This window comes from Lynx canadensis, chromosome D2 (assembly GCF_007474595.2).
Source record: "Lynx canadensis isolate LIC74 chromosome D2, mLynCan4.pri.v2, whole genome shotgun sequence".
NCBI classification, from domain to species: domain Eukaryota; kingdom Metazoa; phylum Chordata; class Mammalia; order Carnivora; family Felidae; genus Lynx; species Lynx canadensis.
This window is the reverse complement of record NC_044313.2, coordinates 32,255,694-32,373,689: the sequence shown is the minus strand read 5'-3', so window position 1 is coordinate 32,373,689 and position 117,996 is coordinate 32,255,694. Positions and strand designations below refer to the sequence as shown.

General features: G+C 38.8%; 1 protein-coding gene across 1 annotated transcript; it reads left to right on the top strand.

Moving 5' to 3' along the window:
* Nucleotides 1-9,970: 9,970 nt before the first annotated feature.
* CC2D2B (coiled-coil and C2 domain containing 2B) lies at nt 9,971-108,947 on the top strand. The gene is made up of 33 exons (XM_032595157.1): nt 9,971-10,088; nt 17,514-17,590; nt 17,966-18,032; nt 22,810-22,904; nt 26,681-26,879; nt 27,186-27,322; nt 27,424-27,552; nt 38,840-39,049; nt 40,321-40,418; nt 45,874-46,014; nt 47,651-47,759; nt 47,960-48,078; nt 50,338-50,515; nt 53,114-53,264; nt 54,094-54,241; nt 61,001-61,139; nt 62,296-62,499; nt 72,963-73,055; nt 73,241-73,332; nt 74,894-75,064; nt 76,297-76,393; nt 77,229-77,338; nt 82,874-82,967; nt 88,589-88,687; nt 91,001-91,183; nt 91,349-91,546; nt 93,989-94,078; nt 97,126-97,239; nt 99,361-99,495; nt 99,866-99,988; nt 104,567-104,625; nt 106,268-106,445; nt 108,759-108,947. The coding sequence occupies exons 1-33, from the start codon at nt 9,971-9,973 to the stop codon at nt 108,945-108,947; spliced, it is 4,344 nt and encodes a 1,447-aa protein (XP_032451048.1).
* Nucleotides 108,948-117,996: the final 9,049 nt, after the last annotated feature.

Here is a 117,996-nt window from a genome sequence, read left to right as displayed (position 1 = left end):
CCATCAGCACGGACCCCAATGAGGGGCTTGAGCCCATGAGCCGTGAGATCACGAACTGAGCAACTGAGCCACCCAGGCGCCCCTTGCATTTCTCTATTTAAAATTTTTTTTAATGTTTATTTATTTTTGAAGGAGAGACAGAGGATGAGCTGGGGAAGAGGAGAGAGAGAGAGAGGGAGACACAGAATCCAAAGCAGGCTCCAGGCTCTGAGCTGTCAGCACAGAGCCCGACATGGAGCTTGAACTCACGAACTCACAAACCACGAGATCACGACCTGAGCCAAAGTCAGACGCTTAACTGACTGAGCCACCCAGGTGCCCCTACATTTCTCGAATTTAAATTTAAGTTGATACAGTAGTGGCATCACCCTCATCAGCACCTGAGTTGACTTTTTATTTTAATATCCCTATTGAATGTGTGTTGAAGAGCAAACCTCACCAGAGAATATGGATCAGTCGATGACAAATGAGACACAGTCACCTAAGAAACAACATCATTCCTTACAATGAAGTTCTAAGAAGAAAGGAGAGGCAAGCCTTGAGAGCTAGGTAGGGAATGCTGTGACCTAAACCACACTGGTTCTCCTCCTAAACCTGCCCTGCCTGAATTGTATAATTTAAAGCCACGACTGCCTCAAGTAACCAGGGTAAGAATCAACTTCATCAACAGCACCTGCACACTTTGCCATGGCAACATTTTTCATTCTGATTCCCCTTTCCAATCTTATTATCACCCCAGTAAAGACCTGATACCAGGAATGGTGGTCATGTCTCCAACCTATTAAAGCCAGAATAAGTTTTATAAAAAGCAGGTTTTGGATGCCTGGATGGCTCAGTTGGTGAAGTGTCTGACTCTTGATATCAGTTCAGGTCATGATCTCGTGGTTCGTGAGATGGAACCCTGTGCTAGGCTCAATGCTGACAACATGGAGCCTGCTTGGGATTCTCTGTCTCTCCCTCGGCCACTCCCCCCTTCAAAATAAATATATACATATATATTTAAAAAGGAGGTTTTATCACATTGCTTCCTAACAAAATTGCTGGTGGCTTTCCATTGCCTACAAAATAAAGTCAAACTCTCCAACAGACATTCAAGCTTTTTGATCCATGCCTATAAGCTCTCTCCAGGCTTAAATCCCACTCCACCCCTCTGACATTACCTACACTCCAAATACGGTAGACTGCCTCTTCACCCAACACTGTTCAGGTTTTTGCTCAATTTGGAACAGCTTTGCCCCACTCTACCTTCAAAGCTCAGTTCAGATGCCTTCAGTGAAGTCTTTTTCACATCTCCAGGTCAGAATAAACTTCTTCCCTGTGCTAGGGCAGCCCTTTCCCTGGGCCTGCATTAGAATACTTAGACCAGGGGCGCCTGGGTGGCTCAGTTGGTTGAGCGTCTGACCTCGGCTCAGGTCATGATCTCATGGTCTGTGAGTTTAAGCCCCTCGTTGGGCTCTGTGCTGACAGCTCAGAGCCTGGAGCCTGTCTCGGATTCTGTGTCTCCCTCGCTCTCCGCCCCTCCCCCACTCGTGCTCTGTCTCTCTGTCAAAAATAAATAAACATTAAAAAAATAAAAGAACACTTAGACCATTCTATTTGTTCTATTCGGTGTCTGAGTTAAGCTCCTCAGGGGAAGATACATGACTTCTTTCTGAAAAGTTGGCCTCAGAGGTATTTTAGCAGGAACTAAGGTAACAGTCCTAGTTAATCTCTATCTCCACTGCCAGGAAGTCTCGTCCATACCACTATTTCTGCTTCGGTATCCATATTTTTTAATCTTTGACATGATCTACGTCTTTCTCCAGCTTTTAAGGACCAGCTCAACTCCTGATTCTTTGGTGGTGCCTCCTTGGATTACCTACATTGAACTTTTCCTTCTTGGACCATGCATTTAGTTTCTGTATAGCTCACCACACAGCACCTGATCGCACATATTACTTAAGTAGAATTTTAAGGATTAGAATGCACCCTAAAAGTCATGCTTATCAAAATGTAATGTGTATGTAACTCACCTAAGAATTACTACTAATTTTTTTAAAGTTTTTATTTATTTTGAGAGAGAGAGAGAGAGAGACAGAACGCGGGCATGAGCAGGGGAGGGGCAGAGAGAGAATCCCAAGCAGACTCTGCGCTGTTATCACAGAGCCTGACAACGGAGCTCCAACTTACGAACCACAAGATCATGACCTAAGCTGAAATCAAGAGTTGGCCGCTTAACAGCCTCAAGCCACCCAGATACCCCAAAATAGATATTAATTTTAATTAATCAAAAAATGATTGCATAGGTCTGCAGTGAGGCTGAGGTTCTCCATTTCCAACAAGCTGCCTGGTAATGCCACTACTTTAGCATTCCATGGAGTTCCTTCTGCTGACTCTCAGATAAGTGGTCATCTTCAGCCTGAATGCCATTTGGCAGCCTGTCCCAGTGGGCCAGCTTAAGTGCAATTTACAAAGCTTACTCTTTCTCTTACACAACATTCCCCAAGGGTTTCTTTTTGGGTCAGTTTTCCATGCCTCTGGAGATTTCTGTCTGCCTTGCTATCTGCCTTTGGGGAACAAATGCCTTGCACTCACTGAAGGCCTGGTGTGCCTCAGAGAGATTTCTCCCAGCTCTTCTGCCCTGTATCAACATTCATAGATCAAAATCCTTTTTGTCATGTCTGCATAATATTATCTATAGTGTTTTAGAATTTTAATATCCAGACCCCAATTAATGTACCTTTAGTCATTTTTAGTCTTGCTATTACAGAATCAAGAATGTTCGTAAGATAGTGAAGAGATGGTTTGTTGTAAGAAACAGAAGAGTATGATGAGAACGGAGCCAGATTAAATTGGGCCTTGAAGAATATGGAAAGGAGTTTAGATGAAACACATTAAAAACAATGCAGAGGGCAGAGAGAACTGAAGATTTTTTTAGGAAGGACCTGGAATGGGTATGAAAATTACATTTAGGCACAACCGGTCAAAAAAGAATAAAAGAGACGAGCTGCTGAATAATCAGGTAAAAGACCTGGAGAATATGAGACACGTTATAGAAGAAAAAAATCTATAGGTTTTAGCCTTGACCTGATATAGGATACCAGAAAGACAGACGACTCAAGGGATTTGAAGTTGACTGACAGGCTTAACAGTGGTGCTTTCAGGAGAAACAGGAAAGTTAAAGAGTTTGCTAATTTGTATTTTTGGGAAGGAGTGGTGTGGAAGTTAAGAAATGATGGTATGTTTGGTTACATGTATGTTGAAGTATGACATGGCAGCAAGATATCCAAGACAAAATGTCACCTAATCAGGGAAAAAATGACAGATGACATCTTTGATGGCACCAATCCAATTGAACAAGGTTCAAGAGTTATTTTCCTCTACAACAAGGTTTTAGGGGAGCCTGGGTCACTCTGTTGATTAAGGGACTGTAGGAGGGGCCACAGGAGGGGAAATGGGTACAAGGTTTCTTTTTGAGGGAAAGAAAATGATCTGGAATTGGTGGCAATGATTACACAACTCTATGAATATATTAAAAACCACTTGCCTATATACTTTAAAAGGGTGAATTTTATGGTATGTGAATTATATCTCAATATGTTAAAAAAGTAACTTAAAGACCAATGAAAGAAAAGGCTGAGTTAAATTGGGGGTCAGCATAAAAGACTCTGAACTATGTGCTCATATGTTCCCAATGTCAGAGCAAGTAGGAGAAAGCAAAGCTGCCATGCATCTGAGGTCATATAAAAACATGGCATGGGTTTCAAGTATTTTGAATTTTTTTTTTTTTTTAGGAAGTACTACACAAAGGATATGACAAATTAGTAAAGGAGTGCTGATTTCGGGGGGAAGTACTAAAAAGTTATCCATCTTTATTTCTGGATTATTTTGGATTTGATTAAAAACAATTTTTTTATTAGTTTTATTTTTGAGAGGCAGAGAGAGACAGAATGTGAGTGGGGGAGGGGCAGAGAGAGAGGGAGACACAGAATCCGAAGCAGGCTCTAGGATCCCAGCTGTCAGCACAGAGCCCGATGCAGGGCCCGAACTCACAAACCGTGAGATCATGACCTGAGCTGAAGTCGGACGCTCAAACGACTGAGCCACCCAGGCGCCCCTGGATTTGTTTTTTAAATAGGTCAAAACCTAAAAACCAAAAATAACATTAGGATTAAAGATATTTTTGCTCAAAAAATTTATCTTGTCAAATTTTTTTTCAATAAAATAAATTGAACCATTAGAAAAATTAACTTGGCAAGAAAAATAAATGAAGTGTGCTATACACTACAACATAGGTCAATCTTAAAAACATTATGCTAAAGAAGCCAATCACCAAGGGCAGATACACCATTCCATCTACATGAAATGTCCTGAGCAGTCACATCTATGGAGACTGAAAGGGGATTAGTGGTTGCCTGGGAGGTGGGGGTGGAAGCTAGGAGGAAAGAGGAGTGACTGCCACTGTGCTTGGGTTTGGGGGGAGGGAGAGGTGATGAAAATGTTCCAAAATTGTGGTAGCAGCTGCACAACATCATGACGATACTAAAAACCACAGTTTACATTAACCAGGTGAATATGAATAGGTGAATTACACACCAATAAAGCTGTTATTTAAAAATTAATTCAAGGGGCACCTGGGTGGCGCAGTCGGTTAAGCGTCCGACTTCAGCCAGGTCACGATCTCGCGGTCCGGGAGTTCGAGCCCCGCGTCAGGCTCTGGGCTGATGGCTCGGAGCCTGGAGCCTGTTTCCGATTCTGTGTCTCCCTCTCTCTCTGCCCCTCCCCCGTTCATGCTCTGTCTCTCTCTGTCCCAAAAATAAATAAAAAACGTTGAAAAAAAAATTAAAAAAAAATTAATTCAAAATACTCCCTTCCACTAGAATGAGCAATTAATAATTACATGTGTGAAAACGTCTACTGTTACTTCCATAATGTCAAACATTTGCTGGAAACTTACAATTCACATATTTTTATGAAGAAAAGCATAACATTAAGTAAACATGGATCACATCAGTCCCAATTCTTCTCCTTACATGATAAATAAGAAAATAATTTACATATTCCTTTTAAAGGTACTTTAAACGCAATAAATTGTGTCCCAGGTAGAGGATGTCCAATTGGCATCACAGTGCTCCACCTGCAATGAAAATAACAATTATAATAAAAATAGTTTAATAACTCAAGATGATAAAGAAATTATTCTTTAATAAATAGGGCCTAATTTGTTGGTTAGTTGCTTTCTGAGTGCTATCATGTATGAAATTTTAATTTACTGCTTCCTCCCTCAAAAAGAAAACACAAAAATGGAAGGTTTTACATATGTACAGCACTTCTACAGTGAATAAGGTAGTATTCATTCCTAACATAAACTTTCAATACCCAAAACAATATTTTGTCTTTGTTTTTCTTGGATAATAGGTAAAAGAAGGAAAATAGTTTATGAATTTTACATCATCATCACTGATTTATACTAAGTGGTAATATGTATTAAATGTAGGAGTAATCAAAGTAAAACATGAAAACCTACAGTGTTTTAGTAAGCAGGAAACAAAGTCATTTCTTCAACATTATTTTGGAGATGTCTTGTTTTAATTTCTGATTAATCTTGAATTAAGAAGTACAGTTCATTGGGGCGCCTAGGTGGCTCAGTTGGTTGAGTGTCTGACTTTGGCTCAGGTCATGATCTCGCGGTCTGTGGATTCAAGCCCCACATCGGGCTCTGGGCTGACAGCTCAGAGCCTGAAGCCTGCTTCAGATTCTGTGTCTCCCTCTCTCTCTGCCCCTCCCCCGCTCATGCTCTGTCTCTCTCTCTCTCTCTCTCTCTCTCTCTCAAAAATAAATAAACATTAAAAAAATTTTTTAAAAAGAAGTACAGTTAATTAACTTTAAACATCTTTATAACTTTTTATGAAAAACAAAATAAAGAAATTGGTATTAAAAATAATTGTCATCTAATTATTTCCTGTTATTTTTTATGAATTCTAATTTTAACACATGAGTATCTCTTAAAATGAGCATTTTAATGCCCTGCTTACTTCTCCAGCTTCATTGCTGTTCCGTTTTTCCTTCCCCAGTCTGGCTTCACCTGGTTTCCTTTCCTCAGTCCTCCCAATGTTCCATGCTATTCCTTCTGCCCCTTCTCCCATGTCACCCCTTCAGTCATGCTCAGCTTGCAGCTCCTATATCAGTTCTCAGGAAAGTGTCTGTCATCCATCCACCTATTCTCTTTAGACATACCTTTTACCTTCCTTCCTGGCACTTAACAGAGTTTGTAACTACACACATGATTATGTGAATTTTTTTTCTGACAAATCGTGGTTTCTCTCTTGACCATTAACTCTGTGAGAGTGACCATGTCTGTCTTTCTTCATAGTACAGTGCCTGCCATACCACAGATATTCCATAAACATTAAATTAATATTGAATAAGTTTGGCTTCATAAAATCACTACCTAATGTACTGATTAGATGTGATTAACAGCTGACTTATCATTAGGAATAATGACTGTCAGAGGTAGTAGGATGACATTCAAATGCTGAAAGAAAAATTATAGCCAACCAAGAAGTCTATATCTAGCAAAACTATCCTTCAAAAAGGAATGATTACTATGTTCCAGTAGTCCTTTGCTTTGCAAAAACAGAAATTTGATTTTGATAATTTATCTAGAATTGAAAAATACAGTTTCTCAAGTTTTTAAATACAATCCAAATGGCACCAAAATCCAACAAAGCAATGATGTTGGATTAGGCTTCTTTCTCTTAAAAATTAGAAAATAATTTCTATCAAAAGTAAATAAAAGGCCTCATCTCTAAATAAAAGGCCTCATTTTTAAGTAACTCATTAACTCTTAGATTTTTGCTTGTGACATTTCTAGAAGATCATTTCTTTGATGGAATTCTTCATTGTGGAATAAGATACCCATGAATAGTTATGACATTTATTCTTTCCTCGATAGCATAACTCCACCATTATGAATGATATTCAATTATGACCATAATAATTCTATAAACATGTTCATCTTTGGTTTTGACATCCAGTTGGAAGCTGTTCTTTTAGCATTAACTATACAAGGAAACCATATGAAAGGAATTTTAGATCATCTGCTAATACTGCAAACATTACTATAACATGCACTTTTTTCAATTCATTTATTTCCACAACTAATGTTTCCACAATAACATAAATGATGGAATCTAAATAAACTGGTTTTTCATTTGAATTATCTAGTCAGCTACTTTTTTTTAAAAAGTGAGTCTATATACATTCCCAATTTTTGCTTCTGGAATGCAATACTTTTGGGTTTCTGGTTTTCAGACAGATAAAATTTTATTAAGCTCCTAAAGAAGGCAGAAATCTTTAGCGTACACTATACAAAAAAAAAAAAAAACAACTTGCTTACAGAATTCTTGGACACATTGTAAGATAAAAGGCAAGTACCATTGCAAAATTAAACAATTTTAAAAAAGGTAGAGACTATATGGAGAAAAACTATAGTGTTCTTAGCACTACTAACAAATCAAGAAGTTGTTAAGCTGTCGATCATTCAAGCTATGTGAATGGATGAAAATACTAATTTAAGATTATAGAGGCAAGGACAGAAGGATGTTATAGACAATGTCTACTAGAAAAATCTTTCCACCTATTCAAATACTACTCTGTTGTCAATTTCATTTTCTCAGGGACTTCGTCCCCCCCACCCCCCACATACACAGCTATAGCTGTCCTTCTCATGGCAGACCCTCTGGTTTTGTGACAGCTCTGAAAAATGGGCAAATGAGTGGAGGAAGACATAGTATAGGACTGAGAATCACAATTATTTTGAATATGAATGTAGTGGCTTGAGATGGAAAAATCCTCAGTGTGATTACTTTGTCACAACATGTATAAAACCCATCAGGGCTCTTACAGCGATGCACAGAATTTTACTTGGAAAAGAGACTGGATGCAAAGTATAATCACCAGGAGTTGCTGTTATAACAGAGGGCAGTTTCTCAAAGAAAAAAATAAGGCAGAGAGTTTAATTAAATTGTATTCTAATTGGATCAAATAAACAGCACATTTCTGAAAAACTCATGTTAAAATATTCTATAATTCGGGGCGCCTGGGTGGCTCAGTCGGTTGAGCGGCCGACTTCAGCTCAGGTCACAATCTCACGGTCCGTGAGTTCGAGCCCCGCGTCGGGCTCTGGGCTGATGGCTCAGAGCCTGGAGCCTGCTTCCCATTCTGTGTCTCCCTCTCTCTCTTCCCCTCCCCCGTTCATGCTCTGTCTCTGTCTCAAAAATAAATAAAAGGTTAAAAAAAATTTTTAAATAAAAATAAAAAAAAATTCTATAATTTAAAAGGGCAATTGTACATTTTTAAATTGTTTTCTAAATCTATCCCAATTAGAGTATCTCTCATCTGTAGCCCTATATATTTCTTCTCTTTCTTAAAAAACAAAACAAAACAAAACAAAACAAAAAACTTTGGGAAGAGGGGTCACTGGAAAGTAAAAGTAAGTCTATACCTCCAGACAAGAAAACTGCTGTTTTAGAGTTACTGCTACTAGTTTGTTTAGAGGCTTTAGTTTACAAAGCACTTTCACATTTCACTGTCACATTTCACCATAATCCCAGGTGGGAGGTAGGACACTGAAAACTATGATCACCCAGGCTGTTCAGATGCTAAAACTACACCTCACCAAGTGAAGGGCCTCTAAGCATATTTAAGTGGAGTCATCTTATGAGGTTCATAATAGGGCAGGTAACCACCCTTTTTGACAAAACAGTCCTTCACAGCACCGCCTTGCTGCACTCAATATGACGTTTTATTCTGGAAACAAGTAATATAATAAACTTCAGTTCTTTCCTCCCATTTACCCTTTACAGCTGGAGTTACAAATTCAAATGCCAGGCAGGCTGACATACCTAAGTAAGACATGTCCCAAATAAAGATATGATTTAAAAAAAAAAATCAACGAAACTAAGTCTCGGTGCTGCGGAGGCTACAGGGGGATGGGACACTTGGACTGAAGAACTGGAGAGGCTTACTCTTCACAGGGAAGACCCTGCAAATCATGGACTATTGCCATGTACAGATCTGGTTTCCTACATCTGATTTTTCAAGAAATCTCGATTTTCATGTGAAGTTCCTGATAATGACAGCAACTTAACAAAATTAAAATAAAAATAAGTACTTTGGAAGTGAGATTGGGACTACTAAACTGAGATATCTGCTAGACCAATACCATTTCCCTTTAAACATGAAAATATTTAAGTCTGATATATATATGTATATATATGTGTGTGTGTGTGTGTGTATATATATATATATATATATATACATACATATACGTGTGTGCGTGTGTGTGTGTGTGTGTGTATATATATATATATATATATATATATATACACATACATATATATATTTTAATCCCCCTAAACTACAAACTGTCCAGTATTAGATCTCAAATCCTACACTGCCTCCTTTTAACCTGTTGTATATTCAGGCCAATATACTTCATAACACTTAGGTGTAGTTATAATACATCTCAGTAAATACACGCTATCAGCGCCCCCATCTGCGCCAACCGTCGCGCACACCGGCGGGAGACCACTCGACGCACGTTGACTTTGGACAAGCGGTCTCGCGCGCACGTCCCCCAGGACTCCGGTTGTCGCTGCGGACCCGTGCGCGCCGGGAAGCTCGCGGCAGGTACTCACCCGTTGGGGATACGGTTCTTCACCATGACGAGAGAAGTTCGGGGCTCCCACGCGCCAGGCTTCTTCCAGAACAGACCCTCGGGCAGCTGCGACCACCGGGGCGCGCACTCAGCCCGCAGGTGATCAAAGCCGGCGTTCCTGCAGGAACTATAAGCCAGAGCAGGAGTGACAGACTCCGACGCTTCAATTCGAGTCACTAGCCCAGGCTGCGCGTGAACAGAAGTAGCGCACCGAAAACTCCCGAAGACTCCCGAAGGCGCACGCTCTACCCCTCACGAGCCGCATCGCGCATGCTCCTGGACCGCCTTGACGTCAGTGCCCGAGGAGCTAGCGCTGGGCAGGCGGCGGGCGCGGTGGTCGGGATCCTTGCCGGGCGGTTGGTGACCTTCCCAGAGTCCGCAATAAATGGTGCGTCCTCGTAACATAACAAGAGTGCACTCTCCATCCAGGTGAATGTCATACTGCCTGTTAAAGCCCCCTGGACCCCACTATCTTGTCTGTTGGAGCCCTGCTCTGTGGGCAAAACCAGCGGCGGCCCCCAGTAACCAGAGACCCGCACAGGCCGCTAGAAACTTGTAGTCCCCAGAACCTGGCCGACCTGTCAATCATGCCCTTTGGGAATTGAGAGGGTTGAGAAACACTCCCATTTTCCAGCATTCGGGAGTCGAGCTTGATTTGTAGCAAATCCAAGACCATGTTATTGTCTACTGTGTGCTGAACATCTTGTTAGGATTGGTGGCGGACGGATGAGTTCGTACCCCAGCTCTCATCCTCACGTTATGGTAGGCAGAAAGCTGAACTTGCAAAGTAGGATGTAAGAAGAAAAAGTGCAATCGTAAGTGCTCTTCAAGGTCACAGAAGGGTCAGAGTAACAATTTCCTGGAAGATGCGGGGTTTGAATTAGGCTTTGAGACGTGAAATGCTCTAGATTAGAGGAAAACTGCAAAAATCAAAGGATGGATGTGGCGGGGAGTGGCAAGAAGAGTGGTCAGGCTATAGTGGAAAGTGTATGTTGGAGAGTGGGAAGCAGGGCTTAGCCGGGGAAGCAGACCAAGTGGTCTTTTAGCCTCACTTTCCGAAAGGGCCCCTCGTTTTGACTTTCTCTCGGACTGAAACTCAAAGCACAGGCACTGCGATATGTTGTCAGTTTTAAATAAAAGACAACATCACAGGACTTACCTGTGTCCAGTTTCTGGACCTACTATTGCTCTATGAATTAGTACATTTTTTATAAATCCTGTAATTAACTTGGGAGTAGCAAAATTACATTACATTGTGTGTGTGTGTGTGTGTGTGTGTGTGTGTGTGTGTGTGTTATAAACTTTCAAAATATGCCATAGTTTTTGTAACCTGTTTTGGCATTATTCGGTTTTTATGTGCCTGAAGTCTCAAGGGAAGTGAACCCAAATCTTTCTTGACTTACAGGAGCAGCTTATGATGACTTGGGGGCTTAGTCCTGTGCAGTGGATGATTCCATTTTGATGCCTTTCCAAGACTTCTATATGAATTCACAGAAAATCTTTGTTAGGCCACTTGTTCCTAGTTTTTTCTTTTAGAAAATAAGATTATAGTTAACTAAAAAGTATTTGTTTTCAAATTTGTCAGGTAATGAAACACCTGGAAGCCATGATGCTTTTTGTAACATCTTGTGAAATAATGCTGTTATATTTAACCAATTGTAGAATTTTTTGTTAAATTCCACCTTTTCCACATCTTAGTACCAGTATATTTGCCATATATTTAATAAATTTTGATGTTGGCAAAATGCTATCCATTACCTTAATTGTATCATAACTTTGAGTGAGGTTTTAAGTTTTTTGCATACCATCATAATGCAAATCGAAGAAGTCTGGGAAAGCATTATTTGAGAAACACTGCTATACGGGAGTTCAAAAAGGACTGATCAGACTCTGTGACAATCGATGAACTAAGAGATAAAATTGGATTTGAGACTGAATTCAGTTCCTCTAAAGAAGGAAGATGGATTAATACATTTGGAAAGATTTCCAAGAGCTGGGGGAAAACTAAAGGAAAAACAAACTTCTAGTTAGTTCATAATTAACCAAAGAAATAATACTAGGTAACAGAATATGCATTTTGTGACTATTCCATATGCTAGAGTTTTTTTGTAATTTTATTCTGCTAACACTCCTGAAATCAAATGGCATGTGACAGAAGTAATCAAGGTGATTGAGTGTTAAATTTACACACAACATAAAATTTCACTTCAGGAATCACCTTGGTGATAAAGGTGTAACTGGATATATTGGCAGAACACAGAGATTTCTAAATGCTAAGCAAGTGGCATTTATACACATAAATTGCCTTCTGTTTGCTCTGGATCAGAAAAGAATGAATGAACTATTTGATTTTAATTCTCAGGTTTTGACTATGGACCTCCAGGTCATCTTATACAAAAAAAAAAAAAAAGCTAATCCTCAATTTCCTTACCCTTTAGAAAGAGCTTTAACTGCAAGAATTGTAAATTAGCAATAATCTTGAAGAGAAGATTGGGTTTAACTGTTGGAGCCAATTTTTTTTTAATATGAAATTTATTGTCAAATTGGTTTCCATACAACATCCAATGCTCATCCCAACAGGTGCCCTCCTCAATGCCCATCACCCACCCTCCCCTCCCTCCCACCCCCCATCAACCCTCAGATTGTTCTCAGTTTTTAAGTCTCTTATTGGAGGCAATTTTTTAATAAAGAGGCGTGAATTGCCGTAAGAAGGTATGAGTCACAATTTTCCCTTAGGCAAATTTTCAAAAAGCAAATGCAGTTTTTTCCAGATCTTCAATTTTATCTAATATTTTGTCTATAATCATTTATTTATCTTATGGAATGATAAATGAACCAGGTTAGAAACATCACTAAGTCTGCAAAACAATATCTGGTTAAAAATTTCTCATATGATAAGTTTTTTATTTGATTTATTGTAATTTAACTATCTGTAGGATGTGTTGTCGCTAATGTTTCCCCAAGCTTAGCAGATAAAATTTACAGGTGTAGGCATTGGTAAGCCAGATATTGATTTTAAGTTCATTTTAGATGTTCTTGCAGAATGCAAAGTAAGTTAAAAATTGTTTTCCTGACATGATATTCCTGTTGTGCCTAATTTAGGTATGTTGTTAGGAAGAATTTTAAAGATGCTTTAAAGAATCTTAAATCTATTTCCTAAATGTCTATTTACTGATTAAACAAAGAATTTTGCTAATTTAGACTTCTGTTCTCTTCTATACAGTATTTTTATTTTTTTATTTTTATACAGTATTTTTAATCATCTTCTGGATGTCTCACCTGAATGTCCTATAAACATCCATTAGTAACACCCAAAAACTGAACTTAGTGATTCCCTACTCCACCTTCATTCCTACATTGACAATACTTGAAATGATACTTCTTCTTGATGACTAAAACCAAACACCTAGAGTCCTTGATTCTTCCCTCACTTTGTCCTATGTTTCATTGCTCATGAGATTTTGTGACTTCTACCTTTTAAATGAATCTTTCTCCACCCTCCATTCCCACTTCCATTTTTTTTAAAGAGAGAGAGACTGAGAGAGAGAGAGAGAGAGAGAGAGAGAGAGAGAGAGAGAGAAAATCTCAAGCAGGCTTCATGCTCAGCAAGGGGCCCAACGTGGGGCTCTATCCCAAGATGGTGAGATCCAGACCTGAGCCAAAATCAAGAGTCAGACTCTTAACTGACTGAGCCACCCAGGAGCCCCACCCACGTCTATTTTTGATCCAGATCTCTAGTATCTCTCACCTCCACTATTATAATGGCCTCTTAACCAATCTCCCTGCCTCTGGTGAATATCTCCATGTTTAATCAGATATTTTTTCTCACTAAAGTTTTATAGTTTGGGAGGGTTCCCACATATTTTAATTGAAGTTATTCCTAGGTATTATGAAAATGTTTTTGTATTGCTATTATGAAAGTGTTTTTTTCTGTCATATAATATATAGGGAAGCTATTAACTTTTATATACATGATCTTATATTCTGCCACTTAACTTTCTAATTGTGTCTAAACTTTTTGATTGAGTGTCCTGGGTTTTCTACATATAAAAACCTATCCTCTACAAACAATGATAACTTTGTCTTCTCTTTTCTAATAGTTATACCTCTTCTTTTACATGTCTTATTACATTAACCAGCATTTTTACTGCATATTAAAAGTGATGGCATATTTCTTTGTTTAGTTTCTAGTTAAATTTAAGTAGCATACTTTTAAATATCACATCATACTTTCAGTAATATATCATCCTTAAGACTATTTTCTTATTTATTTAGAAAGTAGAAATGAAAGAACCATCATGAAAAAGATCTCAAAGAGGAGAGAAGATATGGAAAAAAAGGTAAGGGATTGATGGAGTTTATAAGGATCTTGATTATACTAATAGCTCAATTATAAATGTAGGATAATCCTGAACAATGTGATATATTTGGTTCTATATTCAAGTTATATAGTTCACGTGGAGACCACTTTCAGGCAAATAGGCTTGAGCAATGAAACACCGACAGGCCCATCAGGCCACCGGCCTCAAAATATCCAGAGGCCTTAGCTGAAGGGCTACTTACAACCAGGCACAGTTACTAAAAGGGAAATTCCATTCATTGCCCCACCTCTTCACCTTCCCTCTTTAAAAACAGCCCCCTCCCACTGCCTCCTGGCAGACAGCCTCTCCTCTACTGTCTTGTACGCCTCCTCCTTGTGGGGAGTCAGTAAACTTCTAGCTCCTTTGTTCTGCCCCAAGTGAATTCTTTCACTTTCTGCATCACTGGCTTTTTCCGGATGGTCACCCCACATTTGGGGGCCCTTATCCAATTGAGAGACACCATAGTTCATATGTTAAAAAAATAATAAACTTAAGAATGAATTGTACTCTTTGGTCAGTTAATTGTACAATAGTATTACAGGTGAAGTATTTATTTATTTATTTATTCTCTTATATAAATGTTAATTCAATTACCTGTTTTCTCAGCCAGCAGTCCATTGCTGCTTTGCTCAAAAAAAAAAAAAAAAAAGTTTTCTTTTTTTAGTTGGTGGATTAAACATATATAGGACCAATATCTACATGTCTTTTGGAGTAACTTCAGTTAAGATTCCTGTTTTATCCCTGCCCTCTAGAGGGAAGTTAGAGAAATGTGCAGAACCCTGAAATGCTGGATGAGTTTATTAGGAATTAAAGGGAGACCTCTATCAGTCACTTGCCAGGGTTAATATTCCATCCCACCTTGAAGGGTTGCTGTTCCTTGGTCAAGAGTAGAATTAGGTATTTTTAATTGTGTTGAGGAAGATACTAAAGGTTTAATAAAAACAGAACATCTTAGTTTATGTTGGACTCATTCAGTAGTTCTTTAAAAAAAATTTTTTTTAATGTTTATTTTTGAAAGAGAGAGGGAGAGACAGACAGAGTGCAAGCAGGGGAGGGGCAGAGAGAGAGGGAGACCCAGAATACCAAACAGGCTCCAGGCTCTGAGCCTTCAGCCAGAGCCTGAAGCGGGGCTCGAATTCACAAACTGTGAGATCATGACCTGAGCCAAAGTCAGACGCTTAGCCGAAGTCAGACGCTTAACTGACTGAGCCACGCAAGCACCCCTCAATAGTTCTTAAGTGTGGTCCAGGAAGCACTGGTAGATTTTGAAGTTCTTTCAGAAACTCTGTAGACAAGGCTCTTACTGTGATAACGTCTTTTATTTTAGTTGTAATTTAAGGAGTCTTTTGCCATTGTATTTCTTAAACTTGAAATGAAAAACAAACTCATAATCTATCTTGTCCTAAAAAAAGACTTAACATTGCTAGTATGGTGTAACTTCAGAATATTAAGGCCTAAAAAACTGTAAAAGAAATAAAAGCTCATTTGAACATATTGAGTTTTTGATAATGGTAAGATATTCAATCAGAAAAACCAGTAGGCAGCTAGAAATATGATATTCAGGATAGCAGTCAAGATTGGACAGAGATTTGGGAAGCCCTGGGAATGCGTGCACACATTCTCTGAGGCCTTGGAATATGCCCACATTTAAGCTATGAAGAGAAGTGTGACCATTGAAGAATACACGGGATAAGGCACCAGAGAGGTAGAAGAGTGGAGAACAGTGACATACAAAGTTTTCAGAAAATAAAGGTGCCCAACATCATCAGATGCTATAGAGTAATCAAAGAATAGCTAACACTGATAGTGTTGGGTTTCAAAGTATTTTCATATGTCTGATCTTATTTGACCCTCCTAAAAGATATGTGAAGTTGGCAATACGTGAACACTAAGAACTTACCCATTGGATTTTATCATTAAAACGTCCTTTTGGATATTACAGAGTGCAGTTTCTTAATTTAAAATCCACCATATTTAAAGAGCTCATATCAGTTGATAAAAAGGTGAAATTTAAGAAAACAGGCAAAGAATAAGACTTGGCATACTAAAGGTGATGACTTTCAAAGGGCTGATGACCACATGAAAAGATAAAACAAAAAGATGCAAGGTAACCCCCCACCTCAACTTCTTTGCAGATGCCAGAAGATAACAGTACAGAAGAAAATATAGACAAGTATCTCCAAAAAGCTTCTCAATAAGTATACCACCACTCTGATACTGTTGGTTTCTGTTTTTTAAAGATGTACATCTACATCTAATTCTCAGGTTTCAGCTGGGAACCCAAGTTTCTTAAGAGATGGGTTCAAACAGAAACGAAACTACCTGGATAATGCAAGATGGGCATAAGAAAATACATAGTAAATATGTGTAATAAAGCCAAGTTTTGTTTTCTAACCCTTTTCACAAACGTGGAGAAGCCACTAGTGCTTGAGACTGTGTTAGACCGTAAAGATACATAGATACAGAACCTGCTTCGGGAAGGTGTAGAGCTCAGGGAGAAACACAGATAAATATGGTTGAACCCTGGTCATCCATCCATCAAACATTTATTGAGCACCTACTTGGTGGCTTCTGCCGTTCTAAGTTCTGGGAGTAGAGTATAAAACCAACCAGCAATTTTTAAATTTACCAAGGAATACTGCAGTAAGATTCTCATGACATACAGTGATTTAGCTTTATACTTAGCCTTTATTTCCACCAGCCTCTGTGCAACCTTTGAGTACTCAAAGGAGAAGAAAAAGACAAATGCTAGGTCAAATAACCAATAGGCCCTCCATTTTCTAAGGTACATAGGACAGCACAACCCCTGTCCTTCTCAGGCCAACTGGTGGATTGTCGGGTGGATAAGCAGAAAATTACACATGGGTTGGAGTGCACACAACACTGGAATCTTCTTTATACCCTATGTTTCATATCCCTAAGAGCTGGCAGAAGTGGGGGGTTGGTAGTATTATATTGACTTTACAGAACCGACATTAGTAGTTAAAATGGGTACCTAGAAACTTATCTCTCTTCCTTTCAGATTCCTTTTTCTCCAGTTTAATCAGATTGAAATAACCTTGCTTTGTTATTTGTATATTCTGCGGGACAGTTTGTATAGAATATGACTATTCTCATGCTTATCTGAGTCTGCTTTTTTTTTTCTTTTTTTGCCTGACTACAAAGAAAAACTCTAGCCGATAGCTGAGGATACAGGAGTTAGGGGAAGAGTCACAAAAAGAAACAAAATTCCATCCTGTTTTCAGTCCAGATTGAAAAAGAGGGAAGGGACAACAGCCATGGTCTTAGGTTCTGAGCTCACATGGGGCAATGACCGAGTCTTCATAATTGTCATAATCTTTAGAAATACATGCAGTTTAGCTATTTAGTAAGTACTTTTGCCACTATTGCTATTTAGTTATGTTATAAGGAAGTGTTATGAACTCTATGTTATTATGTTGACTTCTTGGTAGATTTAGATGCAGAAGAAAATCAAAACGTAATAGAAATGTCGAGAGGCAAAGTAAGAGAAAAACTAAAAAATGTTCAGGTAATGCTTCTTTTTTCTTTCCTATTTTCAGGTTTACTGTCTACTGCAATATGCATCATAATAAACTTTTCTTTGTCAAAAAAGAGTGAAAATTCAGCCTTAATATATAGCTCCTTAAATCCCAACATCTTCAAGTTCTTTTCCATGCTTTTTTTCTTCAAACCTAAAGCCAAGAAAAGTTGAGTTGGTCATGCTAGATGACGTCTCAAGGGAAAACATGTATGTGCTTGTTAAAAGAAAAAAAAATGAAAAAAATAAGAAAAACATTGAGAAAATTTGATTTTTATCCCTTTGGACAAAAGACTTATGAGCACAATTGTGGCCGTACTTATGAAGATTAACTTTTCCATACCACTTATTTATGTTGTGTTTCAGATTAACCAAGACGAAAAATCTTTAACTCACCTACTCATTGATGATAAGATATATCAATGGCCTAAGGTAAATAAATTTTCTTACACTTTTTTTTAATTTGAGAGAGAAAGAGAGAGTGCAAGCAGGGAAGAGGGGCAGAGGGAGGGAGGGAGAGAGAGACAGAGAGAGAGAGAGAGAGAGAGAGAGAAAATCTTGAGCAGGCTCCATGCTCAGAGTGGAGCCAGATGCTGGGTTCAATCCCACAATCCTGGGATCATGACCTGAGCTGAAATCAAGAGACAGACACGCAACCAACTGAGCCACCCAGGTGCCCTGTTTTTACTTTTTTTTTTAATTTAAATTCCAATTAGTTAACATACGGTGTAGTATTGGTTTCAGGAGTAGAACCCAGTGATTCATCGCTTCCATATAACACCCAGTGCTCATCCCAACAAGTGACCTCCTTAATGCCCATCATCCATTTATCCCATCCCCACCACCTCCCTTCCAGCAACCTTCAGTTTGTTCTTTGTATTTAAGAGTCTCTTATGGTTTGCCTCCCTCTGTTTTTAATCTTATTTTCCTTCCCTTCCCCTATGTTCATCTGTTTTGTTTCTTAAATTCCACATATGAGTAAAATCATGATACTTGTCTTTCTCTGACTGACTTATTTCACTTAGCATAATACATTCTACTTCCATCCACATTGTTGCAAATAGCAAGATTTCATTCTTTTTGATCGACCAGTAATACTCAATTATATATATATACCACATCCTTCTTTAAAAAATTTTTTTTAATGTTTATTTATTTTTGAGAAAGAGAGAGACAGAGTGCGAGCTGGGGAAGGGCAGAGAGAGAGGGAGACACAGAATCTGAAGCAGGCTCCAGGCTCTCAGCTGTCAGCACAGAGCCCAACGCAGGGCTCGAACCCACGAACTGTGAGATCATGACCTGAGCCAAAGTCAGACGCTTAACTGACTGAGCCACCCAGGCGCCCCATACCACATCTTCTTTATCCATTCATCAGTTGATGGACATTTGGGCTCTTTCCATAATTTGGCTATTGTTGATAGCACTGCTGTAAACATTGGGGTGCATGTGCCCCTTCGAATCAGCATTTTTGTATCCTTTGGATAAATTCCTAATAGTGCAATTGCTGGGTCATAGGGTAGTTCTATTTTTAATTTTTTTGAGGAAACTTCATACTGTTTTGCAGACTGGCTGCACCAGTTTGCATTTCCACCAACAGTGTAAGAGTGTTCCCCTTTCTCCGCATCGTCACGGACATCTGCTGCTGCTTGAATTATTAATTTTAGGCATCCTGACACCTGTGAGATGGTACCTCATTGTGATTTTGAGTTGTAATTCCCTGATAATGAATGATGTTGAGCATTTTTTCATGTGTCTGTTAGCCAGCTGGATGTCTTCTTTGGAAAAGTGTGTATTCATGTCTTTTGCCCATTTCTTCACTGGATTATTTGTTCTTTGGGTGTTGAGTTTGATAAATTCTTTATAGATTTTTGATACTAACCCTTTAACCAATATGTCATTTGCAAATACTTTCTTCCATTCCATCAGTTACCTTTTAGTTTTGCTGATTGTTTCCTTTGCTGTGCAAACTTTTTATCTTGATGAGATCTCAATAGTTCATTTTTGCTTTGTTTCCCTTGCCTCTGGATATATGTCTAATAAGAATTTGCTGCGGCTGAGATCCAAGAGGTTGTTGCCTGTTTTCTCCTCTAGGATTTTGATGGCTTCCTGTCCCACAGCTAGGTCTTTCATCCATTTTGAGTTTATTTTTGTCTGTGGTGTAAGAAAGTGGTCCAGGTTCATTCTTCTGCATGTCACTGTCCACTTTTCCCAGCACCATTTGCTGAAGAGACTGTCTTTTTTTTTCCATTGGATATTCTTTCCTGCTGTGTCAAAGATTAGTTGGCCATATGTTTGTGGGTCCATTTCTTGGTTCCCTATTCTGTTCCATTGATGTATGTGTTTTTGTGCTAGTACCATCCTGTCTTGATGATTACAGCTTTGTAATACAGCTTGAAGTCTAGAATTGTGATACCTCCAGCTTTGCTTTTCTTTTTCAACATTATTTGGGCTATTTGGAGTCTTTTCAGGTTCTGTACAAATTTCAGAATTGCTTTTTCTAGCTCTGTGAAGAATGCTGGTGTTGGGGCGCCTGAGTGGCTCAGTCAGTTAAGTGTCCAACTTTGGCTCAGGTCATGATCTCATGGTTCATTATTTGAGCCCCGTGTTGGGCTCTTAGCTGATAGCGCAGCACCTGCTTCAGATCTTCTCTCTCCCTCTCTTTGCCCCTCCCCTGCTCCCTCTCACTCTCTCTCTCTCTCAAAAATAAATAAATGTTAAAAAAAATGCTGATGTTATTTTGATAGGAATTGCATTGAACACGTAGATTGCTTTGGATAGTATAGACATTTTAACAATATTTGTTCTTCCAATCCATGGAGTGACTCTCTATTACTTCTTCAATTTCTTTCGTAAGTTTGTATAGTTTTCAGCATACAGATCTTTTACCTCTTTGGTTAGGTTTATTCCTAGGTATCTTAGGATACCTTCTATCCTGACTTTCTTGAGGGTTTTTATCAAGAAAGGATGCTGTATTTTGTCAAATGCTCAAAACCCAAAGTCTTAAAGGACCTGACACCACGTGGATCCATTCCCCTCCTCCAGAGTAGAGCTTCTCCACACGGTGTCTGACACCCTCTGTCCCTGAAAAACAGCCCCCCGCCTGCACAGTGCACAGAATCTATGGAGTAGCACTGCTAAAAGTAGCAAAGGTTATATCCCCCTGGGTGCACCTCTGTGACCTGTTGATGAAAGGTCTTTGGCTGGCACCCTTAGGGTCTTTTGTCCTTGGGGAGGCAATAAACCCTCTTCCAAAAGTACTCCAGGAAAGGGAATGTTCTCTCACAATGTGCCCCAGAGATCTCTGTACCACACTATGCACTCAGGGGATAGCTCCCTCCTCCCCAGGAGCACATGTCACAGCTCTGCTCCAGAGAAAGTTGCACACTTCCAAAACCTCAGAGTTTGAGCTCCAATTGAAGTTTGTGGAAAAAAAAAAAAAAACCCTGTGGAAAAACAAACACACTGACAGACAGACAAACAACCCTGTGGAACTCAGCACTTTTTGCTCCCCAGTCTGTGATCCAAAGAGGTTTTCCTTTTGTGAGAAATTGATTCACACTTTCTCAGTCTCTCTCTCTTTCTCTCCCTTTGGTCTCTCCATGGAAAGGGTTCCCTCCCCTCCGTGGCGCCACTGTTTTTCTCTCCCCCAATTCGCTTCCATGCACCTCACACCTACCACGCTGTCTCCCTCCAACTGTGGAGATCCTTCTGCCAGTGGGCAGGTCGATTTCCTAGGTGTTCCAAGTGATCTGACCACAATACAGCTGTGTTTGAGGCACAAGGAAAGTCCAGGGTCCCCCATCTTAACCCCTCCCTCTTTACACTTTTTAAAACAGCTTTATTGAGATATACTTTATGTTGCAAAAATTCACTCATTTTAAGTGTATGATTTAACGATTTTTAGTTAACTTACAGAATTATGCATTCAAAGGAGGAGAAATTGGCTTCTAAGACTCTCCATACCAACCACTAGATAGAAATATCTGCTCAGGAAGTTGAGGATTTTAGCAAGTGGTTTTGCAATGAGCAGAGATGAAGGGAAGTAAAGTGTATACTGACAATTTAGATATGCAGCATTGTTGCAGGGTGAATTTTTTATTTTTTATTTTAAAGTTTATTTATTTATTTTGACGGGGGAGAGAGAGATAGAGAGAGAGAATCCCAAGCAGGCTTTGCGCTGTCAGTACAGAGCCTGAATGTGGGGCTCGGTCTCATGAACTGTGAGATCATGACCTGAGCTGAAATCAAGAGTCTGATGCTGAACTGACTGAGCCACCCAGGAGCCCCAGGGTGAATAACTTTTAAAGTTAATGTGACAGTTGCATTGTAGATACGAACAAGGTATAAAGTAAACTTTGTATTTTACATATTTTAAAATTATTTGGCTTCTAGTAACTATGAGTTTTACTTTTTTTTTAATGTTTATTTAGTTTTGACAGAAAGAGAGAGAGAGAGAGAGATCACGGGCACCAGCGGGGGAGGGGAAAAGAGAGAGAGACAGAGGATCTGTAGCAGACTCTGTGCTGACAGCAGGGAGCCCAATGCAGGGCTCCACCTCATGACTACTGTGAGATCATGACCTGAGCCGAAGTGAAGTCAGATCCTTTAACTGACTGAGCCACCCAGGCGCCCCTGAGTTTTATTTTTTATTATGGAATTAATTCCTCTCCCAAATCTCCCTACAAACAGTTCATTTTAATATGTGTGTGAGAAAGAAATGGTGATTTACATTTAAAAGATTCAGACTTGACAGTATTGAAAAATGAGAGCTTATTTATCAGCAAACTTATAACTAAGAATATGCCCCTTTTAATACTTTGAACTACCTATAGCCGCAAAGGCTGTAGATGCCCTGCGGTGGTACTCGTGTGTTAGCACATCAGAGCACCCAAAAACTGGGAGAAAAAAGAGTTTGCCCTGTGCCTTCATTTTGGTCAAACTGTAAGGTAATACTCTTAGTATTAGTACTCTTAGTAGTGAAGAGATAGTTTGGGAAGCAGAAGAACTGGGCTCTACATCATTCTGTTTCTTATTGCAGTTACCAGAACCTTCAAAACAAAAACCAAAAAACGTAATGAACCAAACAGACTCTTGGTGCTCCTTGCTCACGACTAAGATAATAATTAGTGTTTACCACATTACACAAAAGTTTTTCTTCCACTTAGAAGCAGAAAAAAGTATTTCCACCCTGAATACCGGTTTACCATTGTTTAATCCACAGACTGAAGTCTCATTCGATGAAGGCCTTTGGTTTTTCATGCCGTGTGGTGACAAAGGCTCCGATTCAGGCCGGTGTTCAGAGCAGGTTGGATTTGTTCCCCTTCCTCTTGTGCCTCAGGACAATGAACTCTTTGTTAAAGGCATAAAATGAAATGCTTGGATGGGAGATGAAATTTTTATTACTGAGTCACCTTCTTCTCTTTTAATTAAGAATATGTTCAGGGGCGCCTGGGTGGCGCAGTCGGTTAAGCGTCCGACTTCAGCCAGGTCACGATCTCGCGGTCCGTGAGTTCGAGCCCCGAGTCAGGCTCTGGGCTGATGGCTCGGAGCCTGGAGCCTGTTTCCGATTCTGTGTCTCCCTCTCTCTCTGCCCCTCCCCCGTTCATGCTCTGTCTCTCTCTGTCCCAAAAATAAATAAACGTTGAAAAAAAAAATTTAAAAAAAAATAAAATAAAATAAAAAATAAAAAAAAAAGAATATGTTCAAAATAATAATTCTAAACATTGATTGAGTGCTTACTGGATGCCCAATGCTGTGCTGAATTTTTAATATGGACCATATCATCCAATCCTCATCCTAATCGTGTGAGGCAGGTGTTACTATAATCTCTACTTTATAGGCAAGGAAGCTCAGGCACAGAGGGTTAAACATCAATAGAGCTGGAAGCACCGGCTTTCCCTCCAAAACCCGTGTTTTCTTTTTCTTTTGTTGTTCCTGTCCTTCTCTCCAAGTGTCCCACGCTGTTCTCCATGATCTCCATTACTCTCCGTGGATAACTGATTCTCCCTCCCTCCCGGTCTGATCCAGGACTCTTCTAATTTGTAGCACTTCTTCCGCTTCTCTCCAAACTCCTCAGCCTCCTGTTACTCCCTGGTGGTCCTCTCCTCCAGTACCAGTTAGTCTCACGAGTCTTTCCCCATCTCCTGAGTGTCCATCCCCCCGCCGCTGTCCCTGCCTGCTTCTGTTCTACCCTTTCTCTAACTCCTCTCTGCCTTCAGTCTCTGCACAGTTTCCTTGGTCCTCTCCCCCAGCACTACTGGACCCAGTGTCTCCTGACACCCCTCAGCTGTTTTCTAATCCCTCAGGCTTCAGGAGTCCCTCTTGGGCACCCATTTGCATTCTGATTTACTTCCCTTTCCCTTCCACCCCTGTTTCTCTGCATCCTGCCCCGGTCCTTTCGGTCCTTCTTTGTTATTGTTGTTTTTTCTACAATAAAAAGAGCTTTATCTTTTAAAAGTTTAAAGAAAGTATGTACAGTATTCTTAAAAATTCAGAAAACAGGGGCGCCTGGGTGGCGCAGTCGGTTAAGCGTCCGACTTCAGCCAGGTCACGATCTCGCAGTCCGTGAGTTCGAGCCCCGCGTCAGGCTCTGGGCTGATGGCTCAGAGCCTGGAGCCTGTTTCTGATTCTGTGTCTCCCTCTCTCTCTGCCCCTCCCCTGTTCATGCTCTGTCTCTCTCTGTCCCAAAAATAAATAAACGTTGAAAAAAAAAAATTCAGAAAACATGTGGAAGAAACTGAAAATCACAGGAAATCCCACTGCTCTGAGATAAACCACTATCATTTTTCACATCTTTCTCTATTCTTATGCCCATACTTGCACGGACACGGGCTTTTATATGAATAGAATCATATTTGTAAATGGCCATTCCATTTTCCAGTTGCTCAGCTGAACCTTGGTGTCATCCTTGGATCCTCTTTTATGGATATGGGTATTCTTTTATTTTCCCAGAAAAATTCATTCTTTAACCCATACTATGAGACTCTGGGAGGTCAGATGACTTGGCGGAGCATGTACATGTTTGAAACTCATTTATTCAACACTCACTGGAACATTCATTGAGTGAGTGCCTAATGTGTTACAGGAAGAAGATAAATAAACAAATGACAATATACCTCACATCCAATTCATCACAAATCCTATTGGTTCTACCTTCAAAGTATCCTAGAATCTGACCCACTTTTCACCACCCCCACTGGTACAACCCTAGTCTAAGCCACCATAACCTCTCATCTGGATCATTGTCAGTGTCACCCTCTGTTTTCACTATTACCTCAACAGGCTATTTTCTGTCATACAGTGGGCAGAGTGATCCTGTTAAGATCTAAGACCATGCTTTCGCTTACACCTTCTAATGGTTTCCTATGTCACTCAAAACAAAACCTCAAGTCCTCCAAGGCCTATATGACCTGGCCCCCTTGGTACCTCTCTGACCTCATTGCTCACTTCTCTGCCCTTCTCCCACCCAACTCCAGACAGATTGGCCTCCTTCTTATTCCTCACAGCATGCTCCTGCCTCAGGGACTTCTACCTTTGATTTGTGTAGGAAGATTTTCCCTTATCCTCATGCTCTCTCTCTCTCTCACTACCTTTGGGTCTCTGTTCAAGTGACACATAATCTAAGATACTGTGTCTGACAACTCTGTCAGTACCCCCACCCACCTGGCCTGGTATTCTCTAACCCCTTATCTTGCTTTTCTGTTTCTCAACATACTTGTCACCACCCAACCTATATCCCTTATCTATTTGTTTATTTTCTTCCTGAAACGTATTAGGCACTCAGTGAATGGTCCAACGTATGCTGAATAAGTTTCAAACATGTGCATGCTCTGCCAAGTCATTTGACGTCCTGGAGTCTCACAATATGGGTTAAAGAATGAGCTTTTCTGAGAAAACAAGAGAAAGGCCAGCCAGCAGAGTATACCAGGGTCAGGTGCTCTGGTTATGGCTGCTTTCCTTCTTGGAGGGCAGGCAGGAGAGCAATTAGGTCAGTGAGGCAGACCAGCTACTTGGACTTCAGTGAGTCCGGGTTTAGGATTATTTAAATTTTTTTCAATATTTATTTATCTTTTTTTGAGAGTAAGAGGCAGAGCATGAGTGGGGGAGGGGCAGAGAGAGAGAGGGAGACACAGAATCCAAAGCAGGCTCCAGGCACTGAGATTTCAACACAGAGCCTGACCTGGCACTCAATCTCATGAACCGTGAGATCATGACCTGAGCCAAAGTCAGATGCTTAACCAACTGAGCCACCCAGGTGCTCCTAGGTCTGGATTGTTGAGAGGAGCTGTCTGGAGAAGCCATTGCCCTGATGACTTCCTTGTCACAAAGAGAAGAAAGCCACTGTTTTGTTGGGGGTTGAGTTTCTTCCTGCTGGGAGAAAGGGGGGTCCTGGTCCCAAATATATTGTCTGGACAGCCCAAAGTGAGGTCCAAGGTTATTTTCAGACAGTTCTGCCTATCACACCACAATCAGCAAGACATGTTCCTGTGACATGGGGGGCGGGGGGAGTCAGTGATATCTCTTTTCTACCACACCATACTCAAGTGTATCCATCTACACTTATGCATGGAAAGTTAGGTGGATGCTTCTGACCTCATACTCCCTGTCACATAACACCTAACAGCACAGACCCTGCTGTGCTGTGAGCTGCACAGTAAAGACCAGGAAGATGATCTGGTCACCTTCCTGAATGGTGAAAAAAAATGCAATTTAAGACTGCATGGCCTGATGTCTCTGGACTTTGCCCTACAACTGAATTCTCAGTGGTTGAAATATCATAATCCAGTATCTCAAGACATTCTCCATGAGAGAGGAAGGGCTTGAATTATAGTTCTATTCCAGTAATCTTTCATTGTGAACTGCAAAGAAGGGATAGAGAAAAATCATACTGCATATTGTTAAGCCTTAAATGAGTTCCTCTATGTTCAATGAAATTTTATTATAACAGTTTCAGCTCGAACTTGAACTAGGTGGCATGGATCAGAAAGACAATTCACAGCAAGGTCCCAATACATCTCATTTATCTATATATTAATCTTGGGGACAACACATTTACTTATTTTTCTTCTTGGTATTCAACAGAGATCAGTAAATGACAGCTATCCCAAACACTTTTCACTTGATGATAATTTACAAAATTTTGCTGAAGACCAAGGTGAAGATTTTATGCAGGAAGTCATTTTTCCAGATTTACTTGAAGTAAAAGCTGCTGAATATGAAGTTGATCAAGAACAAATCAGAAAACAACAGGCAAACATTTTTGTGCCAAGTAATTCTCCAGGTAAAATTCCTTACAATGAAATATTTAAGTCATGAATGAATCATATGGTAGAATAATAGCTTTTTGTATGCTGGATAGATACAAACTACCGAGCTAAAACTAGAGCAAGTTTTCTGTATTTGTTCCTCATGTCTTCTCTGACTTTAAGGAAACTGGTTAAAAGAGCTCATTCATTGTATGTATACATTTAGACTTCCTGCTAGACTTTAGTGGTAGGGGATATGATAATTACCTTTTGCTTCTTGTTTAGTCAATACCAGTTTAGGATTTGGGACTTTAGAGTAATATCAAGGTTTTGTTATGAAGTGGCCAACGAGCGTAAACTGCCAAAAGATATGATGCCACGCATTTTAGAAGATGAAGGATTCTATATTCAGAGAAAACCAGAAATCCGTAAAAAGACCTGCAACAAAATGGAAAATCGCCTACTTACCGTAGAAGAGGCAAGTACGCCAGCTACCAAGTTACATCACTCATTCAGAGCATGTGACGTTTGTTTTTAGCGAAATATCTTATTACTCTGTTTCTTGAATATTTTTGATAGGGGAAGAGTTGGTTTGAAGAAAGTGGAGAAATTATGTCATTACCTTCACCCATCAGACAATCATGGAATTTCAGGCTAAACACAAGCAAGGGATCTTTAAATCCAGCACTAAAGACCATATACAGAAAGGTAACCGGCAAGTTTATTTGTAATGATGGTTAAAAGAATTCTTGTAGTATCAATGGTAACTTATGTCTCTGTGGTGTTAATTCACCCCTTATTGATATTAGTAAATCTAGTAATAAATGGCAAAACTATGATGAAATGTAAAATAGTCATGAAAATTATGTTTTTGAGGAATATTCAGTGATGTGGGGGAAATGCTCAAAATAAAATGCCAAGTGAGAAAAAAGCAGAATGCAAAGTTATATGTGATCCTAATTTTATAAGAATAAAGAATAAATGAATCAGTGAATGACTAAGTGTACACATACATGTGTAGATATATTAAAAGTGGAAAAATATATCAAAGTTAATAATTATCTCTTGTAGGGCATAGGATTATTTTTGCTTTATTTCTCTGTTCTAAATTTTAAAAATGAATATATATTATAGTCAAAGAAACAAGTTTTATATGTATTCCAAGACATTGTGAAAATTAGCAGTCCATCAACCTAAGAGAAGAAATACTTAGACAGAAATAGTTACATTTAAAAATTGGTTGGGGCGCCTGGGTAGCTCAGTTGGTTAAGCTTCCAACTTCGGTTCAGGTCATGGTCTCACAGTTAGTGAGTTCAAGCCCCACATCAGGCTCTGTGCTGTCAGCGCAAAGCCTGCTTGGGATACTCTATCTCCCTCTCTCACTGATCCTTCCCCACAGGCATGCGCACACACTCTCTCTCTCAAAAATAAATAAACATAAAAAAATTGGCCCGAAAAATTTAAATCAGAACTGTTCACAAGACTCAGTTGCCCATTCACTTGCCTTAACTATTCCATCTATAAAAGATTTGGCTATAAGTAGATACAAAGTGGAAATAATATTAAAAATACTTACAGGGTGTTATTCTTTACTCCCTCTGTTGCTTTACTCTTTTTTTTTTTTTTTGGTTAATGTTTATTTATTTATTTGAGGGGAGAGGGGCAGAGAGAGAGGGAGAGAGAGAATCCCATGCAGTATCTGTGCAGGGTTTGAACTCACAGATGGGGAGATCATGACGTCAGCTGAAGTTGGACCCCTAACTGACTGAGCCATCCAGGTGCCCCTAAATTATTTTTTATTTTTAATTCTTTCTGTCACTTTCCGTCTGTCACCTGATTTCTCTATTTTTCTAATTCTAATTTATGTTCTTTAATGTCATACAATTTTTCTCAATACTTTTCGCTCATTTGGAAGTATATTTCTATTTTTATCTGTTTCTGGATGTCTTTGTGTTGTACTTTGTCAGTGGGGATAGTATTTTACTGTTTATTCATTATTATTATTTCTATAGATTTAATCTTGAGTCTTTTTTCTACTACTCATTTTATATTAAATTAGTTTTCCTGAACTTTTAGAGAAAAGGCTTGGCTTTCCTAGAAAGCTTTTTCTAATAATGTCACAGAACTCTATTGTTCTTGAGGAGGAGGGGAAGATGGCGGCGTAGGAGGACGCTGGGCTCACCGCGCGTCCTGCTGATCACTTAGATTCCACCTACACCTGCCTAAATAACCCAGAAAACCGCCAGAGGATTAGCAGAACGGAGTCGCCAGACCCAAGCGCAGACGAGAGGCCCACGGAAGAGGGTAGGAAGGGCGGCGAGGTCGTGCGCGCTCCACGGACTGGCGGGAGGGAGCCGGGGCGGAGGGGCGGCTCGCCAGCCAAGCAGAGCCCCGGAGTCCGGCTTGCAAAAGCAGAGGGGCCTGACGGACTGTGTTCCGACAGCAAGCACGACTTAGCGTCTGGGAGGTCATAAGTTAACAGCTCTGCTTGGAAAGAGGGAAGGCTGGAGGACAAAGGGAGGGAGAGCTGCTGAGCCCCCGGACGACAGAGCTCAGTTTGGTGGGGAACAAAGGCGCTCACCAGCGCCATCTCCCCCGCCCATCCCCCAGCCAAAATCCCAAAGGGAACCGGTTCCTGCCAGGGAAATTGCTCGCTCCGCGCAAACACCCAACTCTGTGCTTCTGCGGAGCCAAACCTCCGGCAGCGGATCTGACTCCCTCCGGCTGCCACAGGGCCCCTCCTGAAGTGGATCACCTAAGGAGAAGCAAGCTAATCCTGCCCCCCCTGCCGCCGTGCACCTTGCCTTCCCACCCCAGCTAATACGCCAGATCCCCAGCATCACAAGCCTGGCAGTGTGCAAGTAGCCCAGACGGGCCACACCACCCCACAGTGAATCCCGCCCCTAGGAGAGGGGAAGAGAAGGCACACACCAGTCTGACTGTGGCCCCAGCGGTGGGCTGGGGGCAGACATCAGGACTGACTGCGGCCCCGCCCACCAACTCCAGTTATACACCACAGCACAGGGGAAGTGCCCTGCAGGTCCTCACCACACCAGGGACTATCCAAAATGACCAAGCGGAAGAATTCCCCTCAGAAGAATCTCCAGGAAATAACAACAGCTAATGAGCTGATCAAAAAGGATTTAAATAATATAACAGAAAGTGAATTTAGAATAATAGTCATAAAATTAATCGCTGGGCTGGAAAACAGTATACAGGACAGCAGAGAATCTCTTGCTACAGAGATCAAGGGACTAAGGAACAGTCACGAGGAGCTGAAAAACGCTTTAAATGAAATGCAAAACAAAATGCAAACCACCACGGCTCGGATGGAAGAGGCAGAGGAGAGAATAGGTGAGCTAGAAGATAAAGTTATGGAAAAAGAGGAAGCTGAGAAAAAGAGAGATAAAAAAATCCAGGAGTATGAGGGGAAAATTAGAGAACTAAGTGATACACTAAAAAGAAATAATATACGCATAATTGGTATCCCAGAGGAGGAAGAGAGAGGGAAAGGTGCTGAAGGGGTACTTGAAGAAATAATAGCTGAGAACTTCCCTGAACTGGGGAAGGAAAAAGGCATTGAAATCCAAGAGGCACAGAGAACTCCCTTCAGACGTAACTTGAATCGATCTTCTGCACGACATATCATAGTGAAACTGGCAAAATACAAGGATAAAGAGAAAATTCTGAAAGCAGCAAGGGGTAAACGTGCCCTCACATATAAAGGGAGACCTATAAGACTCGTGACTGATCTCTCTTTTGAAACTTGGCAGGCCAGAAAGAATTGGCACGAGATTTTCAGGGTGCTAGACAGCAAAAATATGCAGCCGAGAATCCTTTATCCAGCAAGTCTGTCATTTAGAATAGAAGGAGAGATAAAGGTCTTCCCAAACAAACAAAAACTGAAGGAATTTGTCACCACTAAACCAGCCCTACAAGAGATCCTAAGGGGGACCCTGTGAGACAAAGTACCAGAGATATCACTACAAGCATAAAACATACAGACATCACAATGACTCTAAACCCGTATCTTTCTATAATAACACTGAATGTAAATGGATTAAATGCGCCAACCAAAAGACATAGGGTATCAGAATGGATAAAAAAACAAGACCCATCTATTTGCTGTCTACAAGAGACTCATTTTAGACCTGAGGACACCTTTAGATTCAGAGTGAGGGGATGGAGAACTATTTATCATGCTACTGGAAGCCAAAAGAAAGCTGGAGTAGCCATACTTATATCAGACAAACTAGACTTTAAATTAAAGGCTGTAACAAGAGATGAAGAAGGACATTATATAATAGTTACAGGGTCTATCCATCAGGAAGAGCTAACAATTATAAATGTCTATGCACCGAATACCGGAGCCCCCAAATATATAAAACAATTACTCATAAACATAAGCAACCTTATTGATAAGAATGTGGTAATTGCTGGGGACTTTAACACCCCACTTACAGAAATGGATAGATCATCTAGACACACGGTCAATAAAGAAACAAGGGCCCTGAATGATACATTGGATCAGATGGACTTGACAGATATATTTAGAACTCTGCATCCCAAAGCAACAGAATATACTTTCTTCTCGAGTGCACATGGAACATTCTCCAAGATAGATCATATACTGGGTCACAAAACAGCCCTTCATAAGTTTACAAGAATTGAAATTATACCATGCATACTTTCAGACCACAATGCTATGAAGCTTGAAATCAACCACAGGAAAAAGTCTGGAAAACCTCCAAAAGCATGGAGGTTAAAGAACACCCTACTAACGAATGAGTGGGTCAACCAGGCAATTAGAGAAGAAATAAAAAAATATATGGAAACAAACGAAAATGAAAATACAACAATCCAAACGCTTTGGGACGCAGCGAAGGCAGTCCTGAGAGGAAAATACATTGCAATCCAGACCTATCTCAAGAAACAAGAAAAATCCCAAATACAAAATCTAACAGCACACCTAAAGGAAATAGAAGCAGAACAGCAAAGGCAGCCTAAACCCAGCAGAAGAAGAGAAATAACAAAGATCAGAGCAGAAATAAACAATATAGAATCTTAAAAAACTGTAGAGCAGATCAATGAAACCAAGAGTTGGTTTTTTGAAAAAATAAACAAAATTGACAAACCTCTAGCCAGGCTTCTCAAAAAGAAAAGGGAGATGACCCAAATAGATAAAATCATGAATGAAAATGGAATTATTACAACCAATCCCTCAGAGATACAAACAATTATCAGGGAATACTATGAAAAATTATATGCCAACAAATTGGACAACCTGGAAGAAATGGACAAATTCCTGAACACCCACACTCTTCCAAAACTCAATCAGGAGGAAATAGAAAGTTTGAACAGACCTATAACCAGCGAAGAAATTGAATCGGTTATCAAAAATCTCCCAACAAATAAGAGTCTAGGACCAGATGGCTTCCCAGGGGAGTTCTACCAGACGTTTAAAGCAGAGATAATACCTATCCTTCTCAAGCTATTCCAAGAAATAGAAAGGGAAGGAAAACTTCCAGACTCATTCTATGAAGCCAGTATTACTTTGATTCCTAAACCAGACAGAGACCCAGCAAAAAAAGAGAACTACAGGCCAATATCCCTGATGAATATGGATGCAAAAATTCTCAATAAGATACTAGCAAATCGAATTCAACAGCATATAAAAAGAATTATTCACCATGATCAAGTGGGATTCATTCCTGGGATGCAGGGCTGGTTCAACATTCGCAAATCAATCAACGTGATACATCACATTAACAAAAAAAAAGAGAAGAACCATATGATCCTGTCAATCGATGCAGAAAAGGCCTTTGACAAAATCCAGCACCCTTTCTTAATAAAAACTCTTGAGAAAGTCGGGATAGAAGGAACATACTTAAAGATCATAAAAGCCATTTATGAAAAGCCCACAGCTAACATCATCCTCAACGGGGAAAAACTGAGAGCTTTTTCCCTGAGATCAGGAACACGACAGGGATTCCCACTCTCACCGCTGTTGTTCAACATAGTGCTGGAAGTTCTAGCATCAGCAATCAGACAACAAAAGGAAATCAAAGGCATCAAAATTGGCAAAGATGAAGTCAAGCTTTCGCTTTTTGCAGATGACATGATATTATACATGGAAAATCCGATAGACTCCACCAAAAGTCTGCTAGAACTGATACATGAATTCAGCAAAGTTGCAGGATACAAAATCAATGTACAGAAATCAGTTGCATTCTTATACACTAACAATGAAGCAACAGAAAGACAAATAAAGAAACTGATCCCATTCACAATTGCACCAAGAAGCATAAAATACCTAGGAATAAATCTAACCAAAGATGTAAAAGATCTGTATGCTGAAAACTATAGAAAGCTTATGAAGGTAATTGAAGAAGACTTAAAGAAATGGAAAGACATTCCCTGCTCATGGATTGGAAAAATAAATATTGTCAAAATGTCAATACTACCCAAAGCTATCTACACATTCAATGCAATCCCAATCAAAATTGCACCAGCATTCTTCTCGAAACTAGAACACGCAATCCTAAAATTCATATGGAACCACAAAAGGCCCCGAATAGCCAAAGGAATTTTGAAGAAGAAGACCAAAGCGGGAGGCATCACAATCCCAGACTTTAGCCTCTACTACAAAGCTGTCATCATCAAGACAGCATGGTATTGGCACAAAAACAGACACACAGACCAATGGAATAGAATAGAAACCCCAGAACTAGACCCACAAACGTATGGCCAACTCATCTTTGACAAAGCAGGAAAGAACATCCAATGGAAAAAAGACAGTCCCTTTAACAAATGGTGCTGGGAGAACTGGACAGCAACATGCAGAAGGTTGAAACTAGACCACTTTCTCACACCATTTACAAAAATAAACTCAAAATGGATAAAGGACCTAAATGTGAGACAGGAAACCATCAAAACCTTAGAGGAGAGAGCAGGAAAAGACCTCTCTGACCTCAGCTGTAGCAATCTCTTACTCGACACATCCCCAAAGGCAAGGGAATTAAAAGAAAAAGTGAATTACTGGGACCTTATGAAGAGAAAAAGCTTCTGCACAGCAAAGGAAACAACCAACAAAACTAAAAGGCAACCAACGGAATGGGAAAAGATATTTGCAAATGACATATCGGATAAAGGGCTAGTATCTAAAATCTATAAAGAGCTCACCAAACTCCACACCCGAAAAACAAATAACCCAGTGAAGAAATGGGCAGAAAACATGAATAGACACTTCTCTAAAGAAGACATCCAGATGGCCAACAGGCACATGAAAAGATGTTCAGCGTCGCTCCTTATCAGGGAAATACAAATCAAAACCACACTCAGGTATCACCTCACGCCAGTCAGAGTGGCCAAAATGAACAAATCAGGAGACTATAGATGCTGGAGAGGATGTGGAGAAACGGGAACCCTCTTGCACTGTTGGTGGGAATGCAAATTGGTGCAGCCGCTCTGGAAAGCAGTGTGGAGGTTCCTCAGAAAATTAAAAATAGACCTACCCTATGACCCAGCAATAGCACTGCTAGGAATTTATCCAAGGGATACAGGAGTACTGATGCATAGGGGCACTTGTACCCCAATGTTCATAGCAGCACTCTCAACAATAGCCAAATTATGGAAAGAGCCTAAATGTGCATCAACTGATGAATGGGTAAAGAAATTGTGGTATATATACACAATGGAATACTACGTGGCAATGAGAAAAAATGAAATATGGCCTTTTGTAGCAACGTGGATGGAACTGGAGAGTGTAATGCTAAGTGAAATAAGCCATACAGAGAAAGACAGATACCATATGGTTTCACTCTTATGTGGATCCTGAGAAACTTAACAGGAACCCATGGGGGAGGGGAAGGAAAAAAAAAAAAAAAAAAAAGGACGTTAGAGTGGGAGAGAGCCAAAGCATAAGAGACTGTTAAAAACTGAGAACAAACTGAGGGCTGATGGGGGGTGGGAGGGAGGGGAGGGTGGGTGATGGGTATTGAGGAGGGCACCTTTTGGGATGAGCACTGGGTGTTGTATGGAAACCAATTTGTCAATAAATTTCATATATATATATATATATATATATAAAAAAAAGAACTCTATTGTTCTTGTGTAGGGTTAAAAAAATATAGTGGCTGGATTTCTGAAATTTCTTGGCTGTGTTTCTCTTCCTAGATATTTTTCTGTACCTTCTCTTTCTGTAATCTCTGTGATCCCCGGCCTTTTCAATTTGTATTCCACTCCTAGCAGTTTCTCTTTAGTATGAAGACTTGTCCTAAAACTTCTTAGGAAGTAGGTGCCTCTAAGCCCCTGTAGTCCTTAGCAAAACCCCTTGCACTCACCCACAGTTGGAGTAGATAAAACCTCTTCCAGTTTTACCTGCTGTTTCCGAGTTGGGATGCTGTACTTTCTGGTGAATATCTGTTGGCCCTTTGGGGTTCTCCTGCCGTCAGGGCCTTCAGTGGCTTCATTGCGCCTCTCTTCCACACAATCACCAATACCATGCAGGTCTTTTTACTGTCAGTGGTTTGTCTCCATCCACTTGTATTTTGGGTTTCACGGAGGATTCTTGAGATCTAGTTTTGTTATGGATCTTGTCCATGGATTTTGAGCTTTGCTATCTAGTTTCTGTGCCTGTTTTATTTATTTTTAGTATTTTTTAAAAATTTTTTAATGTTTATTTAAACATTAAACATGAGAGAGAGAGAGAGAGAGAGAGACAGAGCACAAGCAGTGGAGGGGCAGAGAGAAAGGCAGACACAGAATCTGAAGCAGGCTCCAGGCTCTGAGCTGTCAGCACAGAACCTGACACATGGCTTGAACCCACGAACTGAGAGATCATGACCTGGGCTGAAGTTAGATGCTTAACTGACTGAGCCACCCAGGCATCCGTCTCTGCCTGTTTTAAAGGTAGAGATTTGGGAATATGTAAAACTATATTGCCATGGTATTCCCAGAATCACCTGTCTAATGAATTCTTAATTTCAGATATTTTCAGTATAATTTTAGCTTTAAAATGTTCTTTTGACATTTGATTCTTATGTATATATTCCAGTTTTCTTCTAGAATACTCCCATTTTTTTCACGTATTTTCCCTTTAACTCTGTTTTTTAAACTTTTACTCTATTTTTTAAAAGGCTTTTTATTGTATCAAAGCATGTATGAAAAGTTATAAAAGCTCTAGATTATATCTTTTTTTCAGAAAGGTTCTGTCCTTTGCTTTGTTAGGCATATTGAGTGGGGATAATAAATCTTAACCCAGTTCGAGACTTTATTGATTTCAGACTGGGTTGCAGTTTTGTTAAGGTTCAATCTTTATCTGTATCCTCTGTTTACCTAATCTCTTTCCTGCTTGACTGAAGAGAGTGGTATTTTCTTTCCTTTTTTTTTTTTTTAATCAATTGCTAACACATATCCAAATGCCTAGCATATAATAGACACTCAATGAGTGCTTGTATTATTTGTAATGCAACCTCAGTAGATGTCAACTTTTATAGTCCTAGTATACATCAGAAGAGAAAGACATCAGCTGACTGCCATAATCTTGGAAAATATTATTTTTTGCATGGTGCCTGTCACACCATGAGAGACTGGTAATGTCTCTGCCCTATCCTAATTTATAATATTACTCATTTACTGACATTTTTTAAATGAGCTTTCCATCCCCAACACACATACACATCCAACATTGCAATATCTTTCTGTTTTTTCCAGTTTGATTACTATAAAAATCCATATCCATTAAAAATAAAAATGAAAGAATGAAAGAGGGAAGAGGGAAAACCCCTAGATTTTATCTCTTCTTGTTCTTTGCTCTTATGTGGCATAGCATTTACACCTTATAGCGACAATATGTTTTATCTACATATTGCTGAGGATAAAACACAGATATTTTGACATAATTATCTGAGATGATTCTTCTTAGGGAGAGAGATCCTTGAAACAACTCATAGTTTGCTGAACGAATGAACGAACAATTGTATGAAACAAATAAATGCAAAATGTAAAATTTTTGGAGAAATATTAACCACCATCCAGATTAACCTTTGTAACCACCAGAATCCCAAGTTGGAAACCACTGGGCTGAACAAGTACCTTTTTCCTCAAATGCCTGTGTTCTCGCTTTATCCAAGCACAATTTCAGTATCTCATGGACTCTTAGACTTGGAAGTAAATGGAAATGTCACTTCACCAAGCATCTAAACTGAGTATTCAAATTCATTCTGTAGCATCCTTAACAGATAATGTTCTGGAATTTGTATCAGCCAAATGCTTCTGCCTGCTTTCCCCTTTTATCTTCTCCACATTTGTTACTCAGCCCAGCTAGCCTTGGAGGCAAGACTCATTTGGGGTTTCTCACCAGAATAAAAGAAATATGAGGGTGACTGAAGCACAGGTAATAGCTGCCCAAATTACCAAAGTCCTGTCTTTGTTCTTGCCTCTGCCAGATTCCTCTACCCCAGGCCTTATTTGCCTGTTTGCTGAGTAGTTTTGCCTGGCCATTTGACTATGCCCTTTACTCCCTCTTCCAACATTCCTCTTATGCGTTTGCGCAGATTTTATACTTGTCGCCAGCTTGGATGTTTTTTTGCATTTATCCAGCCTTTGATTTATTGTTGCCTAGATCTTTGTGCTTTTGGTCTAACACACTTACCTACTTCTAGAAGTTCTCTTAATCCTCTGACTTAACTGACCAGTGATGAATCTGCTCAATAAAACAGGCATCTCTAGCTTAGGAACTCTAATTTTCAAAAGTTTATTTATAATTTGGTTGCTTAATACCAAAGCCGTTTATTTCATTGGTGTTTTTGCCTGGTAGATGACCATTTTATTACCAATTAACTAAATCTTATAAGTGGAATCAAGAACAGGTTTTCTTCTCTGAGTTGGTCCTTACATAGAACATAGAGACTTACAAGATAAGGATAAAACAAAACAAAACAAACTTTATGGCTCTTCTCTTGCCTCCCCTCAGGCCAGTGAGGAAATAGGGGAATATTCCTGGCTCAGGAGAGAGTAGATAGGGAGAAATGTAGGCATCATACTGGTAACCTACAGTCCTTGAGAAGCACTGGGTCTGCCACACCAAGTCAAAGGTACAACAGCAATTTTTCAGTGTAACAGCGATTGTAATAACAATGGCACAGACTGGGAAGCACATCCTATTACACCAGACTGATCCAGAAAGAGGGCTCGAGCTCTCCTTTTTAGGTGGATGCAGTCGTGGATCTTATTGAGAGTGGCTAGGCATTCATGAACTAGGCTATCTATGCTGAGTAACCTCTTAACTCTCTCAAATTACATCACTAATAACTAGTCACGTGCATATTCAAACACATGTACTTAAATTCAGAATAGTGTACTAAAACATAATTGAATCATTTGGTATATTGGTTAAGGTTTACAGACTTCAGCTAATTTAGGGGCAGTTTGGTATACACGTGGAGACAATCTCATGTATAACAAAAGATGGTCTCCTTGTTAGGTAGCATTTATTTTGAGGGTCCAGGCCCCTCCAGGGGATTTTCCAGGGCATTACCAATATATTCACATAAGAACAATGTTTTAATAAGGGTTTACCACTTAACTCTGGCCCATGGATGACTATTAGAGATCATCAGGTAGTCGAACTATTGACCCAACAGACCTAAACTATTAACCCAACAGACCTAAACAGACCATTTGTCATAATGTTTCTATAGGAAATCATTGTGGGGCTTATAACTTGAAAGTCTAACTTCTACCAGCACACAACAATAAGGTATGTGACACTAATTTATAGAAAGATGATTAAAATGATGCAATATAAATATATTTTATGAAATCAAGGGCCATAATCAATTTCAAGGAAAAAAAAGCAAATTATTTATTGCTTTCCTGTATCCCTTCATTTTCTTACAGTTAATGTGTTACTTTTATAAGGAAAAATCACTTATAATTTCAAAAGACATACAAAGAATAAAGTTAACATTATGTACATATTTTTCTTTAAAAGGCAGTGAAACCTGATCTGGAAAGCTCTATGAGGAACAAAATGGAAGGTCAAAGGGAAATGTATCAATTAGATCTTAACATTGTGGGTTTGCAATTCAGCCATCATCCTCTCTTCAATCAAGAACAAGTGTTATGTGCTAGGCTGCTTCAACTTTATGAGTGTTTTCAGGACAGGCAGCAACAGAATTTACCTCAGCTGCTTTACGAGAAGGTGAGAATGGTTTTTATTCTATTTATAGAGTTGACCATTTAATATTGAAAGAGAAAACAAGTCATGCAGAGCAAGCTATCACAGAACCGAAATCAAGAGTCAGATGCTCAACAAACTGAGCCACCCAGGTGCCCCTAGTCCTGCCCTGTCTTAATTACTATATTTAATTGTTAAATTATAATGCAGTAGGACAAGTGACTCCTCATTTTTTCTAGGATGTTTTTGTATGCTCTTAAAGATTTGATCTTCCATGTGTTAGAATTAGCCTGTCAACTTCTATTTTTAAAATTCTATTACCGTATTTACTGTGATTGCATTATATTATTATATTAGTTTCAAAAGAAATTTTATCTTTATAAAAATTGTGTTTCCTTATCCAAGACTATCATATGTCTTCCTATTTGTTGAGATCTTCTCTGATTTCTTCCAGTAAACATTTATATTAATTGATTCTAGTCTTAGAGTTCCTACAAACTGTCCCTGTGACAGATTTCTCCTATGCATGTTTAAGGGTACAGTTTCCTCCAGTTTTATTTCTCTAAAGATATTCTCTATGGATATTTCTGCTTTATACTTTCCTCAGTATATCTTTTTCTTTTCATTTTATTTTTTCTTGTTTTCCTACGTTATACATTTATTTTTTATAGAGAGATATAGATATAAATGCAGTCATAAATATACATATATAGATATGGATGTGATGTTGGCAGTAGATATGGACAAAGACAGATAAACATATCTTTTCTGTAACCATGGAAGAACCCCGATGTAACTGTGGAAGATAAGGTAGATTCCTGTGCTCAATATGCCATCTTAATTGGTTGGCATTTTTTTTACATTAATTAATGAACTGATTAGAAGGTTCTAGGTATAATGTTTCTTTCTTTTTTAAATTCGTTTTGAGAGAGGCAGAGAGAGGGAGGGAGGAAAACGGAGAGAGGGAGAGAGAGAATCCCGGGCAGGCTGTGTGCTGTCAGCACAGAGCCTGATGCAGGGCTCAGTCCCATGAACTGTGAGATCATGACCTGAGCTGAAATCGAGTCAGATGCTCAACCTACTGAGCCACCCAGGTGCCCATAGGTATAATGTATTGAGGTTATTTTCAGTTCTGCCCCAAGGTACTTATATAAAATATATTTTGGAAGATAAGACAGTAATACACAAAAGGTTATACAGTTGTGCTTCTGCTGCACACACCTGGACCTTCAGAGAAATTGGAGTATTGGTGACAGTGGATGAAATGTACTAAAAAGCTCTTTTCTTTGTTGTAGCTGATAGCACTGAGAGACGCTACCAAATTAGCAAGTGAAAATTTGGAAATAAGTCAGCTAACCAAAAAATCTTTACAAGATTATTATTGGCAGATAAGGTAGGTTTTTGACTATTCATGTATTTCTCAAGCATTTATTAAGAAACTCCGTAGAGTATTGCACTTGCTATGGAAGATATAAAATAAGAAAAATACTAGGTCCTCACTCTTTAGACAACTACAGAAATGGTTCCAACCTTTCCTTAAGACCCAGTTTTGAAAAAAAAAAATTTTGTGTAAAAATATTTCATAGAAGTGTCACATGAAAGTAGTTGTAATTTACACATCCATTGATTTAAAAAAAACACATGCTAATTAAAAACCACCATGAGTTCACTAATATTTTTTGGAACATATTAGCCTCAAGTGTTTGTATATATTTGAGAATTAATCCATGTATATGTATGTACAAGATAATTAATTCAGCTAAAAACATTACTCAAAGAGCATATAGATTTAAGGATCCCTGTAAAAAAAAAAAAAAAACATGGTGTACAAGTTGGGAGCCATCAGCTTATAGAGTAGTTGGGAAGATAAGTTAGGAAAGTATGAAATAACTAAATAAAGTACGTCTCAAGGACACTCCAAAAGCAAGAAATCTCACTGGGAGGTACTTATTGTATAGAAAGTTCACTTATGCACAAAGATAAAATAAATGTCTATATAAGAGAGTGACTTGATAGTTAAAGAACTTCCCTCACTCCCTGCCCATTGACCTAACATGGTTCTACAAACTCTAGAAGCAACAGTCAATTTAAATAATTGGTTTCCTAGAATAATCTAGTTAAACACAAACAATGTTACCTGAGAAAGTTGATATATACCTTGCACAAGTCCTGGCACATAATGAGTTCTTGATAAACATTACTTGAATGAATGAATGAATGAATGAATAGAAGCCACCAGTATTTACAAAACCATAAACTGGTGTTATTTATAAGATTAACTAAACTTAAAGGCAAAGAACAGACATTGGCACAGAGCAAGTAAGCTTTAATGAAGAAAAGAGAAAAGTAGGCTTTAGATGGGATCTGATGGTGGTAGATAAGGGCCTACCACTATGCATGTGTGCACATGTGTGTGTGTGTGTGTGTCAGAGGGTCATTGAAGATATCATTGCTTTATCAAAGCAGATAAAAAGCAATGTAATAGATTTACATTCAGGAAAATTCTTAGAGTGGTGTTGAAATGCTGCAAAGAGTAGTTTGTGGACATTTGAAAAACAGTGTTTCCATTAGAAAAGATGTATTTAACCTTTTATGACTATCTAACCTTTTATGTGCCTGATACCCACAATGAGCTGGTACCCAGGATAGAAAGCTGTAAGTCATTCATGAACCCCCTTCTTGCCTCTCCTCTCATCCCTCACCTCCAAACAGTAAACATTCCCACTGATTCTGCCTTATTTCAGGTGCTTATCTCATAGCCTGACTACTCAGTCTCCTAGAATACCTCTCTTTAAGCCATGCTCCGTATTGAAACCAAAGTGATTTTTCTAAATAAATAAGCCACAATTAGTGGTTTCCTATTACCTTCACAATAAAATTCAATAGCTTTAGTATAATCTGTAAGGCCCTATGTAACCGGACTCCTGCTTCCCTCTCAAGCTTCATGTTAGGGGCTTTCTGCTTTGGAATTTCATAGTTGAGTGCCCTAAATGGACTATGTTGTCTAATATCTAAGTATCCTTGTTTTAATGCCTCTTGTTTCTAGAAGGTTCTTTCATTGTTTTCTACCTGACACTTAGGCAACATATGCATTTTATTCAATTTCAAGTTTCTCAGGGAGGCTCTTACTTGCCCATTAGATTAGATTAAATTCTTTCTCTCTCTCTTTATTTTGTATATTCACATGGTATTTACATATTCCCCCTTTCATAATATTCATTATATTTGTAATTACTTGTTCTGCATTTTTCCCTGTTGGGATATTAGTTATCAGCACCCAAAATATTCCCTACCACATAATAGATATTTATTATGTGTTTGTTGATTTGAATTGAGTGTCACATACTCTTAAGTTTTCCCCTGCTATTGCCTTTTAGCTCTTATTTATGCCCACACTCTAGCTGTGTGGACTTCTGTTATAACACCTATAACATTTTATTGCATTGGTTAGTTTACATGTCTGTAAGCTTCTTGAACCCAGAGAGTATATCTGTTTATCTTTGTATCCCTCTTAGTAAGCATTCAGTGAATATTTGCTGAATGAATAAATGGCAATGGGCTTCTATTTCTGGTAGGCTAGATTTCATGAATGGCCCTTTTAATGAAAACAACTAAAAATGTCTGATAAAATTTGAATGTTATCTTTATAAACGTATTCCCAAAATGGCAAAAAGTAAGGAATCTGCAAAAGCCAAAAACAAACTGAAAGGAAAACTCATAAAAATTAGAGAGGGGTAAAGCCAGCTTTTATGCTGAGGATATTTGTTAAATATTAGTAACCTTGAGCTATCATTCAGATGGCTTCAGGGAGTACCAAAAGTAGAAGATAAAGAAAGTGAAGGCCAACTTAATTGGAAAGTCTAGTAAGAGATCATTCTATAATGGGTGTTAAACCTCATGAAGGGGGAATATAAAGAGGATGACAAAAAAAATTTGTCTTGGACTTTGTCACTAGGCAGAAGGGGGAAAATGCTCCTTTGAAAATTCATAACCACAATCCAGCATTCATACAGATTTATAATCTGACTTCACAGTACTTATGTGATCTAACATATCAGATTTAGAACTGAATTTAAAATAGTCCCAGATTAGTAGTGACAGCAGACAATTGGCAAAGCCAATAAATATTCTTTCTGGAAGAGCACAAATTTAACCTTAGCTCAGAGATTTTCACAGATTTGGAATTCTAAGGAACATGAGCTTCCAGTAAAAAATGAATCAGGAAGTGGGGCGCCTGGGTGGCGCAGTCGGTTAAGCGACCGACTTCAGCCAGGTCACGATCTCGCGGTCTGTGAGTTCGAGCCCCGCGTCGGGCTCTGGGCTGATGGCTCAGAGCCTGGAGCCTGTTTCCGATTCTGTGTCTCCCTCTCTCTCTGCCCCTCCCCCGTTCATTCTCTGTCTCTCTCTGTCCCAAAAATAAATAAACGTTGAAAAAAAAATTTTTTAAAAAAATGAATCAGGAAGTATTGAGGAGCAATAAAGGTGGTAAATATGCAGGCAATTCTCAGTGAACAAGTGATGTAATGGTGTCTCATGGGTATAAAAATATAGAGAGTTCAAATGTATCACTTGTAGAATGGAGTAAAGAATGGAGGAGGATAAGAGTAATTAAAGATATTTGCATTGTTCAGAAGGAGAGTAAGGGTAAAGCTTAATATTAGACTTTGATAAATCAAGGGCTCAGATTTTAACTTACAACATCTAAAAGAAAATACAGCTCAAGTCAATAGGAGAGGAAAATGAGACAATAAAGAAATATTCAAACAATGGGGCGCCTGGGTGGCGCAGTCTGTTAAGCGTCCGACTTCAGCCAGGTCACAATCTCGCGGTCCGTGAGTTTGAGCCCCGCGTCGGGCTCTGGCCTGATGGCTCAGAGCCTGGAGCCTGTTTCCGATTCTGTGTCTCCCTCTCTCTCTGCCCCTCCCCCGTTCATGCTGTCTCTCTCTGTCCCAAAAATAAATAAACGTTGAAAAAAAAAATTTAAAAAAAAGAAATATTCAAACAATCCAAAAGAAGACAAGAAAAGAGAGAAAAAGGAACATAGAAACATATGAGACAAGTAGAAAACATAAAAGAAAATGGAGTTAAACCTAAATATATCTAAATGAGCTAAGTGCTCCATTTTTGTCTAGGTTGGTAGACTGGATTAGAATTTAGAAAACAAAATCCATATGGAACAACCTAAGTGTCTGTCAATAGATGAATAAAGATATGGTGTACACACACACACACACACACACACACGCATAGACACATACACACATATACCACAGAATATTACCGAACCATAAAAAAGAATGAGATCTTACCATTTGTGACAACATGGACCTAAAGGGTATTATGCTAAGTGAAGTAAGTAAGACAGAGAAAGACAAATACCATGATTTCATTTATATGTGGAATCTGAAAACAAAACAAATGAACAAAAAGCAGAAACAGACCCATAAGTACAGACAACAAACTGGTGGTTGCCAGAGAGGAAGGAGGTAGGGGATGGACAAGACGGGTGAAGGGGAGTGGGAGGTACAAGCTTCCAGTTATGGAATGAATAAGTCACAGGGATGAAAGGTACAGCATGGAAAATACAGTACTAGTGTATTGTACTAGTGTTGTAAGGTGACTTATGTTAGACAAATTTGTGGTGAGTATAGTATAACTTGTAGAATTGTTGAATCATTATGTTGTACACTTGAAACTTGCGTGTCAACTAAATTTCAATAAATTTTTTTAAAAGGAGGAAAACCAAAACTAAAATCTAATTGTATATTATTTATAAGAGACTTATCTAGATCATAAAGATATAAAAAGTTAGGGAATAGAAATAATGGGAAAAAATACCATACAAACACTAACAAAATAAAGCCAGCATAGCTATATTAATATAAGGTAAAATAGATGTTTAAGGCAAAAAGTTTTACTAGGTATAATGAAGGGTACATCAAAATAATGCAGTTTAATTAAGATGTATTTATATATATGCATACACACATATACACATATATGCGTATAATAATATGGCTTCAAAATATATAAAGCAAAATTGATTAGAGGAGCACCTGGGTGACTCAGTTGGTTAAACATCCAACTTCACCTCAGGTCATGATCTCACGTTTTGTGAGTTCGAGCCCTGCGTTTGGCTCTGTGCTAACAGCTCAGAGCCTGCAGTCTGCTTTGGATTCTGTGTCTCCTCCTCTCTCTGCCCCTCCCATGTTCATGCTCTGTCTCTCTCTGTCTCTCAATAATAAACGTTAAAAAAAATTAAAAACAAAAACAAAACTTAATACAAAAACTCTTGCAACCCAATTTAACGCATGAACATAGTTACAAACATGCTAAACAGAATTCTGTCCATTAATACAGTGAAGTTGTTGGGACCATTCCAGGAATGCAAGGGTGGGTGACTTAACATTAGAAAGTCAGTGTAATTTGTCATACTAATAGTGTGTTTGCAAAGTCATAAAACAGAAGAGGCATCTTTAAAAACTGTAGATTACCAATATCCAAATCATATGATCACTACCCCATCCAGCAAAGTACCTCTAAATTTGAAGCAATAGTTTCAATTGTTGATCTGGAAAAAAAGTATAATAAATACACTGCAGAATGACCAGAACATCTGGAAAAGTCTGGCTTTTAGCAGGGCACTTTTGAATAGTGAAAAATCTTCCAGTCGTAAAGGAATTAATCTCTTAAGTGGAATTTCTATAGCTATATCAAGACGTGGGTAAAATGCAAAAAAATCATAAGGTGGGGGTATCCAGAACAATTCGTCAGTACATTCTTCCAGGCCATTTTTAATGATTTCTATTAATGACCAACATATTTTTGATCTACCATTATTGTTGTAGTAATACAAAACAGCTTTATGATTTAGAAAGAGGAAAAGACTTCTCCCTATTACACAGTATATCACGGACTTGGAAACAAATAAAATCCCTCCGACAACAGCAAGGGTTTACAAGCACCCCAGTAAAGTTACAGTTTCAAAGGTGAGTGGCTACTCTGTTTGTTCTTATAAGTCTCCTGAGGAACCGCCCATGAATAACTGGACATTTACAGTAACTGGGAGAAAATCCAGAAGCTAGACATCTACTTGATGTCATCAACAAAGGACTTGTATTTTGAATACTTGAACAATCCTTAAAACTTAATGAGACAACTTGATTTCTTAAATGGGCAAAAGATTGGGGTGCCTGGGTGGCTCAGTTGATTAAGTCAGACTTCGGCTCAGGTCATGATCTCACGGTTTGTGGGTTCGAGCCCCGCGTCGGGCTCTGTGCTGACAGCTCAGAGCCTGGAGCCTGCTTCAGATTCTGTGTCTCCCTCTCTCTCTGCCCCTCCCTGCTACTCACACTCTGTCTCTGTCTCTGTCTCTCTCTCTCTCAAAAATAAATACACATTATTAAAAAAATTAAAATGGGTGAAAGATTTGAACAGACACTTCACTAAAGAAGGCACATGGATGGTAAATGGACACATGAAAAGATGCTCAGCATGGCATGGCATGTCAGTAAAGAAATGTAAATTAAAACCACAGTGGGATAACTATACACCATTTAGAATGGCTAAAATCCAAAACAAGACAAAATTAAAAAGGCAGTAACAAATATTGATGAAGATATTGAGCAGGAGGAAGTCTCATTCATTAATTGCTGATGAGAATGTAATTAGTGCAGCCATTTGAAAACAGTTTGGCAAAAAAAAAAAAAAAAAAGAAAGAAAACAGTTTGGCACTTTTCTTACAAAGCCTCACATAGACCCAGCAATCATACTCCTAGGTGAAATGTATAAGTCATAAAAACATGGTTAGTGGAGGAGATGGTTACAGTTCAAATCTGTATTTGCTAATCACTTAAGCTGTGTGTGAATACATTGAAATAACTAGTTCCCTCCCCACAACCCATGTCTTTTTCAAAACTAAGAAATTAGTGTAACTTCAGCCTATTAAGAAAGACATTTACTTTGTTGATTTTTTTTTTCCTGCTACAGTGGTTTTTAACGAAAGTGCTTCTTGTGGTTTTTCTTTTTTTTAATTTTTTTATAATGTTTGTTTATTTTTAAGAGAGAGAGAGACAGAGTGTGACAGGGGGAGGGGCAGAGAGGGAGACACAGAATCTGAAGCAGGCTCGAAGCTGTCAGCACAGAGCCCGACTCAGAGCTCAAACTCACGAACCACGAACCACGAGATCATGACCTAAACCATGAGATCATGACCTGACCTGAGCCTAAGTCAGAAGCTTAACCGACTGAGCCACCCAGGCGCCCCAGCTTCTGACAGTTTCTGAACCTAACCCAGCATGAAACTTTTTCGTAGAGTTCTGAATTCACGTAAACTTGCTGACTTGCCTCCATTCCTTTAAACCAGTCTGATATGCCCATGCATTATGAGCCCCTGGGCGGAAAAGGAGAGACAGAGGTGCCATAAGTTTGTTCAGAACAGCAGATCTAGACCAATACCGCCTGCTCACCACTCACTTTTACTCTCACTACTAATGTTCTTGGGGTGTACAATTATTTGTTGTAAGAGATTGGTCGTGTGTGTGTATATGTGTTAAGAACACCTCTAACAGATCTCACATTGTCCCATTATTTCTGCTTCAAATAATTATGTTTATTATCAATTAGGGTAAAAATGAATAAATGTGATGAGCAAAACCAAGAAGAACTGTTAGAAATGTCTGAGACTCAGAAGAAAACTGAAGGAAAAGCATTTAAGAATGGGGATAAATGGGAGGTATTTATATTTCAAAATAACATTCCACTCCTCTTTGCTGGTTATAACATTTAATTGTTTGGTAGAATAGGAAATCTTGGTATTTGTAACAGTTACCCAACAAAATGACAAACCTAAGAAATAAAAGTGTAATTTCAAGAATTCTTGTCTTAAGCAGTGAACTTACATTGTAAATTATATATTTATGTTTTGGTTTCTAGAGCCTCTCATACTTAGCTTCAGAACTTGAAGAAACAGACATTGAAAGAATAAGACCAATTACCTTGATCCCACAACTTTCTTTCACTACAGAATTAACAAACTTATCCAAGTGTTCACTGTAAGCATTTTAAAGGATTATTTCTTCGTTATATATTGTCTGTTGTATTGTTTTAATAATAGTATTAGACTAATAGTATTAGAGTGAATACCAGATGCCAGACACTTTATTAAGGTTTTAAATACATTTGCACATTTAACTGCAACCATATCTCTGTGGTATTATCCCCATCGTAGATTTGGGGGAATTTATGCTTATGAAGGGCAAGTTGCCCAGGGTCACCTAATTCATGACTCAGGTAGGACATAAACCAGTTTGGTTTGATGATTGTTTTTTGTTTTGCTATGGTACTAATTTTTGTTCAGGTATAGATAGCCACTGCAGAAAATAAGAGTATGTGGTTGCCCACCTCTTGCTTCCATAAGTATTCTGTATCTGGAGGAAAATTTTCTGCTTTATACAAACTTCTTTCCTTTCCAGTTGTGGTTTTTTTCCTTGAGCTGTGTTTTCTCCCTATTCCTAGGACATTCATGCAAAAACAGATCTCATACAGATTCCCATTTCTCCCATCTCTGAGCCCATGGACCTCATCTCCTTTAAAGGAGATGGATATGGCATCTTGGGACATTGAACTAGGTCCAACTTTTCAACATCTCTGCCCCATGGGACACTTTGTACCAATTCATCTTTGAGTATTGTGTGAATGTGCATCATTTAATACAGCGTTGGAGGGTAGTAAATGCCCGATAAATAATTATACTTATGAAATGAATGGATGGATGATTACATTTGAAATGAACATAAAGAGTAGCAGACACAAAGGCACAATTACCACTACCCTCTTTCGGACTAGCAGAGTGCAGCAGTGAAGCAATGCTTTATTTGTTCTGCACCTACTTCCAAAGAGGGCCTGAGATAATTATTATGTAAGACAGGCATACAAAAGGACCATCTAAATGAGGATGAGAGAACAAGAGCCACAAAATAGAAGTTAGAAGTAAAGAGTGGGAAGAGAAGGAAGAAGATATATGTGCTGGAAAACCTAGGCTAAAACTTAGTGGAAATCAAGGCAAAAGGAAATGGGACATGTTCTGTCTTTTCAAAGCCAATGCTATTATGGGGCACTGCTGTCATTATTCCCTTAAAATGTCCAGTTGAATAAGGATTGATTCTCTAGAAAAGAAGAATATACCGGTGTCAGAGATAGAGATGAAAGGAATACAAGGATTAAAGAAGAATTATAAAGAGTTTATAGGTGACAAAAAAGGCAAGATTTCCCAAAGATAAATATAATCCTGAATTAATGGATTTTCATAATCAGTTCATGAGCTCATTGTTAAAACTACTTTCAGAGGGCAACATTAAAAAGTAATTTGTAAAAAGGAAAAAGTAATTGGTAAGATGCTTAGAAGAGGCCAACAGGGAGATAAGAAAAATAAGTAATCTTTTGTCTCCTGAACCTCTGAAAAGGTTACAGAGAACATGGGCAGATATGGAGGCCGGGAGATGCTGGGCCCCTAGGACGATTACGGTGGAGAACAGAAGGGCATGTTATGTTTCATCCCAGAGCTTATCTTCCAACCAGTCTTCTCCCTTCTGAAAAAGAGAAGCCCTAAACATCATTAGGTCAGTTGCCTTGCAGCTGAGAAGATAATTCAATAAATGTTGGTTGAATGAACAAATGAATGAGTGGCCGCAAGACTCTCTTTAGGAGTTTCATATCACTTAAGGGATCAGTTTGATTTCCCAGCAAGTGTTTCATAGAAGCCCCACGGAATCTGGCTTGCCTCTCTGGTCTTTGGGCTTAGAGAAAGAACGTCCTAGAGAAAAAGGAGTGTGCAGCCTAAAGCCTAAAGGGGTTTATAAAGACCTTTAAGAGGACATAGTAACTCTGTTGACTTAGAGCCACCTCACTGAGGTTATTGAAAACATGGTGTATTTCTTTTAAAAGTGTGTCTTTCTTCTAGAAGTTAGAAAATATTTTTGAGTTTTTAGTTCAAGCTCCTCCCCCCATTCCTAAGTCCCTCAGTTTTCTCCTCTTAGAAGACTAAGTTACAGTTTAGTAAAATAAATAACAGAGTGATATATAGTACCTTGACTTTACTTCTTTCTTTATTTTTAAGTAAATATCTTTAAAAAAATATTTGAGTAGGAGAGGCTATTATCCACACATAGGCAATCATTATTTGGCTCAAAGATAGCATTAAATGGTTTCCAAAAAGGTCGTACTTTAACATGCTTAGGTACATTTTGAAAAGAACAATATTTTGTACCTGTCTTGCTTTTCAAGGATCCTTTAAATATTTATTTAATTTTTAGGCATGAACAAAAGAGGAGAGCCAAAATTCAGAAGCTTAAATATTTTATTAAAATATTATCCAACGATAAACAAGTTTCTTGCACTTCCGTATCTCCCCTACAGTTTGATTTTAAAGTCATGTTTCAGCAAATTTTCAATATTCAGATAATATGTTGGCCAGAAACAATTTGCTTGGAGGTATGCCATTGTCATTTACTTCTGTATCTTATTTTATGTCATACATACTTTTATATTTCTTGGTAGCTACTGTTATATGTGACAAGTAATTTCTGTTCAGAGATGATCGATCTGTATGGGTAGGCAAGTCATTTATAAATAATGTATTTGTAATTCAGCAATAGTCTTTTATACTACAAGTATAAATTATTTGATTTGTGGTTGTTCTAAATATTTCCATTCTCTCCTGCTGAAATTCCTACCAACCCTAGATGTGCAGCATTACTATTCACTTGCTAGCAAGGTGTAAGGCAATTATTTAAACTAAAATGAGTAACATAGCTTTTGTAAGTGCTGTTTGATTTCTCCAAATAGTCCCAACCCTGACTTGGTGATTTCAGTCTTTTGCTGAATTTGTAAGTATGTATGTATGTATGTATGTATGTTATTTATTTGTCTGTTTGTTTATGTTTTGGATCCCTTTAAGAAGCTGATGAAAGAACATACATATAACAGACTCCTAATTGCTGTCCAAAGGCCCCATCATCAGAACCCCTGCACTAAAGGAAGAAGAAAATAGGACAATGGAGAAAAATTAAAGACAGTAAAGGAGTCTAGATAGGAAGTCTTGGCTATTATGGGGGTTAAACTTGCAACTAGACTTGAAAGGAAAGTTAGGAGGGAATAAAGATTTGTGTATATGAGCATGGGCTGAGGTTTGAGGAGTGAGGAAAGAATTATAATTATAAATGTAAATCAGAGGTATGTTTACAATACCTAAAATAATTTTTTCTATCTCTGCTCAGAGGCTACCTTCATTTTGTTTATCTAAACTTTACAAGTTTCTATCATCTTAAAATGCACCTCTGTTGAAATTCCTATTTTAAAAATATGCTAAGATATATACTGACTATACTTCCCTGTTGTACTTAAAATAAATTGTGATACAATAATCTAACCACTTGAAGTTTAAAACTTGCCCCCACCCAAGTAGACAAATGTGTATTTTGAGTCCTTCATCATCATACTACCACTTAGAACATGATCTTAACAAACTAAGAGGCAGGGAAGGAAGGGAATCTAGCTAGGAATAAAGTGCACCATGCACTACTGCAAAAATTGCAAAATAAATCTATTTATTTAGATAGCCTAACAGATGCTAACCTACATTTTGAATTTAGGAACTCCTTGCCGTTCCTCTTTATTCCTTTCTCACCTTAGTCAAACTGAACTGCTTGGTTTTTTCCCCATACATCCTTGCCATTTTCTACCTCTGAGCTTCTGAACATTCTAGTTCTTCTACTCACAAGGCCCATTTTCATTCTTGACACTCCATCCCAGCCACGCAGTGGTCCAGAGAGCTGCCATCAGGGGACAAGGCTCTACCAGGAGACTTCACAGAGGTGGAACTCTCTACCTTTACAGTTACTACCCAGGATCTGGTCTCCAGCCCTGCAGTCTCAGAACCTGAATTTGACAGTCCCGTGAGAATACGTCTATATCCCCTAAACAAAACACAAGACTGATGTGTAAAATCAAAATGCCAATTTTACATTTGAATATAGTTATCAGTGCATCACCTCTCTTCAGGTAGCCAATTTACTGAGTTCCAATAAGAAATTTCTCTCATAGACCTGAATCCTATAAGTCCATTAACTACACCCCTATAAACTTTTCTACATTAGGGATGCCTTTGTCAAGGAACTAGTGTGCTGACTTATATTCACTCTTACAAGGACAGTGCTAAGATGACCGGAAAAAACATTTGCCTCTTTGACTCTCCTTTTTCTCTACTTTTCTGGTTAACCACCCATCCTTTTGATTGACACGTTCTTATCTTTCAGGAAGCATTTTCTCCCTCCTTGATTTCCTTCTTCTTTGAGCACCTATCACTGTTTCCCCAAACACTGACAACACAGTATAAGTCAAAATACAATTTTTCTAAGAAACCCATTAGGTTTGTAGTTATGGCAGTGATGGGATTGTAGTATAGAACAGCACGCAGAATCAGAAGTCCCGGGTTTAGTATGGAACTGTCTACTCAGCACCTCCCTACTCCTTCTTCTGGGACTCTTTCTCCCTCCCGTACCTCCTATAGCTTATTTAACTTGTCCTTGGACTCCATGAACCAATGGATCTCCCCTTTTGTTGAGCAATTCAACCTGGGTTTCTATCATTTATAATAAAAACTAATGTAGTTTCATATAGAGACTCAGTTTCTTCATTTATAAAATTGGAAGAATAATGCCTATTTCCTATAATTTTTATGAGGTTTAAATGAGATAAAGAACTTTAAAAGTGCTATCCAAAAGCAAGTTATTCAGATATTGTGTTATATGTACCCATATGCTCAGAACTATATTTGTAATCCTTTTATTCAATTCATTTTCTTTGAAACCACTAAAAGGAATTGTATTTTTAAGGACATATGATTATTTCCTTTTCTTATAATCATGTGGATGAAATGCTATACCTATTTTATATTCTAGTATTTTTAAAAAAGAATAAAAATGTGTTAGTGAAGATTCTTATTTTAGCTTTTAGCTTTTTTTTTTTTTATTTATTTACTTATTTATTTGGTACTTCCAGTGAGCTATCAACTGTTTCTTTTATATTTAGGTTTATGAAGTAAGTCAAAGGACAAGCTTACTGGCAAAACTGTATTTACCTTTACCTAACAGCACAGAGGTGAAAAGCAAAACTGTTTTGGAATATGTAGAGTTTAGCTCTGATGAGCTGGTCACACCTGCATATGGAGAAGTAGGAAGCAGTAAGTGTATTTAAAACGTCCCCTCCCCCACCTCTATTCTCTTTTTGAACTCCGTATCCCACACGACCCTGGATCATTTATGTGAGTAAAGAATGCTATGTTTACGGAATCAGGTTTGAAGTGTATTAAACTCTCCTTTCAGATGTTAAACCAAGATTTTTTACACTTTGTCTTGAATCATCAGATCTTTGGGAAATCTAAAATTGGGAATCAGCACCTGTGCTTTTCCTAAATTATCTGAAACAGGAGCACGGTGCTCTGTGGAACAGGAGTCTGATCCTGAGTGGAGAGACTGCTCTGCTTCTACCTCTCCTTCTGTGAAGCCTAAAGAAGCTCCAGGACATGTTGATTTGTCTTTGAACTGAATAGGGAAGGGAGAGAGAAGGAAGGAGAGAAAGAGAGAAAAGGAGAGAAGGGATGTATTGTTAAGCCCCCTGGAGACTGAGAAAGAAAATGGGTAGAGGGAGAAGACTCGGGAATGTAGGGAAAAAGGACGGAGTAGTAGCTGGTTTGGTGCTTGACCTGCTGCCAGTGTCCTTTCCTTCTGGAAGCCACTTCCAGAAAGTATGGTTAAGAAAAGTTCTGGTTGTAAGGAGAAGGCAGTAGAGACGTTCATCCCTAGGTTTTCCTCTCTCTTTTGTAGTCTGTTTGAAGTCGTCTGCCTTGAGGTACCTTAGATGGGAAATGAGGGAGAGCTCTAAAATTAGAGCCTGGGGTCACCACAGAACAGCCTTGGGTTCCACAGGTAAAAGTCAGGGGAAAACATCTACAATGTGTTAAACTCTGTGCTTTATTTAAATTGCATGTTTTTAATGCTTTTTATATACAGATGTGCCTTTTATTCTTGAGGGAAATGCAACTGAAGAACTTTGTCTTTTGACATCAGGAAAACTTAGCTACTGTCTATCATGGGCTTTAGACGAAAATGGTATTCCTCTGACACCCAAGTCGCAGTCCTTAAGATCTGCTTACTGCAGGTAATAAACTTATTTTATTTTATTTTATTTTATTTTATTTTATTTTATTTATTTTTTAATTATTATTTTTTAATATGTAATTTATTGTCAAATTGGTTTCCATACAACACCCAGTGCTCCTCCCAACAGGTGCCCTCCTCAATGCCCATCACCCGCTTTCCCCTCTCCCCCACCCCCCATCAACCCTCAGTTTGCTGTCAGTATTTAAGAGTCTCTTATGGTTTGCCTCCTTCCCTCTCTGTAACTTTTTTTCTCCCCCTCCCCTCCCCCCTGGTTTTCTGTTAAGTTTCTCAGGATCCACATAGGAGTGAAAACATATGGTATCTGTCTTTCTCTGCCTGACTTACTTCACTTAGCATAACACTCTCCAGTTCCATCCACGTTGCTACAAATGGCCAGATTTCACTCTTTCTCATTGCCGAGTAGTATTCCATTGTATAAATAAACCACATCTTCTTTATCCATTTGTCAGTTGATGGACATTGAGGCTCTTTCCATAATTTGGCCGTTGTTGAAAGTGCTGCTATAAACATTGGGGTACAAGTGCCCCTATGCATTAGCACTCCTGTATCCCTTGGGTAAATTCCTAGCAGTGCTATTGCTGGGTCATAGGGTAGGTCTATTTTTAATTTTCTGAGGAACCTCCACACTGTTTTCCAGAGTGGCTGCACCAGTTTGCATTCCCACCAACAGTGCAAGAGGGCTCCCGTTTCTCCACATCCTCTCCAGCATCTATAGTCTCCTGATTTGTTCATTTTAGCCACTCTGACCAGTGTAAGGTGGTATCTCAGTGTGGTTTTGACTTGTATTTCCCTGATGAGGCGTGATATTGAGCATCTTTTCATGTGCCTGTTGGCCATCTGGATGTCTTCTTTAGAAAAGTGTCTATTCACGTCTTCTGCCCATTTATTCACTGGATTATTTGTTTTTCGGGTGTGGAGTTTGGTGAGTTCTTTATAGATTTTGGATACTAGCCCTTTATCTGATATGTCATTTGCAAATATCTTTTCCTATTCCATCGGTTGCCTTTTAGTTTTGTTAATTGTTTCCTTTGCAGTGAAGAAGCTTTTTATCTTGATGAGGTCCCAATAGTTCATTCTTGCTTTTAATTCCCTTGCCTTTGGAGATGTGTCAAGTAAGAAATTGCTGCGGCTGAGGTCAGAGAGGCTTTTTCCTGCTTTCTCCTCTAGGGTTTTGATGGTTTCCTGTCTCACATTCAGGTCCTTCATCCATTTTGAGTTTGTTTTTGTGAATGGTGTAAGAAAGTGGTCTAGTTTCATTCTTCTGCATGCAGGTAATAAACTTTTATGAAATAATACCAATCTTCAGCAAAGCATCACACAGAATCTATATCTGTAAAAGGGAAAAAAACTCTAGCAGTGGTAAGAGCAGGTCAGTTTATTTGGACTATTTATTTTTATTTGCATTTACATGTAAGTGACTGTATCTCTTTAATGCTTAGGTTAATAGCTACATGGATGATGACAGAAACGGTTCCATAGCTCTTGCAGGCAGGGGCCAAGTACTCCCAAGGATTTTATTTGTGAAGCTTTTATATCTCCCAAACATTTTGGATTATGAAAGAATCATTTATGCATTATCAGTTTGCTAGAAGAAAACTCCTAGAAATCTTATTCATGTCCCAGGACTTCTTTCTTTATTTTTTTTAAGTTTATTTATTTTGAGAGAGAGTGAGAGAGACAGAAAGAGTGAGCATGAGAGTGCAGGGTAGGGGCAGAGAGAGAGGGAGAGAGAGAATCCCAAGCAGGCCCCATGCTGTCAACACAGAGCCTAACATGGGGCTTGATACCTCGAACTATAAGATCATGACCTGGGCTGAAATCAAGAGCTGGACGCTTAACCAACTGAGCCAGCCAGACACCCCTATGTCCTAGGACTTCTTAGAGAAATTGGGATTGATTTCTAGATTATACCACAAAAAGGATTGCTAGAATTAAGTACAGTAAAATTCTGTAAAAATGATAATACTGGTTTATATGTTTGCTACATTTAAATAAAATAGTAAATGTAAGGGGCAAGTGGTTTCCATCATTTAAAAATTAATGAATGATGATAACAAAAAGATGGTCTTTCCCCTCCCCATCAAAACATATATTTGTTATTATTTTTTAATAGTATGGAATTTTTATGTGTTTTTTTAAGTTTATGTATTTATTTTGAGAGAGAGAGAGCACACACAAGCAGGAGAGAGGCAGAGAGACAGGGAGAAAGAGAGAATCCCAAGCAGGCTCTGTGCTGTCAGTGCAGAGCCTGACGCAGGGCTCAGATTCACGAACTATAGATCATGACCTGAGCTGAAATCAAGAGTTGGTCGCTCAACCAACTGAACCACCCAGGCACCTCTAAACACATATTTTTAAAGGACGTAGTTATATATCCAACTATATGACATTATGGAAAAGTCAGAACTGTGGAGACAAAAAAATATCAGTGGTTGCCAGGCATTAGGAGGAGGCAGGGATGAATAGGCAGGACACACAGGATTTTTAGGGCAGTGAAACTACTATCTATATGATATTATCATTGTAGATACCTGTCATTACATGTTTGTCAAAACCTATGGAATGGAATGTATAACACCAAAAATAAACCGTAATGTAAACTGTGGATTTGGAGTGATAATGATGTGTCAACCATTGACTGTAACAAATGCAAGTCTTTTATTGTGATGAATGTACTAAATTACACATTGTTAAAGGATGTTGATAGTAGAGGAGGTGGCATTTTTTGGGGGGTGGGAGCGGGGGTAGGAGATACATGGAAACTGTGTACTTTCTGATCAGTCTTGCTCTGAACCTAAAACTCTAAAGAGTCTATTTTTAAAATAAAATAATTTTTAAAATGTAAAACATTGCTATAAATAACTTGGGTTAAACAGGAAATCAAGACTGAAATTAGAGACTATTTTAAAAATAACAATGAGATCACTGTGTATAAAACCAGTGAGATATGGCCAGAGTGACAGTAAGAGTTCAAAAATGCTTTCCTTGGCAATAGTTTTAGAGAAAAAAAACAAAGTGTCAGTAGCACTCAGCAATTGATATTGAGGAAACTGAGGTCAAGAAGTTTTAAGAAGAGGCTGAAAATAAGAGAGACAATAGAATCAAAGTATAGGTTTCTTGAAAGTTGGGGCAATCTTTATCTTCCTAGAACAAATGATGAAATCCATAGAGAAAGAGCCAGAATGTACTAGAAAGAGTATGCGATCCTTCACAGAAAGAAGATGTTGAACCAGAATGCAAGTGAATAGCTATGGCTCCAGAGAAGAGGAAATAACTCTTCAAATCAGAGGAGACAGAAATAACTATGTAGACAGAAACAAAATTTTAATGATGTCCTTGTTTTGCTGAGTACACAAGGTCATCTCCTTAGAGACCTGAGTAAGGGCATTTTAGAGAAAAATGGAAAATTAATAAAGGTAATTCATTTGGAGCTAGTGAGTAACCTTTCAATACTCTGAACCATTATTTGTTTTTATTTCTTAGTTTTTCCCTAGCATAGTCCCCACTGCAGCTATTTCCAATCTTTGCCTCATCATACTATTCCTTGCTTTTTTTCTTGGAGTCAAATGTTTGTTCTCCTTACTCTGAAGCTTTTATACAGGTAATTTGGAACTTTGTCTCCTTTAGGATCCTGATGATGTATTTCTATCCCTTTTTCTTACATTATCTTTAACTATTCCATTTCCCTAAGCTGTTAGTCTTTGGTATCCAAGAAGCCTTCTTTGTTTTAAAACAAAGAAAAACCCAGGCATTTGATTAAACTCTGAAGACCTGTCTTGACCATTTTTCCTGTCCAAGTCCTCATTTGTGTGGTCTACTCATCTTTGTACTTTGCCTCCACTTTTTATTCACACATTCCCTCTCTAACTTAACCAATTTATTCCTGAATGCTACCAGTGACCTTCTGGCCATATTCACTGGCCTGTCCATATCATTTCGCTTCTGGAAGCTTTTTCTCTGATGGCATCTGTGATGCTGCAGGTGGCAGTTCCTTTACTTGGGAACTCAAGTTTACAAAAGATTGAAAGCAGGTCTGTGAAAGATCAGGACAGATGACAGATTTCAACAGGAAGTGAATTGCAAGAGAAGGTTTCAAAGTCCAGAGTGCTCTCTAAAGTAGTTAACTTGAAGTAAAACTTTATAGCTGGGGCCTCTGTGATCAGCGTGATTGGTTCCAGAACTCTCCTCTACAGTTGTGGGTGCTCAAGGACTGGTGCTGAGAAGGCGTTCCAGAAACCTAGGATGGGTGCTCCAAAAAGCAAGGCTGACTTGTGAGAGTCAGAGCGTGGAACCAAAGGAGATCCAAAATAAAGGCTTCATTTATTCTCTGATTTACTCATTCATTCATTCATTCATCAATGAGCTGGAGATGAAGCAGTGAATGAAAAGAAAATCTTGGCATGTTTTAATACCACACTGAGCACATCTCTCTAATCTCAGTGATTGTTGTCTAGAGTTTTGGTTTAACACATTTTTAAAATATGAAACAGTTTTTCTTATGCTCATTAGTTAATTTACTTTTCTGACATGATTGACTTTTGTATTTGCACCTGTTTATCTTTCACACTTTCATTCTACATTTACTTTTCTTACTGAAAATTTGCTCCTTTAATGATTCTTCCACTCACTTTCTGTGGCTAGCAAATTTGTTTAGTTATTGTATATATTTATTTAGTCCTCCTACTTCTTTGAGAGAGAGAGAGAGCAGGGGAGAGGGCAGAGGGAGAATCTTTTTTTTTTTTTTAATATATGAAATTTATTGTCAAATTGGTTTCCATACAACACCCAGTGCTCATCCCAAAAGGTGCCCTCCTCAATACCCATCACCCACCCTCTCCTCCCTCCCACCCCCCGCAGAGGGAGAATCTTAAGCAGGCTCCCTGCTCAGTGCAAAGCCCAGTGCAGGGCTAAGTCTCATGACCGTGAGATCATGACCCAAGCCAAAATCAAGAGTCTAACACTTAACTAACGGAGCCACCCAGGTGCCCCCTTTGTCCTCATTCTTGAATAATAGTTCGGGTGTAAAATCTGAGGTTGATTTTTATTTTATTTTCCATTGACACTTTGAAGCTAGAATTGCATAATTTTCTGGGATTTATTACTCCTGTTTAAAAGTCTGCCGTGTTGGTGTTTTGTAGACAGTCTGTCTTTTCTCCCTTAATAACTTTACCTTTTTTTTAATTTTTTTATTTTTATTTTTTGGCTTAATTCATAGAGACAAAAGCCAGCAGTTGAACGGAGGGAGGAATGGGGAGTTGTTGAGTTGCTGTTTAACAGAGTTTCTGTTTGGAATGATAAAAGTTCTGGAACGAGATAGTGACGGTGGTTGTACAACACTGTGAATATACTTAATGCCACTGAATTGTGTTACTTGCTTGGCATTTGGTTGTGGAGAAGGAAATACAGGTGACAGGGATTTTGCCGTAGCCCACAGCTGAACACCTATGAAGTAACGGGAAGAATCACTGTAGCAAAGGTAGGAGATGTTCTGAGGTCTTTATTACTGTCCATGAGGCAGAAATCGTGGGTAAGTTTCTCTCCTTAATCTATAACATGTAAGCTTTGCCTCCGGCTTTGTGACCTAGGCTAGGGCTCTTCCTAGGAGAAGGAAAATTTCCTGTGAGAAGGAAAGTTTCTTACATGATAACGTCAGGGGTATTAGGCCCTAGAGATCTCTTGTGACAAAGATATCAAAACAGTTCGAATACAAGGACAGAAATAGGAATTAAAGAAAGGAAGAATACTCATACTTCACCTATTTGTAATTGTGTTTACATCCTATCAAACCAGGCATTGGCTTAGTTAGCAATAGCTTCTAAAGATTCATCAGAGAAATATGAATAGAAGCTGATGGAAAGTAGACAATATAAGATAGTGTCCCTGTTTGGATTAAGACATTATTTAATCTGAGTTAGAACTGTATTTCTGGACTCCCAGTTTATGGACTGGAGCGTTTCTTGAGTTACTTTATGGAAAGGATCTTAGAGATTTTCTGGTACAAATCCCTCTAATTACACATGATGAGGCAAATTATCCATGAAGAGAGAGATGAAATAACGGATAATTGATGGCTCCAAAGAAATCCTTACTGTTTGGGGTTGAATTTCTTTTGCACTTAGCCTATAGCTGAGGCCACCAAGAATGAATTATGAGTCTAGATTCCTATAGCTCTCCAACTTCTCCAGATGGCCTCATATGAGCAAAGATAGTCTTCTGGCAGAATATGTCCCAGTATTACTCTATATTATGTTTCAATTGTAAAGATAGAGCCTAAAGATTCTTTTTATATTGTGGACTTTATTAATTTTGCTAAAGCTAACATCTTGATTAAATTTCAATATTGTGCGTCCTATAGGAAGAAAATATTTAACAAGTTACTTTCCTCAGGGTTTACAAAGTACATTCAGTAAGCACTATTCACTTGGGCATCTACTGTGTTTTAGCTACTACACAGGGTGGAGATGGCAAAGATGGATATTTATAGCCGTTACTGTTAAGAAGCTTATTGTCTCTTAAGGAAGGTGGTAGACACATTGATCAACAAGCTATGATACAAGTTAGAATGTGCGAAGAACCAGGAGAGATATCACACCCAAATCTTCTGTTTTATCCTTAAATGCAGGGGAAGGATAGCTTTCATCTTTAACTACCTGGAATGGGTAGGTTTTACCCAGCATAACAGACACACAACCTGCATATAGTATGCAAAGTCACCAAATACTTTTCTCTATGTTAGTGTGTTAAGGAATGTAGACGCAAGAGGCGTTCCTGGAATTCCATGGCTCATTAATGCACGGAAGCTTTTTGAATGGGCAAACGAAGTAAAAATTGATCCAAATAATCCAGAATATTCTGATTTAATGGAATTTGTCATGGTAAGTTATAGCAAATATCAATACTACAAATATATTCTATTTTGTAAGCTCTCCTCCCTCATACTTCAAAGTTTGCTGTATATTTTTCTAGGCACCACGAGGCATGTAAAGATAATTCTGGGGACATATAACTTTCAACCAGTTTACAGTACTGTAAAGGCGATTAGAAACTTAGCGACTGAAATAATTGCTAGTGGAGACCTGATGGTTGGTACTCTGCCCTTCCTTAGCAGCCTGCAGTACACCCTACAGGCTAACCTTCAAGCTAACATCTCTTATGTAACTACTGAGGACCAGTGGTATTATAGATGCCAGAGGTATAAAGATGATTTATAGACACATTCTTTCCCTCAAAGTCTCCATTATCTGTTCACTTCTCTTTCTTATAGCCATCTGAACTGCTCCGTGTGCCTCAAACATGCATTCTTCATACCTTTATGCATGTCATTCCCTCTACCCAGAAGGGCACCCATGGTGACTGTCTCACCTACCATGCAAGTCTGGTGAAGGTTTCCTTGATAACCTCAGTTAGATACGGGCCCTTCGTTCTTTTCGCTCCTGTTAACTTTTTTTTCTTTTTATAACTTCTATGGCTCTGATATCATTCTGCCTTTTACTGTAGTTACTCATTCTGTGTTTTATTTTTCCTTGTAGAACTACAGCGAATAAATCTTTGGCAGCTAGCTCTCTTCTTTACATGAACCATGTACTCACATGTGCATTTATAGGCTAAAACAATGCACAGATCATTGCAGTTAAGCTTCCCTAGATCAGAGCTCCCCAACTAACGTGCTCAGTTGGTTACAGGTGTACAGAAATTTTGATCCTTTCTCAACAGTTATGGCAACCAGATATAAACAGTCTCCTCTTTTAACCCAGTGCGCAATACAAATATTTTCATTTTTCGCTCAAGTCACGACCAGGAAAAGGTTGGGAAGCCATATATGCTGGATTCTGTTTTTCCTTTTCTTTCTTTCTTTTTTTTCCCCCAGATTCTATCTCTTGTATAGATTCATTGCTCCATTTCCTACATATATGGAAACTCTCACATCTCACAGTTGGGCGGGGGGAGGGAGAAACAGTGTTTTGAAATAATTCTTGAATTCAAAAAAATTAATATTTTCAGTAAAGACTTTACATTATTTATGTTTTATAGTACATGAAACATAAAGGACAGGACATTCCAAAGTATTTTCGTCTTGAACAGATGCAAGATGAATTTAACTTTGTCTCTGAAGAGGAAATGGAAAAGAGTAAACGTTTCCAGCTATTGCAACTTAGAAATGCAGGTCAATTAGATGTTTTCCTTCTGCAGCAAATGCCTCTCTATGATAAAGAGATTCCAGATTTAGTCTTCCAGGTACATGGTTTCTATTTGAATATGACATTGTGTGATAGATTAATATTTTTGCTGCTTTAAATCTATCTTATTTTTTCTTTTTTTTAACTAGTAAAATACGTTTACTTTAAAAGTAGGTTAAATAGGTTTTTTAATTTCACTTTGGTTATTATCAATCAATGAAAAAAAAATGAATAAATTCTTTTTTTTTTTTATATATATATATGAAATTTATTGACAAATTGGTTTCCATACAACACCCAGTGCTCATCCCAAAAGGTGCCCTCCTCAATACCCATCACCCACCCTCCCCTCCCTCCCACCCCCCATCAACCCTCAGTTTGTTCTCAGTTTTTAAGAGTCTCTTATGCTTTGGCTCTCTCCCACTCTAACCTCTTTTTTTTTTTTTCCTTCCCCTCCCCCATGGGTTCCTGTTAAGTTTCTCAGGATCCACATAAGAGTGAAACCATATGGTATCTGTCTTTCTCTGTATGGGAGAGTGTAATGCTAAGTGGAATAAATTCTTTGATATTTGTTTTTATCCTGGGCTGAAAGGAAATTGCAGTACACCACTTAATATTAAATATAGTAAAACTTGTTTTAAAAAATAATGTAGGGGTGCCTGGGTGGCTCAGTTGATTAAGCATACGACTTTGGCTCAGGTCAAGATCTCACAGTTCGTGAGTTCAAGCCCCACGACTGGGTCTGTGCTGACAGCTCAGAGCCTGAAGCCTGCTTCAGATTCTGTGTTACTTGCACTCTGTGTGTGTGTCTCTCTCTCTCTCTCAAAAATAATTACACATTAAAAAAAAATAATGTAAAGGATTCTGTATGTTTGTTTTTGTTGCTGCCACTTAGCCATCCTTTAGCTTTTATACCCTAATTTAGAGTATATGCAAACAAATGTATACAAGACTCATTACATTTAAAACTCAAGTTATAGGGAGAGGTTGGGAGCCGAGAAGGCACCACCTACACACCCACTGGATGATTAGATTGAGTTTCAGATGTAATCAGCCAGGGATGCAGAAACATACAGAAGCAGAGCAGAACATAGGACAGGACACCTGCAACAAATTTTGATGCTGGTTTTTCCTGGGCTTTGGAACCCTAATGGGGGTGATTAAGCTTCTTGTGACATGTCCACACAGAGTAAGGTTTTGCCAGAGTTAACAAAACAAAATGAAACAAACAAACAAACAAATCAATCAAACAAAAATCCCCTGTACACAATAGGCAAAATTTACATAACTACTCTAGGAGAATTAATACTTATATGGTAAATGCACTTCCATTTAAGGGAATGTTTACAAACTTTGGACTCTTCTGGCTCTTGAACCCAAGTCAAGGCCATATTATCCTTCAAGAAAAGAAATAGAGCCAGTACCTAAGTGTCCCTGAACAAATTCTCTGTCTCCAGCTTTCTAGCATTCTGGAAAAAACCTGTTCCTTATAATCGGTCCCGTGAGTATGATTCAGTGACCCTACTGTCTGTGTGGTTCTGAAACTGAGTTGGTGTAAGGATCATGACCAGAAATCTGTTTCCTCATAGGCTCTTAGACAAATATTATACTCAGTGGATAGACATCAATTTTCCCATTAATCTGAACAACATAAGGATGGCCACTATTATCTCTACCAGTAAGAGCCAATACATTAAGACAAAAAGAAGAAAGGAAAGAAGGAAATTAGAATTAGAAAAGACAAACTGCCTTTGTTTGCAGAAAATACATTTGTCTTCATGGAAAACATAAGAGAATCTACAACAAACTATCAAAAATAATAAATTTGTTGAATATAATATCCATATTTTAAAATGAATAGCAATTTTGTTAGAGCAAAAAGAACATTGTGCCTCTACAATGAAGAAATCTAGTTGTCACCATCTCGACTCAGTGATCCAACTTAATCTTATTAATTGTGGTAGACAGAATAATGACTCCCTAAGGATGTCCACTCCCTAATCCCCAGAACCTGTGAATATGTTCTGTTACGTTGTTTAAAACAGGGAGATTATCCTGGATTACCTGGGTGGACCTAATCTAATTATATGATCCTTTAAAAGCAGAGAAATTTTTCCAGCTGGGAGGAAAAACAGCAGCAAGAGAAATCAGAGATTTGTCAAGAGAAGGATTCAACATGTGGTTGCTGGCTCTGAGATTTAGAGACCCACCTACCTGTAAAGACTGGAGACGGGTCCCTGGAAGCTAAGAGGGGGCCCCAGCTGACAGCAGCAAGGGAATCAGACCTCAGTCCCATAGCTGCAGGGTCCTGGATTCTGCCAACAGTGTCAGTGAGCTTGGAAACAGATCCTTCTGGAGCTTCCCAATAAGAACCTGGCTGGCCTACACCTTGTGAGACCTGGGGCAGAGACCTGGGGCAGAGAACTAGAACCTCACACCTACAAAACTGTGAGAGGATAAGTTTCTGTTGTTGGAAGCCACTTAATCTGTGATAATTTGTTACAGCAGCAATAGAAAACTGATATACTAATAAAGGACAGCCAGATATTACTGGCCCTTACATGATACAGTATAAAATACACAACATTATAATGAAGTATCCTTGCCAAATATGTGTAATCTGATTCCAATTAGGACTTTAGATGAATTTGTTTACAAGAGATAGGAGGACTAGAGAAACAAGCTAAGTGGCACCGCTGAAACAATCAAATTTGCAATGTGGGACAACTGGCTGGCAGGTACAACTGTTTTAATCTCTTTAAAAAGGCAGAGTATTCTAGATTAAAAGAGACTAAAGGGACAACCACAGGCAACATGATCCGTAATTAGATCTAGATTTTGAGGGGGAAAAATGGCAATTGGTGAAATTTGACTATGGGATGAGTATTAAATAATACTGGGAAATTGTTAATTTTGTTGTCTGAGATTATGGCATCGTGGTTGTTAGTCCTTAGTTTTTTGAAGATTCATGCTGAAGTATTTATTTAGGAATGAGGTATCATGGTATCTATAATTTACTTTGAGATATTTTAGCCAAAATAATAAAAGAGATTAAGCAGATGTGGCAAAGTACACAGTTGATCCTGTAACAACTTGGGGGTTAGGAGCGTCGAACCCTGAGCAGTTGAAAGTTTGTGTATAACTTTTGACTCCCCTCAGACTGAACTAATAGCCTGTTGTGGACTAGATGTGTTACCAATAACATAAAACATTGATTAACACATATTTTGTATGTTACATTATTATATGCTGTATTCCATAAAGTAAGCTAGAGAGAAAAGAAAATGTTATTAAGAAAATCGTAATGAAGAAAAAATATATTTTCAGTACCATACTGCAAAAAAAATCTGTATCTAAGTGTGCCTGCACAGTTCAAAGCCATGTTGTTCAAGGATCAACTGTAATTACTTAATCAAGAAAATGGGTATATGGATTTTAACATTCTTGGTAATTTTCTGTAGGTTTGAAAAATCTGAGGAGAAAATAAAGACAGAAATAAATAGCATTCTATACATCAGTAAAAACCTACTAAAAATGTAACTTAATGAAGATACCCCTTCAATGACAATAAAAACTCTAAGATACTCAGGAGTATATTTAACAAAAAGATGTTCAAAAACTTAGTGGAGACAATTATAAAACATTTTGAATGATGTAAAAAAAATCTGAGTAAGTGTTCACTGATAGGAAGTTGTAAGATGCCCACATTGTAGGATGCTGGTCCTCCCCAAATTAACGTGAAAATGTAGTAATACAATCCCAAACCAGTGAAATAGAGCAGAGGACCTCCAAACAGACTTATCATGCATGTGTGGAAACTTCTATGTTTGGCAGAGGTATCGTCACAAATCAATTGGAAAAAAATGGACTATCTGTTAAGTGGTTCTGGTCATCTCTGTAGAAAGAAGTAAAGTCAAATTCAAATCTCACAAAAGGAATACATACCATGTGTAATGAAGATTACACGTGAATTATGTTACCTATACTGGAATTAAAATAAAAAACTTCATAAAAAGGAAAATGTGAAAAGCAGAACTTAACTGAATGTCTTAATCTTGGGGTAAGAAAGTATTTCTTAAAACACAAAAAGTATAAATTAAAAAGGAAAAGCTTAATAAATTTGATACTAAGATTAAAACCCTACAGATTAAGAAAATATATTTATAACACATATAACAAAAATTAATATCTAGATATAATATTTAACTCCTATAAATTAATACTTTAAAGAACAAAGTGATATGAAATATTTATATATTTTTAAGTAAAAGTTACCGACCAACAGAATTAAATTCAAGATTTCTTGCAGAAAATTGGAAGAACAAATAAGTTACTTTCAGATAAAAGAATGTTTATTGTAATATAGCTGAAAGTTATAAAGTATCTACTTCATTATTTTTGGGTAGTGTTTGGTGATATCCATAATGTAAAACAATTTCCATGTGCATTAAGGATGTATCCCACAAATGCAGATATAACAGATGCAGATTTATTCTAAATTATATAGATGACACAGCCTGACAATCTTATACCAACTGTTGGATGTAAAATTAAAGTTATCATTAACTTTTTTTTTCAATATATGAAATTTATTGTCAAATTGGTTTCCATACAACACCCAGTGCTCATCCCAAAAGGTACCCTCCTCAATACCCATCACCCACCCTCCCCTCCCTCCCACCCCCCCATCAACCCTCAGCTTGTTCTCAGTTTTTAAGAGTCTCTTATGCTTTGGCTCTCTCTCCCACTCTAACCTCTTTTTTTTTTTCCTTCCCCTCCCCCATGGGTTTCTGTTAAGTTTCTCAGGATCCACATAAGAGTGAAAATATATGGTATCTGTCTTTCTCTGTATGGCTTATTTCACTTAGCATCACACTCTCCAGTTCTATCCACATTGCTACAAAGGGCCATATTTCATTCTTTCGCATTGCCACGTAGTACTCCATTGTGTATATAAACCACAATTTCTTTATCCATTCATCAGTTGATGAACATTTAGGCTCTTTCCATAATTTGGCTATTGTTGAGAGTGCTGCTATAAACATTGGGGTACAAGTGCCCCTATGCATCAGTACTCCTGTATCCCTTGGGTAAATTCCTAGCAGTGCTACTGCTGGGTCATTGGGTAGGTCTATTTTTAATTTTCTGAGGAACCTCCACACTGTTTTCCAGAGTGGCTGCACCAGTTTGCATTCCCACCAACAGTGCAAGAGGGCTCCCGCCCTCTCCAGCATCTGTAGTCTCCTGATTTGTTCATTTTGGCCACTCTGACTGGCGTGAGGTGATACATGAGTGTGGTTTTGATTTGTATTTCCCTGATGAGGAGTGATATTGAGCATCTTTTCATGTGCCTGTTGGCCATCTGGATGTCTTCTTTAGGGAAGTGTCTATTCATGTTTTCTACCCATTTCTTCACTGGGTTATTTGTTTTTTGGGTGTGGAGTTTGGTGAGCTCTTTATAGATTTTAGATACTAGCCCTTTGTCCGATACGTCAATGGCAAATATCTTTTCCCATTCCGTTGATTGCCTTTTAGTTTTGTTGGCTGTTTCCTTTGCTGTGCAGAAGCTTTTTATCTTCATAAGGTCCCAGTAGTTCATTTTTGCTTTTAATTCCCTTGCCTTTGGGGATGTGTCAAGTAAGAAATTGCTACGACTGAGGTCAGAGAGGTCTTTTCCTGCTTTCTCCTCTAGGGTTTTGATGGTTTCCTGTCTCACATTCAGGTCCTTTATCAATTTTGAGTTTATTTTTGTGAATGGTGTAATAAAAGTGGTCTAGTTTCAATCTTCTGCATGTTGCTGTCCAGTTCTCCCAGCACCATTTGTTGAAGAGACTGTCTTTTTTTCCATTGGATGTTCTTTCCTGCTTTGTCAAAGATGAGTTGGCCATACGTTTGTGGGTCTAGTTCTGGGGTTTCTGTTCTATTCCATTGGTCTATGTGTCTGTTTTTGTGCCAATACCATGCTGTGTTGATGATTACAGCTTTGTAGTAGAGGCTAAAGTCTGGGATTGTGATGCCTCCTGCTTTGGTCTTCTTCTTCAAAATTACTTTGGCTATTCGGGGCCTTTTGTGGTTCCATATGAATTTTAGGATTGCTTGTTCTAGTTTTGAGAAGAATGCTGGTTTAATTTTGATTGGGATTGCATTGAATGTGTAGATAGCTTTGGGTAGTATTGACATTCTGACAATATTTATTCTTCCAATCCATGAGCACAGAATGTTTTTCCATTTCTTTATATCTTCTTCAATTTCCTTCATAAGCTTTCTATAGTTTTCAGCATACAGATCTTTTACATCTTTGGTTAGATTTATCCCTAGGTATTTTATGCTTCTTGGTGCAATTGTGAATGGGATCAGTTTCTTTATTTGTCTTTCTGTTGCTTCATTATTAGTGTATAAGAATGCAACTGATTTCTGTACATTGATTTTGTATCCTGCAACTTTGCTAAATTCATGTATCAGTTCTAGCAGACTTTTGGTGGAGTCTATCGGATTTTCCATGTATAATATCATGTCATCTGCAAAAAGCGAAAGCTTGACTTCATCTTTGCCAATTTTGATGCCTTTGATTTCCTTTTGTTGTCTGATTGCTGATGCTAGAACTTCCAACACTATGTTAAACAACAGCGGTGAGAGTGGACATCCCTGTCGTGTTCCTGATCTCAGGGGGAAAGCTCTCAGTTTTTCCCCATTGAGGGTGATGTTAGGTGTGGGCTTTTCATAAATGGCTTTTATGATGTTTAAGTATGTTCCTTCTATCCCGACTTTCTCGAGGGTTTTTATTAAGAAAGCGTTGCTGAATTTTGTCAAATGCCTTTTCTGCATCGATTGACAGGATCATATGGTTCTTATCTTTTCTTTTATTAATGTGATGTATCACATTGATTGATTTGCGAATGTTGAACCAGCCCTGCATCCCAGGAATGAATCCCACTTGATCATGGTGAATAATTCTTTTTATATGCTGTATCTATTTATATGCTGTATCGATTTGCTAGTATCTTATTGAGAATTTTTGCATCCATATTCATCAGGGATATTGGTCTGTAGTTCTCTTTTTTTGCTGGGTCTCTGTCTGGTTTAGGAATCAAAGTAATACTGGCTTCATAGAATGAGTCTGGAAGTTTTCCTTCCCTTTCTATTTTTTGGAATAGCTTGAGAAGGATAGGTATTATCTCTGCTTTAAACGTCTGGTAGAACCTGGGAAGCCATCTGGTCCAGGACTCTTACTTGTTGGGAGATTTTTGATGACTGATTCAATTTCTTCGCTGGTTATGGGCCTGTTCAAGCTTTCTATTTCCTCCTGATTGAGTTTTGGAAGCGTGTGGGTGTTTAGGAATTTGTTCATTTCTTCCAGGTTGTCCAGTTTGTTGGCATATAATTTTTCATAGTATTCCCTGATAATTGCTTGTATTTCTGAGGGATTGGTTGTAATAATTCCATTTTCATTCATGATTTTATCTATTTGGGTCATCTTCCTTTTCTTTTTGAGAAGCCTGGCTAGAGGTTTATCAAATTTGTTTATTTTTTCAAAAAACCAACTCTTGGTTTCGTTGATCTGCTCTACAGTTTTTTAAGATTCTATATTGTTTATTTCTGCTCTGATCTTTATTATTTCTCTTCTTCTGCTGGATTTAGGCTGTCTTTGCTGTTCTGCTTCTATTTCCTTTAGGTGTGCTGTTAGATTTTGTATTTAGGATTTTTCTTGTTTCTTGAGATAGGCCTGGATTGCAATGTATTTTCCTCTCAGGACTGTCTTCGCTGCATCCCAAAGCGTTTGGATTGTTGTATTTTCATTTTCGTTTGTTTCCATATATTTTTTAATTTCTTCTCTAATTGCCTGGTTGACCCACTCATTCGTTAGTAGGGTGTTCTTTAACCTCCATGCTTTGGGAGGTTTTCCAGACTTTTTCCTGTGGTTGATTTCAAGCTTCATAGCATTGTGTTCTGAAAGTATGCATGGTATGATTTCAATTCTTGTATACTTATGAAGGGCTGTTTTGTGACCCAGTATGTGATCTATCTTGGAGAATGTTCCATGTGCACTCGAGAAGAAAGTATATTCTGTTGCTTTGGGATGCAGAGTTCTAAATATATCTGTCAAGTCCATCTGAACCAATGTATCATTCAGGGCCCTTGTTTCTTTATTGACCGTGTGTCTAGATGATCTATCCATTTCTGTAAGTGGAGTGTTAAAGTCACCTGCAATTACCACATTCTTATCAATAAGGTTGCTTATGTTTGTAATTGTTTTATATATTTGGGGGCTCCTGTATTCGGCGCATAGACATTTATAATTGTTAGCTCTTCCTGATGGATAGACCCTGTGATTATTATATAATGCCCTTCTTCATCTCTTGTTACAGCCTTTAATTTAAAGTCTAGTTTGTCTGATATAAGTATGGCTACTCCAGCTTTCTTTTGACTTCCAGTGGCATGATAAATAGTTCTCCATCCCCTCACTCTGAATCTAAAGGTGTCCTCAGGTCTAAAATGAGTCTTTTGTAGACAGCAAATAGATGGGTCTTGTTTTTTTATCCATTCTGATACCCTATGTCTTTTGGTTGGCGCATTTAATCCATTTACATTCAGTGTTATTATAGAAAGATACGGGTTTAGAGTCATTGTGATGTCTGTATGTTTTATGCTTGTAGTGATGTCTCTGGTACTTTGTCTCACAGGATCCCCCTTAGGATCTCTTGTAGGGCTGGTTTGGTGGTGACAAATTCCTTCTGTTTTTGTTTGTTTGGGAAGACCTTTATCTCTCCTTCTATTCTAAATGACAGGATTCTCGGCTGCATATTTTTTCTGTTCATCACATTGAAGATCTCCTGCCATTCCTTTCTGGCCTGCCAAGTTTCAGTGGAGAGATCGGTCACAAGTCTTATAGGTCTCCCTTTATATGTTAGAGCACGTTTATCCCTAGCTGCTTTCAGAATTTTCTCTTTATCCTTGTATTTTGCCAGTTTCACTGTGATATGTCGTGCAGAAGATCAATTCAAGTTACATCTGAAGGGAGTTCTCTGTGCCTCTTGGATTTCAATGCCTTTTTCCTTCCCCAGATCAGGGAAGTTCTCAGCTATTATTGCTTCAAGTACACCTTCAGCACCTTTCCCTCTCTCTTCCTCCTCTGGAATACCAATTATGCGTAGATGATTTCTCTTTAGTGCATCACTTAGTTCTCTAATTTTCCCCTCATACTCCTGGATTTTTTTATCTCTCTTTTTCTCAGCTTCTTCTTTTTCCATAATTTTATCTTCTAGTTCACCTATTCTCTCCTCTGCCTGTTCAATCCGAGCCATGGTTGTCTCCATTTTATTTTGCAGATCATTAATAGCATTTTTTTAGCTCCTCCTGGCTGTTCCTTAGTCCCTTGATCCCTGTAGCAATAGATTCTCTGCTGTCCTTTATACTGTTTTCAAGCCCAACGATTAATTTTATGACTATTACTCTAAATTCACTTTCTGTTACATTGTTTAAATAGTTTTTGATCACTTCATTAGCTGTCGTTATTTCCGGGATGTTTTTTTGAGGGGAATTCTTCCATTTCGTCATTTTGGATAGTCCCTGGAGTGGTGTGGGACTGCGGGGCCACTTCCCCTGTGCTGTCTTGAATAACTTGCGTTGGTGGGTGCAGTCAGACCTGATGTCTGCCCCCAGCCCACCACTGGGGCCACAGTCAGACTGGTGTGTGCCTTCTCTTCCCCTCTCCTAGGGGCGGGATTCACTGTGGGGTGGCGTGGCCCGTCTGGGCTACTTGCACACTGCCAGGCTTGTGGTGCTGGGGATCTGGCGTATTAGCTGGGGTGGATCCGCAAGGGGGCAGGAGGGGCAGGCTCAGCTGGCTTTTCCTTCGGAGATCCGCTTCGGGAGGGGCCCCTCTTCTGTGGGCCTCTTGTCTACGCTTTTTCTGGAGAATCCGTTCTGCTAGTCTTCTGGCGATTTTCTGGGTTATTTAGGCAGGTGTGGGTGGAATCTAAGTGATCCGCAGGACACGTTGACCTCAGCGTCCTCCTACACCGCCATCTTCCTATCATTAACTTTTTAAAGCTAGCAGTTAAGGGGCACCTGGCTGGCTTAGTCAGTGGAACATGCAACTCTTGATCTTGGGGTTGTGAGTTCGAGCCCCACATTGGGTGTAGGGTTTACTTTAAAATTTTTTTAAAAAATAAGGTTATAAATTAAAAATTAAAGTTATTGATACTATACTATTTCCTATATGTTTTATTTTCAGTGATTGCCAGGTAAATATATGCATAAAGAACATTTCTCAATCATCTTCACATTTTTTCATAATTTCTCAATCGTAATTTTTTCCTCAACATTACTCTATTTTAAAAGATGAATGGACTTTATCCTAGAAGCAAACAAAAGAATCAAAAGCTCTTCTTAGCTAATGCTCAGTGATTTCCAGCATCTCCTATCCATGAACCAAAGTGAACATTTAATATTTTATTGTAGTGTATCATAGCTGAACTCTGTGACATTGAAGAGGTGAAACTAACTTAATTCTCTGTTTAGGAATATGAAACTCAGATAGAGAAGGATATCCCCATTTCAGATGTCAATTCTATTACTGCACAACGGATTAATTCTGCCAATTTTCTGAAAAAGGTAACAATGGCAAAATAGTATCATTAATATGTTTGCATTCACTTTTGTGAAATCCTCCTAATCTCCTTTTCCATTCATTGCTTGCAAAAATTAGGAGTGAAAAATAGTGGCACCATTACCATTGTAAATACTTAATCTTCAAATAGAAACTGTTATTTCTTTAAATTAAATTTATTTTTTTGTAGATGAAAAAGTTGATAATGAGAAGAATTGTCAAAGTTAGCAAAGTTAACTTATCGGATGTTGTGGCTGATTATGAAGAAATTGTATCTGCAAGGTACATAGTAAAAATTATTATTTAAATATGAAATATAAAGCTGTAAGATAATGCCTTCAAATTTCTCTATGTTCTCTGTTCTAATATTAAGTTACATGCAAAGGATGCATTTACAAAGCTTAAAGTGAAATATAGTGACTTAAAATATATTATTAATTTTTTTAATGTTTATTTATTTTTGAGAGAGAGAGAGACAGAGTGTGAGCCGGGGGGAGGAGCAGAGAGAGAGGGGGACACAGAATCCAAAACAGGCTCCAGGCTCTGAGCTATCAGCACAGAGCCTGATGTGGAGCTCTAACCCACGGATCACGAGATCATGACCTGAGCCAAAGTTGGATGCTTAACCAGCTGAGCCACCCAGGCGCCCCATTTTGTTATTTTTTTTATTAGGTTTTTTTTTTTTTTTTTTGGTTATTTAAAATTGCACTTTGGACATATCTATATGATATGTATTTTCAGTTGCATAGCAATGTATTTTCAATTGCATAGCATTTTAATTTTTTTAATGTTTATTTTTTGAGACAAAGCACAAGCCGGGGAGGGGCAGAGAGAGACACACACACACAGAATCTGAAGGGGGCTCTAGGCTCTGAGGTGTCAGCACAGAGCCCGTTGTGGGGCTTGAACCCAACAGCCATGAGACCATGACCTGAGCCGTAACTGGACGCTTTAGCTGACTGAGCCACCCAGGTGCCCTGGTAGTATTTTAGTTTTTAACCCTCTCCTTATTGATTGTTTTTAGGCGAGAAAGAAAAAGAAAAGAAATACCTTTGTCCCAAATTAGTTTTGTCCTAAGATTTTCCTGTCCTGGAACCACTACTGGAAAAGTCACTGCTGGCAGCACCACACATTAAGCCTACAATCTCCCCCTTTCAAAACTGAATCCTCAACTATACATGGGTGCTGTGATCCACAGACAGCAGTTGGGGGAGCCTTTGGCTGAACTCAATTGTTATATCATTCTGTCTCTGAAACTTAGCGGTGGGACCGGGACTATGCATGCCATGTTTCTGGGAACCCTCCCTGGGGCCACATGCAGATTCCTAATGTTACTAATAAGGCTTTAAATTGGTTTGGATGCAGAAATCTATTGTATTTTATTTTCATTTTTTGGGGGGGAGGGGGGAATGCGTGTGGCCATAAAGCTATAATTCCATGGATTTGTGTTGGCAGCCTGTGTAACTAACTCCTGTCTCAAAGCCATGCAGAAAAGTTGAGTGTCTAACCACTTTCAAGAGAGCAATTCCTGAAAAATGAATAATATTCTGAAAGAACATCATGTTTTGTGGAATTACCTCTCCTTGTCTTTTCTTGGACCATGTACCCAAAGGGCATGGAGCAATCACATTTTCTCATAACATGACAGTGAGCATAGCATCTCTTCTATGCTCCAAAAAAGCTTCTTTCCTTCAGTTTAAGACAACTCTGTATCCGCTCCACAATGGAGAACATATAGGTTGAGAATAATGGCCTTATTTACAATAGTTAACTTTAAAAATTGATGTCTTTTAAAACAAAGTAATCTTGTACATATGCGGATGATCACTTTTTTACTCTTTAGCCAGTTGACATATGCAGTTTGTAAGCTTGTTGAACGACAAAGAAAGTTAAAGCCTCAGAGGAAAGAAAGGAGAAAGGTGGCCGCACAGACTATCTGTGATGGAGATATTAAGATTCTTGTTAGAATACTGCGGGCTTACAATATTCCTACCAGAAACACAACAGTTAATAGGTAAGACAGTGTGCACCAGTTTTTACAGTTGCAAAAGCTCTGTCTTAAATATAATTTCCAAACTGTCCTGTGTGTAAAACTCTGCACTTTATTAATGCTCCATATACAGAAATGGAATGAAAGCTGAAGTCTTCATTTGGATAGTCATATTGTCATTGCCATGTCTTAAGAGTTTTCAGAAGTTTGAGATGCACAAAGTAACTTCAGCATGTGTATTTTGGGGTGACATATCAAATAAATACCTTTGTCCCTATTCCCTGTTGTGGAAACTTGTGATGCTGCTCTTGCCAAGTGCACTGTTCTCTGCCACTGGCCCCTCTTAGTTTTGAAAGTAAGCTCTGTCTGGGACTTGTCATTTTGGTTGACCTCTGCAAAAATCAGATCTTACCCAACTCTTCTGCAGGCACTCTCTGTGTTTTATTTATGTTTCTTGAGCCAAGGATATGTGGGGCCAGAATAGACATTGCCATTTAGTGGCCAAATTAAGGCATCATGAATATTAAATGCTCATGTATATTTAGTGTATCCTGAATATTGAGTGTCTTATATATTTAGTCTCATGTATGAATCGTATATTATGGATATTTAGAACCCAGGTATCTCAGGAATATTAAGTATCCCTTCCTATGTTTAACACCTATGTGCTCTTTTTGTCTTATGTTAACCACATCCCATGATTTCTACATGTGAAAAAATATTTTGCTTACTAGGTACTAATCTATAGATTATCTATAAAACCTAATTTATAAAACCTCTTAAAAGCTTTTCCTATGTTTCATAAACTACATCCTTATTTATCTAATAGAACTGATGTTCTCAAAACAAATGCACATTTCAAAGGCTAACTTTTATGAAATAAGGACATCATAAAATCACCACCATTTTCTGTAGTCATCAATTTGTAAAAGACAGAATATTATAATACCTAAAACAGGAAGGATATAATCTCCATGTATCGCTTACCTTATTTTTCTCCTTTGCAAAGTCCAGTGAAAACTTATCACAAACTGGATCCAATACATAGTTCTGCACTTAGGAGCCAGTCTTCCAGAATAGTGATTATCAAATGTTTAGCTCTAACCACCTATGATAAGAAGATACAAAGCAAATTTTCAGATCCAGGGTAACTGAATTCTTTATCTCCATGAACATAGGCAAAACGCTACTGATTCCCACCAACACTAATGTTAAAATTACTTAAAGTGTTTACCTCTAACTCATTTTTCCTGAAGAGCCTTGGATCTGCCCACTTATTTGATATCATCCGTATCTCACCTCAGACATAAGGAAACAGTCAAATCAGTATCTTCAGATGAGATCTTAAATGAGGTAAGTATTTAATAACACTTCTATAAAGTTCAATTTTGATTATGTTTGCCCTGAATTGTGACTGGCTGCTATCTGGCCTCTCCATCTCTAGCGTCTTGAGCTTCCAGTTGACTTTCTATAACGCAATGAAGGTGCTCTTTGTAAAATGTAATCCTAACCAATTCATTCCATGCTCCCCTGCTCTCAGGGCCTACAGAATAAGGTACAAGCTCCTTTAGAACACCTGCAAAAATCTGTGATGATCTGGCCCTTACCTACAAATCAGCCACATCACTCTCCACCCCACGACAGTATCATATCATATCATATCATATCATATCATATCATATCATATCATACTTCTACTTCTAGAAAGTCTCTTGCCCTTTCCTTTACCTGGAGTGGCCTCCACACAGCTCCATGTTATTGGCCACATGAAACTTCCTACTTAACATTTCAGAGCTCAAACATGTTTTCTCTGTGAAGCTCTCCTTTTCCTTACCCCAGAAAATTAATCATTGGCCTTCCTGAGTAACTATTCTACCTTGAATATATTTCTTTTATTTTTCACATTTCATTGCAATTTTATTTGTTTACCTGTTTAACTTCCCCTGACAGGCTATACAATCCTTGAAGGTAAGTTCCATTTATGTTTTGATCCTAGAAAAGTACCTGATATTGAATAGCACCAATAAATATTTATTAAATGAATGAACCACTACTGGCTGTTTGAAAACCTGGAAAAAGTAAGCCATCCAGTTGTCAGTCAGTAACCAAGTAATGTCCTAGCCTTCTCCCTCTTACCAGCTTTATAAAATATTTCAAAAATCTAGTCAGTGTTTATTATGTGTTTCAGGGTACTATATACCCTTTTGTGGAAGTTTCCTTTCAACACACTGTATACCGAACCAGTACTGCAAGTGGATCTCATCCATGCTGGAACGAAGAAATTAAAGTAGATTTTATGTAGGTTGGAATCTATTTCTCTTCAGCTTCTAAAAACGAGCAATAGCAAAATTGTTTTCTTATGCCATTTATCGAAAATAATGATTGAGATATGATTTATTTTTTAAGCTTTTAAATTATGAAATATTTCTTAGATAGGCATGAATATATATGCAAATGTAAGTTCTGAGGAAAAATGATAGTATGAATACCCATGTATTGGCCATCCAGCTTAAATAGAATATGACCATTACCTTTGAAGGCCAGGACCTCATCGTATTCCCTCTCCTTCCCCCTGGAGGTAACAACCACTAATCTGTGTTAACATTCCCTCTCTTTATGATTTTATATCATTAATATTTATCCCTAACTATGTATTATTTACTTGTGGATGTTTATATAAATTGAATCGTCTTTTGCAATCTTGTTTATTTGCTCTCAGTTATTTTGAGAGATTCATCTGTGTTCATACTCCTAGCTTTCCTCTCTCCTCCTTCCTCCCTTCTATTTTCTTTCTTTCTTTGCTACCTCTTCTCCCCTCTCCTCTTTTCTTTCCTTCCTTCTTTTATTTTCATTTCTAGATAGTATCCTACTGGACTAAAATGCCATAATTTTTTCTACTTTTTCCTGGTGATACACATTTTTCTTGTTTTAGGCTTTTTCTATTGCAAGTAATGTTGCTCTGAACATTCTTGTACTTGTCTTCTGGAGCACACATGCAAGAGTTTCTTTTTAAGACAGTAGTGCTCAAACGTTTTTGTGCCTTAGAATCACCTGTATGGCTTCTTAAACCATTGCTGGGCCCCACCTTCATAGCTTCTAATTCAGTAGGTCTGGGGTAGGTCTTGATGATTCCACTTCCAACAAGTTCCCAGGTGTTACTGATGCTACTTAGTGAGGAGATACTTTGAGAACCTCTGCTCTAGGATATATGTCCAGGAGTAGAATTGCTAGGTTATAGTTGAATTCAGCTTCAGCTTTACTAGATAATACCAAACTGTTTTCTAGTGACTGTACCAATATACACTCCCAATAGCAATATACAAAAGTTCTATTGTGTGTCGTATCTTCAATAATATTTTGTACTTTTAAAATTATGTTTTCCAATATGATAGATCTAAAATGATATTATCATTGTGGTTTAAATTACATTCCCTGTTTTCTAATGAGATTGAGTTTTTTCCCCATTTTAAAAAAATCAATAGACTACTTTTTAGAGCAGTTTTAGGCTCACAGTAAACTTGAATAGAAAGTGCAGAGAGTTCTCATATACACCCTTCCCACAATACACACACATACAGCTTCCCTCAGCATCAGTGTGGTATGTTTGTTACAATCCATGAACCAATGTTGACACATCATTATCAACCATTACTTGAGAGTTCACTCTCATGTTGTGCATTTTATGGGTTTTGGCAAATGTATAAGGACATGAACCCACCACTATAATATCATACAGCATTGTGTTACTGCCCTAAAAATATTCTCTGTTTCATCTATTCATCCCTTCATCCTTCCCCTGGGACCTCTAGCAACCACTGACATTTTTACTGCCTCCATAGCTTTTTCCCTTTTCCAGAATGTCATTGCATTAACCTATGGGTAGGCCTTATCCAATCAGTTGAAGGCTTAACAGGAAAAAGACTTACCTCCCCCTAGGGAGACTCAAACTGCAACTCTTCCCTGGGCCTCCAGCCTGCTGGTCTACCCTGCAGATTTTGGACTTGCATACCCCACAATCACGTGAGTCAGCACTACAGAAGGTAATTTGCTTTACTCAAGGTCTACTAATTTTTTTTTTTTAATTTATTTTTGGGACAGAGAGAGACAGAGCATGAACGGGGGAGGGGCAGAGAGAGAGGGAGACACAGAATCGAAAACAGGATCCAGGCTCTGAGCCATCAGCCCAGAGCCTGACGCGGGGCTCGAACTCACGGACCGCGAGATCGTGACCTGGCTGAAGTCGGACGCTTAACCGACAGCGCCACCCAGGTGCCCCCTACTAATTTTTTTTTAATGTAGAAATAACACTTCACGTGAATCCTACCCCGTTAACCTTTAAAGTGTGCAGTATATTACTGTTGGCTGTAGGTACAATGTTGCACAGCAGATCTTTAGAACTTACTCGTCTTGCTTAACTGAAACTTAATGCCTATTGATTAGTAACTCCCCATTTGCCTCTCCCAGGCCCTGGCAACTAACATTCCACTCTTTGATTTTTTGAAGTTGTTTTAGATGTCTCATATAAGTGGAATTATTCAGTACTTGTCTTTTGGTGACTGGTTTATTGGTTTCTTTTAGTTAGCATAAGGTCCTCAAGGTTCATCCATGTTGTCGCATATTGCAGAATTTCCTTATTTTTTAAGGGTGAATAGTATTTATTTCATTGTGTGTGTAGCACATTAGCTTTATCCATTCATCTGTCAACAGACATTTAGGATATTTTCGTATCTTGACTATTGTCTGCGCTACAATAAACATAAGAGTGCTAACATCTCTTTGAGATCCTGATTCAGTTCTTTTGGATAGATGCCCAGAAATGGGATTGCTAGATCAGATGGCAAATCTGTTTTTAATTTTTTTGAAGAACCTCCATACTGTTTTCCATAGCAGCTGCATTGTTTTGCGTTCCTACTGGCAGCGTGCAAGGATTCCAGCTTTCCACATCTTTACTAACACTTGTCATCTTTCCTTTTTTGTTAAAAACAAAGCCAAAAAATTCGGCCAGGTGTGAGGTGGTATCTCATTGCTGTTTTGATTTGCATTTCCCTGATTATTAGTGAGCATTTTGTTATTGGTTAACAATTATTGAGCTTTTTTTAAAAAAGATTTTATTTTATTTTATTTTTTAAGTAATCTCTACACCCAGCTTGGGGCTTGAATTTACAACCCCGAGGCAAAGAGTGCATGCTCTAGTGACCGAGCCAGCCAGGTGCCCTGAGCACTTTTTCATATACTTGTTGGTCATTGTAGATCTTCTTTGGAAAATGTCTACTCAAGTTTCAGCATATTTTAAAATTGGATTATTAATTTATTATTGAGTTGTATGAATCCCTCATATGTTTTGGAGATTAACCCTTTATAACATATAAGGTTTATAAATATTTTCTCTCATGCCATACATTGCCTTTTCACTTCGATGATTGTTTCCTTTGCTGTGATGAAAATTTACATTTTGATATATTTCCACTTGATTATTTTTGTTTTTATTGCCCGTGCTTTGGCGTCGTATCTATGAAATGAAATCATTGCCACAACATATGCCATGAAGCTTTTCTCTTGTGTTTTCTTCTAGGAGCTTTACAGTTTTAAGTCTTTAATTTTAAGTCTTTAATCCATTTTGAATTGATTTTTGTGTGTGGTGTAAAACAAGGGTCCAATTGGACTATTTTTGCATGTTGATAGTTTTATTGATACCATTTGTTGAAGAGACTATTCTTTCCACGTTGTGTATTCTTGACATCCTTGTCAAAGATCAGTTGACCCAATATAGATGCGGGGATTTATATCTGGGCTCTCCATTCTGTACCATTGGTCTGTATGTCTGTCTCAATGCCAGTACCATAATATTTTGATTACTGTAGTTTGTAATGTATTTTGAAATCAGGATGTTGGATGCCTTCAGGTTTGTTTGTCTTTCTCAAGATTTATGTTTGATGCTAAATCTATGTAAATAGGTTTTGTTATTGGAAATAAGGTACATTGATCAAGACAAATTTGAAACATAGAATTTAAAATTGTTCTCTAAACTCAATAAGCAATTTTCAGTTGTCACTTCCTATGTATCTTTAGCTCTCACTGGGGTGAAAGTAATATAGAGAACTGGCAACTACATCCATTATCAAACTCCTTTCTCTTGTCCTGGTGCCCTTTCCCCCTTCTCCTGCCAATCTTGTTCATCTCCCTCAAGTTCTACAGATCATGTGGTTCCTGACTATTGGCATGGTTCTTTGATGGTGTCACTGTATTAAATAAAAGGATTTAGGAGAACACAAAATTGTAAGATAAATAAACTTACAAGTGAACTGAAGAGAAGAAGACTGTAGAGTATTTGCAGTTACAGCAGCGAGATAAGCCAGGAACACATTTAGAGAACAACCAAGTAGATCAGAGGGTTCAGCTAAGGCACAACCATTCAGTTACCCACTTTTCGTTCCATGACATACCAGAGCTCTGTTCCCTTCTCCACAGGACATTTTAGTGAATAAAGACCACATGCAAATGGGATAGATAGTAATAATAAATAAACAGTAGATAGTTATTAGCCTTGTGAGCTCTACTGTGGAGGAGAAATTGTGAAATTTGAGTAAGTTTTGAGTAGAATACAAAATGCAGGACAATGCAGGACTTGAGTGATTGAAGGAACATGCTAAGTTGATACACTCAAAAATGTTTGAGGATGACAGTTATCATTTCTCCTACTAGTGTAGTTCTGTAAGTATTCATGGCCTCCTCTGTCCTGTCATAAGCCTTTGCAACATGAAAAGGAACTCTGGAGGAGTAGGGTAGGGAAGTCAGCTTATCACTTAAAAATATAAGGAAACTTCAAACTGTTCTGTAATTTCAACTTACATTTTTCAATTGTCACTGACTGTAGGTCTCAGAAAGGTACAGAAACTGTCAGAGATCCTTTGAAATAGTTGCTTCCTTAGCAACAAGCTTCAATAATATTATCGGTGGCAGTTGGTATAGTGAAATGAGTTCAGGTAGGAGCTCTGTCATTTGCTAGTGGTATTTTCTCAAGCAAATTATTTAACTTCTCTGAGCTGTTAGAAGTTTGATCATGGTCAAGATTGCATGCACAAGCTGGAGCTAAGAGTGAAGAAAGTTCATTGCTTGTGGTATACCACACTCTCCTTTCACTACCTCCAGAAATGTATCTAGTCGAGTAAACCATCAACAGACAGCTTGAAATGCATTCCTCTGTCCCAGTTTCTAGTTGGAGAAAATAAATGCAGGAAAGAAAAAAAAGCTTTATGGTTAAGCAGTCATATTTTTTAGCTGACAGCAAAAGAGCAGTTTAACTGTATGTGGGAACTAGCAGAAGACAGCAGAATTTAAGATATTTGGACAATCTTTTTTTTTTTTCAACGTTTTATTTATTTTTGGGACAGAGAGAGACAGAGCATGAACGGGGGAGGGGCAGAGAGAGAGGGAGACACAGAATCGGAAACAGGCTCCAGGCTCCGAGCCATCAGCCCAGAGCCCGACGCGGGGCTCGAACTCCCGGACCGCGAGATCGTGACCTGGCTGAAGTCGGACGCTTAACCGACTGCGCCACCCAGGCGCCCCAAGATATTTGGACAATCTTAATGCACCATACTTTAGATAATTTGTTTGCAATGGATTGCTGTAGTAAAAGTCTTCCTGCTTGACATTGAAACACTTTTAATGCAAATTACCTCAAGAGAGGTACAGGACAAATTACAAAGCACATACTGGCTTAAGCCTACACTTTGTAAAAGAAAGGAACACAGGTAATTACATGGTTCTTTATGAATAATGCTCTTATAAAACAAGTTAAGCAATTTATATATGTTTTTTTTTTATTTACAGCTCACCAGGACATGATTATAGCTTCTCAAGCTTATCTAAAATAAAAGATAATATATATATCAACATTTTTGATGAAATGATTATTGAAAAACAGGTAATTTAGAATAATTATAACAATCAATGGTGAACTAATTTTAAGGTCAGACTGAATAAACCCTAGTAACATCTTTGTAAATTTGCTTTTAGATGCAATGTCTTTTTCCAACATTTTCTAAAAAGAACTTGGGGCAACTTGAAATAAAATCAGACATGTGACAAGTCAGTTAAAAAATATCAGGGGCGCCTGGGTGGCGCAGTCGGTTAAGCGTCCGACTTCAGCTCAGGTCACGATCTTGCGGTCCGTGAGTTCGAGCCCCGCGTCAGGCTCTGGGCTGATGGCTCAGAGCCTGGAGCCTGCTTCCGATTCTGTGTCCCTTCTCTCTCTGCCCCTCCCCCTTCATGCTCTCTCTCTGTCTCAAAAATAAATAAATGTTAAAAAAAAAAATTAAAAAAAAATATCAGAGATCATAAACCACGTAGAGGAGGTGGAGGGGGTAAATATACCAAGATTTCGGGAGAAGTAGGTTTCTGCAATTTAACATTAAATTTAAATGTGAGCTTTCTGGGAGCCAAGAAAATTGAAACGAAATGAAAATGCATTCTGTATTTCTCACGGCCTGATCAAAGAAAACATACCACTTCGGCAAAAGACACCAAATTATTCACAGGACTAAAACCCAGTTCTAGTCAATCAGATTTTTTAAATTACTGAATGTCTTCATCATAGATACACAAAAGCTCCTAACAATGCTTAGTGTAATCTCTCAAATAAATACTAGCTTCCTTCCTACTAAACTTGGCACCAGAAGTATAAAGATGCATATCCATTATACCTCCTCTCTTGGGACTCTGATTAAACGCTTTATTATAAATGCTCATCAAATTCTATGGCCGTGCTGTTGAAGGAGCAATTAATTCTATCTAGGGACTGGGGCTCAGAGGGAGAGAAGTTGAACTAGACCTTCAAGTATGGTTTAGGAATGAGTCTTCTATAAGAACTAAGAAACATAATGTCAATGTGTTCCAATTCAGTTTTCCAGGAGATGGGACACACATTCTTATTAAAATAGTTTCTATCAATTCTTCATAAATGCTTCATAAAAGGTAAAATATTGAACAGTAATTTGGTGGTGGCTGTTCTCCAAGGAGTTAAACTGAGTAGTTTTCTGATTAAACTGTTAATGAAAGGGAAAAAAAGGAGAGCTTGGGTGGCTCAGTCAGTTTAGTGTCTGACTCTTGATTTCAGCTCAGGTCTTGATCTCATGGTTGGGAGATCAAGCCCTGAGTAGGGTTCCATGTTGGGTGTGAAGCCTGCTTAAGATTCTCTCTTTCCCTCTCCTTCTGCCCCTCCCCCTGCCCTTGTGCACACATGCTCATTCTCTCTCTCTCCCTCAAAAAAATAAAAATAAAAATAAAAAAATAAACTGATAATGGGTGGAACTTGGGAAACCCAAAAAATGCCTAACAGACTTTCTCTCTCAGAAGTGAATTATCTGGTTTGACCGGAATTGAATAATATTTGATTCATAGTTAAATTCTTCTAAGTGCTTTGTGTTGTTATTGAATGAAATCCATATGCTTTAAGTATCAGGACATATGTGACAACATGAGCCTGCTATTTAGGAAAGGAAAGGGCCTGGCCTATGTTCTTGCCTTCCTCTCATGCACTGGGCCAAAACATTCCTTTTTCTCATAAAAGACCCCACCTAGGCTGAGCCCCAGGATGACTACCCCGCTGAAAGAAGGTGTTGGTGTATCATCAACCACTGTTCTTTAGAAAACAGTTTCTTCCCATGCTTCAGTTTTCCTCTTGTCCTTGTGTATTTTTTCTTCCTGCTATCAACTATTTCTTACTTCCTGTGGGTTCCCCCTTCATTAGTTAACTTGTTAGCAGGAAGCTGAGGACTTGGAAGTCTCATAGAAATGTGGCCTATTTTTAGCACTGGGGATGAAAGAACTGGGCTCTTTCTGAGACGAATTTGGAACCAATCTCTCTCTCATAGGAATGGAAATATTTTAAGACCATGAATCTATCTCTAGAGTATCTTAGACCACGTCTTTCATATTAGGTTATTTTTATTTTTTGTTATTTTCTATGTAGTATTATTTTCTCTTGACCTACTAGTTATTTAATAATATGTTTTTATATATTTTCAAATGACTAATGTAACTTTTGATTTCAAATTCTAGTTTTATTGTATTGTAGTCAAAGTGCTTTTGTAATTTTTAATAATCAGAACTATGATTTTTGAAAAACATAGAACTTTTAGAACTTTTTATTTTTGAGGTTTAATTTTAATTACATGCTTTTCCTAGAGTTTACAAACCACTTCAGGTAAGTTTGAATTATTCAGAGGCAAGAGACTCAACCTAGGATTTCTTAATTAAATTTGTATTGACAAGCTTATTCTGGCAAACATTTTGCTTTCTATCCAAGGGGAAATAAATAGTGGAGACAAAAGGCTAAGAAAGTAAAAAATGTCAGTGCTTCAGATCATGAAACCAAATATTGCTAGTATCACCCTTGAAGCCTCTTTTGTGCTCTATCCACATTCCTTCCTCCCCACGAGTAACCATCTTAGCTTCTAACAGTATAGATTAGGTATCGCTTATTTTTGAATCTTGTATGATTGAAATCATACATTATGCATCCATCTGTGAGTGATTTATTTCTCTCTACACTGTGTTTGTGGAAGTCATCTGTAATGATGCTCATTGATTCTCATGGCTGTATGGTATATTGTTGTAGGAATGTACTTTAACTTTTTTATGCATTCTACTATTGATAGATAATTTGTTTCTTTCTAGTTGTTGGCTCTTATATTTAACACTGATATAAATATAATTGTACATGTCTTGGGGACATCTGCATTTCTGTTGGATATATAGTTAAGAGTAAAATTGCTATCTCTCGGACTGTGCATATGCCCAGCTCTAGTTGTTTAATGCCAAGCCATTTTCAGAATGGTTGTGTCAATTCACACTTCCCACCACCAGTTTATGAGAGTTCTGGTTGATCGTATCCTTGTCATTACCTAGCATTGTCTGATTTTTTCATTTCAAACACACTGATGAAAGCAGCCATATCACCTTACGTTTTTAAGTCTCATTTTCATGATAACTCATGAAATTGAGCACTTTTTTCTATGTTTATGGGCCATTTTGATATCCTCTTTTGTGAAAGGTGTGTTCAAGTATTTTGCCCATTTTTTTTCATTGATTTTTAACAGTTCTGTGTATAATCTGGATATGAGTACTTTGTCAGATATACATTTTACAAGTATTTTTCCCACACTGGCTTATCTTTTTTACTTTTTTAATGTGTCTTTTGATGAACAGAAAATCTTGATTTAATGTACTGCAATGCAGTGGTGGTACTTTTTTCGTCCTCTTTAAGAAATATTGCCCACTTTAGATCATGAAGATATTATCCTGTTTTTGCTTCTAAAAGTTTAATCATTTTACCTTTCACATTTAGGTTTAAAATCCAACCAGAATTGATTTTTATGTGTCTGTGAGGTAGAGGTTCAGGATTATTTTTTCCCCATAAGTATATTCAGTTGACCCAGCACCATTTATGGAAAAGATCATCTCTTCCCCCACTGCATTACAAAGTCACCCTTTGTTATGAATCTGGTGACTGTATAAATGTGGGTTTATTTCTGGACTCTGTTCTGTTCTATTAGTCTAATATGTATCCTTGCATTGATACCACACTGTCTTAATTACTAAAGCTTTGTCATAAATTTCGATATCCAGAAGTCTAAGTTTTTCAGCTTTGTTTTTCTTCCTCAAGATTGCTTTGGCTATTCTTAGCCCTTTGTATTTCCATATAAATATTAGAATCAGTTTATTGCTTTCCAAAAACAAGACAAAACCTGCTAGTAGTTTTATTAGGATGGATTGAATACATAGATCAATTTAATTAGAATTGACACCTTTATAATACTGATCTTTCCAATCCCACATACATGGTATATGTCCCCTCTCCCCCTTTAATTTTCTTTGTATTAGTCAGTATTCTCCAGAGAAACAGAATCAATAGGATAGATAGATAGAGATATACATGATATATAGATATAGATATATCATATATATGAGATAGATACAGATATAGGAGATTTATTTTTGGCTCATGGGATTATGGAAGCTGAGATATGCCACAATATGCCATCTGTAAGCTGGAGAGCCAGAAAAGCAAGTGCTATAATTCAGTTTGAGTGCAAAGGCCTGAGGACTGAGAGACTGCTGGTGTAAGTTCCAGAGTCTGAAGCCCTTGAGAACCGGGAGCTCCAATGTCTGAGAGCAGGAGAAGATGGATGTCCCAGTTCAAAAAGAGAGAATTTGCCCTTCCTCCACCTTTTTGTTCTATTCAGGTCCTCAGAGGTTGGGATGATTTCTGCCCACATTGGTGAGGGCTGATTTTTACTCAGTCTATTGATTCAAGTGCAAATCTCTTCAGTAACACCCTCACAGACACACCCAGAGAAAGTGTTTTACATATGTGGGCATCCCTTAGTTCAGTCAAGTTCGCATGTAAAATTAACTATCACAATTTCCTTTTCCCAATTTGCACCATGATGGGGCTTAAGCATGCCTAGAATCAATCATAATATCCTAAACAGACCAAAATGATTAATTTCTCTTTGCACACAAATGGATGGTCTCTTTTTTACTTTAATAGGATGGCCTGTTTACTTCTTTAATGATAAGTTCCTAGAAGTGTAAGGTAGGCTCTCTCCAAGGCCAAAGTGAGGATAGAAAAAAAGGGAAATCAAACCAATCTTACCAGTCTTGCAAATCTAAAATTCCCATGATAAAGCTGATCAGGACCTTGGGAAAAATAAACAATCTCTCAATTAGCATAAGAAATATAACATTCCAAGCAGTCAGAGTTGGTCTATCAGTGCAATCACTTCTCAATATAGAAACCTTTCTTAGAAACTGAATGGGGCTAATAAACTTAAACAAAAGAAAGAAAAAAGGAAAGGGAGGAAGGAAGGAAAGAAGGAAGAGAGAGAGGGAGGGAGGGAGGAAGAAAAAAAACTGAACTGGGCTCAGAAGACTACTAAGTAAATCAGAGAAAACTGAATTGCATGGTCTTAAGGGCTTAAGTTGAGGTAGCCTTGGGGGTTACCTTTTCCTAATTGGTACCATGCACTTAAATTAACTTAGTCATGTCAGCAAAACCTGCTTGTTTTTGATCATGTTCTATCAACCATCAAACTTCTACTCTAAGTCTGCTTTTCTCCCTGATCTACAATCTATGATGCTATTCTCCTCTGAATGTGTCCTCATCATTTCAACATATTTTCACTACAATTTACCATCTTAAAATGTTGTTAGTGGTGGTGATGTCTTGGGGGTTGAGTTAAAGTAATTTTTATTCTTTTCTCTATATTCTTTAGTGTATTTTCAAAGTTTGCTGCACTGAGCAAATCTACTACAATAATGTAAATAGCTGTACATAGAGGCCATAAACTCCACAGTGGGTCATTATTTTGCTTTAAATAGTCAAGTGTCTTTTAAAGAAATTAAAAAGAAAGAAAAATATTCTTTCTGTTTACCCTGGTTTCTTCTTAAGAAGAAAAAATGATTTTTTATACTTATGCGAAAGTTTGTGAAATTATTCACCATGTGATTAAAGTAAGTAACAAAAATTATCTCTATTAACAGGATCCCTATTGCAAGAGCTGCAGTAGTTATTCACATATAAGAAAGAATTGGCTCGGGTCCATTGTCTTCCCTTTCTCTGCTCTTCTGCAACAATCTGAGGTAATAGAAAATGAGTATTTGCTAACTATTCTAAGTTTTTATCTTGGCTAGTAGAAACTTACTGTTATCTTTGAATTAGATTCTGTGATTACCAGGTTGGTAGGTCAAAGCAACCCTGTTTTTGAGTGCCCCTGGGGTGTTGGAGTATTTAAATATTCTAGCTGTCTCTAGAAAAAGAGACACCCACAAATTTATTTCTTATATGTTTAAAGTGTTTGATGATAAAGAATAATACATCTAGGGGTGCCTGGGTGGCTCAGTCACTTAAGCGTCTGACTCTTGATTTCCACTCAGGTCATGATTCATGGATCATGGGATCAAGTCCCACGTCAGGCTCTGGGCTGACAGCATGGAGCCTGCTTGGGATTCCCTCCCTCTCTCTCTGCCCCTCCCCTGCTCATATACACACATGTGCTTTCTCTCTCAAAATAAATAAATAAACAAGCAAAAAAGTAACACAGCTAGCCTTAGGTCTTGAAACAACATTAACACTTGCATATAATAGTTTTTTAGGATCAGATTCACAAATGTTCTTTGATTAATGATAAATGATTCATGGTGTTGTTTTGTGACTATGGGTTCTAGGAGTTTCAGCTCCTCAGCATTGCTTATTGATAATGGTGAGACTGATGATTAGCACCTGTCTCTGTGATATCCCCACAGGGCTCTCCTGTTGAGTTGTGTAGCACAAATATGCCTACATGACCAGAAAAATAGAAAAACCCAGCCTAGACTCTCTTTGGGGCTTTGTTAGTTAGTTATAGAGCTATGCCATCCATAGAAGTTTCAGAAATGAATTTTGTACCTCAAGGAGCTCGCCGTCTATAGAAGAAAACTAATGCTATAGTGCTTTGATAGGGGCACAAGACAGATACTATGAGAACATACAGTAGGGAGTACCTTACTCTTACTGGTTTGGAGAAGTGGGGGTATTCACAGGGGCGAACAAGAGGGGTATGAGAAGGAGAAGGAAAGGTCAGAAAAGTATTTACCAAAGAGATAACTTTTGAATCAAGTCCTTAAAGATGGTTGTCAAACAAAAGAGGGCATTTGACTCAGAAGGAACTATGTGTGTATTATTAGAATTGCATTCAGCCATTTGCCACAGAAAACCTAACAATGAGTGATATAAGGGGTCTATTTATCTCACCTAAAAAGAAATCTAGATGACAGTGCAGCAGCTCAAGAATATCACGTTACATATCATGTGGCTGTCATCCTCATAATTGCAAATTATTCAGTGCTCCTCCAGCCTCGTATTCATGTTGCAGATGAGAGCAGGGTGAAGCAAGAAGGGGCAGTGCGCTTTCTCAGAAAACCCTGGCAGCCTTCTTACATTTATGTGACTTGGCCACTATGTGCCTGTCTTATTGCCACCTGAAACTGTTGGTGAGAAAGGAGAAGAGAATAGACATTAGGGAAGAGAGTAGAAATGCCTGCATAATATGTTATCACGAGGGATGTCATGAGGGAGCATGTTGCAAGTATCCGGACTGCAAAGAAAGAGCAATAGAGATTTAAGTTGTTGGGGTACAGGGCTTCCTACATCTGTAAATCTCCGAGTATCTCTCAGTCTCAGGCTGGACTCCAGGATAGAGAGGTAGTTAAGAATGTGGGCTTCAAAAGTGGGCAGACCTCATTAGCTGTGTGAGTTTGCACGAATTACTCAAATTCTGTAAGCCTCAGTCTCCTTATCTGCAAAGTGGGAGATTAGAGGAGTATTTACTTCATTGAATGATATGATCTACATCAAGCACTTAGCATAGTGCCTTGCACGTAGTAAGTGTTCAGTAACTATTAGCTATTACTATTAGTTATTATTATTGTAAATCAGCGCCTACCTCTGCACATGCGCACACACACACACACACACACACACACAAGATTCCTCCTCCTGTGGACCTGTGGGTTGTCTTTCCTGCTGCTGCATTTTTTCTTCTCTTTCTAGACCCAATATAAAATGTACCCAGTGTAACATGGTCTTTTAGCATCTTCTCTGAGCCTGAATTAGATCTTCTAAGAACTTCTATCACTCTGTTAGGGCAACTTGCATCCTTACTTCATCCCTTTTCTACATCTGCCCTGTTCACATAGTGCATGTTAGACAGGGACCCAGGGTGTGGAGGGTGTGTGTGAATAGATTACCATGGAGAACCTGATCATCCTTGTGCAGGTACATACTGGTAGAACCCGCATGTGCGTACCCATGCAAGTCTGTTTCCTCCTTGGGAGAAGACTGGGACAAGCTGTACTGCATTTGACTGATGTGTATGTTTGTCATGAAGAATCTATTATATTGATATATTCTTTCAGATTAGCGGAACATTTCAAGTAAATACTCCGCCAGTTTTGCTTGGGTATACTTGGAGTAAGACTCATGCGTCTCCTAAAGAAGATTATAATGGGCAGAATTTTAAAGAATCTACCTTCTTAAATATTTTTGCTACCATTGAACCTCAAATATCATATGTCACCTGTAATCCAGAACTAGACAAGGTAGGTTTTGCACTGAATTGTTTTTATAGGTACTATTAAAGAAGTATAAACTTGTTTTAAAAGCTAGTAATAATTTCAAAGTGGATAAAAATGAACGTTGGTTCTTGGTATTTTCCTGTGGGAACAATATGGAATAATATTGAAATATTTTGAACTTGATTCTAGTTTTCAGATCAAACAGATGTTTTCAAGAGAGCACAGATTTTTAAAAAAAGTTGTCAGGCGATGTTTCCCAACCGAAGAGTCACAGCTACTGTCTTTAATGGTGAAGGGATACAGATCTTAGTAACAAGATATATCAAGGCATTAAACCCACCTCAGCAACTCCTGGATATATTTCTTCATGATTCTAATGCAACACTTGTAAGATATGTATTTTAGTAGCTTTATTGATATATAATTCACATTACATATCATTCACCCATCTAAGGTATACAGTTCAGTGGTTTTTAGTGTATTCCCAAAGTTGTGCAACCATCACCATAGTAAATTTTAGAACATTTTGTTACTCTATATTTATTTTAATTTGTTTATTTTTTATATTAACTTTGAGCATAACTTTCTTACTAAAATTGTTTTGTTTTCAAAAACAGTTTCCTGAGAGAGAAACCATCTGTGTTACAGTATGTCCTCTTGAGCCCCAGATGGGAGAAAATATTTCTTCCTGATCTCCTTCATTTCTACCCCCTTGGACTAGAGAGTCACTGTTGCTACACCAGTTCATGTGACCATACTAGCTTTGTAGTGTTTCTACCAAACTTTGGAAAATGACACAGAAAAATTCCTTTGACTTCAGGCAAAATTAAGTTATGTGTCTGGGGGCGCCTGGGTGGCTCAGTCGGTTGAGCACCCAACTCTTGGTTTCAGCCCAGATCATGAGCTCACAGTTTTGTGAGTTCAAGGTCCGCCTCAGGCTCTGCACTAGCAGTGCCTGCTTGGGATTCTCTCTCTTTCTGCTCCTTCCCCGCTCATGCTCTCTCTCTCTCTCTCTCTCTCAAAATAAATCAATAAACATTTTTTTAAAAGTTATGTTTCTAAAGGAGTTGTGTCCTACAAATGGCTTCTCAAAGGGTTGCTTCTCATTGTTATGTGGGAATGAAGAAACTATGTTATATTTTTCTCTGTAAACTGCCATCATAACACCTCCTACCCCATCCTATGTGACTTTTCCTTTATGCATATCTATTTATCAGCTGACAAGAGAAACATACTCAAAATTGAAGTTCATATAAAATGAAGATTTATTCACTATGGACTCAAAAACTCCTACCACTTTGAGAAAGGAAAATATGAAATCAGAGCTACAAGTCTCCTCTTTGTGGCAAAAAAAATAAGCTTTGCTTAAAAGGCATCCACAAAAAATCGCTTATACCTTTTGTTTATTCAGGTTTGATTGAGTCAGTTGGCTCACCTCAGAATATTTGTATTATTTTTGCACTATAAAGCTCCCTTAGCTGCACTCTAGGATGAAATAAAATATCCTAACTTAGGTTGCTTTTTGCTATGCTCTGCCTTTCCATCATGAGTTTCTTTCTGTCTATGTTTTCTGACACCCAAAGTCCAAAGAGATAATAATGCTCTAGATTTATATCAAAAACCATCTTCGGGGCGCCTGGGTGGCTCAGTCGGTTAAGCGTCCGACTTCGGCTCAGGTCACGATCTCGCGGTCCGTGAGTTCGAGCCCCGCGTCGGGCTCTGGGCTGATGGCTCAGAGCCTGGAGCCTGTTTCCGATTCTGTGTCTCCCTCTCTCTCTGCCCCTCCCCCATTCATGCTCTGTCTCTGTCTCAAAAATAAATAAAAAAACGTTAAAAAAAATAAAAAAAAAACCATCTTCGTGGGTCTTTTGTTTGTTCGTTTTTTATTTTAGAGAGAGTGAGAGAGAAAGAGAGCAGGGGAAAGGGTCAGGGAGTGAGAGAAAGAGAGAGAGAGAAAGAGAATCTTAAGCAGGCTCCGTGCTTAGTGTGGAGCCCAACGTGGAGCTTGATCCCATGACCCTGGGATCATGACCTGAGCTGAAGTCAAGAGTCAGATGCTCAACCAACTGAGCCTCCCAGGTGCCCCAATCCTTTTTTGTTTTGTTTTGTTTTGTTTTTAAATATAACTCCTAGCAACTTTGCTTATGAAGGACTATGAATCATGAAGTCAAAAACATGACCAATGTAGGAGGTCATTGGTGCATAAATGATGGCTATTATAAATCAATGAAAATGTCAGTAAACTTTCTGTGTTACTCATTATTTATTTGTATCCCTTTCTACTTTCCTATTTTAGTCCGAGTCCTTGTCTCTAGCCCTGTAAGGGGAACAATCCACAGTATAATTTCTGTTGTTTGAGAAAGCAAGCTGTACCAACATCTTCCTGCTCCAATAACTTGTAACAAGCTTGTATTAATAAAAATAATTCTAATAGATTTGGAACCTAAAAGCAAATCAGCTTTTGCTATTCTTCAATATATTTTTAAAACATTTTTAACAGTTGTAATTTGAAGTATATAGGTAATATATATAATGTTTAAATTTTCTAGAATTTATTACAGTGAAGCGTAGTGGTTAATGGGCATCCTCTGGAGTCAGGCTAACTTGGGCTTGTTCCCAGAGATTCCATGCACTGTGTTAGCTGTGTGACCCTGGGCAAGTTATCCTAGCATGCTATGATTTTTTTTCCTCTTCTGTAAAACAAAAATAATAATAGTATGTACTTCATGGGCTTATGGGATACACTAAATGTGATGGTCATGCATGTAAAATACTATGCCCGGTGATGGGCATATAGTATGCACTTAATAAATGTTAATATTATTCTAGGACCTCATTGCTCGCTTTGTATCTTTGATTCCTGTTGTGCCCGATGTTCTGGATGAAAATGATGGTTTTGATATATGGATGACATCAGAGGTAACAAATTATGTTTTATAATTCAAATATATAGTATTTCTTACTTTTCTCTTAGATTTTTAAAAATAGTATGCACATATGTAATCCTTTGTTTTGTGAAATTTGACATCATTTGATAATTTAATACATCATAGGCAGCTCTATCATAATCCATAGAAATAATTCTCAAGATGGGGCGCCTGGGTGGCCCAGTCGATTGAGCGTCCGACTTCAGCTCAGGTCACGATCTTGCGATCCGTGAGTTCGAGCCCCGCGTCAGGCTGTGGGCTGATGACTCAGAGCCTGGAGCCTGCTTCCGATTCTGTGTCTCTCTCTCTCTCTGCCCCTCCCCCGTTCATGCTCTGTCTCTCTCTGTCTCAAAAATAAATAAATGTTAAAAAAAATTAAAAAAAAAAAGAAATAATTCTCAAGAGGAACAATCTATTCAACATTATAAGTGGTAGCTCATGAATATTTTCATCCAATGGAAATTCCAGGAGTACAATATTATGACATCCTCCAGACAGAACTTGGCTTGTCACTATGGAGCTGGACAGACACTGAGTCTAGGGCAAAGACCACCCCTTCTCAGAAGCTTTCCCCAATCTCCCCACATCTCAATGAAGAGCATGCATAGCAATGCTCTTTCCTCAGCCCTTGGATTAAAATTCTCTTTAAACTGGTCGCCAAATAGAATAGAGGCCCCATGCAATATTTGAGACATATTTATACTAAAAATTTGTTTATACTAAGTGCAGATTTAATTGGTCATCTTATGTTTTCCACAAATCTGGCAACCCTAAGTAGAGCACTTTTTTCAGTGCTCTTATATTTAGTTGCTTATATATTGACTCTACACCCACACTCTGCACATATACATCCCAAGTTTAATCTCTTTGAATGAATAAGTAGAGTTGATTATTATTTATTTTTATGTAAAGTCAAAAAGCATTCAACAAATATTTTTGATTGAAAATTACTAGTATGATAGGAGCCTTAGAGAGGGACACTTTCCATCTGGAGCCAATGGTCCTGATACTTATCTAGAATGTTTTAGAAGTTAGAGTTGAGCTGAAATGGATTTAGGGGGCACAGAGCTAACTTAATAGGTCACTGTCTTTTGGTAAGTGAGAACAAGGGAGACACAAGCATGTGGTTCCAGTGATTCAGTAATTCAAATCTAGTAGAACTCAAAGAGGTCATTAACTGTAGACTCTTCTGAGACTCCCTCATCTAATCAAAATGTGTTCATGGGTATTATAATCCTGCAGAACATTGAAAGAGCCTCTAAAATAGCTAAAAAATAACCATTAAAATAACCATTCAGGCAAATACTAGTACTCTCGAGTCCCTCCCCACCCCCAACCACCAATCCAAATAATACCCATTACCGAGAGGTTATTACAAGTATGGGATTCCTCTTGGCTAATGTCTTCTCACTGACATCAACTCTTTGGCCATGGGATGCCCATGATATATGACTATTAGACTGTCACAGGACAAGGGTTATTTTCTCCTTCCTAACACACAGTCTGTGGAGAAAAACAAACCTTGGTTCAAATCCCACTTCAACCACTTAAGAGCTTTGGGACCTAAGATAGATCATTTAGCTTCCTTGGACCTCGACTTCCTCATCTGTGTCATACAGAGGTTTTGAAAGGATAACATATATGCAGGCATCTGGAACTCCGTATGTTAGTTACCTGTTCTCACCTGTTCTCTCCTCCTCTTATGAAATCCAGTCAGGGCAACCTCCTTGGCCTGACAATGAAGACCACTCATACTCTGCCCTTCATTCTTCTGTTCACACTTTTCTTTCAGAGGAGCCATGTTACCATCCTCCCTAAACTCCATCCCTCACCACCATGTTCTGCCAGTGTGAACAGATGTGACCATATCAGTTATTAAAACACTGAAATGCTTTCATACAGAATGGTAAATAGTCACTTCCTGAGGTCCCACATCCCCCACCTCCCTGGCCACTACAGCCCTTTACAGAGGACTGTACTGAACTGGAAGGCACGCGTCCTGTCTAAATGTTGCAGCTGCTATTCAACAACAACAGACTTGCTGTATGAACATTTGGGCCCGTTTATGTTGTTAGATCTTCTGATTTTTTTCAAGGGAAGCCGGAAATGTAGAGTTTTATATGAGATTTCCCAATTTTATTAAATTTTTTTTTTCAACGTTTATTTATTTTTGGGACAGAGAGAGACAGAGCACGAACGGGGGAGGGGCAGAGAGAGAGGGAGACACAGAATCGGAAACAGGCTCCAGGCTCTGAGCCATCAGCCCAGAGCCTGACGCGGGGCTCGAACTCCCGGACCGCGAGATCGTGACCTGGCTGAAGTCGGACGCTTAACCGACTGCGCCACCCAGGCGCCCCCCCAATTTTAAAAAGCATTCCAGGGCCAAACAAAAAACACACCTTTAGAATAGAACTAGGTCATAGACCACCAGTCTGCCACCTCTGTCGTGCTTTTACTCTCTTGCAACAACTGTTTTACTAGGCACCCTATATTTGACTACACCCAGCCCCAACTGTCCAGCTTTTTTAGTTGAAGATGTTTCAATCATCTTCCTGACTGGGCTTCAACTCCAATCTCTTCCTCTCTGTGACTTGAGAGCACTCTATGGATACATGACAGTGTATAGCTCCATTGACCAAAGGATCCTTTCCCCTAAAAACTCTATGGGATTTCCTACCACATGAGGTTTTCTTAGAATATCAGTCCATATGTCCCTGTTTGCCCAGGGCAGTTTAATATTTGTCCTTAACAGAAACGTTCTAGATTGGATGATAAACTGTTTGGTCACTTGCACAGTATCCGCATTAATTGCCCCACAGTAGAGTGACCCCTATATTCCAAGCTAGTGTTCTCGCCAGTGTTTTCAAAGGCAGAAGGTACCAGACCTTGCAGCTTTGTGGTCAGTCATCCCAGCGACCTGGCAAAAATATGTGTGTTTGAAGCTGGAGGGAGGAGAGGGGCCCACGTCTGTTGGATGCTTGCATTGCTTATCTTTCTCTTCCATTTTCTTCTGGCCTTGTTGCTTTTCTTTTGCCTTAGCGCTGCATCAGTTTGGCTATTGGGAATAAGGAAGAGCATGCCATACTGCTCTGTAATTTCTTTCTGTATTTTGGAAAGAAAGCTTTAGTCGTCCTGGGGACTTCAATGTTGGAAGTAAGTGCTGGTGTTAATATTTACATAGTGTAAACAAAACTAATCAACTTTCAGCTGTAAGTTTAAAAGACCTCAATCCCAATTTTCCTTCTTTTCACAAGCTAATTGGGGAATTTCATGGGCAACCAATGATTTAGTTAAGAGGATAATGTTGGTTCATCCAAATGACCACAGTGTAAAGAAAGGCTTTCTTTTCTTTTCTTTGTAAAACTGTACTAATAATAGTGCTACTTCATGGGGTTACTAAAATGTTAAATTACATAGTGACTGTGTGGCACTGAGAATAGCACCTTGGTCCATGGTGAAAACTCAATAGTCACCACTTGGTGGTGGTGGTGGTGGTCTAACAGTTATAGTGATGGTTGTAGGAGTTATTAACCATCACCACCACTATCATCTTTATAATTTTCTAATACTATATTTAAAGATCCTTAAGAAATACTTCTCCTTATTCTTCATTTCTCGCTTTTTAGTCATTCAAGAAGTGGTCCTGCAATTTGAATTTACCTACTGACATTTTTACACCTTAATTATATACTCCTGCATTCATACCTCCAGAACACTATCTTCCTTTGGACTGTTTCTATTTCTACCACGAATATCTTGATGAGGGTCAAGATTTCCAGTCTCGTTTTAGGCTTTGTGTTGTGATCACTTATTTCTCTATGTTTCCTTGGCATGGCTTATTATTTCTTTTAGCAGGCTAAAAGCTCGTGGTTAATTTCCCCCACGATCCTCCTGTGTAGGTTTAAGTGCCACTAGATGGCAGTAAACAGTCAACAGTATTTCAACAAATATTTGCATTTATGCCTGCGAGTCAACACCATGGGTGGTAGGTACTTCGGCTGTGTGTTTCACCTCAGCTCTGTGGTTGAGGCGAAGCCTCCCCCTTCCTGAAAAGAAGCCAAGCACAGTGATAAAGAACAAGAGCTTTGGAGAGACCAGGCACAGTGTTAAGAATATGTGTTTGGGGATCAAAGAGCGGTTGAAAACCCAGCAATGCCATTTACTAACTGTATAGTCTCAGCCTTGTTTACTTACTTTTCTGAACTTCAGTTATCTTCCCCATAAATAGGACTAATGAATGCCGTGTATGGTTACACTGCACAAGCCCTTCAACCTCTGACTGTATCTGAAAGATGAGCATAATGATCACCCCTACCTCAAAGAATTTGGAGTGAGTGCAAGTGAAAAATTTAGTGTGAATGCTGAGCATGGTGCCTGGTGCACATATTCCCATTAAGTGTTCAGTAGTCTTTCTTATTACCTGAAATTGTTATTCTTTGCTAATAAAACTTTGCACTTAAAAAGGTATGTTAAGAACAGAATAATAACATAATGACTACTTTTATTCTTCAGATGGTCCCCTGTATACTTTCTCTCTAGCCTCCAATGCCAGATCTTATGCTCAAAATTAACTTAATGACCTTTTAACTTCACTTGGCTTTTTCAGAGCCTTGGGCAAGTGTCCACTTCCTAAATTCAGTCCCCAAGTATATTCCACTCAAAGCAGGGCTGGCCTATATAGTGCTTTTGTGTGCATTAGACCAAAGTGTCCCTACCTTAAAACACTTCAGGGGCACCTTGGGTGGCTCAGTTGGATAAGCATCCTTCAGCTCGGGTCATGATCTTGTGGTTTGTGGGTTCAAGCCCTGCATCGGGCTCTGTGCTGACAGCTCAGAGCCTGCTTCAGATTCTGTCTCCCTCTCTCTCTGCCCCTCCCCCGCTCGCACTCTGTCTCTCTCTGTCTCTCAAAAAATGAATAAACATGTTAAGAAAAATTAAGAAAAAAACACTTCAGTGCTAGCTGTTGGGAAATTGTCAAAACATACTGATTTTTCTAGAGCAACATGTTTCATTGCTGTGAGGGTAAACCTTACAGGGCTGCACATGGCAGCACCAGCTCAAAAGTTCTCTCATTTGAATCCTCATGCTAGCCTGGGCCTGAGGAGTTCTAGAGCTTTAGCTTTTTTCCTTTTCAAAAAGACTTTGAAGACTCCCCCCAAAAAGACTTGTAGAACTCAAAGATATCATATACTTACATTACAATTTCCACATACAAAAATGAGTTGAATCAACCACCTGCCAAAAATGACGTTAACCATCTTTTTCCTCACACAGGGGCAAGTAGCTTATGTATTAACTCAAGAAACTGATGAATTTTTGCTTTGGAATCCATTAACTGGGCAATGTCATAAGCAGTTTGACCCATTTTGTCCCTTACAAAGTGTGGACTGTTTGTTTGATGATGGAAATGTAAGTATCTGGGGAAAGAAGTCTTATTTGGAGTTAATATCCTCAAGAGTCAGGCAGTTCTCCTCTACTCCGGCTCTACATTAGAACCATGTGGACTCTGAAGAAAATACAGATGTTCAAGTCGAATCCCTGGGTTATGGAGCCAGGGATTCTTCAATCCCTAAAGGTGATTCTGTAGTGCCTCCAAGGTTGAGAACCAGTGATCAATCTAATGTTCACATGCCCGTGGAATCTCTACCTCCTACCTCAGAACCTCCCTGGGCTTCTACCTTCGCTGGGTAGTAGGGCTGTAAACTTTTTCTCCATCCTAACCAGTAGGGGCTTTGTGCTCCCATGTGCCTATACCGATTTTATGTTAATGTTTTAATAGGTCTGGTTTAATATTCAACAAAATAATACACCAATGGCTGTACATTTTGACTATTCAAAAGAAAGTTTCTGGAAACAGTTGCTTCCAAAAGATTTCCAAGGGACAAACGCACAAAGCATACAGGTAAACTAAATTCTTCTCAGGTGTGTCTGTATGAAAGTTACCATCGGTTCTAATCTTTACCAGTTGTGCCAGCTCTCGTTATGTTTATACAGCTGATTGCAGACTGAGTGATTTGGCAATGCTAATAAAATCTAGTTTTCTCTGCCATCCAGCCTGAGTTTGGGCTATTCCTATCATACTCCTCTACTTGCAGAAAAGAAGAATTGAAAAGAAGGCATCATCTTCAAAGTGAATGTAGATTTTAAAGGGAAAAAATGTAAATGTTTATTCTAAAACTGAAAATATAATGTCAAGATGGTGTCGTAAGTTTACCTTGACCTAGCCCTCTGCTCCACATCCATGGTAATGATAAAATATAAAGATTGAAAAAGAAAAGGTTTACCTGGGCTCCAAACCATGACAATGATCTCATGGAGTAGAAACAGGACAGAAATACTAGCAATGAGTAGGGCTGAATGAAGGACGGCAACAAGGTCTGAAAACGGTTCATGAAATCCAGGGAACCGGGCCAGCCTCACTTTTGGAAGCTAGGGATTGGGACGGGTCCCCCTGTGTCACTACTCTCAAAAGAAGATGGAGAAGAAAAGCTGCAGACCCAGTGCCAGGAGAACCAAGGCAGGGGTGGAAGCACAGACCTGAGGTCAAGAACGATGGAATTACCAGGTGGCTCAGCCAATGGATCTGTGGTGCACGCAGCCGTCCCTTTGTGAAGGACCCCAAATTCCACTTCAGTGGCTGTTTCTGGATCGAGGCCTCCGGCATGGCAAGGTGCAGGCAATTACAAAATCCATAAACTAAGAGCTATGAGCCGAGAGGAAGTGAAAGTTAAAAGAAGATAGTGGAAAATATAGTAGAAAAATAGGCAGAAAACAATTCATAGAAGCACAAACTTGAATGCTCAATCTCACAATCAGGAAAATACAATTTAAAACAACAAAGCACCTCTTTACATGGTTAAGAGTGGCAAAAAAAAAAAATTTAAGTGTGATCATACCAAGTGCTGGCAAAGAGGAGAAGTGGTGGGAGGGTAAATTGCTGTAAGTGCTCTGGAAAGCAGTGTGACGAGATCTGATAAAGCTGAAGATGCTCAACCTTTGACCCACCAGTTCATCTTCTCAGCATATACCCTAGAAGAGCATTCACAGGAAGACAGCCAAGTACAACAGTGTTCTTTATAGAATTGCTTGAAATAGGAAAAAAAAAAAAAAAAGACAAGAAAAGAATTCATCAACCAGAAAAAGAATACATGAGTTGTGAAGTACTCATAGTATGATTTCTTCTACGTAACAGAAGAAAAAAAAGTATGAACCAACTTACACTAGTTCTCAACTTGACTGTACCTCCATTACATCAGAGTCGCTGAGGGTGGGACATACACACTCGTGTTATTTAAAGCTCCCCGGGTGATTCCAATGTGCAACTGAGGTTGAGAGTCATTGATCTAGAGCTATGCGTATCAACAGGAATGAATATAAAACAAAGTAATGTCAAGCAAAATGAAAAATATATGAAATGACACGCATAGTACAAAATCACTTATATGAAGTTTGAAAATGATGTGCTGTTTATGTATATATAGACACATATTGATGGTGTAAAAGCATTCCTAGAAATGATACATACCAAATTTAGGTTAAAGGTGACCTTTGGAGAGAGGAAAAAAGGAATGAGGTCGGGAGCAACATACAAAGTACTTCAAGTCTGTAATGTTTTACTTCTTTTTAAAAAATCTAAAACAAATATGCAAGAATGCAAAGGTGAGATGTAGCTAAGTGGTAGGTATGATGGGTGGATTTTCATTACCTTGTTCTCTATGCTCATCTATATATTTGAGCCATTTCACAAAATCAGAAGGAATGCATGGAAGTTACAGAGAGGGGATCATACAGTACCAAACTGTACAAAGAATGTCTCTCCCTTTCAACATCTCTTTCCCACTCTCTAAGAAATAAACACTGTTAGTAGTTACTTGTGCATCCTTCTAAACATTCTCCGTGTGATGCAAGCATGCGTATATATGTATACATATTTCCTGTTGTAAAGTCATTTTAAAGAAGGGGAAGTGTAGTTATCTCTCTAAAGCAAACAACATTTTCAGCATCCACAGGCCATGCCTTGCTTTTCCCATCCCAAAGTTGCAACTGATGTATTGCCGCCTCTGGCAGCGAGGTGACATATTTAGAGATGAGGGTTTTTTTGTTTACTGTTAATCATTCTATTAGGGCTTCAGTGAAATGTTGCTTATGTGCCTGCGCTATGTGAGGCATCAGTACCACAAGGAAAACATGTGTCTCAGTATTGCCAGGACTTGTGTTCTCAAGGAAGAAAGAGAAGGGAGCAGGCAATTGCAGGACAGAGTGGTAAATGCGATCACAGAAGAAATGAGTGTGCTTTTGGGAGCGTGCAGCAGAGGGCCTGAGGGGAAGGACAGCTCCTGGGGCTTCCTGGGTAAAAAGCAGTGACCAGCAGAGTGAGGAAGGTGAGCAGGAGCTGGCCTGGAGGAAGGTCAGAGTAGAGAATAGTCCCGGCAGAGGAGAGGACACAGCAGGCATGACGACCAGCAGGTGCAGGCAGGTGTCTGTCGAGGAGCTAAAAGGCCAGCTTGGCTGCAGCCAGGGGGTGAGCAAGACAAGCTCAGGGGTGAGCAGAGTCCTGGTAAGGACATGGGCACCTGTCCTCAGGACAGTCAGAAGCTAACATCACTAAGGCAAGGGCTGCCGTGATCAAAATTGTAGTTTTTAAAAGCCACTCTGCCCAAGTATGGAAACAAAACCTTTTGTCATGTCGAATCTATAAATATAAAACCCAGTATTGCATTTGACTTGCATCTCTATTCTTTCTTGTGGATTAATGGCCCTCAATCTTCTGTCTTGCAACACACATCCCAAAATAAACCACTATCTGTGGTGAACACTTGTTTTTTGTCACAATTGTGAACCCAAATTTGAGTGTGTAAGATGAGCATGTGGGTACTCAGAGACGAAGTTAACAGGGAGATCCTCTTGAAGTTTTAAAAGATATGAATTCCCTGAAAGAAAGGGCCTTTGCCAAAGAAAGCAAGTGGACTAACACCTCATAAACTTATCGAGTTAACGTTAACCCAGGCCTCTTTTTCAGGCCTGAAGGTGGCCTAACTAATCCACTAGTTACCTGACGGAGGGAGGGGCTGGGGAGGGGAGTGGGGGCCTTGGAGGGTTACACAGTGGTTGGTGGCAGCAATAAAGGCATTCAGTTTACCTGTGCTGTCTGGGACAGCTGGTGGCCCTGCAACATGACGTTGGAGTTCATAGTTTCCTTTTTCCAGTGTCTCCCCTCTCCTGGAGGAATCTGTTGTGCGGCAACTCCCTGTGCCTGGGACTGTTGTCTAATCTATCCACGGTGGCATCAGAACCCTGGCAGATTGCTGGGCCTTGCCCTGTGAGTTTCTAATTCAGCGGGTACCACATGGGGGCTGAGAATTTGTATCTCTAACAAGTTCCCAGGTGTGAGGTTGCTGGTCCAGGGGCCACACTTCTGGAACCACTGGCTTAGATCATCACCTGAATCATCACTGAATCTTCTCGATCACTCTTGAAATATTCTAGCCCCTAGAGGTCTGAAAACTGTTGCCCTCTTATTGCACAAGCCTCCTTCCGCCCATCTCCCTATCTCTACAGCTACCTCTATTTCTCAGTTCAGGAATGCTCAAAATAAAAATGCCCAAGCCCAGCCCCTCTGTCTTGTCCGTGTGAGCCCTGCAGGGAGGGACATGCACACAAAGACCTGGCTCCTGCCAGCTGGAAGAAAAGGATATTCAACCAAAGAAGGAAGATAACAAACCATGTTAAAAGAGTAGTAGGGCGCCTGATTTGGTTCAGTCGGTTGCGCGTCTGACTCTTGGTTTGGCTCAGGTCATGATCCCAGGGTCATGGGATTGAGTCCTGTATGGAGCTCTGCACTGAGTGTGGAGCCTGCTTGGGATTCTCTCTCTCTTTCTCTCTCTCTCTGCCTCTGCCCCTCTCTCCTGCTCATGCCCTCTCTCTCTCTCTCTTTCTTTCAAAAATTTTTTCAAAAAATGAAAGAGTAGTAGTAATAATACCTGATTTTATTGAACGATATGTGCCAGGCTTTGCATATATTACTTTATATCAAAATCTTCACAAGACCCTAGGGAAATAAGTACTATTATTGTCCCTCTCTTAAAGATGTGGTATCGGAGACTTGGAGAAGTTAAGTGACTTCACCAAGGCCACAGTTAATAAGTGGACGAGACTAGTGCAGGTGCCAAAGATTTTCTGGTATAACCAATAAGCATGTCAAATGTTTGTTTGAATAAATGAATGTGGCCAGCAGACCTGTCTTACCCAGGAAAAATACCTTGTAAATCCACTCCTCATACCGCGCTCTGGTGAAGTAATACTAAAATCAAAGGAAACACTGTGATCTGTGTTTTACCTTTGTGCTTCTGTGGTGGAGTGCTTTTGCCACATGAAAGTGGTTTGGGTTCCCCTCATTATAATTAGCACTCCAGGGGTGACTGTGATGTCAAAGTGGTCTCCCTAGAATCTTTTATAACTTTCAGTTGTCTGTGTGTTTCAGCCTGAGGAAATAATTTATTGTGAGACTAATAAAAGCATGATAGAAGATCTAAAGAACAGGTATGACCTTTATTTATATATTACGATTACTACGTTTTCTCCCTAATCTCTTGCTCCTTTCAGTTCTCCAACCCAGGCTCTCAAAATACCTATTAGATTCAGCAATAGAAGCAAGAGATGGAGGTTATGGTAAGTGTCTTCCACTGAGTCATTGACTTTTGGTCCGTGCATCAAAAAGCAGTCCCTCTGCCATTCCAGGACACTCCTTACAAAAGACCATCTAAGTTAAAAAGTGGTTGCCTCTGGAAAATATTGTAGGGCTACTGCTGGGAAGTTCTCAACACAGACACCTGTTGAAGTTATGGTAACAATAATGCAGTAACTAATACTTCTTGAAGGTAAATGGCCCACCACTTGGAGTATGGAAAAAACATCCAAGTTGGGTGGTAGAAACATCAATATTGTCCCTCATCAGCACTCCCCCCTTCCCCAAACACACACACACACACACACACGTCCCAAGGAGTTGTTCGGTCAAGCTGAACAAGTTTGTCAAAGTCACAAACTTTACAGCAGGGCTTGCTCCTACTCCAAATGTGTCAGAAGCTTCTAGATCTTACTGTCTCCAGTGACTCATGCTGACATAGCAGGCTGCCATATAAGCCCCTACCAACTAATCAAAACAAAACATAACAAATAATATTGCCACTCCCTTCTCTCACTAGTACACAACTCCCACCTCTTATTTCCTTCCTTCTTCCCCAGTTCTTAACAAAAAAAGGAAGCAATGCAGTAGAGAAATGATTCCAACTTCTGGTTTTCATCAGAATCACTTCTAGAACTATTTTAAAAAATAGATGCCAGGATCCCAGACCAGACCTGTTGAATCAATACCTGAAGGTGAAATATGTTGATAAAGCCCTACAAGTGGTTCTGATGCTTAGCCGCTTCTGGGACTCTGCAAACTCCAAAACTACTCAGTCACACTACAGACTCAGCCAGGAGGAAATTCCCAGTGGCTTTTTGTTTTTAAGCACACAGTGATTCTGTGTAAAGATGAGGCTTCTCAAGGGGGCCCCGTCAACCAACGTACACTGTCCCTGGAATAATCTACCAGCAGGCACTGTTGTAGGGGCTGAATACAAAGGCACAAATCTCTGCCTTTATGGAGTGTACATTCTAGCGGGGGAAACTGATCATCATACTTATCAGTCTGTGCCTCATTTCCTTCCAACCATGCTTGCTGTATTAACTAATCTAATAAATCCATCCCTGCTGACATCACCCAGACCAGATATCTGAACTTTCATAAATGCAGTTTCTTGGAAACACAATATTTTATGACAGAGGAGGGCCCTGGAGAATGGGGATGTCAGTCCAGTGATCAGACAGTAGACGTTGTCACATCACACCCAGTAGGCAGCTGTCTACACACAGGTAACCAGAAAAGAGATGTGCCTTTGAGATCCAACTGTTGGCTCTCCTGGGAAGCTTCTTGCTTTCCCAAGCCAAGCAAGTGCCTGCTTCTCCCCAACTTGATTAATGTGAATGATGGTAGATATCCTTAACCATGAAGGTCTGGTTCATCCTAAATAAAATTTAAAAAAATATTCTTGCACTTGAGTAAAGTGACAACACTCTTATCACGTTTATTACATGAATTGTAATTTGTCATAAAATAACCTTTGCATTTTTACTTTAGGATTGAGAGGACTCTGAAATGTAAAATGATGGAATGGCGACCTAAACAGCCAACACACTGGAATCGACAATGTACTTATATTTTGCAAAAAATCCTTCCTAAGCTAGAACTTGGCACTGGAAGCTTTGTTTTATCTGAAGAAGAGGGTGAATTTGAAAGACTACTCCAATTTTATTGGGTATGTGTATGATTTAGTGCATTAATGACATTTGTTGTATCTATGTTAATTGCTACGGAAAAGTAATCTTCAATATCCCTGAAATGCTTTTTTATCTTGATCCTAGACAACAGATGATAAGGTATTAAAATACATTTATTTGTAGACTAAGCAATTTCAAATAGACTGAACAACTATTACCATGACCACACTGCATGACATTTTCTTGATATGTTTTATGTTATATAGCCACAAAGTTTGGAAAAAGAGATGAAAAAAAAAGTAACCTGTAAATAAGAAATTGAAAAATGATCTCTGGATGGTAGTAATAGACTAGATTCTCTGTCCTTGGTTCTGGGCAAGAGGACTCCAGGCAAGCTTTGATACCTTTCACATGCAAAATACTCCCAAATTTCTGTATCCAGCCTGGTCTTCTTTCCTGACCTCCTTTCTTATATATTTGCCAACACATTTGTCATCATCTTGGTTGGTTAAAAGGTATCTCAAACTCAACAAGTTTATAAACAGACATGGTGGGCATTTGGTATATTGTTTTTCCCCTACCTACCACCAGCTCTTGACATCCTGTCACTGACTCTTCCCTGTGAATTGATCCAATGGGTTTTTGAAAGCCCCAGCCTCCCAAGAGTGAGATTCCTTCCCCCTACCATCTCGTAGACTAGACATTTTCTAGGAAAACCCTCTGAGAGAAGAAAAGAAGGAATCTGTCTGGAGTTAAGTACTTAAGCTGTCAAAGAGGGATCTGTGGGTGCTATTTATTCATGAATAGAGAGGAAGTTGCTTTTATTTGCATTAAAAAAACAGAATTAGTGGTAAACAGATAAGCAAAGCAATATAAACTGAGGTTAATATAAGCCAAGGTTTAAAACGTGTACTTTCTTTGTAAAATTATCTACTTAGTAACACATAATCATAAACCTGAGCTTAATCTTGTGGTTTGGATTCAAACCCCGGTTCAACCATTTATCACTAGTTTTGACCAAGTTACCTAACTCCTTTATACTTTCCACCCCACTGGGCAAGATAAACAGGGATAAAAATAGTTAATCTGGTTTGTGGTTCTGGTGAGGATTAAATGAGCTGCTACTTACCACAGCACCCAGCACTTAGCAAGTGTTCAGCAGATGTTTATTATTATTTGTATTACATGTGACAGGCCTTGTGTTAGGCACTGGGGTTATGACAGTAAACAAGACAGATACAATCTTGTGCATTCACAGAAACTACAGGCTAATGAGACAGACCAGAAAACATGTAATTGCAGTCTAGTTTACGAAGTAAGTTAGGGAAGGACAGCATCCTATTGCAACCACATGGGAAGAACACATGAACAGATTTAAGGATCAAGAAAAGCCTCCTGAAGTAAGCAATCTAAGGCTTGAAAGAGGTTTCTGATTGTTATCTGCATCTTATTAAATAGATAATTTTACATAGGACCATGTACCATAATCCTTTAATCCTGTCACACAGTTGTCACTTAATAAATATAAATTGAATCAGTGTTAAATAAATTCTTCCATAATGCTCACTTAAATACCTCATTTGTAGGACCAAGTAATATTCCCATTGGCAGTTTGCTATTCTAGAAAGGGTGCACGTATTTGGAGTGTTAAGTGTGAGGGCTATGGTATCTGGCTTTGTTCCTCTCTCTCTGGAAAGTGGGAATTATAGTAGAACCTAACTCATAAGGTTATTTGAGGATTAAATATGTATGTGAAGCATTTAGTACTGTTCCCGGAACACGGTTGATGAAGTTTTGGGGGTGATAGTGGGGTCTGTGGGGTCCAGAGACAACGGCCAAGAAAGAATTCTTGAAGATGTCTTTGGTGCAAAAAGGTTATTTTTTAAAGCATGGGGACAGGACCGGTGGGCAGAAAGAGCTGCCCCAGGAGCAGGAGGAGAGACTGGTTATATACTCTCGAGTGGGGGAGGTAGAGTCCAGGGGAAGTTTCCAGTGAGATTTTCATATGCTAAAGAAGACTCAGAGATACTGGAGGCCTAGCTATTGTCAAGCTAAGGTTGTTTTTCCCTCTAGCAAAGCATTAACATTAAGATAGCAGGGAGTTCCTGGAGAAACATTTTACTCCGCCAGCCTCAAGTGTTTGTCAATGGGCTGCAGGTTATAAGGAAATTTAATTCTATCTACCATTTTCTTCTGCCTTTGTTTCCCACATCAATTGTAAGCACCTAGAAAATAACATTACTACATGACTACCATTTTTTGAGGCTTCTGTAATATTTTTGCATACAATAATTCCTGACTGCCTACATGCCTGTAGCATGGGTTTACATGTGATTCTGTCTTTTGTCTAGGTCACAGGATTTCCTATGCAGATGCCATACACTGATGTGCAGTCAATTATTGACGCTGTGTATCAAACTGGAATTCACTCTTCTGAATTTCCCCAGACAGAATTTGCTCTAGCTGTATACATTCACCCATACCCAAACAACGTATTATCTGTGTGGGTCTATTTGGCTTCCTTAGCTCGACATGAGTGAAAAGGAAGAAGGAAAAAGGAAAAAAAAATATATAGGCCATGGGCCCCTCACCCAAAGCAATCAAGACTTTTCCGGTACTTTAGATTTTGCTACTTATCCTCAAATCCAGCCAAATGTGAGCCCGATTGTTGGTTCTCTTATAGAGTTAGGCACCATGGAGACCCACTCCCTGAACCTTTGAGAATGAGTCTAGATGACCTCCTGACCTCTTCAAGGAAAACACTTCAGTCAGTCTGGTGGCCTTCGGTCACTGTCTACAGTGGGTCTTATCATGGGAAAGAAGCAATTCTGGCCCCTACCTTTTAAGCCAGTATTACTCAAATCGTAGGCATCACACCAGCTCACCTGAATCACCTGGAGACCATTGTTGAAAATGCAAATTCCCACATCCCCCTAAGACCTACTGAATGGGAACCTTTGGGAGTGGAGCTCCAGAACCCACATTATTTTAAACAAGCTCCCTAGATCATTCTGATGACCTGTTAAGAGTGAAAACCCCGCCTTATAGAATGTTGTCATTACCAAAGTGAGGCTGGTACTTTTGATGCGGGGTCTGATGCAATTCCAGGTAGAAAATACTCAAGTACAAACTCCAGGTCATTGCCTCTCCAAAGATTATTTCACTGGTTAAGAGTAAAAGAAAAATCTGCCAGGTGGGGCTGAGGTCAACTTCTGGGGCCTCCTAAAAGTTTTCACTTGGCATGCTACTGACTTGAAGTTCTTTCAGCTCCTAGTATTTGGAAGGGCTTCCTAAGAAGCTCTAACATGCTTTCCCGATTCTGTGAGAAAGGGAGAAAATGGTCTTACCAAATCTCAGGGCTCCTTTTCTCCTTAGTGAGGAGTCCGCCATTTTGCCTCTCGCACTTTTCTGCTGCTTTCCTTTCCCAGCAGTGACTCCAAGGAGGCCTGTCTAGATCCTAGGAGCCTTGAGAGAGAGTGGACAGGGATCTAAGTCAGAAGCGCTGTATTTTCTTTTATTTGGTTGTTCTGTGCTTCACTGAGAAAAGTATTTATACAGTTTACTTAAATGTCGCATAATTACTTACTCTAAAAAAAAAAAAACCAAAGGTACAGATTTCCAAAGGTTGATGAAAGCTTTTTTTTGTATGAGGTAAAAACAGGAGAAAGAAAATTCACCTCTCCCACAAGCTGGAGTTTCTTGGGTCACTCTCACAAGCAGAGATCCCCCCAAATACATCCCCAGGGACTCCTCAGTCTGAATTCTGTCCTGCAATGCACCTGCATGGGCTGGTGCCAGGGAAGACCTCATTTATGTGCAGTGATGTTAGTCTTGGACGAAACTTGTGACTACCTAAGTAAAATAGTAGAGATGTGGGTGAAGAGAACGCTTTTTCTCCAAGGTTAAAACCTAAGTGTGTGTATCCCCTAGCTGATCAGAATTTTTGTTCTTATTTGAATATTCTATGAAGTTTTGTTATTAGCAAGTCAACCATATTGATTGGGGTAGCAATAAATGATGTCTATGGAAAGACAATGTTGACAAAAAAATACTGAACTCACGCAGTTCATTTCTGTGGCACCTTCAATATTTACATAACTATTTTGTTAGTCATTTATGGTTTTCAAATTGATAGGCCACTTAAGAGTTAGGTAGAAAGTATTCATAGGCAAGCATAGAGAACCGTTCTGTATCATATGGTTTTTTTTTGCAGGTGTATGGATTTCTCAACTAAAATTTTTTCCCTAAAATTTTGAAACTGTGTAATGAACCATTTTTTCATTTGTCTATTTTAAAAATATGTGATTTTATTTTTAAATTTTTATTTTAATTCCAGTTAGTTAACATACAGTACTTTATTATTAGTTTCAGGTGTACAATATAGTGATTCAACCCTTCCATATATCACCTGTTGCTCATCATGTCAAGTGCAGTCCTTAATCCCTATCACCTATTTAACCCGTTCCTGCACCCACCTCCCTTCTGCTAACCATCAGTTTGTTCACTATAGTTAAGAATCTGTTTCTTGGTTCGTCTCTCTCTCTCTCTCCGCATTGCTCATTTGTTTTGTTTCTTAAATTCCACATATGAGTGAAATCATATGATATTTGTCTTTGTCTGACAGGCCTATTCCACTTGGCAATATACTGTCTAGCTCCATCCGTGTAGTTGCAAAGGGCAAGATTTCATTCCCCCCTCCCACAACCCCTCCAGTAACCCTCTGTTTGTTCTCCACATTTTTGAGTCTCTTCTGTTTTGTCCCCCTCTCTGTTTTTATATTATTTTTGCTTCCCTTCCCTTATGTTCATCTGTTTTGTCTCTTAAAGCCCTCATGTGAGTGAAGTCATATGATTTTTGTCTTTCTCTGACTGACTCATTTCGCTTAGAATAATACCCTCCAGTTCCATCCACTTGGATGCAAATGGCAAGATTTCATTCTTTTTGATTGCCGAGTAATACTCCATTGTATATATATACTACTTCTTCTTTATCCATTCATCCATCGATGGACATTTGGGCTCTTTCCATACTTTGGGTACTGTTGATAGTGCTGCTATACACATTGGGGTGCATGTGCCCCTTCGAAAAAGCATACCTGTATTCCTTGGATAAATGCCTAGTGGTGCAATTGCTGGGTTGTAGGGTAGTTCTATTTTGAGTTATTTGAGGAAACTCCATACTGTTTTCCAGAGTGGCTGCACCAGTTTTCATTCCCACCAGCAGTGCAAAAGAGATCCTCTTTCTCCGCATCCTCGCCAACATCTGTTGTTGCCTGAGTTAATGTTAGCCATTCTGACTGGTGTAAGGTGGTATCTCATTGTGGTTTTGATTTGTATTTCCCTGATGATGGGTGAGTGATGTTGAGCATTTTTTCATGTGTCGGTTGGCCATCTGGATGTCTTCTTTGGAGAAGTGTCTATTCATGTCTTTTGCCCATTTCTTCACTGGATTATTTGTTTTTTGGGTGTTGAGTTTGATAAGTTCTGTATAGATTTTGGATACTAACTATTTATCTGATATGTCATTTGCAAATATCTTCTCCCATTCAGTCGGTTGCCTTTTAGTTTTACTGATTGTTTCCTTCGCTGTGCAGAGGCTTTTTATTTTGATGAGGTCCCAATAGTTCATTTTTGCTTTTGTTTCCGTTGCCTCCGGAGGAGACGTGTTGAGTAAGAAGTTGCTGCGGGCAAGGTCAAAGAGGTTTTTGCCTGCTTTCTCCTGGAGGATTTTGGTGGCTTCCTGTCTTACATTGAGGTCTTTCATCCATTTTGAGTTTATTTTTGTGTATGGTGCAGGTTCATTCTTCTGCCTATCACTGTCCAGTTTTCTCAGCACCACTTGCTGAAGAGACGGTCTTTATTCCATTGGATTTTGTCAAAGATTAATTGGCCATATGTTTGTGGGTCCAAAGGATCCATAGTATTCTAAAGTGTGGGCAGAACCACTACATACACGTAAGCAGTTTATGCACCACACAACTCATAATTTATGTGCAAGGACCTCTGGAGTTGTGTAGCATGTGGTGGCCTTGGTTGTGAATATATTTATTATGGTTTATTCAGTCATTCTTCTATTGATAATATCTTTTGATCCAGTTGGTCAAAGTGTTTAGTTTTTCTATGCCCTTGCTGTTTTTGTCGTCTAATTCTGTCAGTTGCTGAAAGAGGTATATTGAAGTTGCCAACTGTAATTATGAGTTTGTCTCTTGTTTCTTTGAGTTCTGTCAGGTTTTGCTTCTCATATTTTGAAGCTTTGTTTTTAGATGTACAAACTCATCTTTAGATGTATTTTGTCTCGTGTTTATATAGCTAGTCCAGCTTTCTTTAGATTTGTGTTTACCTGGTGTGTGTGTGTGTGTGTACACATTTCATCTTTTTATTTTACTTTTTTATGTTTATTTATTTTTGAGACAGCACAAGCAGGGGAGAGGCAGAGAGAGAGAGAGGGAGACACAGAATCTGAAGCAGGCTCCAGGCTCTGAGCTGTCAGCACAGAGCCCAACACTGGGTTCAGACCCACAACCTGTGATGTCATGATCTGAGCTGAAGTCAGACACTTAACCAACTGAGCCACCCAGGTGCCCCTCATCTTTTTATTTTTAATGTACCTGTATAATTATATTTGGAGTGAGTTTTTTTACAGATAGCATACAGTGGTTTATTTTTTAAATACCTTCTGACAGTCTCTTTTTTTAATTGGCATAGACCATTACATTTAATGTCATTGTTTATGTTTGGATTTAGGTCTACCATTTTTCCTTTCTGTTTTTGTTCCACTGTTTTTCTTTTCTACTTTAGTAGGTTATTTGAACATTTCTTAGTATTTTATTTTAATGTATATGTTAATTTTTTTGCTGTATATTTTTTAAAGAGTTCTCTGGGGATTGTACTATACATACTTAACTTTGCACAGTCTACTTAAAAATCTGCTTCTACATTTTACTACTTTAAGTGCATTGTAGAACTATCCCCACCATATAGATTTCTTTACACTTCCTCCTTTATATATATGCCTATATACACACACATATATATAAAATGAGATTTATATATTATGTGTATAGTTTTCATATATTTGTGTATTTATATATTTTACATTTTATTTTTGAGAGAGAGCGAGCGCGCGCGTGGGCGCGCGCGCGCACACACACACACACACACACGCGCGCGCGCGCACAAGTGGGGGAGGGGCAGAGAGAAGGAGACACAGAATCCGAAGCACACTCCAGGCCGAGCTGTCAGCACAGAGCCTGGCACGAGGCTCCAACTCACAAACCGTGAGATCATGACCTGAGCTGAAGTCGGATGCTTAACCGACTGAGCCACCCAGGTGCCCCTATATTTGTGTATTTAAATAGAAAGAAAGGAAGAAAGGGAGGGAGGGAGGGAGGGAGGAAGGAAAGGAAGGAAGGAAGGAAGGAAGGAAGGAAGGAAGGAAGGAAGGAAGGAAGGAAGATTTATTATAAAGAATTGACTTATGCAATTATGGAGACTGAGAAGTCCCAAGATCTACAGTCAGCAAGATATCGTGGAGCACAGGAGAAAAAAATGGTGTAAGTTCTAGTCTGAAAGCCAGCAGGTTCGAGACCCACAAAACTCCAGTGTTTCAGTTTGTCTGAAGGCCAAAAAAAGGCCTATGTGCCAGCTCAAAGCATTAAGGCAGAAGGAATTCTCTCTCTCACTCATAGGAGGGTCAGCCTTTGTGTTTTATTCAGAACTTTAGTTGATTAAATGGGGGCCACCCACATCAGGAATGTATGATATTGTGATATAATAAACATGCATTTGGTCTTTGTCCCAAGTTCCTGATAAAAGACCTTCTAAAACCCTTGGAATTTCTTGAATGATAGGGATAAGAAGAGTATCTTCTAATATTTATAAGAAGCTCTTTCAAGCATACCTGAGTTTATACTAATGATGTGACTCTTGGTGGACCCCTAGATAGCTTCTGGATGGAGGCTGGAACCAACCATGTGATTAGGGGGTTGGAACTATCAGCCCTATTCCCTGACCCCCACGGAAGGAAGAGGGGCTAGAGATCGAGGTAATCGCCAATGGTCAATGGTTTGATCAATCATGCCTACATAATGCAACCTTCATAAAAGCCCTAAACAACGGGTTCAGAGAGTTTCTGGGATGATGAACACACTGAGATGCTGGGAGGGCAGCATGCACAGAGCAGGTATAGAAGCTCCAACCCCTTGCCCATACGTTACCCTACTCTATCTCCTCCTCCATAGTGTATCATTTATAATAAACCTGTAATAGTAAAGTCATTTCCTGAGTCCTGTGAGCTGTCCTAAAAAATTATCAAACCTGAGGAGGGAGTCACGGAACTCTTCATTTATACCCAATCAGTCAGAAGTCTGAAAGCCCCAGAACTTGCAATTCATGTCTAAAGTGGGGACAGTCTTCTGGTACTGAGCGTTTGTAGGATATGGCACTACTCCAGGTAGACAGTGTCAGAACTGAATTGAATTGTAGGACACCCAATTTGTGTCTAGAGGGTTGGCAAGTGGGTTAGTGTAAGGTTGTGAATAAAAACATTTTTATTCAAACAGGAGGGCAATATGCTTTACCTAGTCTACTGATTCAGATGTGCATCTCATCCAAAAATACCCTCACAGACACATTCAGAATAATGTTTGTTCAAATGTCTGGGCAAGTTGACACATAAAATTTAACTGTCACAACCATCTTACCTGGAAATGGAACATTGCCATATAGCATTTTCAAATTTGGAATACCTCCTTGTTGATTAGAGATTATAAATGTCTACATATTCTGTGCCCTATTTTAAAAAATAGCCTTGACAACTCTCTTTAACATTCTGCATTATGCTAAAACAGTTTGGAAACGTAGTCAAGGAACTCTTCCATGCCATGTTTATAACAGGTGTGATTTACCTTTTTATGACCACTCCAACTGCTAGGGGGTGAATACTTTAGAGGATAGAACTAGTGGTAATACAACTCGTTGAGAAACTATCGTACAGGTCCAAGTAAGAGATGATGGTACCTTGGGCTAGGATGTCGAGAATGGACACAAATAAGCTGTACTGACTTGAACAGCTCCTCCCTTCAAAAAAAATTTTTGTCTCTCCAGAAACTTAGAATGTAATCTTATTTGGAAATAGAGTCTTTACAGATATAATTAGTTAAGACAAGGTCATACTGGATTAGGGTGGGCCCTAAATCCAATGATTACTATCCTTTCAAGAAGAGGAGAGGACACAGACACAGAGGAGGGGGTGCTGTGAAGAGGAAGGTAGAGATTGGAATCATATAAGCCAGGGAACACCAACGTTTGCCAGGAGCCACCATAAGCTAGGAAGAGGCAAGGAAGGATTCTTCCCTAGAGCCTTCAGAGGAGCATACTGACAACTTTATTTGAGACTTCTGGCTTCCAGAACAATGAGAGAATGAACTTTTGTTGTTTTGAGCCACTCGGTTTGTGATAATTTGTTATGGCTGCCCAAGGAAACTAATATAGTAGTAGACCAACCCAAGACATATTTTGGGGGGTAACCAACAGAACTGCAGTTATGAAACATACTTCTGAAGTATCAAAACAAGCAAAGAACAAAGTGTAAGACTTTTACTGGAAATAATTCATTCAACTTCAAGTTAAATGTAGTAGACTGAACACAATTTACTCCCTCTCAAGTGGACCACACAAGTGAATAAAAGCTAAGAAACTAGAAAGTAGATAGACGCATGATAACCAATTCACCAGACCACAGGAAGCTGAAAATGAAATGCCTATAGATTCAGGGATGTTGGGACTTTTCAAAGTCAACAAAGAACCTCAGAAAACTCAGGACCTGCGACACTTTAAAGATGGAGGTAAGGGTAGAGATACGAGGTGAGTTAAAAATAGCAGTCTCAGTTAAAAGTCTTTAAAAGGAATGGCTATACCAAAATATCCCCTTCCTCATCCTTTGTAGCCAGGCAACTCTACTTACCAACACTAGAAGTCTGAAAGCTTATTTTCTAAAGAGGTTGAACTGTGGGGAAGAGGGGGGGGGGGTTCTACTGAGAACAGAGAGATCGTGTGAAAGTGTGTTCACTGTATGGTGAAGACAGCCTTCCAGGCTGCTTCTCCATGTAGCCTCCAATCCCCTTGGCAGAAATGAGAGGGCTAGAAGGCATTAACTAGAGCATGAATTCAAAATTGTGAGGGGAAGTGATTTCCGGGTTAGAATTTCATATCTAGTCAAACAACCAAGGATGAGGGGAGAGTAAGGATACTTTCAGATACACCAGGTCTCAAAGATTTGCCTCCCAGACACCCTTTCTCAGAAAGCTGTTGGGATATGTAAGTCAAAGAAAAGAAAGACACGTGATCCTGGGAATAGGAATCTAACCCAGGATAGGCAGCCATCAGCTCTAGAGAGAATCTATCAATATTGGAGCTAGAGTGTCAGCATTAGATGGATCCAGGGGAATCAATCAAGAGTGGAAAGATAAAACCAATAGATTATCTGATAGGCTTGACTGTTTCGAAAGCTGAATGGAGACATTTTACAGAGCTATTGGAGGATGTAGAAAACTTAAGACACAGACTTGAAGAAAGCAAAGAAAAAGCATCTAGGAAAACAAAAAGGAAAGTATGATTATAGGAGACCATGTGGCTGCACAGTGAACAATGTGTAGTCATGACAATGAAAACAACTGAAAATGGATGTAACCAAAAATGTGTTAAAATTATATATTGGGGAGATGAAGGAAGGGGGAAATGTGTGTGTGAAAGGTAATACAGAGCATCTAATTTTTCATTAGCCAGGACAGTATACAAATGTATTTTAAAATGACAAATTGAAATAATATAAGCATGCCATTTTGAAAGATGATAGCAAACACCGTGAGAAATAGCTAAAAGAGATCAAAGTGGTTACCTTTTGGAGTAGGACTTGGGAGTGGGGAGGGAGTGCTACAGGGAATGGTTGCTCTCCATTATATGCCTTTTAGAAATATTGGACTTCTTAATTGGTGTACATACACGAATTGCCAGGATACATTTTCAATTTAAAACCTTTCAAACTGGGACACCTGGGCGGCTCAGCCGGTTAAGTGTCCAACTTCGACTCAGGTCATGATCTCACGGTTCATGAGTTCGAGCCCTGTGTCGGGCTCTGTGCTGACAGCCCAGAGCCTGGAGCCCGCTTCAGATTCTGTCTTCCTCTCTTTCTGCCCCTTCCCCACTCGTGCTCTCTCTCTTTCTCTCTCTCAAAAATAAACAAAAAAATAAAACCTTTAAAACTGGACAATGATCAGAGCTTTATAAAGAGTGTTGGGCCTCTTTCCTTACAGAAGACTGTCACATGTGTGTAGCAAGAACAAAGAACCTAAAATGTTAAAGTCAGAAGCAATCTCAGTCATCGTCTAGTTCACTGTATTTATTTTTCAGAGAGGAAGAGAGAGAGAGAGAAAGGGAGAGAGAGATAGGGGGACAGAGGATCCGAGTGGGCTCCACAGTGACAGCAGAGAGCCCGATGTAGGGCTAGAACTCAGGAACTGTGAGATCACCACCTGAGCCGAAGTCAGACATTCAACATACTGAGCCACCCAGGAACCTGTTTTAAACATTT

Excerpts from the sequence above, each read along its gene's own strand:
- CC2D2B (XM_032595157.1), top strand. The coding sequence starts at position 9,971 with ATGCTCCTGGACCGCCTTGACGTCAGTGCCCGAGGAGCTAGCGCTGGG. Across the intron at positions 17,591-17,965 it reads AAAAACTAAAAAATGTTCAG|ATTAACCAAGACGAAAAATC; the intron begins GTAATGCTTCTT and ends GTTGTGTTTCAG. Across the intron at positions 94,079-97,125 it reads ATATATGGATGACATCAGAG|CGCTGCATCAGTTTGGCTAT; the intron begins GTAACAAATTAT and ends CTTTTGCCTTAG.